This window comes from Delphinus delphis, chromosome 4, assembly GCF_949987515.2.
Source record: "Delphinus delphis chromosome 4, mDelDel1.2, whole genome shotgun sequence".
Classification (NCBI taxonomy): Eukaryota; Metazoa; Chordata; class Mammalia; order Artiodactyla; family Delphinidae; genus Delphinus; species Delphinus delphis.
The window spans coordinates 100,285,030-100,429,208 of record NC_082686.1 but is presented as its reverse complement, the minus strand read 5'-3'; the positions used below and the strand labels follow the sequence as shown (position 1 = coordinate 100,429,208).

At 32.6% G+C, this 144,179-nt stretch overlaps 1 protein-coding gene across 2 annotated transcripts; it reads right to left on the bottom strand.

Annotated features, from left to right (window-relative positions):
• Nucleotides 1–32,839: 32,839 nt before the first annotated feature.
• Nucleotides 32,840–134,992, bottom strand: SI (sucrase-isomaltase). 2 transcript variants are annotated; one of them, XM_060011187.1, is made up of 48 exons: nucleotides 134,851–134,992; nucleotides 131,982–132,099; nucleotides 130,995–131,131; nucleotides 129,247–129,364; nucleotides 128,844–128,953; nucleotides 121,730–121,881; nucleotides 120,366–120,537; nucleotides 118,834–118,933; nucleotides 117,779–117,891; nucleotides 114,651–114,776; nucleotides 113,655–113,786; nucleotides 113,448–113,567; nucleotides 107,197–107,310; nucleotides 102,628–102,712; nucleotides 101,572–101,689; nucleotides 94,060–94,231; nucleotides 90,753–90,869; nucleotides 88,693–88,847; nucleotides 87,754–87,838; nucleotides 86,920–86,976; nucleotides 85,677–85,801; nucleotides 83,735–83,823; nucleotides 81,252–81,301; nucleotides 80,119–80,289; nucleotides 78,226–78,381; nucleotides 73,171–73,377; nucleotides 71,690–71,844; nucleotides 70,134–70,302; nucleotides 68,400–68,496; nucleotides 68,198–68,310; nucleotides 67,986–68,111; nucleotides 66,362–66,490; nucleotides 65,141–65,251; nucleotides 63,399–63,458; nucleotides 59,821–59,937; nucleotides 58,459–58,546; nucleotides 57,411–57,549; nucleotides 50,706–50,839; nucleotides 49,194–49,228; nucleotides 48,990–49,106; nucleotides 46,353–46,501; nucleotides 44,462–44,546; nucleotides 44,322–44,378; nucleotides 43,597–43,721; nucleotides 40,798–40,886; nucleotides 36,900–36,949; nucleotides 36,498–36,662; nucleotides 32,840–33,492 (listed from the first exon to the last, which is right to left on the bottom strand). In XM_060011187.1, the coding sequence occupies exons 2-48, from the start codon at nucleotides 132,097–132,099 to the stop codon at nucleotides 33,424–33,426; spliced, it is 5,478 nt and encodes a 1,825-aa protein (XP_059867170.1). In that variant the 5' UTR covers nucleotides 134,851–134,992; the 3' UTR covers nucleotides 32,840–33,423. The 2 variants fall into 2 exon arrangements, with proteins under 2 accessions (XP_059867170.1, XP_059867171.1); XM_060011188.1 differs by lacking the exons at nucleotides 68,198–68,310; nucleotides 68,400–68,496.
• Nucleotides 134,993–144,179: the final 9,187 nt, after the last annotated feature.

The window sequence follows — 144,179 nt, the reverse complement described above, 5'->3', positions numbered from 1 at the left end:
CTGAAAATGTTGCTTTTTTCTTCCATCTTCAATACTTAAATGGCTACACAAAAATTCACCAATTTTGATGTGTTTTTTTTTTTAATGCATGCTGATATGACAGCTGTCACAACACAATCTAAGAAAATTGTTTCAAATGAAGTTAAAGACAACTAAGCACTATTAGAGCCATCTTATGGGGAAAAAAATGAATGAACTTTTGGCCAACCCAACACGTGGTACGAAAATACATTTGTACTTTAATCGTATTTACACAGCCATGTCACAGGGAAGTTTCTCTGGGAAACTGACTCTGAGATTTCCATACAGTAAGATTATTGGATCAATTGTGAGAGAGAAGAGGAGTAGGGTTGAGCAGGGCAAGAAGGAGAACTGCAAGGCAATTACAATAAAGGCCTTAGCACACCCCTTGGGGAGTTCTCCAGCTGGGATGGTCTTACACAATCATCCTGTCTTAAGACAAGGAAGTTGTCTTTTACGAACCCCTATAAACCAGTCCTCAGATGCAAGCTGCCCTGGAAAGGAGGCGTGCATTTAGGCAAAGTGAATCTTTTGAGCTGAAGACAATTCCTGGAGAGGGATTGAGTTGAGAGCCATCAGCAATCAAACTCCTACAGCTGGAGTAATTGAGCTCTCAGTTCTCATCCAGCCATCTACTAAAACTCACATATTAATAGAGAAAATACTACATACCTACTTCTGTAAATTTGTGGAAGCACTGAGATGCTCTTCCCAATTCTGCCCTCAGCATCTGATCTGGGAGATTTATTGGATTTTGAATTTTTTAGACAAAAGATAGTTTTCAGGACATTTGGAATTATTGTTTCCTTTCCTCTAACACTTTACTGATACCTGGAAATGAATCAAAGGTTTCTGGAGTTTCTGAAATTTAAGAGAAAAAGACAGAACAATCATCAATAGAGGTAAGATCTGTTGTCAAAGGAAATAACAATCTTCTCATTCTAGATTTGTCTCAGAAGTACACAGGAATGACAGAGAATTGGTCATTCACAAAAAATTAAATCAGATTTTTCCAATTGACAAAAATATTAATTATATGAATTGTTTTCTTTACTGCAGTGAAAGTGATGTCACATAAAGAGGAAAATGAAATTTCTTCTGCCTCAGTTATTCTACTATTGATTCTTTCTAGTGTATTTTTCATTCCAGTTATTGTATTGTTCATCTCTGTTTGTTTGTTCTTTAGTTCTTCCAGATCTTTTTTAAACATTTCTTGCATCTTCTCGATCTTTGTCTCCATTCTTTTTCTGAGGTCCTGGATCATCTTCAGTATCATTATTCTGAATTCTTTTTCTGGAAGATTGCCTATCTCCATTTCATTTAGTTATTTTTCTGGGGTTTTAGCTTGTTCCTTCATTTGATACATAGCGCTCTGCCTTTTCATCTTGTCTATCTTTCTGTGAATGTGCTTTTTGTTCCACAGGCTGCAGGATTGTAGTTCTTCTTGCTTCTGCTGTCTGGCCTCTGGTGGATGAGGCTATCTAAGAGGCTTGTGGAAGTTTCCTGATGGGAGGGACTCGTCCTATGGGATTCTGATGTTATAATAAAATAAATTTAAGTATGCAAATGATTAAAACATTTATGGCAACAAGTATTTTTAGAAATAAAATGTTAAATTATCCATATTTGCTTACTTTTTTTGAAGTGGAAGCGTAAGTCATTAAGTGACTGAGATGGTTATGTGGAGGACAGAAATGAGAATTAGGAAACAAGCTACACTTCTCTGAATATACTCTTTTGTATTCTTGGCATTATAGGCATGTAAAAGTTTTGCATAATTATAAAACAAATTTAAATCAAAGGAGGAAAAATAAAGCAATCCCTAAAAACCATGAACAAAATAGAACAATTAAACCTGTGTTGGTAGCTATATCATGCAGAGAGGACATATTTTAAGTGATCTTAAAGGACAATAATTTGATTATGGATAAAAATAACTTGGGGGAAAAATTAAACAGCTTTTAATACTGTTAGAGACAATATTAATATCTTTATTCTGAAATAAGCATAGCAAATAGTTATGTTAATGTTTAGGAACTAATACTTTAAGTGTAAGAAAAAATAGAAGATATATTAAAGAAGATTTTTAAAAAACCACACAATTCTACATTTAAAGTAGAAATATCAATGTAGTTCCCAATATACTTCTGCTTTCAAATTATACATATTTTGTAGCTCTGTTCATTGCAATAGGTGTGGGAACAGTGACCAATTCCATGAAAAACAAGCATCCTAACATTCAGATGGAAGACTCTGAATAACATTTCTCACTAAAGGGAATCAGAACTACTTAAAAAAAATACAGGGCTTCCCTGGTGGCGCAGTAGTTGAGAGTCCGCCTGCCGATGCAGTGGACACGGGTTCTGTGCCCTGGTCCGGGAAGATCCCACATGCCGCGGAGTGGCTAAGCCTGTGAGCCATGGCCGCTGAGCCTGCACATCTGGAGCCTGTGCTCTGCAATGGGAGAGGCCACAACAGTGAGAGGCCGCATACCGCAAAAAAAAAAAAAAAAAAAAAATTCGAGGTCCAGAAGAGGAAATGTAGAATGAGCCATAACTTTTTTTTTTTTTAAATCCCTAAAACCAAAGAATATTATCAAGATTCCTGGGGTCATGCTAAATAAATACATGAACCAAACTGAGGAGGTTGACAGAAGAATTTATGCAAATTGGCAAACATTCATTGTAATATAAGCCTCATAACTACATACCTCAACCACAAACCTCTGTTCCCAAAAGCAACATTGAGAAAACCAAATAATTTACCAGTAGTCTTAATTCCCAAGAACCAAAATGTGAACTCCCCCCCTCCCCACAATTATCTTTAAATAGACAAAGGAACCACCTTTATTCATTTACCTATATCTTTCTCAATATAATTATTTTTACTTTGTGTCAATATAAAAAGGATTTGAAATAGCCCATAAATTATGTACAAGAGGGTAAAAATGTAACTGAGAAAAATCACATGAAGGAAAAAGAATAAGGGCAGGTAGTATTAAGATTCAAATTGCTTGTCATTTATAAGCAAGTTACAAAAGTTGCTAAAGGAAAATAGCAAATCTTTGGGATTTGCAACTAGCCATCACAAAGTAGGACATAGTAACAGGTAAATTGTTTTACCGTCATAAGTTAAAAACAAGCTAGTTAGTCAGCAGAAACACATTTCTCTCCCAAGAAGCTTTATGCTATGCTATAAAGAATGTTTTTTTATGATAGTTCTGTAGAAAATACAAGAGAGAACATGAACAGGTCATTTTTTGTAACTAAGGAAGAGCAGCAAATCTGAGCCATGCATGGCATAAGCAGCACTGTCTAGCACTCTCTGATCATCTGATGGAATCCAAGGGTCATCTTCCACACATCTCAAAAGGGACAGCTGCATTTTCTTCCAGTTGTATTCCCTAAATAGTATTTTTTTTCAGCACAGCTTTTGATTGAGCCATCGTAAATTCAAGGTTATGTCCCCCAAAACAGATTATACTACTCTCTATGAACTTTCAGGCTGGTTATTAAAATATGAATAGCAAATGGGCAATGGAAGGTCTTCTTTAAGTGTACTAGTGTATTATTGACCTGGAAAGATTCCCCAGTATTTTAAGTGAGAAAAAATAAGATAAAATACTGTGTGTAGTACAATTCAATCATTGTAAAAAACAAACAAACAACAATAACAACTAAATGAGTAAGTAATTGCATGTATTTACAATTAAAATGCCCTTCAGGATATCCAGTAATATGTGAAAAGTGAGTATCTCAAGGTATGGAGGTGATAGATGTTCTTTACACTTTATTGCCTGATATTTTACAAATATTTTGATAACATGTATATGTTATTTGAATTAGCTATAAAGTTTAGTTATGATCATAACCATTGGGCTGTAATATTGTGTGATTCACAGTAAGCTGATCCAGATAAAATTAAGATATTTCAGTAATAATTATTATTGAAAATATACCAGCTTTTACATCTGTATTTAAGAAATTTTATATGGAAACATACACTAATATTCCAAAACTCATATAGTTGTGGTAGGGGACTGGTTCCAGGACCCTCCTTCATACCAAAACCCACGGATGCTCAAGTCTCATATAAAATGGTGTAGTATTTGTATATAACCTATGCATATCTTCCCATATACTTTAAATCATCTCTAGATTACTTATACTAACCCAATACAGTGTAATTCTTACATAATAGTTGCTGACAGGAGGCAAATTGAAGTTTTGTTTTTTGGGCATTTCAGGAATTTTTAAAAGGTATGTTTTCAAACTGCTGTTGGTTTAATCTGTGGATGTGGAACCTGCAGATACAATGGGTGGACTGTACTTATTTTTTTCAGGAGAGGAGTGATAAAGAACGCTGAGCCCCATAAGAACTGAGTGTCCTCAGTTCAGGTATTTGTTTCAAAATAAAACTTAACGGGCTTCCCTGGTGGCGCAGTGGTTGAGAGTCCGCCTGCTGATGCAGGGGACGCGGGTTCGTGCCCCGGTCCGGGAAAATCCCACATGCCACGGAACGGCTGGGCCCGTGAGCCATGGCCGCTGAGCCTGCGCGTCCGGAGCCTGTGCTGCGCAACGGGAGAGGTCACAACAGTGAGAGGCCCGCGTACCGCAAAATAACTTAAGAGAAAGCAAAATATGGGTGTGTCATAATTAGTAAAAATTATGGCAATTAAACTTTCCTGTTCTAAGAAAATCTTTCTTCATCTTCTTGGGATTTTAAAATTTCTCTCCATATCTAGTTTTTATTTTTATTCACAGCTCATACTTTTATTATCTTTTTAAAATAATGTACAGCTCATTATTAAAGTAAATGTTCCCTAGGGATGAATAGAAAAAATTATTTCCATAATTTATAATTCTTATCAAAACGGGAAAATATACCAGAGCACTCTAATTCCACCACTGAACTTTTATTACTCTTAAATTTTAGCTGCTAATCTGTTTTTTCAAGTATCTGAACATAAAATACTAAAAAAGATTAACTACAAATTTAGTCTTTTCTCCTCGTATATAACTTCCATATCACAATATGTTCCACCCATCTTTCCATTTGTTGGTAATATTCAGTATTGATTGTCAGTTAGTTACAAATCCTATCCCTTCAATATCAAAGGAGCAGTGCTATACAAAGTACAATGGCCAACATTTCATCATAACTGTATTTATAAATCATAAAAAGTATCTGCAATATTTTTCTGGATAGTTATTTCTAACTACGACAGTCTTTAAATAAACCTCTGCTACTTAACTTAGTTATTTTATTTTAAATTTATACAATACATACCCAGTGATATTTTCAAAGGTAATTGAATATACCTGGAAAATGAAACAAACTTGTGTGTACTTGATTTTCTCATGCAGAAGTGGCCTTGATACTGTGTCTCATTCACATGGGATTTATAAACTCAAGTAAGGAGATAAGACAGCACTGTATATCAAATGTTCAAAAAATGCTTTGACATGGTGATCAAAAGGAAGTTACTTCTAAAATATGCTAGAGATCTTGAGGCTAAAAAAATTAAATTGCATTAGAAAAAATATTAGAATGATACTATGCTCTGTGTCTAATCTAAAATATTTTAAGAATATATTTTACTAACAGATTTAGCATTGATAACTCTATATTATTTTATTTAAAAATATAAAGGAATATAGCTGAATTTTAATTTCACCATTTCCTTTAAAAAAGCAAAGTGGTATGTCATTTTAACCGCAATAAAATTTTCTGTGTTATTTCAGCTATTAAAAATTCAGTTTTAATTTTAAGTATTATGAACCCCATTTTATTACTCACCCTTCTAAATATCCTTCCATCCTCTCCCACCTCTGCAGTGGGAAATACAACATTGAGTTAGGAGACAGGAAAAAAGGGAAAAAATGTCTTCTCCCTTAACTTGCATACTCAGGTTCTGCTCCACAGGTAAGAAACTCTTTCAAGCTTCTTATTGGCTAAAAAACATTGTGAATAATCATCTAGCTGCATTGCCTCAACTTACACTAGCTATTAATAAATTTTGCTTTGAGAATACTTATCCATACATCTTAAATGTACGTTGATTCCCAAAGCCACATATAACTAATGTATTAATGTAAATCAGCAGTCCTGTTTTGAGACATGTTCACAGGAGTGACCTGAAACAGTTTTCCCTGAATATGCATGTTTGTGAAGATACACAGAGTGCCTATTTCTTGGAGATTCTCAGTACATACTGTCATAGTAGCATTTTAAACTAAAGCATCCTCTCCCTCTGTAAAATTATTTCTTCAATTTTTTGTATCAGTGTTTCCTTTATTTGTTGAAATATAGAATTTTTTTATTATAACATATCAGTATATTTGTGTATGTAAGATGTGTTGGTTTGTTTTATTTAGATTTTGTTCTATTATTACCCAACATGCCAGTTTGGGAAACACTGAAATGACATTTAGTTCATTGTTGATATTACAGTAATGCATAACCATAGATAAATACACATGATTAAATAATAACTCACTGACATTTTAAGAGTTTATATTGCTTGGTTTATCATTTATTTATGCAGTTCATTATTATTCTCTCTCTTGATGGTGGCTATAGGGTATCTAATCTCCCCAAAAACACAATCCTCTCTAAGATATCCTTATTTGAATTCAGACATCTTACTTGCTATGAGGAAAGTTGCCTTTCAAAACTAAAATGAATGTTCCATGTTATACTTAGTTACCAAGGGAGACCAAAGAAATGCCTGTTTCCCAATTTCTAGTTACCACCTCTTTCACATCACCCGTAATTAAATAATTCCAGTGGCTCAGGTGGAATTCAAGTGCTCAGTATGAAGATATCAATAGTAGTCCAATAAGCTTGGGCAAAGAAATAAAGACAGATGTAAGAAGTAAGAAATTTATTTAATTATATTTTAATAAGGATCCAAATTTCCCTGCCTTGTGAAAAATAAAGATTCTGTGTTTACTCAGAGCTATAAATGTCTTACCTTGAAATTTTGCAGTTTGAAAAACTTGGCTTGTTATTTAGCTAATCATTATATATATTTACTTGATACACGTGAATCTATAAGAATTCAGTGAAGTGGCAAATAAGAAGTTCTTTGCTGTTCAGTGAATCAGAGTAGGCATTAAGGGAGTGTTTCATAGAAAACAAATTGAAACAATAATAGGTAAAGTCTGCTTTTTAAATTTCTGACTCTGAGTAAAGAGGAAAGTTAGACAATCGCAAAGTCTTGTAAAGAAATCCTGTTTTCTCCTACTTCAGCAGCTATTATTGAGGATTAAATGAAGTAAGCATGTAGTTTAGAATGGTACCTGGTCTAGAAGAGCACCTGGTCTGTAGTTAGCTCTCAAAAAATGTTAACTGCATTTAACAGAGTCTACGTTAAAGTTTTATATTTAAAGGTAAATATCTATATAAATAAATATGTATATTTATGATTTGGGGTAAAAATCTAGGTTCCCCATACTTAATAAGTAAATTATCTTAAGTTCATGAGTAATCAAATTGTTTCTCCCAATAGAAACATATTACTGACTTCTAAAACACAAAAATACTGGGATCAGAAAAAATTTCTTGAGGTTCAGATTGTAAATTAAAAAAAAAAAAACATTGAATTAGTATTTCATTTACTTTTTTTGTATTTATTCACCCAAATTAAATTAAAGTCACATCTTCCCAGAACTTCTTTTCTATTTGTGCTCTGTCTTAAGATGACATTGTGAAAGTCTGTTATTCAAGAAATATACAAATATAATGCTGATATTAATAAGAATATTATAATTATCTATGGCAATTGAATTTAAGTTATTTTTGTATAACCTCACTTGGGACAAAAGCTCTGTCACATAGGATCTCTACCAAGCAACGATGGCTTTGATTAAAAGTTATCATTATCATCAATATCATCATCATTAAATTTCTTATCCCAAACATATACCATTACTTTATATGAGTGCCAGCAAAATCTCACCTTAGAAAGGTTTTATTTTATTTTATTTTATTTAGAATATACAAAAAAGTTTTTGACAATTTGGAGAATTATTATTTCCCATTGAAAATCTTAGAGAGAAGTACTAAATGCATATATTGGTAATTCTATAAAGTAAATTCCCTATTAGAGTAACAAGGTACATTTCTAATTCTGGATTCTAAATAAAAAATATTTTACTAAAGAAAACAATTTTACAATCAAAACGTTAATAAATGTAGAAATTAAAGAAATTTATAATATAATATATTGATATAACATAAAGAATCAAGAATTTATAGCAGAAAAGCAAGCATAATGGTCAGTGAAGAAAGTTACCTATATTACATACATTTTTTCTTAACCTGACATAAGGTTTAAAAGCATGTAGGTGTTGCAAAAGCTAGGATGAACAATAAATGAAATGTCAGTTTCCTTATTACATATTCATTATTTATTACATACAACATGCTGTTGTACTACTTCTTCTGGATTATTTCTCACAAAAATAAAAAAGTATAGAATATCTCCAATAACTCTGTAAGTTATTATTAGAGTAGGCTGAATGAACGTTTCTGTGGAAAAAATGAAACATAAATGTCAAGTATCGTAGAATACATAGACGTAGCATAATTATTATGGCAATTTTTGCTTTCAGTATATTATTTTAGAAAATCATGAATGCAACATCTTGGATACTTTTAAAAATACTTTTACTAATTTTACAAAATATCTATTAGGAAAGATGAAATTTGAACATTATTGCATCATCTCACTTTCCTTTATCTCTCCTCCTGAAACGTTTTTTAAGCTTATGGTTATTCACTATTAGTCCTTCCTGCTCTGTGTCCACAGTATTATTCTTTATCTCCTTACCCTGCTTTAATATTCTTCTAAACACTTATCACTACCTGATATTGCATTTTATATTAATTTTTATATGATTTATTTTCTGCCTTTCCTTTCTAGAATGTAATTTCTATGAGGGCAGGGAGTTTTCTTTTTTCCTGCTCTATCTGTAATACTAAGCAATACCTGGAACATAATATTCCACAGAGTTTTGTTGAAGGAATAAATGCAGCTCACTGCTGAAACTGGATCTTTATACAATTTAAATTTCTCTTTTATTTTAGCATTTTCGTGGAATATAATGTACTCTCATTGTTCTTCTTCTGGAGTAAATAATGCCTTTTGTTTTCTCCCCATTTTCTTAATTTGTAGGTACTTATCATGAATTCTTTGCAAACTCTTCAATAGAATTATAAAAGCTAATCCAGGGATAAAAGCTAATAAAAGCTAATATAAAAGCTAATCCAGGGATAAAAATTAATTTGTTTTGTGCATACGCTTAAGGTGATAGTATCATGGTAAGGAAATAATGTAAAGATATTTATCCTCGGTGCCAGGAAGTTATTGGGGAAGGGTTGGTAGAGGTAGAAGTAAGTTATAAATAACCCACATATAGAAAGTCCAGGGCTACTTATATCTACTTTATAAATATTAATTGATTACAAGCTTCCAAAAATAAGTTAATGTTATCCTAAATAGTTCTAGAAACAGTTACCTTTGAATTTTTTGTATATTTTTCATACATTTTTTTCAATGACTGAATGGAAAATCCCTAATTCTTAATACAGCTGCATTTCTTTTACATAAAATACATTTTAAATGGTCAGCAATCATACTATTTTTATACCTGAATAATGTTAATTAATACATTAAAATTCATGTAACATATTTTGTGATCCGCAGAAATGACTCTTGCTTATTAAATGTTGATATTTAGTATCCCTCTTCCTCCAACGGGTCATGTTTCAGTTCCATTTATGATTATCAGCTTTCCTCATATCAGATTTTTTTTTTTACCATCAGCCTAAATTTCATCACAAAATCATTTGTATTTGTGGGCCTCGAAGTACCCGTATTATTCCATCTTGCCAGCTTATTTTCCCAAAAAGTTAAATCAATCTGTGAAATTGTTTGACTCCAGTCAAGCAGTAAATTGGTGAACCAAGCCTAAATCTGTGGCTCACATTCCTGATCCTTTTTATCTAACCTTTTAAGCAATACTTAAATACTTTAAACTTTCTATTGTGTGTGTGTGTTCCATTTTTTATCAGAGCATTCTACTACTTATCTTTCTTAAACGTTACCTGTTCCCTATCATTAAATGCTGTGGATAATGAATACTATCTGCAAAAGCTATGTTTTACTAAGAGAATTCCATTTGTGGTTTCATTTGATTTTCACTGCTGTAACCTTGTCTTTTTTTATGACAAACATGTATAGATGTCATAGGTCATTCTGTACCCTTTCTTACCAGATGCATTGTTGTCTTTCTAATTCCTCTCTGTTGTCAAGGACATTTCTGCATATCTTCAACAATAACGAGAAGACTATATAAATTACTGAAATAAAAGTGTATATAATACATTCTTGCATTTTCAAAATTTGCAAGTAGTAAGAAGACACAAAAGCTGATGTTAAGCTATGCTGTGTAATAGCTAAGCTACTGCATATCTCAATTTTTTCCACTTTGCATTTGTATTGACTAAAGTATACCACTGCTTCCCTAATTTTCATTGTATGAACTTACTAAATCCTAAAAATACCACAATATATAGACACAAGAAAATATTTCACAATCAATATGAAGGATAGGTTCAAGAAACTTAGAATAAATTGAGTTTATCCTGCAACCCTTTTGCCTTAATTCATAGGCAAACCTAGGGCAACATGAGTCATGCAAAACATAGTTTAACTGTTACTGTTTAAAAATATGGCTAGAGTATAGTGTGCATTTGTGTGTAAAGAAATAACAGGAAGTGAGGATAAAGAAGAGAGAAGTATGGGCCAAACTGAAAAGGGCTTTAGAAGTTCTGTTAAATATTTATAATTTAGAGAGAAGCAATTAATTATCTGTTAAATATTTTTAAGTAACAGATTGCAGTATCAAAATACTGTATTTATGACACATGTAATATAATCATAAGTAACCACCACTATATATTTTCACTAATGCTTTATATGTACACTGGAGTAGAATCATCTTAGTCTTATGAAACAAATATATTTTTAGCTCTTTGAGGATACACAAGAGACTCTTCCCTTTCTTCTTATTCTCTCACCCCTTACTTATTCAAGGAAAAAAAAATCCCAAGGAGTATACTAAAAGAACTTTGGAGGATAAACAGCAAGGTCTTACTGTATAGCACAGGTAACTACATTCAATATCCTGTAATAAACCATAATGGGAAATAATAGGAAAAATAATATATTATTTCTCCTATTCTTTCCCATTATGGTTATACACTGAATCACTGTACTGTACAGCAGAAATTAACACAAATTGTAAATCAATTATACTTTAATAAAATAAATTAAAAAAAAAACTTTGGAAAGAAACAAGTTTTGATAGTTTGACTGCACCAGCAGACCCCAGTTCCCTTCCTTTTATTAGTTAACTCCCAGTTTCTGGTCATCATTGCCCATGAAATTGAGCAGGACCCTGTGGGGTTCCTGGGCACAGAAGTCTTTCTGTCTCCTGTTTCTTGTTTGTAAGGGATAGACTCTAGTCTCCATGACCTTCCCTGAGTCCCAAAGGTCAGATTCAAACATTTGTTAATCAGGGAAGGGAGGGGAGGCAGAGACAAGGGAGGAACAGTCAAGAAACAATAGTGCAGCCTTGAGGCAGGTCCTGGCTCTACCTCAAGGGATACACATAACAATATCTTTAAGTTTTTCTACAGAACTAAAACCCCCACCAAATGGAAGATGTTCAGGAGAGAAGATCACAGCTTGATAAACTCGAAGCTCATCAGGAGATCACCTGAGGCCAGATTAAAGGAGGGCAGGCCCTGCACCTTGTACAACCCTGCCCTTGAACCATTACTATAAAACTCCTCATCAAATCCTTTCCAGGACAGACACACCGTTTTGAAGGCAAGAGCACACTGCATCCCCCTTTGCCTGGCAAAGCAATAAAGCTATTCTTTTCTATTTCACCCAAAACTCTGTCTCTGAGATTCAATTCAGCACCAGTGCACAGAGGCTGAGATTTCGGCATCACCCACTGTCACCCCGATTCCACAGCCAAAGGTGCATGAAACTTTCTTGCTTTGCACTGGCATAATGTATGTTAAACAAAAGAAGTGACGTGCAAAACTATGGGAAACTATCTTATAAATGATAGAAGATATAAATAGGATCCAATTCAGAAAATCTATATTGTTGATATGCTTTCTAGAAAATTAAAATGCATTAATTCTTGCCTACCAGGAATTTTTTTTTTTTAAAGTAGAATGAATGGATGCAAATTACTGCACTAAGATGAAGTTCTGGGACATTGTAAGTAGTTACTGAGGATAACGGGAGATACCTTGGGTGGAAAGTGCAACTCCTTTTTTTTTGGTTTTTTTTTTGCAGTACGCGGGCCTCTCACTGTTGTGGCCTCTCCCGTTGCAGAGCACAGGTCCTGGACACGCAGGCTCAGCGGCCATGGCTCACGGGCCCATGTGGGATCTTCCCGGACCGGGGGACGAACCCGTGTCCCCTGCATCGGCAGGCGGACTCTCAACCACTGCGCCACCAGGGAAGCCCGGAAAGTGCAACTCTTGTCACTGGTACAGCTATGTATTTGCATAGACATGAACAGTTCAGATATTGTGCCCTAACTCATCATTTCTATGAAAGAAAGAAGGAATATTTCACCATGCCAAATTTTAGTACAATGCTGAACATAGTAGGTCCTCAAAATACTTTTTAATAACTGAATAATACCGCAGAAAAAAACATCTAGACAATAATAATCAAGAGACAGATTAGCAATTAACATGTTGCTTACTTATGATAGTATCTTCTATGATTTATGGCAGCTACTCAAAGCCACTAATTCCCAGATCATATCTCTAAAATAATCAAAAATGTAATTAAAAACTGTGATTAGATGGTTAATACAAGCATGGAAAGAGTATTGAGGACACTAAAATAATTCATCAGTGATTAATGTGAAGGTGCCTATCCACTTCCTCTTAAAAACACATCGTATTAGTTTCCTAAGGCTACTGTGACAAAGTACCACAAATTAGGTAGTTTAAAACAACAGAAGTTTATTGTCTCAAAGTTTTAGAGGCTAGCAGTCCAAGATCAAGGTATCAATAGGAGTAGTTCCTTCTGAGGGCTGTGCGGGAAAATCTGTTCCATCCCTCTCTCCTAGCTTCTCATCATTTGCAGGCAATCTTTGTCATTCATTGGCTTGTATAATAGATGCCTCCAATCTCTGCTTTCATCTTCACATAATGTTCTCCCTATGTCTCTCCACATAATCTTCCCTCTGTATGCCTGTCTCTGTGTAAAAATTTCCTCTCTTGATAAGTCTTATTGGATTACTGCCCAACCTAAGGACCTCTTTTTAAATTGATTACCTCTGTAAAGACCATATTTCCAAATAAAATCACATTCTAAGGTACTGGGGATTAGTACTTGAACACATTTTTTGAAAGAACACATTTTCACTCATAGTAATATTTTTTATTGCATCCTTATATTTGAAGAAGCAAGGCTGGAAGAGTCCAAAAGAGTAGAAACGGCACTTAACCTGGAGCCTGTGGAACACATGCTCACTCTGTTCCTGACTAACTAAACCACAGAAAGCACCCAAACCTGCAAAGTGTCCTTAGAAGGTTACTGTAGAATGGATAAGAAGGCTAGTGATGGCAAGGAACATTATGGAGATAAAAGAATTAAGGAATTCAAGCTTTAATTAGGAGGACCCAGGAAGAATGGAATACATATTTCTTCCAGATAATTAGTCCTAGGCTGCCTTTCCCAGCCACATTATGAGAAAGAGCTGTCCCCAGAAGTCACAGAATTAACTTTTCACTGGGAAGAAAACCCCATCCATCCTCTTCTCTGAATTATATATTTAAAGTCTTTGACATAAAATTTCTTTTTTGTGAGTCACAGATCCATTACAAAAGTTATTTAAATATATCAAGATCAATCACCACACTTTCTCCCAAAATTTGACTATTCTTTATAAAGAAATAAGCTCAAATTACCATTATTTATTCAGTATATGCTTTTGTATATGTTCTAACGCTTTAGCCACTTGTATCCACAACCCATGGTAGTATAACTTCTGCTCTGCCAAAAGAATCTGCATTCATGCTCAGGTCTATATCATTTAATTATTTTCTTCAATGTGACTATTCTCCATATTTGTTATAATATTGTTTATTAAATACTTAGATATTTTTGCCAAAAAAAAAAGTAAAAGAATGTATATCACTAGCAGCTTCAAGACTCTATCTACACTTTTCCAGTTATTTTAAGCAGATCATAATCTTATTTATACTCATCTTTGTTCCCTTTATGTTTATTTACACAGGCATTTCTAATTATCATTTTAATTAAAGTAAGAAATTGTATGGACTACTCAGATATTTTCTAATTGCTAGGAGATCTTTTTGGTTTAACTCTAAATTTTTTTTAACAGGTGTGAAAAATAGTTATTTTTTCCATTTGAGCTGCATTTGTGGGTCATATTGATAAGTGAGGAATTATTAGGCAAAAAAACTCACCAATTTTTATTCTCCTTTCACAGGAAACATATATTTTCTTCCTACATCTGCACATGCCTTAAGTTTTTATTCTTTTTGAATAAGTGATTCTCCTTTAATTATCATTTTTAAAGATTTTTAGCACTGTGCAAATTTTTTTAAAATGTCTAAACTATCATCAAATAGAGTCATTATTTTAAATATGAACGAACTTATATCTCTTTTCTGTTTCCCATTATAGCTAGAATGAATATATTCTCATTTCTGCAACCCCAAACACCTTACCTGAAATGGCCTATGCCTACCTTTCCCACATCTTTCTTATTCTCTCCTCCTTACCCCCTCCTCACCAGATACACTGGCCTTTTGGGTCCTCAAACACCATAGGCTGGTTCTTATCTCAAGGCTTCAACACATGCTGTTCCAGGCTCCTCTCAGGTTATTGCATATTGCCTCCTTCCTGCTACTCATTAGCTCAAACGTCATGTTCTTGTGATAGTTCCTCCTATAAGGAACTAGGTTCAGATGTAGGTTCCTGAAGCAAGGATAGGAAATAGTACCATGCCATCTTCATGTTCTCTGTCTCTTCATTGCTCATTAGTTCTTTTTACCCAACGGTTAGAGAACAAAACATATTTGTATCAAGATTCCTGGTACCATCATCTTGCCATTTCAGAGTAAAATAGGGTGTTTTACAACACAAAAAGGAGCAAAACAATGGACACAACTTAAATTTTGATTAAGAGAAAAATGATTAGAAATATTATAGTCACTAAATAGAATTTTAATGACTAAAAATAAACATTATCATATTCCAAATAAAAAGACAGCATAATAGGATGTTTCCAGTGTTGTGTATAAGATGTAAAGAGAAATATCTATCTATTATCTATCTATCCATCTACCTTTCTATCATCTACGTACAATATGATTAAAAGAAAAATACATTAAAAGTTAATTGTGGTTATCTCTCTGGCTAAGAGAATTATAAATTTCTTCATTTTTATTGTCCTTTTGCTCACTTTCTATTATAATAAGCAGGTGATACATTTAATATAAAAATGCTAGGCTCCCAAAGTATATTTCAACTCAAAATAATTTATATATCTCTGTCAATCTATTTAATAAACTTGCCTGTATATGTATACTTACTTAAGTTAACTATTTCATTTTGCATTCCAGAATTTATTCAGACATATGAAGTTTAATTTTTGTATACATAACACTTTGGATTTTTTTCCTACTTAAACTCTAAAGATCTTTAGATATCACTAATCTTTGTCTTTTAATATGGATCACTATTACTCAATATTCATGTTATTTGCTTCATATTCTTATGATAAATTCTCAGGAGGGGTATAACTACATCAAATATAAGTTTAGTGGCTCTTCATAAACAAGTCTCAATTGGACATTTCTCTTTACCACATGGCTTGGTGTCCCCTCCAATTTCAATTTCTACCCAGCTTTGACTTATCATCATGATGATTGACATCTTTGCAATCTCTTCTTTACCACAACATTGTTTTGAGTGAAAACTCTCTCTTGCCTGGAAAATTCTAAAAGTGTCATTTCTTATTTGAGATGTAGTAAATGGTGGCCCCAAATTGTCATAAATGTCCTATTTTATGTAGGCTATAAATTATATTTTATTGACATGCATAGAGTTCCTTTATAAAAATGGTTTCCTAGCTGGTATTTTAATGTTCTTGATTTTATCCTCTATTTTGCCACCATCTTCAATTTATCTTCATTTGTAAATTGACATGGAAATGCATTAATTATTTTTATATTGCTTTCTAATGACTATTCAAAATCTCCTCTTTTTTTTTTTTGCTTTATATTTTTTCTTTCTTTTTATATAACTCAATATTTAAGATAGGAGAGTTCTATACTTGGTTCTTTCTTGTGTGTCTTTTCAAAAAAAATTTTTGCTAAAATTATCAGATTACTGTCACATATTAATTTACTCTCTCACTTGATGTTTATTGAATCTCCATGTGCCATTTGTTGTGTTAGTTCTGACCTCATTTTAGTCTATGTTCACGATTTGTTTCTACTTTACTTTTATACATTTGATCTGAACCTAAAGATTTCCTTGGAATTTTCTCTTCAGTTTCTTCCAGAATTCTCAGTCTTATCTCTCCTCTAGTTAGCAAATAATTATCTAACTCTCTGTTAATCTTCTTTTTTGTTTTCTTCTGTATTTGGTATACATAAACCATAATCAATGTACCTGAGAGTATCATACTCCTTGTTCTTTCACTCTATTTGTAAATATTTATAAATATTAACATTTTAGGACCATGACCAACAAGATGGATTTTTTTCCTGAAAATAACTGTTTCAAATTTATAGAAAGTGAAGAAGAATAGAACTTGTAAATGTTTATTAATGAGTTTATGAATTATCATTTTCAAAATAAATTTAAAGTCCATTTCCTTGGTAAGTGTACTCAATGTTATAGTTCCTTTTTATCATAATTTAGGTTGCACTAGGTCTATTCAACACATTCCTTTCTCAGAAAGTTTGGCTGGTAGCATAGAACTGAAGATTTGGGGAAATAGGGATATAGAGATGAATAAAGCCAAACTCTCTATATTGATGACCAGTTTCTAACCTCCTCAGTAGTCTCCTGCATCTAGTTTCAATGTATACATACAATGGAGAAGTAAAAGTAATCTTGTACACTTGTGCAGACATTCCATATAGAAGTCTGCAAGGTTGAACTTTCTTCATAGTTCATCTGTAAGTGATTTCATTAGCACACATGCTCACGTACAGTACACACACACTAGCTTTCTGAATATAAAACTGTGTACAACTTTACGTGACTACAAAACAGAATAGCTGGAATTGATTGTTCCTGAAAATGCTATTACACTATATAAAATAAAAATAAATTAAAAATCATGTATATTCTGTTCTTAAGAACAAATGGTCATATTTGTCAAAATATTTGGAATATTTTTTATTTCCAAAATTCCAAAGCATGTTTCAGTTTGCTGGAGTACCTAAGCAATGTGATTCAATGATGTTAAGAAATATTTTACTAGGTAACAAAATTAAATTAAAAGCATGATTTTATAAAATGCTGTTAATACTTTTAAAACAAATTATTTATCTTTACACTAATTAATTAATGATTTTGAACTCCTAATTTCAAAAAACTAAGAGTATTATAATGGGAAACTATACTAGTCCTTCCTGATGTGTCTTGGTACTGATGTGGAGATATGCTCCTTAGAAAAAGGAGTGAGGGAGAGGAGAGAGAAAAAAGAAAAAACAAAAATCCATGTTTAAATTATCCTGGAAACAAACACACGTTAGAGGTATAAGATAATGTATTCAAGCCTCTCAGAAATCTTAAATTATAAAAAATGTTTAATCATATAAAATCCATTTTCTTCCTTTGCTGAAAAGAGAAGCAGTATTGAGGAATATACACATCTGACCCATGCATATGACCCTTCATATGTATCATACTGTAACAGATATTCAAAGAATCAGAGTCAAATTATTGTGTACATTTCCCAGAGAATCATTTGAGTAATAGATGGGAGACCTTTTCTAGTGTTGAATGATAATAAAGAAAAGTAGATTTTAATTCAAAATGTTCTAATTGTTTGTCATGTTACTCTCAGATGAGAAGCTTTAGTTTTCTACCCATAAAAAAAGAAAGTAGTAAATGCTTTTACTAAAATATTCTTATGATAATTTGGAACATGATATACTGAATCACAATGTAATTGTAGGTAATTGAGAAATATAATTATAAGGTTATTCAAATTCAACTATGCAAATAATCTGTGTAATCTAGGAAATAAAACTAGGAATTTCAGAAAATGGGTTACCTTGCCTCCCCAAATTGGTACAACCCAAATATAGGGAGAATAAGTAAATTTAAGAAGGAGACTATACCAATACTCTACTAATCATATTCTTTGGGACAATAATTCTACTGTATGTTGAAAAGTGTTATTATGGAAAATAAGTCTGATGGGCATATAAGTTTGAAAATTGGTATGTAAACTCATTTATATAGGTTTCAATATTTTAGCAGTTCACTGGATATTTCATATGATAATGAACAAGATGCTCCTTCCTTGTACATCAAAAAAAAAGTTTTTTACCTTTAGCAAATCCCTGCTAAGTTATCTGTCCATCAACTCCCCCTCTATCCTCTGGAATTTTCTCCCATTTCCCTACTTCATTATCTCAGTATCTCAGTTAATGATACCACCATCTTCCAGTTATCAAGCCACTCAAGAAAATTACATAGGCATCTGCTGAACCAGCTCTTTTCCACTGCTGCTATTCCTTTTGATGCTCTACTCCTGGCAATCAATTGACTTTCTGCTGCAATTCTTTACACTACTGAAATTCTCATTTCTGCAAAGTAAAATGTAGAGCAACTATGTCAAAATGGTTTATAAAATTTCAAAACAGCCATATATTAGTAATCTCAGAGCTAACAGATTCTATTCTCAAGAACAATAATAAATTTATCTGATAGTTTACAGTGCTAAAATTTAAATGCACCTTTTTGAGCTCTCTAGTAAGAAGAAAGTTGGCCACTGTCCCCATGGTGATTCAGATAAATCAGTTTGTGGAGACACAAGTTAGTACTGCCTTACTGAACTAGCCATGCATCAGAACTTGCCCAGCAGTCTTGCAAACTCAGGAGAATGATTTTTTTTTTTTTTTTTTTTTTTGCGGTACGCGGGCCTCTCACTGTCGCGGCCTCTCCCGTTGCAGAGCACAGGTTCCGGACGCGCAGGCTCAGCGGCCATAGCTTATGGGCCCAGCCGCTCCGAGGCATGTGGGATCTTCCCAGACCGGGGCATGAACCCGTGACACCTGCATCGGCACGCGGACTCTCAACCACTGCGTCACCAGGGAAGCCCTGGGAGAATGACTTTTATAAAGTCACCAAGAGTGGATTCATTTTTCTCAAGACTGAAAAGTCAAAGTTATAGCCTTCTTTAAATAATTCAAAAAAACCTCTTGAAATTCAAGCCAGAAATGCAAATATAAATATTTGAAATGGGATGCCAAAAAACCTTTCATTTGCATTCTTGGTTTGGACAATTCATGAATGACTTGGAAAGTCTATGGCATGGTAATTTGCAACTTTGCAAGGAAACAAATTTCAATCATACACCTGCTAGAAGTCTTAAATGTGGAAGGGAGACATTCACCAGGGAAGTGAGCCTAATTTACTACACAGCATCAAAAATTCAATGTAGTTTTCCTCTTTTCCACTTGTGTCTTTTCCCTCTATAAACTTAATTCAGGGCTGAAGGTTGTTACCTAAAGTTTTCATTGTTAATTTGTATTACAAAATTTAGAAATTCGAATCCTGGGAATGGGCTTACAAATGTTTGTTTCCTATTAAAGATTAGAATTAAATAAATCTCCTTTGAAAATAACACACACACACACACACACACACACACACACATACACACACACAAAACATGTGCTAGGAAACCTGTAGCTTTACGTTCAGCAGAGGTCAAAATCAAAGTTATAGGGAAAGTGATTTTGTTTTCTTGTCCTAGAAGTAAGAGAATAAAATCTTATCTTTTCTGACACCTTCCTAATGACAATCTGAGCAGAACATTATAAAATGACAGTTTTGAACAAAACTGTAGTGTAGTAACCCCTATACTTACAAGTCCATATATTTTTCCAAGATAGTACTAGTTATAAAATGCATAAGAACAAAAAGGAGAATACAAAAGCTACTGAAGTTGTTATGCTTTGACACTAACAATGAAAATGAGGTGTTCTATAAGAAACAGTTTTTGGTGTCTCTCTGTACATATAAATATTGAGATCTCTAGAATAGCGGTCATCAAATGTAAATAATGTCATTTCTGGATGGTGTGATTTTGGGTGATTTAAAATGTCTTCTCTTTGTATTTTTCTGCTTTGTTTTATTAAAAAAAATTTCAATACACTATATTTCCTTAAATAATAGACAATTGAAAATAACAAAAATCCTTTCTAATACCTTTAAGTATTATATAAGCATTCTAAATTATTTGCTTTATTGTGTGCTTTTATCATTCACTAAATACAATAGAAAGCCCAGGTTTCAAGTCAATTGAGTTTAATATACAACAGTTTTTGATTGTTGTGGGATTAGCGAGAAAATGCTCTTCATGAATTATCTCTTTTAACATCCCTTTTCGAGATAAAGCTGGACTTACAATGTAATCACAAGTCTTGCTTCACATTTTATATATTTGCATTCAGCTCTCATTTATTGATACACAAAACATATCTAATAAGAAGATACTTATTTAAATTTATTATTTGTGATAGTAATTATTAATAATAACATTGACTTTAATATATCGATCTCAAATTGTGTCTGCCATGTGTTATCTCATAGATGAATGTGTCTACATTTTATAGCTAAAGAAAGAAGAGCTAGAGAATTAAGCAACTTAGCAAATGAATACAACTAGTAAGTGATGCTATAATTAAGAGTTAAATCCATGACCACCTAAGTTTTACATGTATTATTATTTTAATATTTTCTTCTGAAATTAAAATAATTGTTAAACTATATTACAATCTTTCTGTGTATCAGACTTTCCTTAAATTATTTCCAAGGATCATTTTCTTTAATCCATACAAATATACAAGATAGATACTATTATTATCCCTTTTCACAGATGAAAATAATTACATAATGTGCCCAAAGTCATACACTTAATAGTCTCAATAATATTTGTTGATATTCAGAACCATACCTATCTTTCTAAACTCTTACCACAAGGGCATTAGGCCTGTAAACATTTCCCAGACTTTCTTGCCAAAGTGGTTCTGTTATTTATTTCCTGTCTTGTGCCCCCTTTCCATCTTCAAAGCCAAAAATGGCCGCTCACACAACCCTAACACTGATTCTTTTCTGCCTCCCTCCTCCACTTATAAGGATCCTTGTGATTACGTTGGGACTACTCAAATAATCCAGGATAGTTTTCCCATCTCAAGGTTAGTTGATTAGAAAACTTAATTTCTTCTACAACATTAATTTTCCTTTGCTGTGTGGTTTAATATATTCATGGGTTCTGAGTATAAGGACATGAACATCTTTGCATTAGGCATTGTTCTGCTTACCACAATTGGGTATAAAAATAGACCAAAGATAAGATTTCAGCTCACTAAACTTTAAGTGGATGACTATCTGGTTACTGTGATCTTGTTTGAGCAAATATACCGAGTTCCCCAGCCCCCACAAAATATATTTGCTATGATAATTGTCGTGACGATAGCTGTGGCAGTGTTTTGTGGGAATTTCATTATTATAAACATAGAATGTAGGATGCACTTTCTAAAGTTTTCATTTCATAGCATTGTTTCTAGCAAGGAAAAATTTGTTTCTTTTAAGGAAAAGTCTATTTTAAAAGTTAACAGTATCTGAAGAGATAAAACACATTTCTGAATCCTATTTTAAACCAATTTACACCTATTAGAATGTATTGAATTGAAAAAAGAAGCATCCATATTTTCACTGTGTCAAATGCAAATGTTTTCTGTATTTTGATGTTTCAGGGGTGAGAGTGCTCCTTGGGTCAGCTAAATTTTACCACATACGTGTCTAATTAAATGCAGAAACACATCAGTGCCAAGGTAAATAATACTGATTTCTGTTTCCTTATAAAATACATCATTTAAAATAGAAACAGGGGGGCTTCCCTGGTGGTGCAGTGATTGAGAGTCTGCCTGCCGATGCAGGGAACACCGGTTCGTGCCCCGCTCCGGGAGGATCCCACATGCCGCAGAGCGGCTGGGACTGTGAGCCATGACTGCTGAGCCTGTGCGTCCAGAGTCTGTGCTCCGCAACAGGAGAGGCCACAGCAGTGAGAGGCCCACGTACCGCAAAAAAAAAAAAAAAAAAAAAAAAGAAAGAAAGAAACAGGGGATGTCCATGTAAAGTAATAACCATTCTATTGGAGGAAACACTTTCTTTTCTGCTACTCTTTATTCATGCAAGTGCATGTGAGTGTGTCAAACCAGAATACCTTGCAGCCGAATAGCTGAGATTCTAACCCCAGCTCTACCAATTTCATGCTGCCTGACCTTAATAGTCAGCTTCCTCATTTTAAAAATAGAGATAATTATATAAATATTGTGTTGTTAGGATAGTTAAGATCAGTTAATTTCTCCAAAAATATTTATAGAGTGTCTATTCATTGGCAGGTGCTTTTCTAGGAGTTAGGCACGAGGCAATGAGCAAATAAGACAAAGTCATGCTCTCAAAGAACTCACATTCTGGGGACGGGAGACAGGGAATACACCAATAAATATTATAGCATGTTTTATGGTAATAAGTGCTAAAGATGAACCATGGAAGGGGGATAAGGAGTGCAGGGGTGTGGTCAGGGAGACCTCATTGAGCAGACAACGATTGTCAAAGACCTAAAGGAAGTGAAGGAGCCAGATGTGCTATTACCTGGAGAACAAGGAGTGTCCAAAGAGAAGAGTATGTTCAATTTCTCAAGTGGGAAGAAGCATAGTGTTTCTAGGAACACAAAGAAGGTAACTATAATTGAAGCAGGGAGAGTGAAGGATAGTGTGACACAAGGTAAGTATGGAGAACTACACCATTATCAGGAAGGCTCATGTGAAGGCTTTATTTCCACCCCAAGAGTAAAGGGAAGCCATTGGTGGGTAAGCATGAGGATAACGTAATTGTATTCTTGTTTTTATTAAATATGTTGACTTCTGTAAAGGGGATAGATAGGGAGAGGGAAAGAATTGAGGAAATTGAGGAAGATAGAGTAATTAATAGGCTATTATGGTATTCCAGATGAGTCATAACAATGACTTGTACTATGTTGGTAGCTGGAGAGATAAAGAGCAGAAAGAAGAATTTAGGACCTAGAATCGACAGAATTTGGTGACACATTAGTTCTGGGGTGTAAAGGAGAAATCACTGTCAAAAATGATCCCCCCCAAAATTTTGGCATGAACTACTGGGTGAATGGTGGGGTCATATTCTGAGGAGAGAAGGAGTGGATGAAGAGTTAGCTTGGCAATTAAAGTGGAGTTGAGAAGGTGGGCAAGATCATGAGTTCAGTTTTGAAAAGTTCACATTTGAGGTGCTTGTAGATGTCCAAGAAACTACTGAAAAGGAGGGAGTTGAATATGCAGATGTGAAACCCATGGTAGAAACCTGGCCTGGAGTTTAAGATTGCTGAAGCTTGAAGTAATAAATAGCTAGAAAAGCAGTGCTATGGGGGAATCAGACAAATTTCAGCTAAGGACAACAAAATGTGCTGAGGGAATATTTGGAGAAGTTGAAGAACTGGGCATTAACTGACTGTGAAGGCGGAATGGTTCAGAGAATGAGAAAGAGGTAGAGAAGTAAAGACCTGTGAAGGGAAAAGGATGTAGTGAGCCTTTGGGCAATGTGGAATACCTCTAAGGTTAATTTACATATTTCTGCTCTGAACCATTGCATGTTGATTTCAGAGACATCTTACTTCCAAATTCTTAAGATTTACATTACCATAACTTCTGTGTATTGATAATAACTTTCACACTTATACTACCACATCAGATGAAGTTTAAGAGTAAATGTATGATAAATGCTATTTAATCTTATTGTACTTCTAGATAATTATTTTTCCCAAATCATGTATTGTGACTTTTTTGAATATTACATCATATTCATATATTTCAAGTATGGATTTCACCTAAGTGAGCTATAATATTTTCCCAAACTTACTGCTGAGAAATGAAATACTAGTTGATAATAAGTTACAAAGTCCAAAGTGATAAAGGGACTGAAAGTAATATGTGTATTTTGTTACCAGTTAACCTATTTTATTGCAATCTCATTTTAAAGTAAAATGATGTGTGGTCACTACATACAGTTAATATTCATGTAAAAAATGAACCAACATTCATATTCATAGTAAACAGAAAGTTATAGCAAAGAGTTTTAAAATATTTACTAAAATGACGTTAAGAGACATGAATAACATATATCATAGGAGAAAAAGCTTAGTCAGCTATGGCAGTAACACACGTCAGGAACAAAATGTGAAAGACCTGGGTAATTAAGGAAATAATTATTTGATCAAATGGCTGATAATTTCAAGTCCTACATGATATGTCAAATTTAAAAAGGAACAAACTTATATCCAGCTATTCAGAGAATAGCTGAAATACCTAAGAATGTAATAAGGAGCTATAAAAATAGACAAGAAGCAGAAGAAAAAGAATTTTATAAAAGAACACACTTCAAATAATTTCTCCAACTTTAATTGAGCTTGGAATAGAAAATACAACAATTTCATTAAAAGAAAATATAAGGAGAAGAATATTTAAATTTTGAGAAAAGATATGTTTTGGAAGATATAAAAATTAAGAACATATTAACAAACAACTGCAAACTATAGTACTCAGTTTATGTATGTTTGATATTATACATGCTCTCAAGAGAGATTATGAGATGATTTGTTTATTGAGTAGTTTGTCATTATGGTCAAACTCTGGAATCTAAGAGTTGTATCTTGAAAAGTAAAACATATGGGTTAATAAAATAATATTTCATTTCCCCTAATATTATGCAAATTGTATTAATTTTGAAACATGCATTCATAAAAAATTGTAATGACAAAAGATAAAAGCACCACAATCTCCTCTGCAGTCTTTCAACTGCTCAAAAGATGTTTCAACATTTTCCACCTAGTTAAACCAGAAGCTCTCCCAGGGAGAGAGTCCTCTGTGTGCAGTGTGCAGCTGCTCTCACACCTTTGATGTAAGTAAAAATATTAACTTCAGATAGACTAAGTTAAATATATTTTGTTCTTTGCAGAGAGCTTGGTACCAGTTAGTTTGTCCCTCCCTTATTCTTGGATTTCTCCTCACCTAGAATGACTTTCTCAATCCATACAAAAAAAAAAAAAAAGCCATTTTTTTTTAACTTATTAAAAATCCTATGTACTTTTTTCTAATTTATCACCCACCAACCACTATTTCTATTTATGTCAAATACAGACTTGCCATTTGAATGATCTAATATGCACAGGAAACTACATTAGATATGATTTAATTTCATGTTGCATATGGGGAACAAATTTAGAGGAAAACAGAAATGTGCATGATATTTACATAGTTCAGACTTAATTTCCACATCATTATCATTTTCACTTTTATTGTTTTATGTTGTTCTAATCTTTTCAATGTCAAATTATTTAAGGGAATTTTAATATAGAGTACAGATTATTTTTTTAATAATGGAAACTTGTGTAATACATATATAATAAGACAATTTCTTTAAACATAAATCCCAGTGAAATTAACACTGGGAAGTCAATGAAGATTTTCATTACCAGCAATGAGGCAAGCAACTGAAAGGAGAAGCAGGGAGAAAAGAATATAAAACTCACAGATCTTGTAGCTTGTCTAGAAAGATGCTGCCATCAATTTGCCAGGCCACCCTCTCCTCCTCCCCTCCCCCTCCCCCTCCCCCCTCCCTCTCCCTCCTTCTCCTTCTCCTTCTCCTTCTCCTTCTTCTTCTTCCTTATTCAGCACATTTATTAACACCTACTACTGTGTGCAGAGTTAGGTATTGGTCATTGGAAAAAAGCCAGCAATCAATCCCTGTATTTTGTCATCAAAAGGTCATAATCTAGTTGGATGGTATAAATAGCCAATTTCCATTGCAAGGTAATGTAATACAGGAGATACTATGGAAACTTGAAGGAAGAGAGAACTAATTTTGCTTTGAGGAGTTAGAAAATCTGCCCATTAATTTGTCAGTGAAGCATAGCTATAATATGATAACAAGAGTTTGTTGAAAGAATAAGACAGAAAGAAGCAACATTCTAGGTAATGAGGTGGGGAAGAAACAAAATGAGGGTGGGAGATTAGATTAAAATTAAACCTCTTTATCAAAAATAAGGTATATCTGTCTAAAATATTTAGTAGGACTTTACAGTTTTTTTTTTCCCATTCAGTTATAACCTTTTATTTGCTAGTAAGAGTTTGGGATTTTATTTGAGGGGAATCATTAAAGAAAATAAAATGATAAGATTTGTATCTTAGATTTTTTTTGTAGTATGTTATAACTGGGAAAGGTTGGAGGAGATGAGAGTGGAAGCAATAATAAATATTTAAGAGCGTCTAAAAAGTGTTTTCAGGTTAGAAACAATGCTGACCTGAGCAAAAGTAGAGAGGAGATAATAGACTGAAGAGGGGCTTAAAATATAAAATATATGACTTTTAAAGATATGGGCTATTTTATTTTGTATTACTGCAAATTTTCCTTGATGTAATCATCACCGAGTTACTCTTCTTAGCCCTTAAATCAGATTTGTAACATTGATTTTGTGAATCACTAGGGAAGATCGTGAATACCATGTATTTTCTACATCATATATATAACTTTGTGATCTGAAATGTAGCCACTAATCACTATATATGGATAATGAGGATAGCTAAAATTATGCAGCACATTCTACATCACACTATTAAATGTTGGAACTAGAATTCAAACTCAAATCTGTTTGATGCCCGACTTTAGCTTATTGGGTAGCCAAGTGCATAAGTCACATATACCAGAGCTAACATGGGTAATGTGAGAATGGGCTAGGGAACTTGGCCTGCTAAATCTCTCTTTTCGTTTATTTGGAGAAACCTCTACAGAAATGTTAGGGTTCTTTAGGGGACAACACTTCTAAACCTCTAGTCTATACTATTCTCTCTCTCTCTTTTTTTTTTTTTTGCGGTACGCGGGCCTCTCACTGTCGTGGTCTCTCCCGCTGCGGAGCACAGGTTCTGGATGCGCAGGCTCAGTGGCCACGGCTCACGGGCCCAGCCGCTCCGCGGCATGTGGGATCCTCCCGGACCGGGGCACGAACCCGCGTCCCCTGCATCGGCAGGCGGACTCTCAACCACTGCGCCACCAGGTAAGCCCCATATTCTCTCTTTTTTAAAAAAAATATTTATTTATTTATTTTAGAGAAACAGATGTAGAAAACAAATGTATGGACACCAAGGGGGAAAAGTGGCGGGGGTGGTGGTGGTGGTGGGATGAATTGGGAGGTTGGAATTGACATGTATACACTAATATGTATAAAATATAACTCATAAGAGCCTGCTGTCTAAAACGATAAATAAAATAAAATTCAAAAATTAAACAAACAAATAAAATAAAACAGAAAAAAATTTGTTTTTTAATAGATCTTTATTGGAGTATAATTGCTTCACAATACTGTGTTAGTCTCTGTCGTACAACAAAGTGAATCAGCCACATGCACACATACATCTCTACATCCCCTCCCTGCCGTGAAACTCCCTCCCACCCTCCCCATCCCACCTCTCCAGGTCATCACAAAGCACTGAGCTGATCTCCTGTGCTATGCTGCTGCTTCACACTAGCTATTTTACATTTGGTAGTGTACAAATGTTGATGCTGCTCTCACTTCGCCCCAGCTTCCCCCTCCCACCCCGTGTACTCAAGTCTACTCTCTATGTCTATATCTTTATTCCTGCCCTGACACTAGGTTCCTCAGTACAATTTTTTTTTTTTAGATTCCATATATATGTGTTAGCATATGGTATTTGTTTCTCTCTTTCTGACTTACTTCACTCTGCATGACAGACTCTAGGTCTATCCACCTCATTACAAATAGCTCAATTTCGTTTCTTTTTATGGCTGAGTAATATTCCATTGTATATATGTGCCACATCTTCTTTATCCATTCATCCAATGATGGACACTTAGGTTGTTTCCATCTCCTGGCTATTGTAAATAGAGCTGCAATGAACATTGTGGTACATGACTCTTTGAATTATGGTTTTCTCAGAGTATATGCCCAGTAGTGGAATTGCTGGGTCATATGGTAGTTCTATTTTTACTTTTTAAGGAACCTCCATTCTCTAACATACTGTATCACTGGCAAGAACATAAATCTCATAAAGTTATTTTGGGTAGATAAAGAATCATAATTTAAGCATATTACATATTTAGTGTAATAGTTTTTAATTGCAGAATACGTTTTTTTATGAAAGTGTAATTGTTGTGCAAAGTGATATTAGTTTCATTTTTACAACACAGTGATTCAATATTTTTATAGATTGCACTTCTTTTAGAGTTATTTAAATATTGGCTATATTCCCTGTGGTGTACAATATATGTTTGTTATCTTACCTATTTTATACATAGCCGTTTGTACCTCTTAATCCCCTAACCCTATCTTGCCCCTCCCCCCATCCCTACTCCCACTGGTAACCAGTAGTTTGTTCTGTGGTACCTATGAATCTGTTTTGTTATATTTATTTATTTATTTTTATTTTTTAGATTTCACATATAAGTGATAACATCCAGTATTTTTCTTTCTCTGTCTGACTTATTTCACTAAGCATAATACCCTCCAGGTCCATCCCTGTTGTTGCAAATGGCAAAATTTCATTCTTTTTTATGGCTGAGTAATATTTCATTGTAAATATATATACATCTTTTTTATTCAGTCATCTGTTGATAGACATTTGCCTAATACTCATTTTGAACTTTTTTTTTTTTTTAGTATTGCTAATATAGGTTGGCTTTTTATGGAATGAGGGACTGATTGTCAGTTCATGCTAATCTTTTGTCTTCACCTGAAATTTGGTTCCAAATGCCAATATGATGTCTTATACATCTTTGTGTGTAGTTAATACTCAGTAAATATTGTTAATTGATTATTATAGTGCTTGCCATGGTTTGTCAGGTACAGACATAATTGTCTTTGGTCTAGTGTTTTTAGAATCCTTGGTGGAGCCTTATTTCTGATAGTGAGTTATTTTATCTGTCTGATTGTGTTCTGTTTGGCACATGGGTAAGTTTGGGGATAGAACAGACAGAATTTAAGATGGCTTTCATCATCATCACCTCCTGGTGTTCATGCCTTTGTGTAATTTCTTCCCCTTGAGTGTGAATAGAACCTTTCAATTCCTTTAATAAATAGAATATGACAAGTTTGATGAGATATAACTCCCATGATTATGTTATGTTATACAATACTCTATCTTAGCAGTCCCCAAATTTTTGGCACCAGGGACTGGTTTCATGGAAGGCAATTTTTCCATGCACGGGGTGGAGGGGGTGGGGTGGGGATGGTTCAGGTGGTAATGAGAGCAATGGGGAGTGGCAGGGGGGAGCAGCAGATGAAGCTTCACTGGCTCTCCCGCCGCTCACCTCCTGCTGTGCGGCCCAATTCCTACCAATCTGTGGCTTGGGTGTTGGGGACCCTTGCTCTATTTTGTTAGCAGACTCACTCCAGAGATTCTTCTTGCTGCCTTGACTAAGTGCCATGTTAAGGAAACATACATGGCAAGGAACTATGGGTGGCCTCTAGGAGATGAGGGCAATATCTAGAAGTTGAGTGCAACCTGTAGCTGACAACCACCAAGAAGGCAGGTCCTCAGTCCTTCTAATGCAAGGAAATAAAGACTACCAACAATCTAAGAAAGTTTGGAAGTAAATTCTTCCCCAGTGTAGTCTCAAGATGATAACATAACTCAGTCAACTTTTTTTTTTTTTTTTTTTTGTGGTACGCGGGCCTCTCACTGTTGTGGCCTCTCCCGTTGTGGAGCACAGGCTCTGGACGCACAGGCTCAGCAGCCATGGCTCATGGGCACAGCCGCTCCGCGGCATGTGGGATCCTCCCAGACCGGGGCACGAACCCGTGTCCCCTGCATTGGCGGGCGGACTCTCAACCAATGTGCCACCAGGGAAGCCCAACCCAGTCAACTTTTGATTTCAGCCATTGAGACTCTGAGCAGAGCAGCCTGCTAAGCCATGACCCACCTCATAAATCTTGGAAACTGTGAAATAATGAATCTGAGTTGTTTTAAGCTGCTACATTTGTAATAATTTTTTAACACAGCAATAGGATTCTATTATAGGGGAAGTTGTTTTGATACCCTGAAGTTCCCTAAGGTAAGTCAGTTCTTCCTTGCCTGGAAAAGGCAAGGAAAAATTAGTGGGTCTATTAGAGATATTATAAAGAGAAATAGTGGTGGCATAGAACAAAGGCATAGACATCCTCAGGTTGTTTAGGAGACAAAGTATAGAAATGTCATTTTTATATGGATAGCTGCAAGTAACTTATCATTCCCTTTTAAAATGTATACCTAGACGCCTTCACACTCATATATAAAGTATGACATTGAAAACAAAATAACAATTGCTTTAGTAATAATCACATTGAACCAGTTAGGTGTATATTGAAAGCTGATATGTTTTTAACTAATATTTCATTATGAGGACCAAAATTTCTTTTTGCAAAGTGACTTAGGTCTCATATAGGATATTGTCATTAGGAGAACTACCAGGATAGACACTATCTCCACTTCTTTGATACCATAGTCAAAATTGATGCCTTTGTGTTAATTATTTTTTAAATTAATTTATTTTTCTGGAGGTGGAAGGAATGGAGTAGGACTAAAGCTGCAATTGATTAAAAAAAGCAAGTCACTCATATTAACTTAGAGAAGCAGGTGTTTGTTTGGTATTTTGTGGTGGAGAGTCTTTCTATTGTTTTCTGTTCTCCAAATGTTTATGGAGTGGTCTTTTTATTGTCTTGTTCCATTGTGGTTACAGATGAACTTGTCTGATGTAAGTGTTCTGTGAAAAATACTTATTTTCACAGAAAAACACCACAGCATAATCTTTAGGACCAAGCTAACTCTAAACTGACAGCAGTCATTTTTTTTTTCTTTTTCATCAATAAGAGGTGAGTATGCTTGTACATACGTCTTTTTGCACATCTGTGAGAATATCTCAAGGTGGAACCCTGGGTCAAAGGGAAAATACAAACAACTTTACTGAATACAAATGACATTATTGCCCTCCAAAAATGGCTGCACTCATTTATAATCTCATCTGTAATGACTGGATTTCTTCTCAGCATCTGGTTTTTTAATTTATAATTTGCTTGTCAATTCCCCTTAATTGTTATAATACTTCTTGGAAGTAAACTTCATTATTATTACTATTGTCATTATCATTATTGTTTTTCCTGTTCTTTGTATTCTGAGTTACCATAGCGATATTCTAATTTTATTTATTTATTTATTTTTAATCTTTTGACTCTCTTTACCCATTTCTCCCATTCCCCAGCCCTGCTTCTGGCAACTACCAATCTGTTCTCTATATCAATGAGTTTTTTGTTTGCTTGCTTGCTTTTTGTTTGTTTTTGTTTTGGATTCCACATATAAGAGATATCATATGGTATTGTCTTTCTCTTTCTGACTTATTTCCCTTAGCATAATGCTTTCAAACTCCATCCGTGTTGTCAAAAATGGCAACATTTCATTATTTTTTATAGCTGAATAATATCCATTGTATATATGTATCACACCTTCTTTATCCATTCACCCATTGATGAACACTTAGGTTGTTTCCATATCTTGCCTATTGTAAATAGTGCTGCAATAAATATTGGTGACACATATATTTTTCTGAGTTAGTGTTTTCATTTTCTTCAGTCAAATCCCCAGAAATGGAATTGCTGGATCATATGGTAGTTTTATTTTAATTTTTTGAGGAAACTCAAAACCGTTTTCTATAGTGGTGGCATCAATGTACATTGCCACCAACAGTCCTCAAGGGTTCCCTTTTATCCACAACCTCACCAACACTCATTTCTTGTGTTTTTGATTATAGCCATCATTATCATTTTATTTTTCCCTGGTCCTTGTATTCTGAGTTATGAATTGTCTTAAATATTTCATTATAACAATATTCTAATATTCTAATTAGGAAAGAATTATATCAAGTTACAGATATTAGTTGATTAAGTAAATTCAAAGCAACCTAAGTGTTAAAAAAAAATCAACGATTACTATTTTAGGCCATGACTTAGTCCTCCAACCTTAATGAATGAGCTAAGATGATTTATTCAACTAACTAAATAGAATAGATAGTAATATTTTTTCTCCTATCCATAAAGCAAAGTTAGAAGAAGAAATTTGGACTTTGTTATGGACTGAAGTTTGTGTCCCCCTATCCCAAATTCATATGTTGAATATCTAATCACCAGTGTGATGATATTTGGAGATGTGCCTTTGGTACATACACAGTCATGCATGTGGAGCCCTCATTAATGGAATTAGTGTCAGAAGAAGTGACATCAGAGAGCTTGCATCCTTTCTCTTTGTTTTGTGCCATGTGAGGACACAAGGAGAATTTGGCTGTCCGTAAAGCAGAAAGAGGGACCTCACCAGCCACCAAATCTGCAGATACCCTGATCTCAAACTTCCCAGGCTCCACAACTGTGAGAAATATATATTTATTGTTTAAGCCATTCATTCTATGGTAAATTGTTATAGCAACCCAAACCAAGACAATTTTCTTTTGGAAAATTTTTTAAAATGTACACTGTATGTACTTATATATATTTTATTTTCTCTTTTCTAATTAAATGTACACACTAAGAAATAATTAAATCTGATGACAATTATTAGTACATAACTCAAATCTACTAAACACTGAAGAAAATATATAAAATTACATAAAACTTTTGCTTAATTTAAAAATCACCTATTTTAATTATATCTTAATTACACACACATATATATTTAGTAACTAGTATACAGTTTTAGCTGATACTTAGCAAGAGTAACTAGAACAATTAAATTCTTCTAAATAGTTAAAACATTGAATCAAAGCCACATTAATATTATAAAATCAGTATTAATATTGTACACTGTGCAATAACTTTAGATAGATGTTATGAAAATCACATTTTACACAATATAAGAAATAAATGAAGAGGGTAAATAATTAGGGTGAATAAGTAAATAAGTATGGTGAAACTTAAATCCAGATGTTAATTTCTCTTTGACAGCTGGGACTGATGGTGATCTTCATGACCAGTTGATTTCTATTGGCTCATCTAGAGTAACGTTATTCTGTCTTAGATCAATGTTTAATATCTAAAAAAAAATAAAATGGTAATTAATTGCTTAATCAGAACCGTTTTTTAAACAAAAACTAATTCCATAAATAAATGCTCTATTAGTAAACAGGTATAGCTTGTTTTTCTTTTCCATTTTGATTAATTTTTTTTCCAGAGAGTTCACAACCATTTCAGTAATAGTCTCACCCAACCCACCCATTATACAGATAATGAAAATAAGTCTCAGAGGGGGAGAATGGTTGTCAAAATACAACTAAAAACTGAGACTATTAACCAATTATCTTATTTCTACTACTTTACTCTTTCTCCATGACTCCTAAATATGCAGTTATTCATAACTGCACTACATAGATCTCTATGCATTCCGCCCTCAAATATTATCCAGTCATCTAGAGACAAAACTTAGATTTTAGAAATATGTTTTCTTTTACATCAATCTTAAAGGGCTTTAACATGCTGAATTTATTGCCAATGATTTCATTGTGCATGTTACTTTCTTTCACTGGAGAGAATCTCTGTCAGACCATATAGGGACTAAGTATGGAGGTGACCAATTAAGCCACTGTACTCAAACAATCATCTGTAATCTTTTTATAATATGTTGATTTCATTAGATTTTTCCGTTGCTCCAATAGACTCACATGACTCTCAGTGCCTTAGCTCAGAAAGTTGAATTCAGTCATCAAATATGCAAGAGAAGAAGAAAACCAACATTTCTTTACTGCTAAACAAATACCAAACACTCACTGGGGAATTTATAAAATTTATTCTTCACTAAAGCACAGCGTCTTAGGATTTATTTCCCATGCTTCATAATAGAAGAGTTTGAAAGGTAAATAATTTTTTTTAGTATCTATTAGGTTTGAAACTGATCCATCTTACACCAAAACCTAACTTAGTTCCTTTATATCAAAAGTGAAAAACAAGCAGCACCTCACATAGATTTTAATACCTGTACAGATGGCAACTAGGCATAATTGCTGCTAGGAAAGTGTTTTAAAAATTGTATTGATAGAGCAATTAAATGTCCTTTGCATATAATTTCTACACTCATGGAAAGCGCAACCAAAATAGAGAAAGAATTTGACTACTCCCTCCTTTTCCCATATATCTATAAAAACTCAGAAAACAGTAGATGCTCATAAATATTTGTTTTATTTAAATACACTTAGAAGGGACTAGTCCTTTGTTAGTAAAGTTAATATCTTCTTTTGGAATCATTGAGATAATGAACCATGTAAAAATTTATTCTTAATATTTAAAATTCTTTGTGAATGTGTTTGAAAGCAGTGGGATGAACTTTTCTTTATAAGTGGTGTTTTTTATGCCAAGTATTTGGTCAAAATTATCTTGAAATAATACTTGATATGTTAAAATATCTTATTTGACCTTGTTCAGCTGACTGTATTTAGTTTACTTTTATAGTAAAAATTGTGAGCTTTATTTTTCACCATTGTTGTAGTAAATAAGAACAAGAAAAAATGTAAGGAAAACCAGTGTTCTTTAATCTCATTGAACATTGGGCTGTTCAGAAAAACTGATTTCTAATTATGATTGATAATCATTGACTATTCCTGAGGAATTAATTTTCCTTTTTAAAGATTCCTTTTCTTAGTTTGCCATATAAGACCACTGGACTAAATCATTGATTCCCTTACTTTGGAATTTTATAAACAGGTGAAATTTTAAAAGAAGAAAAATGGGGGTGAGGTGGTGGGTTATCAACTTTTATTTTACCATGGAGGATCATTAAATATATAAAACTCTAATTTTCCAACCTTGATAGAATTTAAAGAAATAGAAGTATTTTAATGCCAAAGTAGTAATTAAGAAATAGTTGCATATTAAAGGTGAAATTCTGATTGCCTACAGAACAGCAATAACAATAGGATAGATGCTAAATTTCAACTGGAAGAAACGGCTTCTCAGGTGCTGTTCAACTCTTACATCTTGTACAATTTATGAAAACCTAAAATTATGCCCAAGATACAGTTACTATTTTTTTAAGTTGTAGTCAGACAAACAACTAGCTATTTTGTAAGTTAAATTCATCCAAAGTGTTTAGTTGATAAAAAGCTAATTGTTTTTATTCAACTTTAAACACAAACAGGTATGTGTACACACAGTCAAAGTTTTAGCAGTGCAGATGTAGCCTTAAACTTGGATCAAAGACTTTAAACAGTTAGCTGGCTTCTAGAATATATGTTCTTTGAAATCTACTTTCACAGAATTTAAGACTGGAAGGAGATTAAGAGGTTGTTTACTTGCATATTCTTACTTAACTGTAAGGAAAAAGAAGTCCTGAAATTATTTATTCAACATAAAAAGCTCGTTACTAGCAGCAAAGAGATTTTAACATAAGAATCCTGACTCCTTTGTGTAAATCATATGCTCACGCAGCTCTATGTCAAATTATTCATAGATGCTAATAGTTCTATTAATTTTGCAAGGATTTTCAAGTATATTTTATCTAAGACATATTAAATGTTCAAATGTGAACATTTTGGTTTTGAAAGGTATTAGCTTTTTTTTTTTTTTTTTTTGCAGTACACTGGCCTCTCACTGTTGTGGCCTCTCCCGTTGCGGAGCACAGGCTCCGGACGCGCAGGCTCAGCGGCCATGGCTCACGGGACCGGCCGCCCCGCAGCATGTGGGATCCTCCAGGACCGGGGCACGAACCCGTGTCCCCTGCATCAGCAGGCGGACTCTCAACCACCACGCCACCAGGGAAGCCCCAAGTATTAGGTTTTGAGGGATGAAAATGATTTAAAGATTTAATGCAAATTTAACTTTGCTTTGATTATATCAGAACAATTATAAAATAGATGCCCTTAGGTTGATTTATATGTTACCAAGGATGATAATATGGAAATAGATATGGATGTTTAATGAAAATAAATAAACAAGGAAGCAATAGTTGACCCATAATTATGTTTCTTTAGGGCTAAAAAATACAAGACATTCATGTAGACGTTTTGAATAGCTCCATTTAAAAAAGAAACGTCTTCTTACATCACTTACCTCCAGGTCTGGGTTTTCAAAGTTAACAGACTCTTTATTTCCATTATATATGAGATTAACCTCACTAACAGGAGTCTTTTCTTTCCCCCATATATGGATGTATCCAAGCCGCATTTCATTTTTGCTTATGTAACTATTTTTCAGTATAGTGCTTGTTAAGATGGTCTATAAAGACAAAGAAAAAGAAATTAAACCCTTCATCTAGCAAAAGCAATTAAATCTTTAAAAAGCATATATCTGTTAACCAAAATGTATCTCATAGTATGGCAAATTGTTTATTCATATATTTGAAAAGAGGTATGATATATAATATATAAAAAATATGTAAATATAAAATACAGCATAAAACTTCAAATATTATTTAACACAATTGCAAATAAATGATCTGTAGTGACTACATACCTTGTTTAAATTAAATTGTACAAAGAAATATAGGTCTCTTTCATAGGTGTCTATAGAGAAAAAAAAAAGAGTGATGTATTTATATTTCCAAAGAAGAGCAATAGTAAATACTAGTACTGTATATTTTGCTTTTCTTTCACAGTAAAAGGGTACCAAATACCATCAATGTATATTTAATCTTCTCTAAGTTTATATATCTTATTTGAACACAGTCCAAGGAGCACTGAAATATGAAGGATGAGTCACCAGAGAGGGTACTAGATGGATGGGTAAGTTGGTGTGTGCCTGTTTGTATGTAGGAGAGTAACACTAACGCAGTGGCACATGTAAAATCACCTTCACACAGCTCTGGGAGGGTGGAAGAAGTGTAAGAATAAAGAGAATTGGGTGTGATAGTCATGGACACCTACTGGCCACCTCAGTGACTGACAATAAAATAATATTATAAAGAAAAGAGAACATGATGGTAACTTATCCTAGTGTCATTTGAGAAAAATATTCAATTGTGAGAGATTATTTCAGGTCAGCTGAAATCAAACTGATAAAACACAGGCTTTATACCCAGCTCTTTAAATAAGATGTAATCTTGCCAAATTTAAAATCAGTTTAAAAAATAATCTTAGAACTAAAATTTATTATTTAGTATTTGTTATTCTAAGTACTTTATCACAATGCTGTAAGAGACATGTATTATTATTACTCTCACTGTATAAAAGAGGAAAAGAAAAAAATACATGGCCAAAAGTGAAACAACTAATTATTATCAAGTCTAGACTTATGTCCAGTTTTCTCTGACTTATATGATTGTGTCATATGTAAAACCAAACAAACGTGTAAGACAAAAAGGCAAAGGTAGAGTCAAATGCATGACTAAAACAAGTATTAGGATAACACTGAAAAAGCAACAAATTTTAATTCTCTTTTCCACTTATGCATGCCAGGATTATATTCATTAATTCTCGGGAAAAAATTGCTTAATTTGAGACTAATTGTGCCTATATTAAAATTAAATGATATTCTGCCCCAAACTTTCTCTGTATATATTAATGTATACATCACTTATTTAATATACATTTTGAGGCAAAATTTTTAGTCTTAATTTTAAATATATAATTATAGCTTAAGTTTTTAAGAGCAATTTTAAAAGTACAAATCAATGAGATAAAAGAAAACAAAAGTGAAGCTATTAAGAGGATATGAACGGTTTAGCTGTTTTGCTGTTTTCAATGAATAAGAGAAAGATACCACATATGAACTTAGTCCAGAGTAGACATATGTCTAGTTCACTAAAATGAGTAGGACAAATTAATATTTTACTAAGCTACAATTTCATTAGCTAGAACAGTCAAAATTTACTTAATGTATACACATTTCAAAATAAGTTTATTTTGCTTTATTTTTTTTTTGAGAAAAAATATGTCTACAAATAATAGTGATTGGGACAGAGTAAAGGGAGCAAGTAGGTGATTAAATAGTTAATTCCAGTAGGTGATTGTAAGTAAAGGAAAAAAACCTGTAAGTTAGTGATCACTCAAGAGAGTAGGTTTGCTTAACCACAAAATCAAGCAGGCTTGCTTAGCAACAAAACCATACAGCATAAGCACGAGACATGCCCCAAAACAATAAAACAATGGTGGAATGAGACCCACATCCTGCCCAGTGAGGTCAGTAAGTTAATGATTCCTAGGACATGCTTTTCTGACCACACTAAAACAAAAATATAAGGAAAAGGTGACATTATACTGAAACCTGAGATGATTTACCATATTTTAGTATATGTTACCGCCTTTTTTTCATTTCCATTGTGCCATGACAGTGCCGGTTTGACCATGTAGGGACCAGAAAACTTCCCAGCCCCATGAAGGAAGCTTGACATCTATTCAAGAATGAGGAAGAAGGTGGTCTTCTCCCCCTCCCCATTTTTCCTTTGATTATAAAACTGTAGCCCACTAAGTTCCCCGCGTGGCACCCTCTTGCCTGCCTGCTTGTAAACCTCACAAGCATCCTATTCTAATGAATCATTTCTTATCTATCACTTTGCCTCTCGTTTAATACTTTCTGTGCCGAGACATAAAGAACTGGAGCTCCTTGGAGCCCACCAAGACGCATTTCTAAGATTTCAATAGTATTCCGTAAATTTTAAAAGTACTTAAAAGAGGAAATCATTTAGATATCATCTAGTTTATCGAGTAGATTGGCAAGCTTGCTGTGAGAGAAGACTTCTTTGGAGATTCTGATCTAATAAATCCAGAGACTCCGAGCATTTGTTATGTATTGTTTTTGCTGTTCGCTCAAGGAATTTCAGGGGATTAGTTGAGATCTTTATACTTAATTATAACAAATATACTGAGATTGTGAAATAGAACCAAAAAAGTAAATGTAATGGGCCAGAACAATTTTGTATGCTTTCATGAAGAGAACAGAGAGAAATATATGAATTATGTTCAGTTACTTTCCAGTGATAAAACAAAAAATCTGCCATGAAACTTCCATAGGGTAAAGGTTATACCAAGTTCTTTCATCTGCTATCTTAGTTTGATAGAAAGAGCTGGAAAAAAAAAATTCTAAGAGAAGCTTTGTCCCCATTACTGTTAAAACAAATTAACTTAATTTGTTAGAGAGTAAGATTCAAATATCCCAAGACAAGCATGCAAATTATGTATAACTCAACTTTGCATCCCTGGGAAATTGTAGGCAAATTCAAAGTGCCTCTTGCCGGGCCCAGTGAGGCAGAAAGGTTGCAAACTTTTTAGAACCTCCCTTAATGTATTAATGAAGTTCAGGGCTCTGAAAACATATGATTTTAACTAATAGCAGTTGAGTTCTTCACCTTCTAAATCACAAAATACTAGGAAGAAGTAATTTTGTTTTTGAGTCTTGCTTATTATCATATGATTCTTATATCACTTTCTGATATGCTTTACTCACTAATAAATTCCTATTTATTATGTTTGCAGAATATTAACTATGATTTACCTGAAAAGATGAAAGATGTCTTTGCTATTAATGAAAAATCTCTCATCTATGGATAATTTATTTAAATTGCAGTGAACTGCCCTATAGCTCCACACAGATGTTAGTTTTTAAGACAAAGATTTGTGTCAAGAGAATGCTCAGAAGTCCCATCTAGCAGAGCTGGCACTACTAATGGCAGTCAGTAAACCTAATCCTCTAACAGTGTTTATTTAACAGCATAATAATGACCTGGGGGCATTTTATTCAAAGGCAGATTCCTGGGCCTCTCCCCAGATTAATGGAATTTAGATGGGTCCCAGAATATGCATTCTTTACAAACTATCCCAGGTAGCAGAACACGCACTGCTAAAAGTTTAGTAGTTCAGTCTGATTTTGAGGAGTAGCCATGGAGTAAACAAAGATTTAAGTTTAAATCTTTAAGCTTTTCATGTAAAAAACTGCTGAATATTAAAACAAAAACAAAACAAAAGCTATAGCCATAAAGCACAGAGAACAAGTTTGAGTTTTGTTTCTGAACTCTCATGTTTTAGAGGCATCCTTTGTGCATCAATATGTGCGCACGGGAACATGGATTTTCAGCTCAGTTGACCTCACACATACTGAGTGCCTATTATGTGAACAGCACTGGGCTAACTTCTGGGACTACAAAGATGATCAATATATCAGCCCTGCCCACACAAAACTCTTAGCCATCTAGACACTGATCACAGGGATTAAATATATTTAGGATAAGAAGAAAGTCTTTAAATATGTAGAAGTCTATTTTTTAAGTTGATTCAACTATTTATTAAACTCTTTTAGCTTTGAATAATATTATTGGCTTTTTATTCAGCTTCCAAAGTACAATAATAGGTAACAAAAAAGTAATGTGAGATAATATGTATGTTACCAGTTATATTTATCTCCTAAATGGAATACTTACCTATAGTCTCTCCATCATCCCAAAAGAGAGATCCTTGTGCCATCTGATTATCATCTGCAGCAACAATGAGCTTCATGTAATTTTTTCGACTATAAGAAAGAAATACAATTTTACCAAGGTTTATAGAGTAGCATATTTCTTGTTATGATATGACATCCATGTAAGTGTCCAAAGGAACACAGACTGTTTTAGGCAAAGAAAATAAAAGGATTTTCCTTTTTTAATGAGTTAATGGAAATTATATAAACCATAAAATCCTTCATATTTAATAGAAAATATCATGCATTTCTTTTTTTTTTTTTGCGGTACGTGGGCCTCCCACTGCTGCGGCTTCTCCTGTCGCAGAGCACAGGCTCCGGACGCGCAGGCCCAGCGGCCATGGCTCATGGGCCCAGCCGCTCCGTGGCATGTGGGATCTTCCCAGACCGGGGCACGAACCCGCGTCCCCTGCATCGGCAGGCGGACCCTCAACCACTGCGCCACCAGGGAAGCCCGTATCATGCATTTCTTTGACATCAAGGATTCACCTACTGTAACAAATCAGAAGTGGCCTCATTTATAATTAAAACCATATTAAGTTTATTGATATATTTATTTATTCTTCTCTCTGATAATACTGTCATTGACCATTAAACATAAAGCTGTTTCAATAGCATGTTTTAATCTCATATGACTTATGCTTTCCTCACATTTACATATATAAATCACTTGATTATCATTGGCAATTGTTAATAAGAATGTGAAGAGTAGCCAGAATTGCAAGTCTTTTCCTTGGATTGGACAGTACTTCCGAAGCTTGTGCCTACCATAGGCCTATCTATGAACTAAATATCTGCTTCCATGCTCAGTATGCAAACTTGGTTTGACAGCCTCATATTGCTATGGAAGGATTTCTCAGACAAATTATGCTTAGCTATCTGCCTTTTCCAATCACAAGTGTTGAAGGTTATACTGCTATGGAAGTCTTCTAAAATATCCAGAATATCTAGAGTTCAAATCTCCACAGCAACTTTATATTTTCCATGTACAGATATTGGCATGTCTTAACATGCATGTATATATGCATTTCAATTCATAGTCACTGAGGTAAAAGATAAGTAGATCTTATTAGAAATATTAAAATCTGGTTTAACGCACAATTTCCTAACGTACTTAAAATAAGATTAAAAGAGTTTCACAAATTTCATTCTACCTTGTATATACAGTTGACCAATGAACAATGTGTATCCAAGTATCCACAGTTCCTCTGCATCCACAGATTCGACCGACCAAGGACTGAGTAGTACTGTACTATTTACTATTGAAAAATATCCATGTAAAAGTGGACCCATGTGATTCAAACTCATGCTGTTCAAAGGTCCACGGTATACCTAAACCCAATATCCTATTTACTTTACCCACCTACACACACACACACACACACACACACACACACACACACACACACAGAGAACACCCAGAATGGCCTCTCTACTTGTCTCTCATAACATAAGGATTCCTCAAGGCACAACTTATGAATGGTCTCCTCCATGAAACTCTCATTTCTCAGGTATAATCATTTTTCTCCTCTTCAACTGACATCAGGGTAAAATATTGATAGAAATGGATCTGGGTAGCTCCAGAAGCTAGAAAGAGTCTACTCATGCCAACTGGGGCTGTCAGCATGTAGATCACCACAAGAGTGAGTACAGCCTGAGGTGAGAAGAGGAACAGAACTGAGTCCTCTAGAATCTGAATGTTTAAGCCAGGAATTTAGTCAGGGGAAATAGACTCTATGACTGGTCTCAGAAATTTGCTCTTACATCAGTCACAGGAGACAGAATGGACCCATGATCCATGGAAATAGGACATGTTGTTGACTGTGAAGGAGAGAATATCACATAAGGGGTCTTAGCAGATGATCAGTTATAGATGATAATGGATAGAAAATCTGAGTTACCTTTCATTGTTAAATGGGACAAGGTTGCTACAAATAGGTCTGGTTCTTCTGCAGACAGCAGAGGACTTAAATAGCGTGAAGGAGTAGTGATCTTGTCAATGGATATCTACATTTCATAGACTAAAGTGGGTCTGGGTATGTGTCACAGGACTGATGGAGGTAGAAAAGGGGGAGCGGAAAAGATGGAAGGAAAGAGAAGCCCTCTGAGCCATGTTTGCTTAAAGCTCACAGAAAAGTTCACTTAAAAAACATATTTTCATAAAGTAAATAATATTTCTTTCCAAATAGACTCAGAAAAAATGATGAGGTCTCACGTGAGACTGGCATTTAAAATACAAGACATCCGTTTATCAATACCTTTGCATGTTTACACAGAGGACATTAAGTTTCCACTGGTATTTTGGTTGGGGAAACATTCTATCATGTTGGAGGACAATTTTCCATGAGTTTCTCAAGTTTCTACATATTTTGCATACAGAAGCAATGACAGTTTTTCTGCCTTCAAAGCAAAGAATGGATGCTTTTGCTTACAGCCTATTATAAAAGATTGAGTTTCCAAAGTGTTGCCTTCCTTAGCTGTGACATAAGCCTCCTGGGTGGGCAGTATCCACCTAGGCCACTTGATGTCACCCATATGAGACTTGGGGGACAGGGGCAACTGGAGCAAACATGAAGCTCATATTTCTTGCTATGCCAAGAGTAAGAAAGAACTTTGTCTCAGACCCAGAATCCATGAAACTGTGGCAGGCTAACCTGTAAGCTTGGAAGTAGGATAAAATCTCAGACCTTTCCCGGTTCTTGACAATTCTAGCATGCTGTCTCTCAAAATCTAATCTGAGTTCTGTGAACACTTCACTTACCTGTAAAATGTGTTTTGAGCAGCCTCTTGACAAGGTAGAATATAACCACCACGGACATGTAGATTTATTTCATATAAAGGAGCTGCAAATGTATGAAATTTTTCTCTGACACCAATATCTTTGCCCTGGAAATGACAGCGTTGGACAAAAGAACAAAACAATAAGAAGCAGAATCACCAGCAATATTGGTACTTGAGGGGGCACATTTATAGAATCAAATAATATACTTTTTAATTTAAAAAATAATACAACCACAAACATTTATTCAGGAGCTCATGTTGTTAAAGCATGTACTTATTCCTTAGTTTATTGATAACTTTGAAAGTAATTTACCACCGCTTGTTTTTGTGGTGCTCACATGAAGAAAATATATGGTTCTTGATGGGTCACAAAAGTTATTTTTGATTTGTCATATACATTATTCTTTAAAGGACTGTATTACTTTTAATGATCTTTCTGCATACCTAATAAAGGGCAATGACCTTTTTGTGTATACTGTATAATTTCCACGTTTATTTGGTAAAATAAATCAATGACTACATAAGAAACTATGGCAGAATAAATTAACTCTTTCACTGTTTGTTAATTTGATTCTGATATAATTAGCAAGAAATATCTTGCTCTTTTTAAGTGGAAAGGAAAACAAGTACGTTGTTAATAAAAAGGCTATAACTAAGTTGTTACCCATTTCTTAGTCAATCCCCCAGAATTCCTTAACTACTTACTGTATGGTAATCAAACCACCGAGCATTAGGGACATAGCCTTCTACAGTGTCAGCGTACTAGAATTTAAAGACATAGTCATTAAAAACATATAAACCATGGAAAAATTACTTTGTGAACAAAAATATGTTGTAGGACTTACAGCTTCCAATACAGGGGTAACCATAAATGCTGGACCCCACAGGAACTGTTTGAATATATCCCAGGTTGGCTTTTCATTAAAGAACCTGGACAAAATATTTACAAAATTAAATCAAAGAAATTTATCTCTTCTGAATACCATAAAATAATTATTAAAATCACATTTTGCAGTATGGATTTTTGTGGATTGAAATGAAAATCAAAACATAAAAAATCAAAAACAATTTTATCACTTGGAATTCAGTGTGCAGTGTACAATACTTTATAAGTAAATCTAGACCATGACTAAACCTTCCAACAAAGCACAGAGTTGCCATGGATGTGTAAGACCGAGTGAGAAATCTCCTTTGAAGAGAACTCACATAAATTCAAATATTAACTTTGTCTAGTAGAAGATCAACAAACCAGGAAGCAAGAATTATAAACACTCTGGAAGAAAAGTGTGAGACAAATGTGTTTTAAGAATCTTAATTTGGTAACTTTAAAAAGAGTTTGCACATCCTATGTAAATTAAGCTAACTGAATAGTGAATTTATAAATCCTTAAATGTTCTTCCATTTGTTAATATTTTTCTGAGTTTGAGATATAAATGGCTGAAAAAACAAAATCTGCTTTTTATAGTTTGAGAATTGCAACTATTAAATGTCCACATTTTTTCTTTAATTGAAATGGAAGTATACATTTTTAATTTTTGTTCTTTTGTTTGTGTTTTGTTTTACTCTAAACTGAGATTAATGCTAAATTGGACTGCTGGGTTCTTCCTCTATGTACTTCCTATGGGAACAAAAACCCAGAAGTTCTCAGCAGGACAAGAGTCTGCATAGTTAATAATAATGTTTCTGGCTGGGGACTCAGACCAGTGCTGATACTCCAGCTCTTCTGGAAAGTTAATAGGGAGAAGACAAAGAGGAAAATTCTAGAAATAAAAGAGGAAAGAGTTTAATAAAATGTTACCAGAAATAAAGAAGGGATTACGGTAATAAATTACTAGAGGATAATTTGAACCTAGGAAGTATTTTTTTTCCCTTTTTTTTGGAAAGTTGGATATTTTATTATTAGAACAGAAGGCATATTGATCTACTTATTATTTTGGTAATTTTATCTTGGCTACTACTGTTTAACTTGAGTAAATATTCGCTGTTTATTTTTTACTGATTTATCAATAGTGAAATCTAACAAATCACCCCAATCAATTACTCTGGTAATATAGGGCACACAAGAAGCTAAGTATATCATGATTATTTCAAGGGTTTTTCTGTATTCATGGTTGAATGTGTGGGGGGTTTTTTTTGTAACATCCATAAGAAATTGCTTGTATTTGCCTTAAAAATAGAACAGGCTAAAATTTTTGCAACTATACTCCATAGAATAGAATTTCAATATTTGGTCATATATCAGTTTGAGCTTCAAGGAGTAAATCCAAAACAATTGTCACAGAGAATGGTAGAACTGTTCTAGGGTACCCAATTAGAACACCTCTAGGAGGAGTTGGATGGTCTTCTTAGTCAGGCATTTGTATATGGTGGATTTACTTAACTGCTGTAAACTTCAATTAAGTTAACCATAATTTAGAGATATTACTTATTTCCAAGACCTTTTGTAAACACTCAATGTAATAAGGTATGTAAATTCTCTCAAACAATACCTGGTATACAATAGTTATTCCTAAGAATTATTACTTTTTAAAAACTGATTGTGTTTCATTTGTAATGGCATACATTAGTCTATTAGTAGATTTATTTATGTAAATGCTTATTAACCCAAAATGTACACTTAAATAACAATGAAAAAGTTTTCAATTTATAATGTTTTATATGGCAGTATAACTGATTACTAAGTAAATTAAATGAAAGCTATCTCTCTCTGTGATAGGAAAAGAAAATTATGCTTACTCATGGAAAAGGGGTCTGATAACAGTGCCACCATGAGCATGAATTTCATGCATCTGTGTATAGAAATAGGGCAATAAAGTGTATCTAATATTTAGAATATTCCTTGACATTTCAGAAAAAGTTGCATTCCAGGAAGCAGGATCTTGTCTCTGAAACAAAGCAAAATGAAAGTGTCATAAGGTGTTGTCCTTGTTTAAATCATAATTTTCAAATACATATTTGAAGAATAAAAAATAAGGCATAATTTAATTCACTGTCATGTGCTACATCACAAAAACCTTATGGAATAGTTATTTCTATCTCATACAGTGGAAAGAGAAAGCATAACTAATATTTTAATAAGAAAATGCAAATTAAGTCCATGGCTTGATTTCATTTAGGTGAACATATGTAAAGAGCAGTTCACATTTGAATAGGTGACAAACACATTGTCAACTGTGGTGATGCTCAATGTAGGGTGAAAAGTCTAGGAGAGAAACAGAATGCTATATATAAGTGCATTGAAATAAACAGACATGCAGAGCCCATCATGGTGACCCTGCACATTGTGTGTTCTCATGAGAAATGAATAAGTTATGGTACTAAAGAATTAATAGTATAGGAGGAAGAGGGGATCTAATTAATGTTGGATAAGAAAAAAGAACATGCCCATGTCTGCTCTGGAATATACTCTCCAGGTAAAAAGACTAAAATTGACACTGGAAAGATAAAAGCTTCTAAAAAATGTTATTGCACTTAGTGGCTAAAAAAAATAATAAGGGAAGTGATTAGTATTTTACATTCTAATTTATACCAAGGGAAAAAACAAGGCTGCTACATAACTCCAGAGGGCAACACTTGCAATGTTTTCTTGTTGTTATCAATAGGAGCAGAGCCCTTAAGAGTGGTATCATATCTATGAAGATTCCAACTTTTCTAGATTTCAGTAGTAAGAACGTTTGAATGATGACCCATTGCTATCACTGGTACAAGTAATGTTAGAATAGGCAAAACCTTGAAAGTGCAATGGTCCAAGAAATATTAAGCAATATATCAATATGATCCTACTGTTACTAGATTCAAAGTCAAGTTAGAAAAGGCAAAGATCATATCTGTTGCATACTGACTTTGTTGATGTTATTTCAGTTTTAACATGATAAAACACAAGCATTTAATTCTAAACCATACATTCCTAAATTCAATTATATTACCTCATAATTAAACTTAAGTTGAGTTCTGTAGATTTTTATTCAGAAGTACTTCGTCAGTCTTTCCCTCTCCCATTTCATCTTCTCAAAAGCTCCAGCCACATTCACATCTTGGAGTCTTTCACTTGTTCCCCAGAACTGGAATTCTCCCCCATATATGTAAATTTGTTGCTTTCCTCAACTCAGGTCTCTGCTCTAATGCTAATGTCACTTCATCCAAGAGGACCACCTTGAGAATCCCTTCTAAACCAGAACACCCACAAATCTCTATCATTTTAGCTTACTCTAGTTTTCCCTCATACGATTTATTTGTACCTGCTGTTTTATATATATATATATATATATATATATATATATATATATACATATATATATATATAATTGTCTATTATCTGTTATCTCTATCATTCCTGCATTATATAAAGTATTAGGGCAGGGATTTTGTAAATATTAAATAATAGATTTTCAATGAATTCTTGTTGAATGAATCCCTGTTCAGGATTTTATTGATTCATGCCTTACTCTCCCAACAATACAGCTTTCTGAATTTCATTACTGACATAAAGTTTTCCTGCTAAAATATTCCTATGCCATCAAGTTGTCTCTATTGCCCAACTTTCAAATTTTTCCAAAATGTGGTCCCATACTGCCTTCTAACTTTGTATAGATTTTCATTTTTATTTTTCATTTTCTAATATAAATTCTCCCTTCTATTCTGACAAAAAATTTCTCAGGGTGACATGAAGAATTCAAAACTCATGATGAGCTCTACCATTCGGTTACTATGGCTGGAACCCATCCTTAAAAGACCAGCTCTGTCTACAATTCTTCCATGAGGTGCATTTTGATAATTTATCTTTCTTCTATATGTCTTCACTGAAAGTATAACAAAATTTAGCACTTACTTATATATTGCTTGCAATTGTTTATACTTTTTCATAATTTTTATTATTGTCTCCAAAAGTTCTTCCAGTTTAGTAAAGTATATAGTAAAGTAAACAGTGTCACCACTCAGAAATTAGTTTCCATGATTCCCTTTTCCTTTTATTTTTTTCTGTTTCTCAACTCATTTTTAAAACATTTGCTTTTTAAATCTGCCCATTTCGGGCATTGATTTTAAATGGCTTTTCTAATTATTTAATTTGAAACTGATTTTTTTTTTTATCGTTCTGTCCAGGTTTGGAATAATTTCCAGAAGGAATTTTTTTTCTGGCTAATTCAAAATTATATAGAACAGCAGTAAGTATGCCAGCTAACCAAGTCTTGAACCCCAAAGTATAAAGAAAACCCAAGTCAGAAACTTCTCAGAGTGATGGGCTCAGATGCTGTCAGTAAATGTAAAGAGATTCAAAACATTCATCTGGAAATCAGCCAGGAAGGGTGAATTCTATTCAAAAACGTTTAAGGTTAGTGGGGCAAAGGAATGAGAGTAAATGCAGTGATTACATACTCTAGTAAATGCAGTGTTGTGATTTCTTGCATTTGGATAAAATGCTCCAAGTTGCATCCAGCGGGCACAGAGCTGATATTCCGAATTGTTGAAGAAACCACAGATATCTGCTCCAGTCTAAAATACAGTTATATTTAATTAATTTTAATAGTTTGTTTCTTAATATTAACAAGTGATGAAGATAAAAGGAATAGAGCTACTTACATATGACATTCCAAACAAACTAAATTCCATCATACCTAAAAAAATTAGGAAAAAAATTATAGAAGGCCACTATTTCATATATTTTGACATTTGTTTTTTTTCTATTTATGAAGATGTTCTATTTCTAATACTGACCTCTAATTCAATGAAACATTTTTCAGGTTATTGATATACTTTTCTATCATTTCTTCCCATGAAATTTATGTATTTTGTACTTTATAATGTTAATGACATTTATAAAAATAAGACACTCTAATAATGCCTCCTTGACACTTTCAAGATGACACATTTAGATCACAAAACTGTTACGAACACATTATAGTATGAGAAGAAAGCGTTAGTGATTCCTTTTTTAAAAAAATAAATTTATTTATTTTTTATTTATGGCTGCATTGGGTCTTTGTTGCTGCGTGCAGGCTTTCTCTAGCTGCGGCGAGCAGGGGCTACTGTTCCTTGTGGTGCGTGGGCTTCTCATTGCAGTGGCTTCTCTTGTTGCGGAGCACGGGTTCTAGGCACTCGAGCTTCAGTAGTTGAGGCTCGTGGGCTCTAGAGTGCAGGCTCAGTAGTTATGGAGCACAGGCTTAGTTGCTCCGTGTCATCTGGGATCTTCCCGGGCCAGGGCTCAAACCCGTGTCCCCTGCATTGGCAGACGGATTCTTAACCACTGCACCACCAGGGAAGTCTTCCTTGGTTTTATTTTTAAAATAAAATGCTGTAATTATTTAACCATAGGTCTCATTATATGAACCAAATTGAATTATCCTTATTAGCTAAAAATCTCCTGAGGTATGATCATTTTAATAAAATAGAAAGCATGTGAATTCCCAGCTCTTTTTTTTTTTTTTTTTTTTTTGTGGAGCACAGGCTCTGGACGCGCAGGCTCGGCGGCCATGGCTCACGGGCCCAGCTGCTCCGTGGCATGTGGGATCTTCCTGTACCGGGGCACGAACCCGTGCCCCCTGCATCGGCAGGCAGACTCTCAACCACTGTGCCACCAGGGAAGCCCCCTGCCAGCTCTTCTTTTAAAGGAATATTTCTAAACATTGATTGTTTTCCTTGAATCCTAATATAAATAGTAAAGAATTTTTATGTTTAGATATGAAACAGAAAAATATTCTCTTTAAAATAATATTTCATTTACTCTTTATCCAACTATTGTCAGAAAACTTTCAAAATTTGGTTTGAGATGTTTCATACTTTAGCATCTATGAGTGATTCTTATTCCCTAGAACCTAGAATTTCTAAGCATTTCTATTCTTAGCTCTATATGTTATCCTTCCCATATCTTGCCCTTTCATAAAAGGAAACTGAGACCAAAAGGGATGAAATTATTTTCTCAAAATAAACTAGATCCTGCTTTCTGGCCCATTGCCTTTTCATTATGCTGTTTGTCATAAAATATGATGCCAAAAGCACATTTCAGAAAAGGACTTACAAAGTATATGAACTAGCAAAAGTGACTACCTAATAGAAGATTTAAAAGAATAATGATAAAGATGGTGACTCACATACCAATGATAGATTTGTCCAAATTGTCCCATTTTGCATAGCTGTCTCCAAGCCAGTGTCCTACCCATCTTCCAGCCGTAGGATATGTGGAACGAGAAATAACAATTCCTCTTTTGCCAGTTGCCTTCTGCAATGCACTAATATAGATGGAGAGGATCTATGAGTTTTTATATGAGGTATTTTCTTTGGATATTTCTACTTAGGACCACTTCATTAAAGAAAAAACTATCCGATTTATGGTGTCTATGCTGTCTCTTATTATGACTAGCTCTTTATAAGTGAATCTTTGCTCATTATACTATAAAATCCTTACAAGCATGAAGGACATCTTTTTTCCTTCCAACATTTTCCAGAGTGACATGTCTAAGTGGCCCTTTATTTATTGGTTCAGTGAATACAAGTCGACTATTGATATTATCAAATCAACTAATTATATTGAAAGTTTTTGAATGAACACATTTTATTCTACTTAAATGTGTTCTCTTATAAAGATTTAGGCTCCATTAATTGCTCCAACCCTTCTTATTTATAATTTGTCAACATTTAATCTTCATATTACTCTGCAGAGAATATTTGCTATAATACTCCCTGTTTTAGGGAGTATTCATATATATATATATTAATTGGAAAGAAAATGTTTATTTTTATATTACTTAAAATAATTTGTATATGAACAAGGACTAGAGAACTATATCAGGAGGAAATATTTCAAATACTTAATTAGGCAGATTTGTAAACCATTACCATGTTATAAACTGTATCTAATTATTTCCTTGTTAAAGATGGACCACAGTAATTGTACTGATTTGTTTATACATAAAGCTTCTTAAATGACACCTTGAGATTCTTAAGGTTAAGGACTGACTTAATCTTCTTTATATTCCTTACACCTAATACATATAATAGTAGCTTAAGAAACTTTTGAATTCATGAATATCTCAAAATACAGGAAACTGAAAATATGTTAAACAGATATATGATATATTGAACCATCTGTTGATAATAGAAACAATATTGTATTTGCTAACTTAAAATTTCCTACTTGTATGTCTCTCTTTAAAAAAATCATATAAGAAAACGATCTTCACTGCTTCATTTTTTATAACAAATATAAAGGATCTAGTCAATTGAGAATCAGTAATATATTTAACATATGTCACACGTATTTGCAGACATTTAACAAGAAATGAATGTATATTTATATAGGGAATGGAAGAACTGATGATCAATTTAGAAATCTTCATGGAAACTTGTATCTTAAGTTTAGTTAATTGGTAAAGAAAATTCATTTTAGTTAATTGATATAAAAATTATTTACAAGGATAGAGTTGTCCCAAATCTTTAATGTTTCTACATAGAAGAAATACATATTCTTGAAGGTTCTTTTCTTCTGCCTTATGTCTTACTTTTGCAAAAAGTCTTTACTGAGGCTTTAAGTTAATAACCAAATATATGCCTTTTTAGATTTCTGATTGAGAAGAATTCTGCATAAAATATTTTCATAACAATTTTCTCTTAAGGGAAATCTAATCTCTTGCATTAGAAAAATCTCCTTTGTAACCCTTCACAGAATATTTCTTATTTGGTAAATCAATTGCCACCACTAATACTATAATTAAAATTACATAGCTATAAATATTTTGTAGACATTTCCATCATGCTCCAACTTTACAGATGGTTAATCACAATGAACTTAATTTAATTTTAAGAAACACTTTTCAACCATAATACAGTTTGTTCTCTGTTACAAGTTGATTTGGAAAATTTAGCTTATAAAAAGAATTTCAATATTGTGTTACAGAAACATTTTTATTACATGTTTATAATTGTCTACATGAGCAGTTTTTGAAAAGTATTAGAAAAGTTATAAAAATATCTTATGTTATTGGGAAAAAAAGTCCTTCTAAAGGAAAACAATGATTTTTAGAAAACTGTACATGTAGATTACAAATGTGGGTTATGTGAAAGGAGAATATTGAACTGAAAAAAAAATTAGTTTAAAGCCCTAACAATAAATAAATATCTTTATTTTTGTCATGGTTTCTAAAGATAATAATTTCAAAATGATTAAGTTGACTACTGTTTTTAATTACTGATGAAATCAATTGGTAAATATACCCCCAATACTGCTGTCTCTGACTGGGTGATATTAAATTATTTTAGAATACTGACCGTAATCCTCAGAAAAGAGAAAGTTATACAGGATTGTTTCTCTCAATGTTTATTTAAAAAATCTCTTTGAAAACTAAAGACTTTTTTTGAATTATATTTTTAGAAAGCAAAAAATTTAGTATTATATATTTACTATCCATTAGAAATAGTAACTTGCCAGTTTCACAACTCAAAGAGACTCACCATTAGATCAGAAAACATAATTTCAGTTTTAGAGTTGGATAACAAGTTTTTGTAAGCTGAAATATTTCCATTGTTTCTGAGTGTATAAGTAAAACTTAAATTTGAGATTTCTTTAGTGAGAAGAATGTGAAAGTCTAAACCATGGAAATGGTTTTATGGATTCAGATCTCAATCTTTTTTAAACATTGATACCAGCTATATCAATGTTCAACTCAGCCATATTAATCAGAAAGTAATATCTAAGAGACACATATTCCATATTTTTTCAAGTTACTAACAGTTAATTAAGAGAAAGTTACAGCTATAACCAAGAAAACTTCCAAATTATATATGACCTGTATAGTGTTTTTCTTTTTTTAATCTATACCGGTCTTATTTTTTGTTAAAAAAATTGCAAGAAGAGGTCACTTCCTATAGTACACAATTCTCCCCCAAAAAAAAGCCCCTCTTATTTTTCAGGTTAGATTCACTAAACATCGAAAAGCAACATAATTTTCCAAGTTGCTAAATAACCCAGTCTCTAGGAATATCTGAGAAAAGAACTTATATTTATTAACATTTTTATTTCGTTCTAAATTAAGATTACAAAAATCTTGGGCATTTACTTAAAAATTGTATACTTAACACAACCTGAACTTCCAAAGGGAGTCAAAGATTTTGATTTTTCTATGTTCTCTCTAATGAAAAATATGTAGTACTCTCAAAAGTCATTCAAGGTATTGTTGAAGATGAAAGTACGGAATATATAGCTGTATAATCCTTGGATAATTATCTGAGATTTAAACACACAATTTGAAATTTTAAAAATATATTTCTCCCTATATCTGAAGCATAGGCTTTATTTCAGTACAATATTGAATTTTAAATAAGACAAAGATCAATTGAAGACTGAAAACTTTTTGTATGGGATTTATACATGAAACTTCTTCATTTGCCACTGATCTCCAAGGTTTTTTCTATGAAACTGTTTGCAGACTTTCAAGCTGATTATTTACCTCCTATTTCTGCATCCACTCATTCTGTTCTTTCCTTGTTTCAGTTGTTTGTTTCATGTTAAGTGAAGAGCACAATAACAAGAACTAGGTGAATGTCAAATGTGTGCCAATTTTGAAAACAGAAAATGAGTCACAGAAAGGAACAATAAAATGGTACAGTCTGAGTAACTTAAGAAATAAATTACACTCTTAATCCTTTCAGTTTTCTCAAATGATAAAAAGTCTTTACTCTCCATTATTTGCTTAAACATAATTTATTTATAGCATCCTTTTACATTTGTCAAGGTCTTAAACGTATAATGACTATATTTAATCTCTAAAATATCTGAAGGAGAGTTCAACAATTTTTTTTCTCATATAACTGAAAAAAATAAATAGTAAGAAAGTATTTAAAAGATATAAAAAGTCTATAGCTATGCATAAATTGGGCTTTTTAACTCAACATTTAAAATTTATTAATCTGTTTAACTTAAACAACAAATGTGGTTAAATTTTACTGAAAAATTTTATGGACAGGAGCAAAATTAACATTATTAAAGGGATGTTCTTTGGAAGATTGTACTGATATCTTCTTCATAATGTTATTTAAGAGTTAAAAATGGGTCTTAAACATCTCTAAACACCTTTGTATATCAACTATTTAGAAATTTACCTACTTTTGCCTTGAATTTATTTATATAATTTTGATAGTTGTGGTGATATAAAAATTGATTCACTTACATTTACTAAACATCCTACAGTGTGTCAGGAACCATGCTAGATTCTGTAATGTGCTCCAGAAGTTCAATTTACTGCCCTCTATGAAAAAAATATTTTCTTCCAATTTTCCTTAAAGTACATACTTTCATCTCAAGATGCATAAGTTTTGCCAAAGAGTTCATCACTCACTTCTCAATATTTTTGTTACGTTTAATATCTATAGCTTTATGGTAAAGTGAGGTTAGCTGAGGATAATTGTGCTCCAATATTATGCTCCAGTAGGGTTAACTAAAGAAGAATTTGTCCCAATAAAAAGGCATTATTGAAGATCAGTTTGTTTACTCTTTTTTTTATATTACAAAATATTTATTACGAATTTTTTCAAGTTGATATTGTCACTGTTTCTCCAAAGTAGTTTCTCTTTATACACAACTTTGAATTACTGCATAATAGAATTTATAATCTTGAAGAGCCTCTATTTTGATGTTATTGTCAAACAACACAAAATTCTAGCACAAGACAAGGAAATTCATCCTCACCTCAGATCCTTATTTCCCACGAACCAGCATTGTTTTATTTCCACTTAGCCAAATATATTTTAATTGATTATTATTCTTCTCTCCATGGAGATTTTAAATTCATTGGCATTGTCTAGTAACATACTGACACATTCATTAAATCCTAGAAGTGTGCCAACCATATCCTTGTCACAGATCAACAAAGAGCAAATCCATGATTCTTATCCAGAGATCCCAATTGTAGAAGCTATAATGCACTTATTATGATTTAGGTGGCCATAGATATCCTAGAAATAGCTTATGACAAATTTTATTTACTTTCTTTGCCTTGGTGAAATGTAGTTTCCTTCCTTTACTCCCTAGCATATTTCTTTTTTTTCTTCAAGATCAGTTCAAATGATAACTTTTCTTTTGATGTCACTTCTATTTTCCTGATAGAGTTAGCTGAGCACTCTCCTTGTTTCTCATAACACTATTGTAGTATCTATCACATTACACAGATTTTTTTTTTTGTCAGTTTGTTTACTCTTTTTTTTTTTAACATCTTTTTTGGAGTAAAATTGCTTTACAATGTTGTATTAGTTTCTGCTGTATAACAAAGAGAATCAGCTATATGCATACATATATCCCCATATCCCCTCCCTCTTGTGTCTCCTTCCCACCCTCTGTATCCCATCCCTTTAGGTGGTCACAAAGAACCAAGCTGATCTCCCTATGCTATGCAGTTGCTTCCAACTAGCTATCTATTGTACATTTGCTGGTGCATATATGTCAATGCTACTCTCTCATTTTGTTCCAGCTTGCCCTTCCCTTTCCCTGTGTCCTCTAGTCCATTCTCTGCATCTTTATTCCTGTCCTGCTGACATTCCTTAGTCTTTCTGTATGTTCTTAGTGCCCTTACATTGGGATTTGGTCAACAATTCTGTAGTCATTCATTCACATAATAATATCTTAAATAATTCACATATTCTAGGTTGAAAAAGAATTTGGTGCTAGAAATAAGATAAGCATGTTTCACTAAGTGAGGAAATATTACCCATACCCTTTACTCCAAAATGCTTTTCATTCTTTTTCCAACTTCCGTCATATATTAGAACCATGGTTTTCAACCCTGGATATTCATTAGAACCACCTGGGGGATTTTTTTAAATTCAGATGCTTATGCTATAGTTCATATTAATTAAATCATCATTTATTTAAAAATCTTCAGTTTGAACTATATTTAAAATAGATAACCAACAAGGACCTGCTGTATAGCACAGGTAACTCTACTCAATATTCTGTAACAAGCTAAATGGAAAAAGAATATATATATGTATACATATAACTGAATCACTTTGCTCTACACCTGAAACTAACACAACATTGTAAATTAAATATACTCCAATATAAAATAAAAATTAAAAAAAATAATCTCCAGTTGATTACAGTGTGTAGTTAAGAACCAGTGATCTAGAGCTGCACTGTGTAATATAGTGACCACTAGCCATGTGGGGCTATTTAATTTACATTTATGAAAATTAAATAAAATTTTAAATTCTATTCCTGAGTCACACTAGCCACATTGCTCAACAACCATATATGGCTAGTGGCTACCATATTGGACAATAGAGAATTATAGAACATTTCTATCATTGCAGAACATTTTATTGCACAGTGTTAATAAAGACTTGATACTCAAAGAATGGCCTGTATTCCATCATCATTAGCCTCATATAAGATTTTGTTTAATATGAATATTAACGTTTAAGAAGCTTAAGGTCATTGACATTTATTCTTATTTGCTAATAATGGATTTAAATAGCAGATTTAGTCAGATTTCATGTTTTAATTAGTGACATCAAACTATATATTATTTACTCAATTATTCATTAAAAATTATTCTTTGAACACCGACTATTTGTTAGGCATTTTTCTACTATAAGCTGGGTGCATACTGGGGAACAAAATAAAATGGTTCAGGGTTCTTTTGGGAATTGGATAAAAATTTAAAACAAAGATACAGAGAGAGAGAGAATTATTCTAAGTGCCATGAAGGACCAAGTAAGGTAAGGTCAGCAGGGAAGGACTCAAAAGAGGTAACATTAAATTTAATATCTAAAAAATAAGAGTCAGAAACGATGATTATGAAGATTGCTTACTCATAAGTAAGTTTCGCTTGTGACCATCCATATAGATTATGAACATCGTAATGCAAAACGGATGATCCATCACTAAGAATCTGCTCAGTTTCCATACACATGGTTCTGAAATGTAATCCATCAGTTCTTTTTGTGAGTTCTGGGGAGAATTAATAAAAAAAAATTAATATGTTATAAAGTAACTTATATTGAAATATGTAAATTGTAACTATAAATTATTTTGGCAAAACATTAATCATTGTTTGAAAATATTACTGATTTTTTCAACCATTTGTGCACTTTGTTTATGCTAATTAAAAATGAAAAAATGATCTGCAATGTGATTGCAATTACAGTTGTGACTGGAAAATATGTGCACAATTTTACTATATTCAATAATAACAATGTTACTAATTAACACGTACTCATAAAAACCTGAAAAGTAAGTGTACTCCGAAAAGTCTACTATATTTTATGCATTTAGATGAGAAATACTGATTAAATAGATTTTTTTAAAAAAAATCCATTTGCTAACATAAAGCCCTGGCATATTTTCTCAGTTTCAGATGCAAATTTTCAGAGCTTTGCCATCACTTTAGATGTAACTGTTTATGCAGTTTACTGCCTACATAAGAGCATGAGGATGAATGTTGAAAGACTGTACTTTTCCCTCCTAGGTCAGGGACAACCAAAGAAGTGTTGTTAGCATTGTTTCACTTTTTTCCTAATAAAGAAAAACTTTAAAAAATCTTTATAAAAGATTTTAATTTTTTATCTTAAAGAATATTTAGAATTCTCACATCTGGGAAGATTCTTAAGAAAATCAAAGTAACAACTTCAAATTTAGAAATCTATTCATATAGATAAAACATGTTTCTTGAGTTTTCTTCTCAAAGTAATGTTAGATGATTTAGATGATATTGGTAATGGGTTGAGATGTGGTCCAGTGTGTAGATGGGTAGTGAGTATTGGAAATGTGAATCCTGTTCTCTATGTCATAAGGTATATAAACCTGATTAATAAATAATAATAGCATGATAACAGCCAAGGCACAGCAGCAATATTGTACCTGGGAAATAAGGTGGATAATTTAGCTCTGTATTTCTGCATTGATTAGTAGTTGTTCCATTTACAAAGCTTGATGGTTCATTCATATCCTTAAAAAGAGAACAAAAAGTAAACAAAAAACAAATTTAGGGCATATCTTCTTAAAAGAACTAATTCAGAGACCCAGTAAATTAAAGTAGGATATTTGAATAATAGTACTTTACTATTCTAAAAAGCAAAAGTATAAGGCATCTCAACAATACTAAAGCATTTAGTTTAGCTCAGTCTTTCTTAACATTTTACAATTCACATCTCCTTTTGAAAACCATAAAATGTCCTATTTTTCTCTGTAGATAAAATCTATATAAAAGTGAATTGTTTTCTATGTTTCTAGACATTAAATTATAATAGTGTATATTCCCCCATGTCTTTCCCTCCATTTCTGCCCTGGAGCCTTGTATCAATTTTTTTAAAACAATGGTTTGTGGTTTTTAAAACCACAAGATAATAGTTTACAAATACAGAAAATTTCAAAGAGTATCTCTATTGAGTACACATTTCAGAATTTTAGTAACCATATATAAACGGACCATCATATAAATATATAAATTAGTTGCCATTTAAAGGTGATTCCTCCATCATAAAAAGGTTATCTTTTCTGGATCAAGATATAATTATTGGGGATATATTTAATGGAATCCCTTATAGTACATAACTTTATATAATTAAAAAAAACTATCTTTATACAACTTTACATCCTCAAGGCTTGTACATAACAGCACCCCTATAAGTTTCTTTAATTAAAAAAGTAAGTAAATTAATGCATACGTATTGAAAAATCAGCAGAGTAGAAATGTCACCTCCAAAAATCTAGATAAGTATTATGTAAATAACTCCTGTATTAAATATTTACTTGTGATAAATTCTTTTTATGCTATCTCAAAATTATATTAAAAATCTTATTGCCAGCATTTTAAAGTTAAAATTAGGATATTATTTAGAAGATGATTTTGCTACATCTGTAAGAGTTTATGACTTCTTATACCAAAGACTGACAGTCGAGTGTGAGACATATCTATATTGAATGAAAATAAAATAAATATTTATAAGCATTTATATATCATTATATAAAGAGACTATTTTGGTCTCTTGGTCAAGTTGAAAATATTCAACTTTAATATTCAGGAAAAAGCAACTAAATACTTAAACTGAATTGTTAAAACCGCATTTTAACAGTCTTTTGCATAAGAAAGTTCTATGGAAAAAATGAGTGAGCTAATTTCATAAAGAATACTTTGTTAACATTATTAAAATCTAGTAAGAATTTTGCATAATCAATACACAATAAATAACTTAAAATATAAATTTCTTGAAGTTTACTTACAATCCACAAGCCATCAAACTTCATCTTGTTATTGTAGAAATCTATAATTTCCCTTGTCCACCACTCTGCCGTGGAGTTCCTGAAGAAATCTGGAAAAGCTACATGAGCTCTGGAACCCTGTAAAAACAAAATTTAGACCCACATATAGAAAGTCATAAGAGAGACCAGTCAGTCACACATTTATCTGTCAGATTCACAAGTGATAGTGAAGGCAGCTTGATCTCAACTTTAATGAATGTGTATGATTTTCCTCCAGCCACTCAAGCCTATGTGTGTCCTTAAATCTAAACTGAGTTTCTTATAGACAGCATATACAAAATTTACAAACTGTTAGCTAGACTAAGAAAAAAAGAGAAGATGAGAATTACAGCTGATGTCACAGAAATAGAAAGGATCATAAGAGGCCATGATAAATAATTATACAACAGACTGGATAACCTAGAAGAAATGGACGCATTTCTAGTTTCAGACAACCTAACAATATCTGATGAGTAGAAATGCAAACATCCTCAACCAAAATATTAGCAATCACATTCAACAGCACATTAAAAGGCTCATACACCATGAATAAGTGGGATTTTTCACTGTGAGGCAAGGATTATTTAACATACAAAAATCAATCATTGTGATTCAGCACATCAACAGAATGAATGATAAAAATCACATGGTCAGGGCTTCCCTGGTGGCGCAGTGGTTGAGAGTCCGCCCGCCGATGCAGGGGACACGGGTTCGTGCCCCGGTCTGGGAAGATCCCACATGGCGCAGAGCGGCTAGGCCCGTCAGCCATGGCCGCTGAGCCTGAGCGTCCGGAGCCTGTGCTCTGCAACGGGAGAGGCCACAACAGTGAGAGGCCCGTGTACCGCAAAAAAAAAAAAAAAAAAAAAAAAAAAAAAAAAAAAAAAAAATCACACGGTCATACCAATAAGCAATGCAGAAACTCTATTTGATAAAATTCAACACTCTTTCATGATAAAAACTCTCAACAAACTAGGAATAGAAAGAAATTACCTCAACATGATAAAGGCTCTATAATAAATGCCCACAGCTAATATACTCATTTAGAAAAAAACTTTCAGAGTTTTAGTTCATATCAGAAACAAGGCAAGGATGCTCACTCTTACCACTTCTATTTAACATAGTCCTGGCAATCCTAGCCCAAATAACTAGATATGAATAAGGGGGGGAAAAAAGCATCCTAATCAGAAAGGAAGAAGTGAAAGTGTCCCTGTTTATAGATGATGTAATCTTATATGTAGAAATCTCTAAAGAATACACACACACACACACACACACACACACACACACACAAATATTAGAACTAACAAATACATTTAGGAAAGTTGCAGGATACAAAATCAACATGCAAAAATCAGTTACATCTCTATAGACTAAAATAAACTATTTGAAAGGAAAATAATCTCATTTACAGTAGCAACAAACAACGATAAAATACTTAGGAATAAACTTGACTAAGGAGATGAAATATTTGTACACTGAAAACTACAAAACATTACTGAAAGATATTGAAGAAGAAACAGAAAAATAGATAATCCATGCTCATGAACTGAAATAATTAATATTGTTAAAATGTCCATAGTATTGAAAGCAAACTGTAGATTCAATGCGACCCCTGTCAAAATCCCAATGGCATCTTTTACAGATATATAAAAAACAATCCTACAATGTATTTGGAACCATAAGGTCCTGGAATAGGCAAAATAATCTTGAGTAAGTAGAACAAAGCTGAAGGCATCACATTTCCTGATTTCAAAATATATTCCAAAGCTACAGTAATTAAAAGTATGGTCTTGGCATAAAAATAAACACATAGGCCAATGGCACAGAATAAAGAGACCAGAAATCAATCCACACATGTATAGTCAACTGACCTTTGACAAGGGTGCCAAGAATATACAATGAGGAAAGTATAGTCTATTTAACGAATGGTGCTGGGAAAACTGGATATTCACATGTGGAAGAATGAAATCAGATCCTTATCTTATACCGTAGACAAAAATCAAACCACAATGGACTAAAGACCTAAACGTAACACCCGAAACTGCGAAACTTCTAGGAAAAAACATAAGGGAAGAGCTTCATGACAATGGTCTTGGCAAAGATTTTATGGATATGACACCAAAAGCACAGGCAAAAAAACAAAAATAGACCAGTGAGACTACATCAAACTAAAAAGTTTTTGCACAGAATAAGAAACAATCAACAAAGTGAAAAGGTAACCTACAACCCAATAGAGCAAACACTATAACCCACTTAGAAAATGGGCAAAGATTTGAATAGACTTTTCTCTAAAGTACACGTACAAATGGCCAACAGATAGATGAAAAGATGTTCAACATCACTAGTCATCAAGGAAATGCAAATGAAAACCACAGTGAGATGTCACATCACACCTGTTGGGATGTCTATTATCCAAAAAACAGGGAAAACAAGTGTTGGTGAAGATGTGGAGAAACTGGATGCCTGTACACTGTTTGTGGGAATGAAAAATGGTGCAGCCACTGAGAAAAACAGTATTAAATTCTTCCAAAAATTAAAAATAGAACTACCATATGATCCAGCACTCCCATTTGGGGACATTTATCCAAAAAGACCTAAAATCAGGATCTCGAAGAGGTATCTGAACTCCTATGTTTATTGCTGCATTATTTAGAAGAGTGAAGGTATTGAAATAAATTAAATGCCCGTTGATGGATGAATTGATAAAGAAAATGTGGTATATACAATGGAATTCTATTCAGTCTTCAAAAAGAAAGAGATTCTCCAATACAGGGCAACATGAATAAACCTTAAGGACACTATGCTGAGTAAAATCATCCATTTATAGAAAGACAAATACTGCACAATTCCACTTATATGAGGTATCTAAAATAGTCAAACTCATAGAATCTGAGAGTTGAATGGTAGTTGCCAGGGTCTGGGGTTCCAGGGGTAATTGGGAGTTGCTATTTAATAGTCATAAAGTGTCAATTACACGAGATGAATAAGTTCTAGTGATCTGCTGTACAACACTGTCCTTAGGGTGAAGGATGCTATACCTTAAACTTAAAATTTTAAGAGTAAGTATCATGTTAAGCATTCTTACTACAAAAAAAAAATTAAATAAAAAAAAGAATTGTTCCTTGGATTAAATACAATAAAATTGCTTCATAGAGTGACTGAAACATGTTGGTATTTAAAAAAATAAATAAATCTGATTTAATATGGTCTGATATAGAGAATTAGAAAATAAGCCATCACATTTTTTTTTTTTTTTCCAGTACGTGGGCCTCTCACTGTTGTGGCCTCTCCCGCTGCGGAGCACAGGCTCCAGACGCGCATGCTCAGCGGCCATGGCTCACGGGCCCAGCTGCTCTGTGGCATGTGGGATCCTCCCGGACCGGGGCACGAACCCGTGTCCCCTGCATTGGCAGGCAGACTCTCAACCACTGCACCACCAGGGAAGCCCCAGCCATCACTTTTTTAAGGAAAGTATTAAAATTGAATTATTGGTCAAAGTCATCATTAAATCCCAGTGCTGAATTTCTTTCAGTTAAATAGTTAATCAATATGAAACTTACATTAACAGCTTCATCTATTAGACTTTCATCTTTTGTTACATTTGGCAAATCTGGCCAAACCTACAAAGAGAGAAGAAATGGGAAACCAGTTCAAAATAAATTCAGTGTGGTATGACTGTTGTAAACAAAGTGTAATAGAGTTTTAGAAGCATATTACAGACTCAAGATCCCCAGATCAGTAATTCCTTCAATTATTTTTTTCAGTTTGTGTTCTGGTATATGTATCATTTGCAAACTATTCCCATTTTCCATATTAATCTCCTCTTTAGTAGGGCAAATAAGGAAAAGAATACCATCCTTTGTGGTCAGTAGCAATTTTGCAAGCGATGCATGTAACCAAAAGGTCTGGTCAAGAATTAATATGAAAAGCATATTCTAAATTTAATTTAATGTGGTATATTAAAACTCTTTGTATAATTACTCCAGGATTAAAGTCTAAAAACAAAAAGTATATTTTTATATGAAAGGAATTGAAGATCTGAGTTGGATGATGCCATGCTGAGGCAAATATCTTCTTGGGTTTTGCAGTTAGTACTAAATCCTCCTCTTTCCCACACACCTACTCCAGCCCCTGCCCCCTGCCTACCAATGTTTTCTTCTACCGCAACCACAAACACAGAACAGAGCCCAAATTCAATCAGGCCAAAAGCTCTGGGATTTAAATCTATGTTGTAGAAATTAGAAAGTCCCATATAAAAATGTAAATAATCCACAGAGTTGTAATTACATACAAGGAATTAGTTGCTGATAGAGAATAGTGCTTGAAAGGTAGAAATCTGAGAAAATATATAGAATGAGAAAATATAAAATGAGGAGAAAGTAAGAAGAAAAAAAATCCCTTTCTGTAGTCAGTACTGTATACGTGTAATGTTTCTTAAAACATGATTTTTCACTGTTTATCACATAAGTTTTTCTATTTTACTTTTACCTTTTTATTCTGAAATATTTTCAGACTTACATAAACATCACAAACATTATACCTAGTGTTTTTCTATACACTTCACTGTTCTTCCCCTAATATTAACATATTTATAACCACTGTACAATTATCAAAACCAAGAAATTAACATTAGTAGAATATTATTAACTAATCTACAGTCCATGTTCGAATTTCACCACTTTTATCACTAACATTCTATTTTTGGTCCAAGATCCAAAAAGGCTCCCATATTTCATTTAGTTACATCTCCCATTATGGGATTTTTTTCATTCTAGTTATGACTAGTAGATTTTTTCTTTACTCTTTATATATAAGCCAAATCAGGATGCTTTCTATAATGTGCTAATATACACAGGTTGGGATATTATTGCTTAAATGAAATACAATGAATTATATTCCCTGTTCAAGTCAGGAATACTATAAGTATAGCTTTTACAAACATTGTTTCTTTTATCAATGAGATGTTTTTAAGAGAAGTACAAACATTTAAATGACCCATGTAGTATAGAATAGTGAATAACCATATTATTAATGTCAGTTTTATAATAAAACACAAGAGGTACCAAGAAATACAATAAAAGACAATTTAAAGATGAAACAAATAGTATTTGGACATAGGACATATAAACTATTTCTTTGTTTCTAATAATTTGGATTGAACTCAAAGAGTATTATTTTATTTATTACCTATTAAGTCATTACATCTCTCCCTCTGAATATGTTTTTAACTGTGGCTTAATTAAATAGACACTTTCAAATAGTATTTTTATACTTATTTTCTTTCAAGATATCAATTCAGTACCTTTGCCCAACAAATATCATTGGTGTTAGGCCATTTGACAAAGACATCTTTCTCTTGTCCTCTTTCAAAGGCAGGGTAAGGCTTCGTTTCATTTCCTGAAATTGCTGGATCCTAAAATTAAAATGAAATACAATCCAGGTAACTATGGTATAAAAGTATAGCCACTTGAGTAGCTGTAATAAAATGTTACAATTTTCCATTATTAGATTATCATTATATTGTATTCTTACATGGACTGACAAAGGGACTGATGGCATAAACTTTTTTGTTCTAGTTAGATTGTCTTCTAAATTCCCTAGAAGGAAAATTTAAGAACTTTTGAAAATGTATTAGCTATGATTTCAAGCAAGATTACAGGTGTTTTTTGCTTTGGTTTTATATATCCATGGGATTTCTGGCTACCTACCTTGCTTTCTGTAACATATTGATGAAATATTCTTCCCACTGAATCACTAACTTTTAAAAATAAATTTATTTATTTATTTATTTATGGCTGTGTTGGGTCTTCGTTGCTGCACACAGGCTTTCCCTACTTGTGGCAAGCAGGGGCTACTCTTTGTTGCGGTACATGGGCTTCTCAGTGTGATGGCTTCTATTGTTGCGGAGCACAGGCTCTAGGCACGCGGGCTTCAGTAGTTGTGGCACATACGCTCAGTGTAGTTGTGGCACGGGCTCTAGAGCACAGGCTCAGTAGTTGTGGCGCACAGGCTTAGTTGCTCCGTGGCATGCGGGGTCTTCCCGGACCAGGGCTCAAATCCGTGTCCCCTGCATTAGCAGGAGGATTCTTAACCACTGTGCCACCAGGGAAGCTGCTGAATTACTAATTTGAAGGAAAACTTTTAAACATGACAAGCATAAGAAGCAGTCCCAGAGAATAAGTTAAGAATTGTATAGGAATAAAAAATCCATCATCACTTTGTGATAGTGTCTGTAAATTGAGACCAGTCTGTAGCTTGGGTGATTACTAGAAAACAAACTGCCTTTGATTCCCAGCTTTATTTAGTCTTAAATCTCTAAGGATACACCTAAGAATGAAGGTAGCCTGCGGCAGCCATGTAAATGAAATGAAGTGTTAAAGGAAGAAAGATTTAGATTTGGGAGTACAATCCAAAATTATATACTTCATATTTTGAAACACGTTTTCCTTCCTTGTTCAGGAGAGAAATCTTAACAAAACTAAGATAATAAGGCTCAGATAGAATATAAAGTATAAACACTGACCAGGACAATAATGTATCTCATCCCCTCACTTCTTATTTTGTCAACAAACTGAGGAAGGTCACGGAATTCTTCATCAATCGTAAAGTCTAGTTGCCTTTCCATGTAATCAATGTCTGTGTATTGAACATCCTGAAAGGTATAAGAATTTTAGTGGTGTAAGATTCAATAGAGGGAGTTTGTCACATTCTGTTGTACTTATGAAAATAATAGCAATATGAAAGTTTCAATTCCTAAGAGAATTAATCAAGTAATGTAATGTTCAAGAAATAAAAGTAGCATGTATAGATGCAAAATATTCTAAGAGCAAGTTCGTGTTAGTGCTCTGTTTTGTTAGCAGTTCATTAAATAGTAATTTTGATTTAGAAGTACAAATTCTTTCAAATCAGTATCTTTTGTTATATAATTTCCAAAGGAAATAGGAAGACACAGGAGTAAAGGACTTATGAGGTTATGAAATTATATTAAATGGCAATTTGGAATTTTGTACAATATATAGAAATATGTATTGCTCTATTTCTGGAAACACAAAGCAAATATGGGATAATTTCAAATAATTCTAATATTGCCAAAGGGGAAGAAAGAATTATTAGTAAATCCATCAATAATTATAAAATTATTCTTTTATTATCCACCAAAGTCACTTTTGAAATAACAGCCCAAGCTTAAATAAGCAAAATATTGTTTACAAGTAGGTATTTACAAATATATTTAAAGTAATAAATGCTTTATGAAATCTTTAATTTAGGCCTAAATAACATTTTAAAACATTATTTTCTGTTAATAGACAATTTCTTCTTCTAGGTGTTATAAAAATATGGCTAGCATAGTAGACCTAATAATGAAAAAATCTCCTTTTTTAAAAGATTATTTTCACTTGCGTATTGCTACATAATCAACCTAAACAATTAGTTTCCCTATAATAATGTATTCAGGAACCATATATTGGATTCTACTATAGGTACTGATGTCATATAAATAAGGTCCTTCTTACTCTTCTTAGAATGAGTTCTTATATACAAAGCATTCTAGATTTCAATGTTTAGATGTTACCAGGAGGATCCCTGAGATTCCTTACTCTTCCTAAAAAGTAAAAATCACAGGAAGTGATTATTTCTGGATACTTAAGAATATTTAGTTTCCCAAACACTGAGGGAAGAAGATATTCTGCAAGCCCACTAATTCTGTATTCTAATATGACAACTATTGTCTATTCCATGGCAAAAATAATTGTTTCACCTCGAATTCTTTTTCTGTAATTTGTCACATTAGTTGATGAAATAGGTTCCTATGGACTCTTACTCTCATTTAATGAGAAGAGAAGAAATGTGTTTGACTACGTACGAGACCCAAAGCTTCTGAGAGAAAAGCAAGTGCACAGTGACTTGTTTAGTACAACACACAGTCATGGAACGGGTGAGAAAGAAGGAAAAGGAATGGTATTATCCCTTTATGTTATCCATCTGATAAAGACTACTAATAAAATCTCATATCCAATTCATTTGGTGCTACTAACAAGCACTGATTTTTGCCAAATGCTTAAAATAATTTTAAAGTATATGTGCTTATTTCATTCTGATTTTATAGATGACATATTTAACACCGTTTTAAAAATTGATATACATACATAGGGGATCTGAGCAGCCACCATGTCATTATATACTTCTTCAACTTGTGAAGTATTTCTGTACCCAGAAAGACATAACTGGAATCCCAAAGCCCAATAAGGTGGCATGACTGGTTGGCCGATTACCTTTGAAAAAAAAAATATTTGTGAACAAAGAGAATGACTTTATATTATTAAAAAACTTTATATTTTTTTAAAATGTGCAATCATACTCTATGGTATTGCTTTGTTGCGACTTCTGGAGATGGGCCCAAAAACATATAAAAGTCCAAGATTCCTCCAGTTATGCGATATGTTAGAGCAGGAGTTGGTTGAAATGTAACATCTGGAAGTCCAAAATATGATTACATTTTAATCTGTTATTATTTTATTAAAGTCACATAAAATATGTTAAACTAAAAAAAATTGTTTTACCCATTGCATTGCTGTTAAGTAAGAGAACTCCATGAGCATGGCTCTCATCTTCCAGAGCCATGTAATAGGGATGAAATCCATAGGAATTAAGTTTATACTAAAATTTAAAAAAAACATAATATATATTTAAATAATAATAGAATGTGAATTTTGTAAATGTAATATTTAAATTCACTCTACGATTGAACCTAGGAATTTAAATGTTCCTTCATTGCACACACAAACTATGATTGAATTAAACACATTTTTTTAGAAAATAATTTATTATTTGAAGCATTACTGCATTAGAGAATGTGAATGAATATACAAATGTGTAACACTTACAAATACTGCCACATTAACTTATGTAAAAAACCATTGGTTTTAGAATAGTTGGGTTTCTTTTCACAGGTTATGTGTCTTAATTCATTTATAAATTTGTACTTCTTTTTTAATAATAGAATGTTCTATAAATGATTAAACTGATCAAAGTACTCAAACTCCATAAGTACTTAATGTGATAATATTTAAGTTTATATAATATTTTGATAACATTTTAAACAATAATATGTTGTTTATATACAAAGCATTTAATTTCATTTTCAGCTAGATCTTTTCATTTTTCAGAATAGAAAATCTATACTCAGGGTCATGAAATACCTTGTCAAGGTTACAAAGCTTACAAGTTGATGATCCCTAATCAAATTGATATCATTGACACACACTGAATCTCAGTAACTGATTAGTATGTGAAAGAAAATTTGTATATTGAGAATCAAGGTTATATTAAACTAATAATGCCAATACTAATGTTGAAGGGTTTTTTTTTGGTTTTTTTTTTTTTTGGCCCCACCACAGGGCATGTGGGATCTTACTTCCCAGACCAGGGATTGAACCCATGTCCTGCAGTAGGAGCGTGGAGTCTTAACCACTGGGCTGCCAGGGAAGTCCCTGAAGGATTTTAAAGAGGTAAATTTTGGAAGAACATATTCTTTCAAGTGGAATAAATGAAAAACAGCCTTTATAAGTCTGAACTATTGTGATACAAATAAAAGTTGTATGAGCACCTAACAATAAAAAGCAGTTATGACATTATACACATTTATAATCTCATACTGAATATATCCTTTAAGTTCACATCACATGTGAAAATGGAAATGAGCTAGTGTTTTTATTAAAATGTATTTTCCATTATATGTTTAGAATAATTATAGTTTATATCAATTGTGCAATGTATTAAATAGTCATGAAATGTACACCATTAATAAGACAAAACATTGGAAAAGTGATATGAACATATAAAAACATTTTCTAAAACTGTAACTTGCAATAGAACCTCATAAAAATGCACAACTGCAGCTTAGGGTAACAAAGGAAAAAGCATCAAATCTTTATCTAAGGAGTAGAAAAAAATTTCAAGGAGAAGCCAGTTATTTTCTAAAAGCTGAAAGTAAACATGTATTTGACAGGGAATTCTGAATCTGAATGTTCTTTCTATGCAGTTGAGAGGGTAAGGAATTGGGTCACAACCTCACTTCTCACTGTAGTCAATGATGTTATCCATTCGATCCTCTACTTTCACCTGTAATTTATGGTGACTTTTCATTTGTTTTTCAGAAAATCACTCTAGCAGCCCTTGGGATCTCTAGCCCCCTTTCATTGCTTCAATATTTAAGTACAGGCCTACAAAGAAGTGGCTGGGATCTGAATCATGGTCTTAGTTGCCACTTGGGGTGGTCAAATATTGGTACCTACACCAGGTGGTTGGTCTCTTGTGAACATTCCCCAAGTATGCCAGTTCAGATCTCGCTTAAATGCTGTGTGCTCCGTTTCCCCAAAACCATATATATATTCTGATGGTAGGCGTGTAGATATTTGAATGAACTGGTTGTTAAAAGCAAATCCAGGAAGGCGAGAATCCCAACTGAAAACAAAAGAAAACAATTTTATTCCTGTATACACATACAAATAGTATCACAAATAATAATGGTAATTCTTTCTTAGGTGTTATAAAAATCAATTGTATTTTTCTCTATAGGCCTATCATACCCAGATACAAATGGAAATAGATAATTTTTCCAATACATTTTTTTGGCTAAGTTAAGGAATATCTAAAATATGTTTCATATATTCATAATCATATTATGGCTACATGTTTGTCTTTAGACATATATTGCTTTTTAAAATAAAATTAATATAAAGTTATCAGTAATATATGACCTAGAAATAATATATGTCCTAGGAATTGAGAGTCCTTTATTGTCCCGTTCCCTTGAGATAATCAGTAAATTTTTACTACGTATAGAATAAAAAGAAATCAATATCAAAATAAACTATAAGGTATAATGGATATTTTAATTCTAAACTCTATTATTATTTCCAATCATTTTCTTCTTCTTTTGTTTTGTATTTATAAAACCATGTGTTTATGAAGAAATCCAGAAGAAATGTGTTACAGAGAATGTCATTTGCAAGAAGAAGATAAAAGAAGAAGAAGAGAAAGTTGGCAGAGAAAGGAAACATAAGTATTAAAAAGAATTTGAGACATATTCAAATTTTTATATTAATGATTTTGGAAAAGTATTTACTAAAGAATAATGCTTCCTGAAAAACAATAAATAATGCCTCTGCATCAGGAATTTTCTACAAAATCATTTTGCTTCTTATCCTTTGGAACAAAACTATTATCATAACAACAAAATTTTAAAACAATATAAACATAATTTTCTTCATTATTTGTATCCATACTGACAATACCTGAACACATTGTGACAGTATCTTGTAAAGGATAGCAGGGCAAGCTTAAATTACATAGAAGTATCTTTTTAATACACTGTAGTTTGTAGAGCTTTTTACCAAAAAAAGGTAATATTTTAAAATTTATATTTATTCATTAGACATAAAAACATATCTATATGTGTATATCTTAATTTCCTTTCATCAATTCCTGACAAACATAGTATTAACTTTATCAGATTCCAGGACCAAAAAACTCCAATTTCAATAGTTCTAATAAAATATTTACATAACACATTTCCAACTACTAATTTTGACAACACTCATCGTGCTTTTCAATAGGAGTCTTGGTTCTCAACTTGATTAGAAGAGTGGGTCTCATATTTAATAATGAAATTCATCACATCCAAAGTGTAAATAAAATTTTACACCAACTGTTAATGATTTGCTGACTTTAGTTTTTAAATGTTAATATAAGCCAAATTATTTAATACATACACCTAAAACCACTTTTGGTGTGATGACATGCTAGCACAGTGAAAATACCCTTCATATCAAATAATTGAATCACTTACATAATTCTTCCTGTGCTTCTCCTTCGAATCTGGATGCCAAAAGGATTTTCCTTGATTTCAACATCATAAAGTCTATTTTCATAAGTACTTGTCGGTGTAGCTGGAATGTTTAATGGTACTGGAACTTCATATCTCTTATTTTGGGGGTCATAAATCTATTACAGAGAGATAATGAAAACATATGTTTAGTTCTTATTGCCAACATATTAGGTACATATAATTAACTAATTTAAATAATGGTTCAAACAAGAATATTTAGAATTCTTATCATAATTCCTAATTTTGTATCCATGGCCCATATATCTATATAGAATTCCATACACATATATAGATATGTAATGGACTCAAATTATGTACTGTATTTTACCTGTTTTAATGTTTTATAATTCATTTTTCCATACAATGAGAAATCTTCAGAAAGAGAACTTTAAAGCTAAATATTCATTTATATGCATACACAAAATTATTTATCACTTCATGGTTAGACAAAGTTGTTTCAATATTTTTGCCTTATATATGATCTTACAATGAATATTAATGCTAATTTATCTTCATTCATGTCTTTATTTCCTCAGTACATTACTTATAAGTGATAATATTAGGTCAGAGTATTCTAACATTTGTAGGATCCTTGATAAACTATTGGTAAACTGTTTTCCAGAATTAGTGTACTAATTAATATTCTCACTAAGAGGTGTACTCTAATACTGTTATATGTTAAACTAAAAAGCATTTATTTCTCAAACAGTCATTTATTTCCTTGCTGATGAGGATAAACCATTTTCTACACAATTATTCAAATTTAGCTTTCCGATTCTTTGTATTTGTCTTTAGTTCCTTTTATTTTTAATGAGTATAATTACTTTAATATTTTAGTCCAAATTTTATTTCTTCTTCTGTTAAATGTCTGCTTGTGAGGTCTTAATATTTTTCTTGATTGTATGAGTTGAAATTGCTTTCCATTTGTCATATATGAGTCCGTACTATTTCTCATAGTTTTCTTAATGGATTCCCTTGGAGCTCTTAGTAAAAAATAATTGCTAAGTGTAACTATTGAAAGAAATTATCTCTTTTGTATTCCTTATTGCATTGGCCAGAAAATTCAGATCACTGTTTAAAAAGAAATAATGGAAACAGTAAGCATCTTATTGTGTTTATTTTTTTCTGTTTTGTTTATTTTAATGGGACAACCAACATAGTCCAATTCTAAGTGATTTATCAATTTATCAAGAATTTAAATAACTAAAAAATCACGACCATATGTTTAATTATTCACAAAGCTAGCAAAAACAAAAAATTTTATTTACTGTTCATCTAGCTATGAGCTTTGTAGGAAAAAAAAAGTTTTACTTTATAGAATTAAAATGTCATCAACCCAGTTAATAATCCTTAGTATTACATGAAAAATCCAAGCACCAAATCTATTTAAAATCTGTCTTGAGAGATGAATCATGCATTGAGATAGTTTATATTAAACATACCTTAAACTGCAGCATATCATCTTTATGATATTTCACCTCCACATGAAGAGTTGGGATGGGATCAGAAGGTAGCTTTATTCGAGCTTTTACAGTATTCAGCTGGAGGTCAGCTGTTATACCCACTGATGAGTAATGAGTTGACTGGACTAAGTAAGAGTTGTCTTCTTTAGGAAAGTAACACTCAGGTGCTTTGGATCCTAAAGGAGCCTAAAAACAAGACAAGTTCATTGTCAGAAATTGTAAGCATTGTAATATTAAAAAAAATAATAAGGTAGACATGTTAATCACATGTTGTATGATTTACAAATGTTATTGTTTAATACTAGAATGAAATTTCAGTCATAGCACAAAATATCTATTAGGCAACATGACACACCATGTACTAAAATGTTTAGAATATTTATATTTTGACTCTAAAGATAGACAGGTAGAGCAGAACAATCAAATGTCATAGTTTTTCAATTCAGAATATAGATGATTGTATTGTCTCTGAACATAATTAAGTATATTACTCATAACTTTTGATCCCAAGCTTGTTTTTACACTTCTTATTGATTACTGCCTTTTTTTGTGTGTAAAATGACTCTACAATAATCCTCAGAGTGGCATGAATATAAAGTTCTTTTCTTTTACTTATAAGCAAAGTATATTATTCTTTATTTCATGACTGGTCTTTCTATTGGTTAATTACATCCTTACCAGTATTATAATAGGAACTGCAGCCAAAGATCAGGGCTAATTGGTCTTTCTTATTAAATTAATATATTGTTGGAAGAAGCAATGTGCCCATCTATATTTCCCAGTCTCTTTTGAGGAAGTTGTATGTGACACCCCCCTGCCAAATCTCCTTAAAAGAAAAGGATATAAGCTGATTAAATTAGGATAGCCTTTGCTCTTCCACCTTCCAGGCCTGGAATGCTGCATATGTAATTGTATAATAAAATTTTGTGGATGAAAGACAAATGATAAATAGGGAACATTGACAACATTTAGATACCAGAATATTAGGCCTGGGATTTTTTCTGTAATAGAAAAATAAATCCTGTCTTGTTTAACCAAATCAGATTTTAGGTCTCTGATACTTTCAGCTTCAGGCAATCCTTAACTGATAGGAATACTTCAGTATTCATTCCAAAGGCATGGAATCGAGTGCCAATGGAACCAGGAAAATGATCAACTTTAGAAAGTCTGTATATGTCTGCTTCATAGCTATCTTTCTGCCCAGTATCACTTTCCCTTTATCATTTTATGCTTTCTCATTTATCTTTCTTGGTAGTTTATCAGCATTGTTATTTTTTGTAGTTAGGTTGAAAATAATCTTGTGATTTAATTTATGGAAACTGTATAAATCCCATCTAAACCACCCCTTTTCATATAATCTCAATCCCTATGTCCCTCACTTGCTTTCTTACACTCAGTTGCAAAACAACAATGCTGGGAAAAAAACCTATCCTCTACATTCTCAGTGTCTACAACTGTGTGGCTGAATGGCTTGAAAAATGCACACAATCATGTAGACTGCTCTCCCTTTATATAATCATAAAAGTTAGAGTGGGTCCAAAAGATCAATCATACTATATTTGCCTAGTTCACTATCACACTGCCCTGAAAAACATTTTCCTTTTTTCTCCCATCACAAAAACCCTCCCTATTCTCATCATCTCCTAATGATTTTCGTTAGTATTTTAGTATGGAAAGGAAAGCAATTGGGAGAAAAATCAGAACAAAACACCACAACTACCCACCCACCTCTTTACCTCCTGTTACAAAATATGTATGGTCTACACCTCTATCTAAGGTGAACCATTTCATTCGTGCACCCAATCCCACGCCTCCTTGCCAATGAAGACATTTCTCCTGCAATTCTCAATTCTCTGTCCTGCATCACTAATATTCTACTTATTATTGGTTATTCTCAATGGCATAAACCAATTTGATTTCTCCCATCTTAAAAGAAACTGTCACCTCACTCATTTCTCTAATTACCGCTCTATTTTTTTATGCTTTCCTTAGAGCAAAATATAAAAGGTTCGCCATATTCACTATCTCTAATTTGTCTCTTCATTCTTACTGGAATCTCATTCTCACTCTGACCAGGCTTTAACTCCCAGCACTCCATCAGTATTTCTCTTGTAATAGTTACCAAGGACTTCCATGCTGCCAAATCCATACTTCAGTTTCTAGTTCTTATTTTACTGATTTATAAGTATAATTTGCACAGTTGATAATTTTCTCTGTCTTGAAATGCCTTGTTCACTTGGCTGACAGGAAGCAACATTTTCTTTGTTTTCAACCTACTTCTTTTACAATTTGTTCTCAGTCTCTTTTCTGGTTCCTTATCACTTCCCTGAGTCTAAATGTTGGATGATTCAGGGTTTAGTTTTTGACCTTTTCCCTTTTCTATTCAAGCTCATTCCTTTGATGATGTCCTCTCATCACATGATTTTAAACACTGTATATATGCTGACTCTAAATTTTAGATCTTACCAATGATATAAAATTTTCAGTTTCATTAGTTTACATCTCACAGTTGGAAAACTGCACTTGGATTTGTACTGAGTACCTCAACCTTAATTTGTCTAAATCTTAACTCTTTCCCTCCATGTTCGTTTCCGCACAGTTTTGTCAATCTTTGTTACTATCAACTTTCTTTTTTCCAGCTGTTTAAACCAAAAACTTGAAGTCATTTTTACTCTTCTCTCATATTCTATATCCAATCAAGGAACAACACATTTTGGCTTTATCTTAAAAATATGCAGAAAAGTCAAACACTTATTACTAATTCTACCATTACCACTGTGGCTCAATCTACCAATATTTTATTTTGATTACTGTAACAGCCTCTTTCCTGGTCTCCCTGCCTTATTCTTCTAACAGTCTGTTCTCAACACAGAAGCCATTATGGTCCTATTAAGATGGAAATTTAATTTTCTCATTCATCTTTCAAAACTCTCCAGAAGTATTCTATCTCGGAGTAAAAATCTTAATCCTAAAAATGGTCTAAGTAATTGATCTACATTATTTGTTCCCATATGTCTATAATTTCATCTTCTGCTGTTCTTCCATTCACTCATTCTGTTTCAGACACGATGGCCTCCTTGCTGTTTGTGGACTATACCAGGTACATTCTTACTTCAGATGTACTTCAGGTTGATGTATTTTCTTTATGGAATATTATTCCTTCCTTTCTTTCTTTCAACTCTTTTAACAAATGCCACCTTCTCAAAGAAACCTTCTGTGTACAATCATTAAAGTAACACCACTGTCATTCTCCGCCCCCCCTTCTTCTTTTCTGCTTTATTGTTCTCCATAATACTTATCTAACATAAAACATAATTTTTTAAGTTATCTATTTGTTTTCCCACACTAGAATATAAACTCTATCAGGGAAGAGGGTTTTGTTTATTTTCTTCATCTAGAACAGTGCCTAGAACATAGTAGTTCTCAAGAATTTGTTAAATGGATCAATGAATAAACAGGATGGTCTAAAGAAACATAAATTTTCTAAATCATCATATTTAATGGACTTCTAATGTTAAAGCTTCACTTGTTTGACTTAAAAATCTATAAGATGTTGAATAGTAATAGTAATGGGAAAAATAAAGTTTTCACATTTTCTTATTAGAAGTTATTGGAGCTTTAGTACCCATCATTTATATTCATTTTTTTAACTTTTATATTGGAGTATAGTTGATTAACAAGGTTGTGTTAGTTTCAGTTGATAATGAGAGTAAGTGACCATGCACTGAATGCAATGGAGAATGGGTATGGATTTGAATGAAGAGTTGGAATTTAAAAAGAAGATTTTGGAGGCATATTGGAAAGATACTTCACTATTTGGCTTTTATTGATTTCATTATCATTTCTCCTCCTCACTTCTTTTCTTCAATTCTTCCATAAACTTTCCTAATGGTAAAGATTATGCTACTTCATCAAGCAATGGAGAGGAATGAGGGCCATTTCTCTGGTGGCAGAGATTCTATATATTCCCTCATATAAGTGCAGACATTTCTGGGAAGTTGCTGGCAGATGTGTCTAGAATCTTCTCAGTGTTATAACACATGCATTTAATTTATTGATTATATGAAATAATTTCTTTTTTTGCTGACAAAACCCAATGATGTAACCAAAAGTTCAGAATTTAAAAAATAAAATGAGTGTAGCAAGAGGGGACTTTTCCCATATCCCTTTCTGTAAAAACGTCTACTATCAATGACCATCATTGTTGTTGAAAATGTTTTTCTTTTAATTAATTTATTTTATTTATTTATTTTTGGCTGCATTGGATCTTTGTTGCTGTGTGTGGGCTTTCTCTAGTTGCGGTGAGCGGGGGCTACTCTTCCTTGTGGTGCACAGGCTTCTAATTGTGGTGGCCTCTCTTGTTGAGAGCACAGGATCTAGGTGTGCAGGCCCCAGTGGTTGTGGCATGCAGGCTCAGTAGTTGTGGCTCACAGACTCTAGAGCGCAGGATCAGCAGTTGTGGCACACGGGCCTAGCTACTCCACGGCACGTGGGATCTTCCCGGGCCAGAGCTTGAACCCGTGTGCCCTGCATTGGCAGGCGGATTCCTAACCACTGCACCACCAGGGAAGCCCTGTTCTTGAAAGTTTGACCAAAATTACTGGCAGAAATTGTCACCTCTTAGTGGAACAGATACAGCCCATCAATCAATTTCAGAAATTTTAATAACTTGAGACAATGCTTTTGAAACACTACTCCCTACTGGCATAATACCTTGCCCAATTAAGCTAGTCAGCCACAACTAACAGCTAACAAAGTGCAACAAATAGAGTTCTAGTTTATTAAATAAAGTAATACTATCCAAAATGCCTGGAAAGCAACTTACACATCCATTTAGTCTGGCTTTTACTAAATTATGTCTTTGGAGAATTAAGATAAAGATAAATTATCTATTAGAAGTCCTAATTTCAAATTCCAAATGCTTCTCTAGCTGAATTTAGTTTATATGCTGTAGAATTAAAATTATAATATATACGGTTTACTTTGAAACATTTATGTGAAAGCCTTATCTTGAATAATTAAAATTCTTATTACCGTTTCCCATAAGCAGCCACGTTCTTCACAGCGTTGTTTAGTTGCAATGTCTGCATCTGGATAACAAGTAAACTTTTCAGCTTCCAAGAAAGTTTGATCCCATTGAACAGTAAAGTTTCTTCCAAGGTTAAACATGAGATTGTAAATTAGTAGATTCTTTGAAGAGAAAGAAAACATTAAAATATTTCTGACCACTGGACAATTTAAAAATACTTAACATTTTTAAAATGCAGCAACCCCACAGCAATTCTTCAAATCAAATCATTAATAATTTTAATATAATACTAAAAGAAAGAATAGAAAAGAAAAAACATGGCATGCCACTGAAATAGCTAGAATCTCAAGACAGTTCTCAAAACTATGAGAAATTATAGAATACTGATAAAAAACATTATCTTTAAATCCAGATGTGTTCAATTCTCAGTTCTGATACTTAATGCTCATGAATCTGGGGAAATTATCTACTCTGTTTTATCTTCAATTTCCTCCTCCTGTAAAATGGGGATAATGAATAAATGATCTGTGAAATTTAAAACACCTGGCATTATGCTTGGGGCATACCAGGTATGAAATAAATAGTAGTCCCCTCAATGAAGAAAAAGGGAAGAAAATGTTGACCACTTTGATTGATTTGGAGGCTCCCAGAGTCAGAGGAGGGGAATATTATTTATTTATTTTCCTAATTTTATCCACTGCTTATAATATTTGAGGGACAAGTTAGAGAGGAGATAACATGGTATTATGCAAAAAGAAAAAAAAGTGAAAGGATAGTGTCCAAGAACAGGAGAATTAGAAAGATGTATCTATAAGTGTCTTTGTAAATCTTTACATTAGCATAAAAATAGAAACAGATATAAACTGGGATTGTAAAAACATATAATAAAACAATTTTGTATTATGCCCACTTGATAATCTTTGTTAGAGTCATAAAGTTCTCAATAAGTCTGTATTATTTATTGATTAGTTCTTATAGTCCTAGGAATATATACATTATAGTATACTTACTAATAAAAATAATTAACCAATACATATTTTTATGGAAATTCCTAAGTGAAAAACTGGGCCAGAGGATTTAGAAGCTAGACAAAAATACTCTAAGAAAATGTCCTACATCTCAATTTAGAATTTATGCTAACATTACTAATATTTAGGAATATAGGAATGGTAGAAAAGTAAATGCCAATAAATATCACTTCCATGTTTTAAATTATTTTTGTCTAACATTTTAAATAATTAATTTTTTACCTGAAGCAACATTATGATTAAATATGACATTTTACATATGAGGAAGCTGAGATAATGAGAGATTAATTTATTGTGTTTAAATGCACAGACGGCAGGGCTGCAATTTGAGCCCAATTCTATTACTCCTTTTCCCTCTCTAGTACACTTGTTAAACAAGGCAAGAACGAGGATAAGAAAGGGACTACTTGAAGGGGAGACTGTAAACAAAAATTTGAAAGAGAAGTACAAGATATATTGAGGACAAAGGGAGTTCATGAAAGGAGAAGTAGAGAGAATTGAAGAAATGGATTCAATCATTACCTTAAGAAGTCTTAAATGAGAAGGTAAAAACTTTTAGATTCTTTATCGTATGCAGTAGGTAAGAGTTCAGGGTAGGAGAATGGTATCAAAAAAAATATTAGAAAGGCATACATAAGTGATACACAAGATAAAATTAAATAGAGAGGGAGAAGTAGTATCAGTTCACCTTAAGGTTGATATCTCAACATAAATTGAGATAACCTAAAATGGAATATTGCCAGCAAAAGGAAAAGAAAAGAAAGATATGTAACGAAGAAAAAAAAAATCACAAAACCAAGAGCCTGAATGGTTATATAATGTTAAATATGAGAGTGTGTGATAACTAAAATATTTTAAGATTGTATTTACCTGGTTGGAAGTATCATAAGTGAAATTGTAGTGAGCTCTCATTGGTTGATTATCTTCCATCACTGAAACTTCTGTAACAGTGTCTATCAACCCAAGGATTTTTATAGTCTCAAATGCTAAAGTGGTTCCTTCCTGGTATGACGAATGTGTGCATATAACATCTAATTTGTTCTGAAAAATGTATATAATATTATATATCAAGTAGAAGGTCATTGGATACAAATTAGAAATAACAAGTGTATTTATACTGATTAAATCTTACAGTTCTAAAAATGTATAAACTATAGTTTTTACTAAATAAAAATAATTAACCAATACATACTTTAATGAAAATTGCTAAGTGAAAAACTCTAGACAAGAAAGCTTAGGAATTAGCCAAAATTCTAAGAAAATGTTCTACATCTCACATAATTTAGAATTTATTTATGCTGATAATACTAATAAATTAGTATTATTTAGTATTAAATTATAGCATTATTTGGTATTTAATAATATAGTATAATAAGAAAAGAACCAATCATCTATCCCTCCATTCCCAACAGCTCTTCACATCAAAGTACCCTATATAAATACACTTATTAGTAACTCTTTAAAATTGTCTTTTATACATGCTCTAAAATTATTTTCACATATAAATTATGCATGATGCAAATCATGTATATTCCTTCTCATTCTCTTCATTGGTGAAGAATAAATTATCTTTGGCAAAAAAGAATATATGAAGAAATCTAACTTCTACAAAAAGCATTGCTACTAATTATTCAAAATTTAATCTTGTGCATAGCTTTTTCATTTTCACCCCAAATCCATGACAGTCACTGCTGTGATTGGTATATTAAAAAATTTTCAAATATGTTGAGATTATTTTCCCAGGACGTATTGCTTAAACCAGACATAGTGCTACAAGAAGTCTGAAGATTTCTGTGCATCAATTTCATCAACAGAAACTCATCTATTACATTGAAATATAAAAATTTAAGGTAATTCATACATAATTTAATAATTTAAATTGAACAATTTATTTTTTTTCTTTCCACTGATTTCTGGAGAGAAATGTAACATCATTCCAAAAGGCACAATCTAGACATTAACAAGGTATTATATTTAGCTATGTGTTCAAGGAGAATGCTTACATTAGAAACTGAAAATGTATATAAAATGTAGTTGCCATTTTGGATGGTATCTGAAATGGTGAAAAAAAAAAGTTATCAGATCAAAGTGTAATGTTAAATTCTGTTTTATTTTTACAGTTAGACAACACAGGGGATTTTTTAAAATAGATATTATTTATTAATGAAGCAAATTAAACAGATTATTCTTTTAAATTAAGGTTCTTAATTATCTTTAAATGAAACTATTTTGGTAGTTTATTTTCCCAGGAAGTAAAGGTAGTGAATGCATCTTTGCCCAGTTTGATTTTTCAAGGACTGCTAAAATAGTTCTGGAAATTCAGAGAGCACAAAACTTGTAGTAAAATATATATAATTATAACTATTTTTGAATGATATTTTATCTCTTTTTAGTAAACTATGGAACATTCAGTTTATTTTGGGAAGCCATGGCACACCACAATTTTGGTTCACATCTTTCAGTGTGTTTTTTCATTATTTGAAGAATGAGTGAATGTGGAGACATTAAAGTTTCAAATAAACTTTAATGAGAAAAATTGAAGAAAGCAATTATTTTCTGCATGATATATGTAACAATGTAACATAACTTTTTATCAACATGTTTCTTTAACAGGGAACTAAAGATTATAACTAAAATAATTAGGAAGAAAGAGTGGAAAATATAAAGGGAATACTAGGATTTATATACAATACTTTGAATAACATTAATTTACTTAAAATTTTAATCCTAGGAAATAAAAATAGAGTCAGAACCCAAACTGAAGGTCATTTTATTGTCTTGTGTTTGATTGATTATTCAGAAAATTTTGATTTTAACTTTTTAACACACTTCAGTATATAGATATCATATTAAATGTCTGATTAAATCATAACTCCATATTTTTAACCATTTTATATGAAGTAAATTATCAATATAATTTTTTGCAAGTAGAAAAAAGGAATGAATTTGGAAATATTTATATAATCTGAGAAATGAGAATAACCTTAAAATCAGGTTCCACATGCTACCAATAGAGGTATTATCTCAACAACATTCTTTACCTGATGATTACGAAACAATTTACTTCTGCTGCAATCCTCTCCTACAGAATTTCTATGTAGTAAATGCTTTGAATCTATTCTCAGGGCAGAGCTCACCCTAGTGTGTTTGACTCTAAGGTATTTGAGAAAGAGGGAGAAGGCTGGTGTGCTGGCGTAGAATGAGAAATGGAGAATGGTAGGGCACAGTGTGTGTGCATGCGTGTGTGTGCGTGTGTGTGTAAAATGTGAAGGACATAGTGAATGCTCTAGGTCTTGGTAAAGACTGTGGCTCTTAATTGAGTAAAATGGAGAATTGATAGAGGGTTTTGAGCAGAAGTGTAATGATTTGAATCATCTTTTAAAGGGATCACTCTACGTGCTGGTTGGTAAATAGAATGTAAAAAAGGGGGGATTGACAAGAGCTATTGACCTAGAGACCAGTTAGGGAGCTATTGCAGTAATTAAAATGAAAAGTAGTGATGATAATGGTGGAGTTTATGAGAGAACCAAGATCAAGGTGGAACCAAGAGAAATTCCTAGGTTGTGACAGATAAGAGTGAACTCTAAAGTTTTTGGCATCTTGCAGAGATGAAATTACCATCAACTGACAAGGGGAAGACAATATATCTGGTGGAGCAGATATATTGTGGTAATCTACATATTCATAGGAAATAAGACTTAAAAAAGAACAGAATTTTTTTCATAGATTCCATATTTTCAAAATTGTAAGAGAGCACACCAATACATAGGCTATTTCTTGGAGTTAATTTAGAGATATTTGGATGTTTCATATACTATAGACAAAGGCATATAGGGCATTCTTTACTATATCTGAAAAGTAGTGAGCTATAATAGAAGGTAAGCTATAATTTTTTATACGTACATATATAAAACACATACCTAAAAAAAATACATATATACTTTTTCAGATTCTTGTCCATTATAGTTCATTAAAAGATATTGAATATAGTTCCCTGTGCTATATATTAGGTCCTTGTTGTTTATTTATTTATATATACAGTATTGTGTATTTGTTAACCCCAAACTCCCAATTTATCCCTCCCCAGCTACATTAATTAACTAAAACCTTAATATTGTTTTTCTTTTACAGTAATAAAACTTTAGTTTTAACCACTATAATCATATAAGATAGTTGAAAATAGGATGCAAGTTATACATCTGTGAATTTATTAACTATTTTAATTTTTATACAGTAATCTAATAAGATATTTATATTTGTCAAAGACTTTTTATGATAAACCAAAAGATAAAAACAAATATTGTAATTAAATATATATAATTTAAATACCAATGTTAAATTTCATAAAGTAACCTAAAATCTTAAGATAGATATAAAACAGCAATTAAAAATTAAAACTTGTGATATTTTTGTTTAATTTTATAATAAAGGCAAAACTTCCCATCATTAAAATGAACATTTAAAAGCATATCACTTTGAAACTTACCTTTAGTTTCTCCATCATCCCAGAAAAAGTCTCCTTTTGCTTTGTTATCTTCATCTAAAGCAACTATAAGTCCTAGAGGGTTATTTCGGCTGTTAAGTAAGTTTGGGTGCATATATGATTAAAAATAAATGTATAGTGAAATATCTTATAAATAAATCCATTTCAACATAAGGGACTTGTAGGAGTTCTGCATTCACATGAGAACACTGATATTAATAAAATTCATGTCTATACTTATTAGTAATTTATCAATGAGAAAAATAATTCATATGCTTAGAAAATAAATGAAAGGAATAAATACAATACGAAGAGCTTCCCTGGTGGCACAGTGGTTAAGAATCTGCTTGCCAATGCAGAGGACACAGTTTCGAGCCCTGGTCTGGGAAGATCCCACATTCCGGGAGAAAACAAAGCCCGTGCACCACAAATACTGAGTCTGCTCTCTAGAGCCTGTGAGCCACAACTACTGAGCCCACATGCCACAACTACTGAAGCATGTGTGCATAGAGCCTGTGCTCCAAAACAAGAGAAGCCACTGCAATGAGAAGCCCATGCACCACAATGAAGAGTAGCCCCCACCCACGCTCGCTGCAGCTAGAGAAAGCCCACGCACAGCAACTGAAGACCAAATGCAGCCAAAAGTAAATTACTTAATTAAATTAATTAAAAAATATACAATATGGAATTTCTTGGGGGCCAAGACACCATCAAAATTGAAACGGTATAAAAATATTTCAATTCAAACAACAAAATTAAATATATCTTATAATTGCTCAATTCAACATGTATTTGCCACATACACATTAACCCTAAATTGCAGTGTACCAAGGTTACAAAACAATGAAAAGCACTATAAAATAAAATTTTAAATGCTAAGTGGAATCTCTAATAGTCTTACAAATGAAGCTAATTCTATCATGTGAAATGAAACATGATGAATATTTTTTAGTTATATATTGCTATAGGCTTTTAAAATGAGGCTATACAGCTCTAGAGTATAACCAATTATTTTGAGAACATCGTCATGAAACAGTTACAATATGAAAGTGATCAATTCTAGAAAACAAAAATAATTAAGTTACTAACACACATCCATTCACTTATTAATTTGTTCCTTCAACAAATATTTAGAGAAAATCAGGAGCCTATTCCATAATAGGCTGACACTATTATTGGTTTGGGGACTAAAGCAGTGAAAAGTCAAGTCTCTGCCTTCATGGAGTTTATAGTCTGGGGGAGTAGACACACTACATACAAGAAAAAGTAAAAATATAATTCCAGATATTCTTAATGTTATGAAGAAAATACAGCAGAGTAAGGAATAGATATCTATTGGGGTGTTGTAGAATACAGGGAAATGCATAGATTCAATATGACACATTCTGTCCATGTACCCAGAATGAATGTTGCAAGATAAAGCACTAGAATTTTCAAGTTTCTGCTTTTTTTCTAAATAGTTCTCAAATTTATTCTTACTGAACAACTTAGTTTCTATCTTGTTCTTTACTTAACAAAAATATCTACCTCATTTATTAACTTAAAACGTTTTAGCTGAAAGAAAAACATTGTGACATTTATGTATTGAAAATATAAATATGTAACAACTGACACTTTAATCAATTATATAACTTACTTAATACTTCATTTTTTATTAAGAATCAGCAATTAACTTTATACATATTCTTTAGAGAATGTCAGTACATTTTGGCATAGGAAATAAATTTCTAATCTATGCTTATTTTTTAAATCAAGAAGTTTGTAGTAATATACATAATTTGATTCTTCTTTTTATAACCATGATGGTTATATGTAAGAAGTCCTTACGTATATCAAATATCTTCTGGTGAAAAAGCTAAATATCAATATTTGACTCTTAGTAAAAATGTGAAACATTAAAACTTGAATTATATTTCAGATTTCAGTTAATGCCTTTTCATTTTACCTTGCTGTTGTAGTTACAGCTGGTTGTTGAATGGGGATAATGTAACCTCCTCTAAGATGTAATCCTATTTTGTCTGCTGGAAGATACATATCAACACGTTGTCCTTTCCATGGTCTTTTTGCACCCTAATATTTGGAAGATAAAAATATTTTTTTCATTATTGTAAAGAATTTAAACCCCATTTTACAAGAATTACACATAGAAATAATTCTTACTATGAGAAATTCATGTCATCTTAGTGAATATTAACATGTCATTTTCTAACTTTTAAAGAAAACTCTTTTTCAGTTTACTGATGAAAGCTGGGTAAAAAGTTTGGTTTCACAAAAAAAATCAACATAGAGAAATCCATTTCTCTTCTACAATAATTAACAATATTCTTAATTAGCACTATTTTTTATTCTTTGTTTTGGTTTAAAGTTAACCATGCCTCTAGAAAGAATTTTTTAAAAATCATTTCTTATAAAAATAAAGGGTTTGGGCTTCCCTGGTGGTGCAGTGGTTGAGAGTCCGCCTGCCGATGCGGGGGACACAGGTTAGTGCCCTGGTCCGGGAAGATCCCACATGCCGCGGAGCGGCTGGGCCCGTGAGCCATGGCCGCTGAGCCTGCGCATCCGGAGCCTGTGCTCCGCAACGGGAGAGTCCACAACGGTGAGAGGCCCGCGTACCACAAAAAAATAAAAAAATAAAAATAAAGGGTCTGCTTAGCAAATATAAGTGCATTACAAAATACTTTCCTTTAAAATAAATATTCTCAGAAGGTCCTGGTCAATTAAAAAAAATAGGTCGTGTGTATGAATCCTGCTACGCTGCCTATTCAAGATTGAGATGAAAATCTTTCCCAAACATTACAATATACATTATAAAAACAAATGTTTAAGATTAGCTTAATACACAGTTCTTCTGGCCATAAGATGAATATGTAAAATAGGGAAATTATTAAAATAAGTTACTACTCCTTAAAATTACTCTTGACCTTTTATTTCCACAATTTAAAATGGATAACTCTACACTAAAGAATATAACTTCGTATTAATCACGTGCAACAAAACATATACTTTCTCACATGCAACAAAATGTACACCCGCACAGACTTCCACATTATTAAAATTTGGAATTATTATTTTTTGTAATAATAACAGAACTACTGAAGAAAAGATATGCTGTGTGTTTGGAGTTGTTTCCATGTACAGATGTTGAACAATATGTACTTGTGATCTATTATTATATTAAGGTTACTTACAGTTTCAAAATCATACCAAGTAGCATTAGGGATGTATGCACTCACTGTATCTGCTCCCTAAAATAAATAAGATAATTTATATATAGATATATATATATTACTTCAATATGTAATGGAAGAGAATCACATCAAATGTTAAGTTGGATTTTCATAGTGAAGAGAAAAGAAACTTCCTTTGTATTGTTATACTCCAATATTTTCTATATATAGTAATCAAAAGGCTATTTTACTAGCTTTAGATATTATAATGTAAAATATTCCTAAAGCAAAGATGAAATGAATTTAAGTGGCAACTAAAATAATGGATACATGCATTTGTATTTGTATTGCTGTAATCTACATGGCAATTGTGAGTATGAACACATTCATTTCCGTATATTTCCACTTTTAAATAACAGATAAAAAACATATAACTCATTCAACTATTTTTCAGCATTTTCATATGATCCACTGGTTTTCAAGTTCACCTTTATTTACAATATAGCAAAATTTCAATGTCTATGTCTACTTGAATGAGAATTCCTTGTTATTACTATAAGATTTGATTTGATGTCATAAATAAAGCTTTCCTTTTCAGAAGAATACTAATTTTATACAACATTTTTCTCCCCAGTACATATTATATATTTGAACAGCATAAGGGAAAAAAAAAATCTACTTAATATATTTATAATTTGTCACAATTTCTTCTGCATTTTAGAATTCAATTTAACACTTATCAGGTTGAAGCAGTCTATTGAGTAACATTTATTACCCAGATGTTTTGTAATTTAGTGTGGATTTGATTACACAAAGTTTCCATTAAAATATAAATTTATTAAAATTGTATCCTACCTGTTTCAAGACAGGGGTAATAAGTAATGAGGGGCCCCATAAGAATTGAGTGTCCTCAATCCAGCTATTAGTATCCTCATAAAACCTAAGAACAATGACAATATTTACAATACAAAGATAAAAAATAAGTTTATCCAAATTCTTTATTTGGTTTATGTTTTAAGTTTCTCCCTGGGAATAATTATTGTCTTTAATTTTACTTATTTGATATGTCATTTTGAATCTATAGTTATTACATCCTTATGGTTCATCTGATACTCAAAAAAAGAAGGTAGAAAGGAAGGGAGAGAGGGGAGAAAAGAGGGAGAGAGGGAGAGAGGAAATTCATTCATTTGGGACTCAAAAAAATCCATCACATATGATAAGGCTCCTTTTTATCTGTAATAAACAACTATTCTGTTTAATTCATTTTTCTCCTGTAAGATAGGTCCATAAAGTACCAGAAATATTTCATATTCTACTTTCCTCCTTTTACACTTTTTTCTTTATAAACTCCCATTTTGACTTGGATTTGAAAGGATCTTTAGTCATTTCTTGAGGAAAGTCCCTGCCTTGATCAAGAAGTACAAAGACAAGCACAATTCATTGTTTTGTAACTATACTATACACTTTCTATAATTAGTTGATTTTTCACAATATATACATGATTATGTTTTCAGTATTCTATATTTAATATTGCTTATTGATATAATTTCTCAAATTATTCCACATATCTTTTTCCTTTTAAGTTCTATGCAGTTCTCACATTTCTAGATTAATCTTGTCCAATTCACCAAATTAATTATATTTACTACTATCATTCCACAGTTAATCAACTTATTTACATAAGTGTAAGAAAAAGCAGTAGAATTTACTTGACATCTTGATTTACCCCTATTAATTTTTCATATGTCTGAATATAATTTGAAAGACACTGAAATTCTTGAACACAGTACTCACTCATGAAGAAATGGCCTTGCTACTGTTTCTCCAAACATATGGGCTTTATAAAATAGAGTATAGAGGAAAGGTAACAAGGTATAGCGAATATTCAAATAGTGTCTTGATGAATTAACCAAAAGAGAATTCGGTCCAAAAAATGCTGGATCCTGATGCTGTGGCATAAATAGAGGAATTGAAATAAGAAAGTTAAAACATGAATGAAAATTAAAATAGAAGCATTAAATGTATTTTTGAAAACCAAAATGTATACATTTTACCTTGTTTGTAAAAAGTTGAGATTACTCCTATTTCATTATCAAAGGATATGAATTTCTAACTTTTATGTTTTCATTTGGATATATATATATATTAATTAAACTTTATTTTAAAGTGGACATTTCCCTTTTAAATATACATACTTAGAGAAGATGGAAACTATTTTAACAAAGCATTCTTCTCTTCTATTATTTGTGGTAGATTGAATTATTGGTCCCAATTTTCATGCCTCCTTGTACCCTCAACTTTTGCTATGTGACTTTGCACCTACCTCTAGCAGTGGATTGTACTTCCCCACCACTTGGCTTTGTGCTCAGCTATATGACATACTCTGGCCAATGGAGTCTTACTACATGTGACACCTTCAAGTAAGGGCTGGAAATGTGCTTGCCTGAGGACTTGCTGCCTTGTGCCTTGCCATTGCTATTAGAACAATAAGCCCAAATGGTCTGCTAGCCAAGGGATACAGGGAACAGAGCTGCCTGGCCAGCCTATAGGCTTGCAACTTGAAGGACAGCCTCCTTGCTGAGCTCAAGCTAGATTAGCTGACTCTCTCAGCCAAGGTTTAATGATGTGAGCAAACCTGCTTAGATTTCCTGCTATGGGTAACAAAATTAACTGAGCGAACCAGCTACTGCTTCCCTAGATTCATCATCATATTTACCACAAAGTCACATTTCCCTTTGGCTGCTCCCAGGAAATCAATGAGCAAGGTGGGACTACTATTCAGGCCCATTCCAGGGAGATACAGGGGTCTCCCAGTGGTCAACTTTACCTTGAGGACTCCCTACTGGACTGTAATTTCCTTAGAACTGGGCTGAAGTATATAACTCTCCCTATCAAACCTTCTTTGCCTTCATCTTCACCTGGTTCACACCTGAATTGTGATCTGAAGTCTCTCTCCACTTTCTCCTGCTTCCTCTCCTTTATCTACCACAAGTGCTTCACCAATAAATCTCTAACATGTCTAATTGTCTCTTGGCATCTGCTTTTTGGAGGACAGAGATAAACACAAATTATAATGTAATTCATATCAGGATCTCCCATGAACGCAAATTTCTTGAAGCATCACTTAGGCAGATTAGGAAGTGACAAATACCCAATTTATATCTTTTACTTCTGTACTATCACACTTCCTTCCAGGCTGAGCTCTGAGTAGTTGTCCCTCTTCTCAAAGAGAATTAAGCCCCAGTGTGCGCACAGTGAATAATTTTTAACCAACATGTACTTAATTGACTTAATGCTTTCACCTAATTTCCTCATTCCCTTTGAGAAATATACCTATGAGAGCTCACTGCATACTGAATGCTCAGTTCAGATGCATGTTTTAAAAGCATTAGTTCTATTTTTTCCCCACCTGTCATTACAGTTTTACCTATTACAGAAAGACTATGGCCTCAAACTGCTTTGCAAGTATCTTTAATTTCTTGTGTATCTTTAATGAAAGAAAAACTGGAAATCCTTAATAGTATATTATATTTTTATGAAAGTTACCTGAACTTATATTGTTAGAATGTAAGAATCCAGACTCAAAAAGCTTTGTCCTTAACTTAAAATATTGTGATTTAACACATGTGTATATGCTTTAGGCTTAAATAAAATATTTATGCTATGACTATGTCTCATGATTTCCTTATTTGATCATATTTATATATACAAAATATTTATAGACCTTGAGAAGAGGACTTCCAACTCTTCTTTATGAATTATACTACAAACTTTCAGACCAGATCTTCTATAGATATAAATTTAAGTTTAAAATTATGTTTTATTTTGAAACATGGAGAACAAGAGGCATTTACCTCATATCCATCAGCATTATGGTTTCTGGAAAATGGATAAAAAGCCCCAAGTTGCATCCACCTTCTGCAAAGCTCTTCTGTGGTCTCAGCCACAAATCCACAGATATCTGCTCCAACCTAAATAACATATATATCTATTATTTACAGTGTAAGGATTCTCAGATTTGCCCAGAGCATCACATTTTATGCCTCAGCTGATTAATTTGCACTAACAACCTTTTTGTTTTACTGTCTTCATATACTCTTCCTTGGCCAAGTTTATTTTCCATTTTTGCCACATTACTTGCCACTAATTGAATGTATAAAGCTAAAATTGTATTATTAAAATGTGTTGCTTCTATTTTTTTTTTTTTTTTTTTTGTGGTACGTGGGCCTCTCACTGTTGCGGCCTCTCCCGTTGCAGAGCACAGGCTCCGAACGCGCAGGCTCAGCGGCCATGGCTCACGGACCCAGCTGCTCCACGGCATGGGGGATCTTCCCGGACAAGGGCATGAACCTGTGTCCCCTGCATTGGCAGGCGGACTGTCAACCACTGCGCCACCAGGGAAGCCCAATGTGTTGCTTCTTAATCGAAAACTCATCACCTATGATTTGACTTTTCCTATTTATAATATATTACTGTAGGAGTAAAATAGTATAAAAAAAATTGCCAGATGTATGCTCATATATAATTGCATTCCTCATCATTCAAGGACCCTCCAGAGGGGGTAAAAAAAACAAAACAAAACAAAAAAAACCCTATTATCCTTAACTTACTATCAATATTTACTGTTTACAAGCATTTTTTTATTTTTCTAAATAGTATATATGTATCTATAAACAATATATAACATTGTTTTGCATTGCTTATTAACTTTGTATAGATGGCATGTTGTATGCATTACACTGTATTTCACTTTTTTCTCAGTGTTACTTTTGTGAGATTCAATTATGTTAATATGGCTGTAGTTCTCTATTGTATGAGATCCCATCACTATAAAACATGCTTCTATGAAGTGTCTATATAGATTTCTTTGTGAATATGTAAAATGTAGTCTTATTCTGTAATATATATATGTATATATATATATATATAGGATTATTTTCCTGATTTATTGGAAGTGTACATTGTTTAATCAAAACTGGTTGTTACCATTTATAAGCACACAGTACATAAAAGCTGCCATTGCTCCATTTTCTTGCCAATTTCTGATATTTTCAGACTTTTAATTTTTATCACCTATATATATTAAATGTACCTTACCAAAGTTTTTACTTGCATTTCTCTGATTACTAGGAAAGTTGAGAATTTTTTCATATTTTTATTGAATCCATATGGATTTCTCGCTCTATAGAATTGCTTGTATATATCCTTTGCTAATTTTTCTACTGTTTTTACCTTCTACAGATTTATAGTAGGTTCTTCAAATTAAATACTAATCATTTGTTGGTTATACGAATTGAAAATATAATTTTCCAGTAGTAGAAATGCTTTATTTCTAACTTTTTAAAACAGACTTTTGATGAACAGAAGTTTTCATTTTGTTGTAACCAAATTAATGTATCTTTATTATTTGTGCCTTCTGTGTTCTGTTTATGACATTCTTCTCTTAACCTAATGTCATAAAGTTACCCACTTATATTTTCTTCTAAGATGTTTAAAGTTTAATTTTCACACATCGATTGGGTATGAGGTGAGACAGAAAGCCATTTTACTTTGTTTTTTAAGTGGATAATCAATTGTCCATATGAATGGTTGATACTTTCCTCACTGACCTACAGTGATAGTGCTACCATTAAACAAATTTCCATTAATGTATGGGCCCATGTCCTATTTTGCAATATTAATCTATTTGAATATTCACAGTTAAGTATCATTGTGTTATTATTTTATCTGGTAAGGCAAATACTTGTGCTCTTTTCTACTTCTTTAAATTGTATTGTCTTCCATATGAAGTTTAGAATAATCTTTTATATTCTTCAAATTCCCTGTATAGTTTAAATTGGAATATCACTGAATTTGGATAATAGTTTGGGGAGAATGCATATTTCTAGTATACTGAGACTTCTTTTCCATGAAAACGGTATATGTTTAATTTACTAAGTTATTAAAATTTCTCTTAAAAAGTCCTACACTTAGTTTGAATATTTACTCCTGGTTATTGTGTATTAATTAGTTGCTATACTGTATAGTATAAAATGAAATACATCTTAACATTGCTTTTTTTTTTCTTCTTTTTTTGCACAAAACTTGCCATGTATTGGTCTATTTTATTCAAACTTTCAGAGCCACCTTTGTACTTTGCTAACTTTTCTCTAGAGACATTGCTTTCATTGCATCCATTTCTTCTCTTATTTTCATTACCTACATCTTTAGGTTTATTCTGCTTTTCTTTTTCCATTTTCTTAATTCATGCCCTTCATTAATTAATATTCAACTCTTTGTTTATAATCTAAACATTTAAGGTCAAAATTTTTCTTCTAAATACCAATTTAGCTGGTATCCCACAGTTCTGATATGAAGTACAATTGTTAGCTTTCAGTTTTAAGGTTTTCCTCTCATTTCCATTCAGTTTATTTTGGTGAATCATTTGGTAATGTGTTTTTTTACTTTCCAAATTCAAGATGCTATGTGTGTGTGTGTGTGTGTGTTAGCTTTTTTTTGTTGGTTTGCTTTTGGTTTTCATTTGGTTCAATGAATATGAAAGAATAAATGAACAACTATAATTTTCTAAATGTTTTACATTTATTTTGTTATGTAATGACACTCTTTAGTGTTGAATATGAACATTACATAGTTCTTGTTTTTGCTTGATATAGAGACTTACCAAATTTCTTATGTTTAGAATTGCATATATAAGTTTTCTCTGCTTTAAAAATTTGAAAATTTTCTGTCATTATTTTTTATCTTTTAAATAGAGGAAAGAGCTTTATTTTTTTAACCTAAACTGAAAGTCTAGTATTTTAAATATATCTAGACTTTCGATATTTACTTTTATTACAATCCCAAATTTGGATTTTTCTCTACCATTTTCTCTGGTGCTTTATATTTATTATATAAGCTTTTCTATACTTTGTTTATACTGACATTTGTTTCATGAATTAGTTTGATTTGATTGAATTTTCTTCATTCTGTTTTTCTATTCTAATGGCTTGAGTGTTATAGACATCATCCACAATCTTATTTTCCTCATAAATTCCCTAGGAATAAAGACTTAAATTTTCTGTCACATACCTTTAATCATTTTACTGAAAATCATTGATGATAATACTACAAAATTAATTGTAATTACAGTGTTTATAAATAACATGGTATAACACCACTTACCAAAGGTATTCCAAACAAACCAAACTCCAGCATTCCTGTAATAGACCATTCCATTTGTTCCCAAGAAGCAGTATTGTCTCCTAACCAATGAGCAGCATAGCTTCCAGATCCAGCAAAAGTTGACCGGGAGAGAATAAAGCTTCTTTTATTAGGAAAAACTTTTTGTAGAGCTCTAAAACAAAATCAAATTAATAAATAACATTTACTTTAAAATAATATTGATTTTATAAATTCTAAAATCTTAATTTCAATGCATGTATTACAGCTCCTAGAGCCAAGCCATAATATTTGCAACTATTTTATCAATATTTTATATTAATTTTGTATTTAGTTATAAATATTTACTTAGTTAAATGCATTCTGATCAAACACAGAGAAAACAAATCTTCTAGAAAAGACTTAAACTTTGAATAATATTCTTTACCAAATTAAACATGTGCTTTTTTGTATCCACTCAATATTTGTTTTTGAAATGTATGATTTAAACCCATTGAAATCTCTTTACACTACAAAATATTTTTACAATACAACATATAGTAATCTGAACTTGAACACAATACACATTTTTGTGGTTCAATGATGTTAATTATACCTTAATATCTGCATTTTCAAATATTATCAAGCAATGTTGAAATAGAACTAATATATTTGACAGGCATTTTATTTTGTTCTTAGAAGTTCCTCATCCACCAATATTGGCATTATTCATCTCACCACTATTGGTACCTCGATGTTGTTGACAAATTTTTTCCATAATTGGAAAATAATCAGAAAAAAGATACAAAAGTTTAATTCAGTATCTAAAGTTATCGACTACCATAGTAAAAGTATAATAGTATTCTCATGTGCTTTTTCTATAATATTACCTATATATGAACTATAGTGCTCTTTTTTCTTTCTAGAATTTATTTACTTATACTCCATGACATATAATGCTCTGTTAAGTAAACAAACACTATGAAGATACTGTATAAAATTCTGATATCATGGTATGATCTGGGACCAAATATGGTTTTGAATTAAAATTTGAATACAGTTAATTATGAGAAAATTTTAAATTTATAGACACAGAATCTGGTTTTTATTAACTATAGCATTATAGATCCTTATACTATGCTTGGAAAAGAATAGGCAATCAATATATGATTGTCCCCTTCCTTTGTTTTGTATCATGCTCCTTTTTTATATACAAGCAACACATTCCATTAGAGAATTAATTTGTGAGATAATACATAGAAACCTATATATTAATCGAAACTCTTGTCATTTTTGTGTTATTTATTTATTTTTAACATTTTTATTGGAGTATAATTGCTTTACAATGGTTAGTTTCTGCTGTATAACAAAGTGAATCAACTATACGTATACATATATCACCATATCACCTCCCTCTTGACTCTCACTCATACCCTCTCTATCCCACACCTCCAGTTGGTCACAAAGCACCAAGCTGATCTGCCTGTGCTGTGCATTTGCTTCCCACTAGCTATCTATTTTACATTTCATAATGTATATATGTCAATGCCACTCTCTCACTTCGTCCCAGCTTACACTTCCCCCTCCCTGTGTCCTCGAGTCCATTCTCTACATCTGTGTCTTTATTCCTGTCCTGCCCTTAGGTTCTTTAGAACGATTTTTTTCTTCTTAGATTCCATATATATGTGTTAGAATATGGTATTTGTTATTCTCTTTCTGACTTACTTCACTCTGTATGACAGACTCTAGGTCTACCTACCTCACTACAAATAACTCAAGTTCATTTCTTTTTATGGCTGAGTAATATTCCATTGTATATATGTGCCACATCTTATTTATCCATTCATCTGTCGATGGACACTCAGGTTGCTTCCATGTCCTGGCTATTGTACATAGAGCTGCAATGAACATTATGGTACATGACTCTTTTTGAATTCTCATTTTCTCAGGATATATGCAGAGTAGAGGGATTGCTGGGTCGTATGGTAGTTCTATTTCTAGTTTTTTAAGGAACCTCCATGCTGTTCTCCATAGTGACTGTATAAATTTACATTCCACCAACAGTGTGAGAGGGTTCCCTTTTCTCCACACGCTTTCCAGCATTTATTGTTTGTAGATTTTTTGATGATGGACATTCTGACTGGTGTAAGGTGATACCTCATTGTAGTTTTGATTTGCATTTCTCTAATGATTAGTGATGTTGAGCATCCTTTATGTGTTTGTTGGCAATCTGTGTATCTTTTTCGGGAGAAATGTCTATTTAGGTCTTCTGCCCATTTTTGGATTGGGTGGTTTGTTTTCTTAATATTGAGTTGCATGAGCTGCTTGTATATTTTGGAGATTAATCCTTTGTCAGTTGCTTCATTTGCAAATATTTTCTCCCATTCTGAGTGTTGTCTTTTGGTCTTGTTTATGGTTTCCTTTGCTGTGCAAAAGTTTTAAGTTTCATTAGGTCCCACTTGTTTATATTTCCATTTCTCCAGGTGGGTCAAAAAGGATCTCGCTATGATTTACGTCACAGAGTCTTCTGCCTATGTTTTCCTCTAAGAGTTTTATAGTGTCTGACCTTACATTTAGATCTTTAATCTATTTTGAGTTTACTTTTGTATATGGTGTTAGGGAGTGTTCTAATTTCATTCTTTTACCTGTAGGTCTCCAGTTTTCCCAGCACCACTTATTGAAGAGGCTGTCTTTTCTCCAACATATATTCTTGTCTCCTTTATCAAAAATAAGGTAACCAAATGTGCGTGGGTTTATCTCTGGGCTTTCCATCCTGTTCCATTGACCTATATTTCTGTTTTCATGCCAGTACCATACTCTCTTGATTACTGTACCTTTGTAATATAGTCTGAAGTCCGGGAGCCTAATTCCTCCAGCTTCCTTTTTCTTTCTCAAGATTTCTTTGGCTCTTCAGGGTCTTTTGTTTTTCCATACAAATTGTGAAATTTTTTGTTGTAGTTCTGTGAAAAATGCCATTGGTAGTTTGATAAGAATTGTAGTGAATCCATAGATTGCCTTGGGTAGTATAGTCAGTTTCACAATGTTGATTCTTCCAACCCAAGAACATGGTATATCTCTCCATCTGTTTGTATCATCTTTAGTATCTTTCATCAGTGTCCTATAGTTTTCTGCATACAGGTCTTTTGTCTCCCTAGGTAGGTTTATTCCTAGATATTTTATTCTTTTTTTTGCAATGGTAAATGGGAGTGTTTTCTTAATTTCTCTTTAAGATTTTTCATCATTAATGTATAGAAATGCAAGAGATTTTTGTGCATTAATTTTGTATCCTGCTACTTTACTGAATTCATTGATTAGCTGTATTAGTTTTCTGGCAGCATCCTTAGCATTCTCTATGTATAATATCATGTCTTCTGCAAACAGTGACAGCTGTACTTCTTCTTTTCCGATTTGGATTCCTTTTATTTCTTTTTCTTCTCTGTTTGCTGTAGGTAAAACTTCCAAAACTGTGTTGAATAATAGTGGTGAGAGTGGAAAACCTTGCCTTGTTCCTGATCTTAGAGGCAATGGTTTCAATTTTTCACCACTGAGAACGATGTTGGCTGTGGGTTTGTCATATATGGCCTTTATTATGTTGAGGTAAGTTCCCTCTATGCCTACTTTCTGGAGGGTTTTTATCATAAGTGGGTTTTGAATTTTGTCAAAAGTTTTTCTGCATCTATTGAGATGATCATATGGTTTTTCTCTTTCAATTTATCACATTGATTAATTTGCGTATATTGAAGAATCCTTGCTTTCCTGGGATAATCCCCACTTGTTCATGGTGTATGATCCTTTTAATGTGTTCTTGGATTCTGTTTGCCAGTATTTTTTGAGAATTTTTGCATCTATGTTCATCAGTGATGTTGGTCTGTAGTTTTCTTTCTCCGTGACATCTTTGTCTACTTTTGGTTTCAGGGTGATGGTGGCCTAATAGAATGAGTTTGGGAGTGTTCCTCCCTCTGCTATATTTTGGAAGAGTTTGTGAAGGATAGGTGTTAGCTCTTCTCTATAGTTTTTATGGAATTCGCCTGTGAAGCCATCTTCTTCTGGGCTTTTGTTTGTTGGAAGATTTTTAATCACAGTCTCAATTTCAGTGCTTGTGATCCGTCTCTTTATATTTTTTATTTCTTCCTGGTTCAATCTTTGAAGGTTGTGCTTTTCTAAGAATTTGTCCATTTCTTCCAGGTTGTCCAGTTTATTGGCATATAGTTTCTTGTAGTAATCTCTCATGATCCTTCATATTTCTGCTGTGTCAGTGTTACTTCTCCTTTTTCATTTCTAATTCTATTGATTTGAGTTTTTTCCTTTTCTTGATGACTCTGGCTAATGGTTTATCAATTTTGTTTATCTTCTCAAAGAACCACCTTTTAGTTCTATTGATCTTTGCTATCTTTCCTTATTTCTTTTTCATTTATTTCTGATCTAATCTTTATGATTTCTTTCCTTCTTCCAACTTTGTAGGTTTTTTTTGTTGTTGTTCTTCTTTCCCTAATTGCTTTAGGTGTAAGGTTAGATTGTTTATTTGAGATATTTCTTCTTTTTTGAGGTAGATTTCTCTTGCTATAAATTTCCCTGTTAGAACTGCTTTTGCTACATCCCATAGGTTTTGGATCATCGTGTTTTCATTGTCATGTGTTTCTCGGTATTTTTTGATTTCGTCTTTGATTTCTTCAGTGATCTTTTGGATATTTAGTAGCGTATTGTTTCACTTCCATGTGGTTTTTTGTTTTGTTTTGTTTTTTTGTTTTCATAGTTTTTGTTGTCTAACTGATATCTAATCTTGTAGCACTGTGGTCGGAAAAGATACTTAATATGATTTCAATTTTCTTAAATTGACCAAGGCTTGATCTGTGATCCAGGATATGATCTATCCTGGAGAATGTTCCATGAGTACTTGAGAAGAAAGTGTATTCTGTTGTTTTTTGGATGGAATGTCCTATAAATATCAATTAAGTCCATGTTGTTTAATGTATCATTTAAAGCTTGTGTTTCCTTATTTATTTTCATTTTGGATGATCTGTCCATTGATGAAAACGGAGCTTTAAAGTCCCCAATTATGATTGTGTTACTGTCGATTTCCCTTTTCATGGCTGTTAGTATATGCCTTATGTATAAAGGTGCTCCTATGTTGGGGGCATAAATATTTACAATTGTTATATCTTCTACTTGGATAGATCCCTTGACTATTATGTTGTGACCTTCTCTGCCCCTTGTAATAGTCTTTATTTTTATATCTATTTTGTCTGATATGAGAATTGCTACTCCAGATTTCTTTTGCTTTCCTTTTGCATGGTATATCTTTTTCCATCCCCTCACTTTCAGTCTTTATGTGTCTGAACAGTGTCCTTGTAGAAAGCATATATACAGGTCTTGTTTTTTGTATCCATTCAGCTGGTCTATATCTTTTGGGTGGAACATTTAATCCATTTACTTTTATGGTAGTTATTTATACATATGTTGCTATTACCATTTTCTCAATTGTTTTGGTTTTGTTATTGTAAGTATTTTCCTTCTCTGTGTTTCCTGTCTAGAGAAGTGCCTTTAGCATTTTTTGTAAAGCTGGTTTAGTGGTACTGAATTCTCTTAAGTTTTGCTTCCCTGTAAAGGTTTTAATTTCTGTCGAATCTGAATGCGATCCTTGCTGGGTAGAGTAACCTTGGTTGTAGGTTTTTCCTTTTCATCACTTTAAATATGTCCTGCCACTCCCTTCTGGCTTTCATAGTTTCTGCTGAAAGATCAGCTGTTAACCTTATGGGGATTCCTTTGTATGTTATTTGTTGTTTTTCCCTTGCTGCTTTTAGCATTTTTTCTTTTCTATTTAATTTTTGATAGTTTGATTATTATGTGTCTTGATGTATTTCTCCTTGGATATATACTGTATGCGACTCTTTGTGCTTCCTGCACTTGATTGACTATTTCCTTTCCCATATTAGGGAAGTTTTCAACTATAATCTCTTCATATATTTTCTCAGTCCCTTTTGCTCTTCTTCTTCTGGGACCCCTATAATTCGAATGTTGGTGTGTTTAATGTTGTCCCAGAGGTCTCTGAGACTGTCTTCAATTATTTTCATTCTTTTTTCTTTATACTTTTCTGAGGTAGTTATTTCTACTATTTTATCTTCCAGGTCACTTATCCGTTCTTCTTCCTCAGTTATTCTGCTCTTCATTCCTTCCAGAGAATTTTTAATTTCATTTATTGTGTTGTTCATCATTGTTTGTTTGCTCTTCTGTTCTTCTAGGTCCTTGTTAAACTTTTTTTCTTCTTTCTCCATTCTATTTCCAGGATTTTGGATCATCTTTACTGTGATTACTCTTAATTCTTTTTCAGGTAGACTGCCTATTTCCTCTTCATTTGTTTGGTCTGGTGGGTTTTTGCCTTGCTCCTTCATCTGCTGTGTGTTTCTCTGTCTTCTCAATTTGCTTAACTTAATATGCTTGCAGTCTCCTTTTCGTAGGCTGCATGTCCATAGTTCCCTTTTTTTTTGGTGTCTGCTTCCAGTGGCTAAGGTTGGTTCAGTGGGTTGTGTATGCTTCCTGCTGGAGGGCACTAGTGCCTGTGTTCTGCTGGGTTAGGCTGGTACTTGTCTTTCTGGTGGGCAGTACCACGTCCAGTTGTGTGTTTTGGGGTGTCTGTGACCTTATTATGATTTTAGGCAGCCTCTCTGCTAATGGCTGGGGTTGTGTTCCTGTCTTGCTAGTTGTTTGGCATGGGTTGTCTAGCACTGAAACTTGCTGGCCATTGGGTGGAGCTTGGTCTTCGTTTTGAGATGGAGATCTCTGGGAGAGCTCTCACCATTTGATATTATGTGGGGCTGGGAGGTCTCTGGTGGTCCTGTGTCCTGAGCTCAGCTCTCTCACCTCAGAGGCTCAAGCCTGACACCAGGCTGGAGCACCAAGACCCTGGTCTTCAACTTGCTGAGCCATCCTAGAGATTTTGGACTTGCCAGCCTCCATAACTGTGTGAACCATGTTCAGACACTGGATCAGCAGGCACCTTGATCTTGGATTTCCTGGTCTCAAGAACTTTTTCTTTTCCTTTGTGCTTAAGCCTAGTTTCACTTGTTCACAGGGGGCTCAATGCTGAGGCCTCACACCTGGCCCTTCAGACCAGAGTTCCTCCTATGAAACAACTGTGTTGACACCTCAGCTTAGGGTCCCATGTGCAGAAGCCTGAAACTCTTGTTTTTTAAAAATAAAGACTTGTTTTAGAAGCATCATTCTCTCAGGCCAATTGTGGATTTCATGCTTAGAGCACATATTCAGAGATACCAAACTGAATCAAAATTTCGAAGGAAAATTTCAATTTATGAATTAAAAAAGAATCAGATTTATTCATATATCATGTAGCTCTTGATAACTAAGTTTCAAATTTATGAAGATTAGTAAAAGAGGCGATGCTTTTAATGCCCTAATTTTTCACCATGAAAATATATTTTGTTGCTTTCCTACTCTTGTTATTTTCCACTATATGTATATTACCAAATATGTTTCTAGACAATAAATATTAAAGGGCTTTCTGAGTGAAATTGCACTTACTTCTCTGTGGCTATAGCCATACTGTATCCATAGAGGCTGTGAACATCATACTGTTTCCCCCAGTGTTGCACAGCATCCATGCAAATTGTTTTGGAATACAGGATTTTGTCAAGAATATCTTAGAAAAAAATATAAGAAATAATTTCTTAAGGAATATTTTGCCATTTTAAACTTTATAATCCTTATGTGATGTGCTATGTAATACCATATTTAGTTAAAAAGTAATGAAAGACACAACTTATGCTAAGTTCCAGTTGGGTCTTCACCCTTTACTCTTACTGATTAACAATTACATTTGCACTTACAATTATGAATACCCTGTTTCCTAACTTCAGTAATAAATAAATCCATGGAGAAAATAGACTTTAATATGCATATATAAATATATATATATTTATTATAAATCATATAACTATAGACCCATTTGAAAGCTTTATAATTTATTTAAATATAACGTAATTCCACACATGTAGACCTGTTACACAATAACAAATCATTTAAATCTCTGTTTTTCAGTTTTTATTGTGCTTTAATTTGCAGGCTTATATTGTACTGTGATAATTATTGTTATCTTTATTCAGGTCCTTATAATAATCTACTCCCCTCAGAGCACTTCTTTTTCTTTGGTGAAATTTTTTTTACCGATTTTAATGATGAAAACATGCTTTTTGGAATAAGTGAGATGTAACTATTCACATCAGGTACATCTAATAACTGCAGAGACTTAAAGCAAAGTGCTCAAGGAAAAATTTTGATCACTTAAATTATGATTTCAAACAAATTTTGTTTCTTTTCATTAATCATTTAATCATGGGCAGTTCATCAGAGGTAAAGACAAATCAATAATCTACACCAAAATTTAAAAACATGCTCCTTCTCTTAGACATAAATATTTTGGCCAGAAATAAAACAAAAAAGTAAACAAAATACCACAGTTATTTCAGGGTCTCAAAATTATATCAAAGTTTGTGATTTAAAAATATATGCTACAATTTAGCAGTAAATAAAGATAATTGTTCTCAATTAATGTTAAGGAGATAGTTAAATGAAATTTACCAGGAGTAAAAGCTGGGTAATTCAGTTTGTTGTCACTGCATCCTTTCTTTGAACCATGAATAAAGCTGGAAACTTCATTCATGTCCTGAATGGATATAAGATAAAGAACAGAAGATTTTAAGTAATTCTAAATCATATAAGCAGAAACTCTCTACTTGTTTGTAAATATTTTATCTTAGAAGACATATATAAGCTACCAACCTACAAACAAACTTGCTTAACTGTTCTCACTACTTGATTCCAAAATACTTCCAGCATGAACAAGTCATTATAGCGAGAAAAGTAATATTATTTGTTTTTTCATAAATGTATATACCAGATAAGAGGGTATCTTAGGTGGGATTAAAGGATTTTTACAACCAAAATGTATGTGATTTACCTAGTTTTAATTATACATATAAAGCATTAATTATATTACATTACATTAAAAGTATTAAGCAACTGTCTTTTCTAAATAGTTGTATCAGTCTTCTCACTGTGAGCCTATCATTGTACATATTTCCAGCACATTCATTTATTCAACATAGTTTATTAATTTCAGCTGGCATTTATCTATTTTCTATGATGTGCCTTGCTAGCAGCTAGGCACAACACTTTTTGCCTAGCACACAGCTCCTACACTTTCATGAGAGAATGAAAGTGAAAAAAGTCAAAGAGCATTTTAGTATTCTAATGAAAATGGTTATGAGCTTATTGAATCCTTGGAAGACTCTCAGGGAATCCTAGCACTCCTGGGCCACATTATGAGAACCAGTGACCTAAACATCTCTTGGAGTCAGAGTTGTGGGGTATTGTGTTTATGGATTTTCTTGCCTTGTAAACTGAGGCCCCCGTATTGTCTTGCTGTTTACTAGTTCTAGTCCATAACCAGTTAAGTAAAATCTTTGGACTAAAAAAGATTATTCATATAAAATCATATATTATACTACACATGCTCAAGAAATGTGTATGTCTTTCTCCAACTCTGTTAATGGCACCAAAGAATTTTTGAGCCTTATTTCCCACATCTCTATAATACGTTCTCTCTGCTCGCACAAAGGCATCACACTCATTCAAGTCCCTTGTTAATTTTGTTTTCCTCAGAAGTATATTCTCTTTATCACTCTTCCCTTCTCCCATCAAAATTATGCCCAGATGGAATTAATGTGAGAAATGAAGGCTGCTCAAGGGAGAAAAGAATAAATTTCTCATTGTGAAACAGATTTTTGTTTTCTTAATAGCCACAAAGGACAATTATGTAGTTATTCTAAAGTACATATTGGGGTTATTTTACTAAAATGACCTGATATATTCAATTTTGTTGTCCTATGTTCAGTAAAATTAATACAAAGAGATACTACAGTTGTACAGCCAATAATTTTAGATGAACCTAAGTATTTTTTCTTCATGAATGTACCAACTGAATTAAATTCAAAAACAGCTTCAACTACTGAAACTCATAAATGGAACTGAGTTGCATTATCTTAAGTTTTAAGAGTCTTTTTCTAAACCATTTTATTACCTCTTGTATATAATATTCACCAAGGAAGTGCAAGGGCAAAACATTTAACTCTAAAATTAATGTTATTTTATTTGAACTAAGTATTTGCAAACTTGAAATAAAATTCACAAGCTCTTATAGCACTCACTCAAAATAGGCTTTATTTTATGTAATTTAAGAATAAATAAAAGAATTTAATAAATGTAATATAATAATAAAATAACTTAAAATTTAATCACTTTTACATGATTTTAACCATATTTAAAACAAATAAAGCATTTAATATTTGATTATTTTTTATTAAAATGTCTATTTGACAAGATTATATTATTAATGGGTTAAACTTACTACTCATAATTTAATAGAATTTATTTGTATCTCTTTTAATGTATTTTGTATTTTTGCTTCTTTCAAAATTCTGAAAATATTTTTCTCTAACCTATTCAAGGATTTAAGTGATGTTATGTTTATTTAATGTCATGTGAAAGTGAATTTGATTAGTATTGTCAATATTACAGCCAGTAGATTCAAGCATTGTAAGTCATGAGACAAAGGACTCAGTGGATTGATAGTAATAAGTACTCGTACAGTATCATTAAAATCATCTCAAGTCTAGTAATGACCATTTCTAGGAATTGTCAATACCATTTTTAGGAATATTTCTTTAAAATCTATTGAAAACTGTATAAAAATCTGGTGGCATTTCATGACTTCCCTTTTAAACTAAATCTAAATAAAAATAACCCTATTTTCAAAGAAATTTTTAAATAACTGATTTTTTTCCTAAGAATCCTTTAAAATGTACAGATAATATATCCAATTAAGCCCCCAGTTATTTGGATATATGAATGTGTTTGGATATATCATCTCAATGAATTTTAAGTTTCCCAAAACTATATGTTAAATTATTCGACTTCTTTATGGAAGAATTCTGCTTGTTAGATTTTAAAGAATAAAATCATAGTAACAACATGATCACAAAAATATGCTTACTTTTTCAGAAAAATGAAAATATTCTTTGAATTTTAAAAATACTAGTGTTCTTATTTTGAAATCACAGCATTAGTCTTAATTATACCAAATAAAGTAGGCTCTTATTTTTCAAATATTAGGAGATTATCTTAAGAATGATACAAAAAAAGAGAATTCAACCATAATGTGTGTTTATAAGCAAAAATCTATTTTTTCAATTACAATTAAGCTCATATCATTTCCCAAAATTATTGTAATATTTAAACTTAAAATTAAAAGCATTAGCATTGAATCTAAATTAAAAATCTAGAAAATTATAAAACTAAAAATTTGACATGAAAATAAAATTTCATCAGTTAAATAACGCTGCTTTACTATATATTCATTCTGTCAGAAAAAATAATCTGAAGAAAGAAAAAGAATTTGAGAAACAACCTAGCAGTAGGGTTTGGCAATTATTCAGGTAAGAGCTAGAAGCAGAATATTCACTGCTTATACATAGCATATATTAATTCAGTGATATTTAGTGAGCTTTGAGATCATACTGGTTATCATAAGCATTAGTCAAAATGCTTCTGTATTAGTATCATAACTACTCTGTTTTTCTCAGATGCTCCTCTTCTTCCCATCCCTCCCTCTCTTTGGAGATGAATCGTGTATTTCAGTCTTCAATGGATGTAGGAAATGAAGTATATTCTCTATATGTAGCACAATCAGATTCTTTTTCACTATCCCTAAATGTAATTTATACTTGTAACTCTGCTCTAATGGATTCAAATTTTTCCTATACAAGAAAAAGAAAGAAAGAAATGAAAGAAAAATAAAGGAAAGAATGTACTTTTAATTTAAATTAAATAATATAATTGAAATTGGAGCTAGAATTAAAAACAAAACGCAAGAGCAGATTGCAATTTTTTTTGTTATTTCTACCAGCAGCTAGGTATCATCACTGTAATCTCACTGATTTTGTGTCAAATAACAAAGCCTCTCCATCTTCATTCTATTACCTTCATAGGAATTCTGACGGCTATGCTAACCTTCTACTCAACTCCACGTTTTCATGATGATGCAAAATAAACACTTGTAATTGATTGAATAAATAAATAATTTAAATAATGACTGAATTAATAATGAGAACTTTAGGAAAGTAGAGATACTGTGATCTAAACCATCAAAAAATTTAACTATTCCCAGATATCCATTATCTCTCCTTCCAAAATTCCGTACAGTTGTAATACCTTTGAAAAAAATCCCTCACGTTCTCTCTGTGCTCAAGATTATTACATATTTTTTTCTGAAATATAGAATTCTGGGATCACCAAGTAGTTTCATTCCCCAAATATTGTTACAGTTTCCTTAACTGTAAGGAAGCCCTAAATTATAAACCTATCAGCAGGCATCAATAGCTACAGACATAAAACTTCATCCAAAGAAACTTTTAACAATTAGTGTGTTGGGCTTCCCTGGTGGTGCAGTGGTTGAGAGTCCGCCTGACGATGCAAGGGACACGGGAGAGGCCACAACAGTGAGAAGCCCGCGTACCGCAAAAAAAAAAAAAAAAAAAAAAAAGTGTTTTCCTTTAATAACTTTACCAGTAATCTAGGATATTATTTGTTTCTTATTGTTGTTTACCTTGAGATAAAACACTTAACCTATTGCCAATTTTGATTTGTTCCACTTAATAACTTACTAAAAAGAAAGTTTCTAAAGGCTGAGAGCTTATTTAAGTTCATGTTGCTGCAATTGCTTGACTACTGCAGACTTTAGTAAAAGTTTTTGAAGTTGCACTACTATAGGCTAATCTCCAAATTTTGTTAACTCTTTTCAACATAAATTATTAGTCATAAAGGTACAACACCTTAGTGACAGAAATGAACTTTATCCTATAAAGTATATTACTGGATAAGAAAAATCTCAATTTACAGTTTTAGGTTTGTATTCTTTTTCTGACCCATGAACATGACAGGTATGATATTTGTACATTCTAGAAAAATATAAGAACATTATTTTTATGTTCAATATGTTATAAAATATTTTTGTCAACTTAATAATCATTTTTATGGAAAAATAATTCTATGCTCATTGTCCAAAATCACAAGTCTAAAGTAACCACTTACAATCCAAAGTCCATCATAATTCACTTGTTGATGGAAAATACTGCATTCATTTGCCCACCATTCTATGCAGTTTGGATTAGTGAAATCAGGGTATACTGTTAATCCTGGCCATACCTGGAAGAATAGATCATTCACATATATACATAAATAAAAGGAAACATAAATAAATGAAAATTCAAAAATTAATGAAAAATCAAATTGAGTGAAGAAGAGTAAAAAATTATTGAAGTTATGACATTGTACTTCTTTATGTATATGTGATCCATGCACCATCTATATTTACAATAATCTCAGGTCTACTTTAAAGTTCATTTAAGGGAAAGTATTGATAGTTAAAATAAAGAGAGAGCGAGAACATGAAGCATTTAAGTTGGGAAAAATATAAGAATATGGGATGCAGCTGCTATTTTGACTTCACTAATTTAGTTTTTAGCATCTAGTGGGTTAAGTTAAAAAACAAATAAACAAAAACTGTATAATATATTCATTGTCTGATAAAAGAAATTACATTAGTTAATTTCCAAAGACATTTGTTTCCAAGAAATTCAAGCAAAAGTATTCCTTGTGTATTTATTTTTATTTAACAAGTGTGAATATAACTTTTATTGTGTGCTGGGGACTGTTTCAAGTGCTTTTAGTTATTAATTCATTAAATCTTCATTAGAACTTTAGGAGATAGGTACTAATTTTATCATCACTTTACAGCTGAGGTAAGTAGTATAATTAAACCCATTTTACAGATGGGGGAAGTGATGAACAGAGATGTTTTTCAAGGTCACACCGCTACTAAGTGGTACAGAAGGAATTCAAATCTAGGCAATCTCATATCTGATTCCACGCTATTAAACACTACATGTACTATGTTACCTCTTTATGATTTATGCTTCTTCAAATTATTTTACTTACTATTTAAAATAATGACATTCAACAAGAGGAATTCAATTTCAGATATATTGGGATAAATAATATTGTTTTATATCCAAATTATGCATATTGGCTATCTGATCTGTCCATATTCAATAGAACAGGTCATAACAAAATGTATTCTGTGAGATATTAATGGGCATTATGGGGAGGAATATTGTGTTTTGTTTCCTGATGGAGCTCATAATTATTTGAAGAAAACTTTCAGTAGTAATTTTAACTTTGATGAATGTGATGGTCAGGATATTCTTTATTATTGTAAATAATTATTGTAAATAATATAATAATAATATTATTATTATTGTAAATAATAAAATGTTTTTATAAATTGATATTTTTCTCCTGTTTTATTTCCTTTGATTAAATAACAGAAGTGGAATTATCAAGTCAATGTATCCAGAATCACGTTTTTTTTTGTTCCTTTGTTTTATTATTCAAGCAGAAAGTCACAAAAATTATAATCATCCTCATCAGTTCACTCAGTCCCATGTAATTAATTTTTTTTTATCTTGATCTTTTGTTCGCACTTTTATGAATTCATCAGTTTTCCATTAGAGTTCTGAAAATGCTTATTCATTCAGTTCAGCAGTATAGTCAGTTACCAGAAACCTGTACTTGTCAGAGTCTTATCCATGAATTCCTTGAAGATGAAACCCTTTCATAGGAACAGTTTTGCAAAAGCAACAGAGTACACCCAGAACTATCTCTAAATGACAAAAGACTTAAAAATGACCACAGTTAAAAATTTGAAGACAGTTCATAACAATGCAATTGACAAGGAAATTTAGTTATTTCTGAGATATACATTTTAAGGTAATAACTAGAATTATGACTTATAACATTTTACCAGAACATATAAGATTTTTAGGAATTTCATGTAATATCTGAAACATTTATATAAACATATTTCCATACAAATAAACCAAAGAAAGTTTAGTTCTTTTTTTAATTTTATTTTATTTATTTTTTTATACAGCAGGTTCTTATTAGTCGTCAATTTTATACACATCAGTGTATACATGTCAATCCCAAGCGCCCAATTCAGCACACCATCATCCCCACACTCCTGTGGCTTTCCCCCCTTGGCATCCATACGTTTGTTCTCTACATCTGTGTCTCAACTTCTGCCCTGCAAACCAGTTCATCTGCACCATTTTTCTAGGTTCCACATACATGCATTAATATACAATATTTGTTTTTCTCTTTCTGACTTACTTCACTCTGTCTGACAGTCTGTAGATCCAACCACATCTCAACAAATGACTCAATTTTGTTCCTTTTTATGGCTGAGTAATATTCCATTGTATATAGGTACCACATCTTCTTTATCCATTCATCTGTTGATGAGCATTTAGGTTGCTTCCATGACCTGGCTATTGTAAATAGTGCTGCAATGAACATTGGGGTGCATGTGTCTTTTTGAATTATGGTTTTCTCTGGGTATATGCCCAGTAGTGGGATTGCTGAGTCATATGGTAATTCTATTTTTAGTTTTTTAAGGAACCTCCATACTGTTCTCCATAGTGGCTGTATCAATTTACATTCCCACCAAGAGTGCAAGAGGGTTCCATTTTCTCCACATCCTCTCCAGCATTTGTTGTTTGTGGATTTTCTGATGATGCCCATTCTAACTGGTGTGAGGTGATACCTCATTGTAGTTTTGATTTGCATTTCTCTAATAATTAGTGATGTTGAGCAGGTTTTCATGTGCTTCTTGGCCATCTGTATGTCTTCTTTGGAAAAAAGTCCATTTAGGTCTTCTGCCCATTTTTGGATTGGGTTGTTTGTTTTTTTAATATTGAGCTGCATGAGCTGTTTATATATTTTGGAGATTAATCCTCTGTCTGTTGATTCATTTGCAAATATTTTCTCCCATTCTGAGGGTTGTCTTTTCATTTTGTTTATGGTTTCCTTTGCTGTGCAAAACTTTTAAGTTTAGTTTCCTTAGGTCCAATTTGTATATTTTTGTTTTTATTTCCATTACTCTAGGAGGTGGGTCAAAAAAGATCTTGCTGTGATTTATGTCAAAGAGTGTTCTTCCTACGTTTTCCTCTAAGAGTTTTATAGTGTCTGGTCTTACATTTAGGTCTCAAATCCATTTTGAGTTTATTTTTGTGTATGGTGTCAGGGACTGTTCTAATTTCATTATTTTACTGTAGCTGTCTTTTATGTAGCTGTCCAGTTTTCCCAGCACCACTTATTGATATTGAAGAGACTGTCTTTTCTCCATTGTATATCCTTGCCTTCTTGTCATAGATTAGTTGACCATAGGTGTGTGGGTTTATCTCTGGGCTTCCTATCTTGTTCCATTGATCTATGTTTCTGTTTTTGTGCCAGTACCATATTGTCTTGATTACTGTAGTTTTGCAGTGTAGTCTGAATTCACGGAGTCTGATTCCTCCAGCTTCATTTTTTTCCCTCAAGACCGCTCTGGCTATTCGGGGTCTTTGGTGTCTCCATACATATTTTAAGATTTTTTGTTCTAGTTCTGTAAAACATGTCATTGGTAATTTGATAGGGATTGCATTGAATCTGTAGATTGTTTTGGGTAGTATAGTTATTTTCAAAATATTGATTCTTCCAATCCAAGAACATGGTATATCTCTCCATCTGTTTGTATCATCTTTAATTTCTTTCATCAGTGTCTTATAGTTTTCTGCATACAGGTCTTTTGTCTCCCTAGGTAGCTTTATTCCTAATATTATTTTCCTTTTGTTGCAATGGTAAATGGGAGTGTTTCCTTAATTTCTCTTTCAGATTTTGCATGAATAGTGTAGAGGAATGCAAGAAATTTCTGTGCAATAATTTTGTATCCTGCAACTTTACCAAATTCATTGATCAGCTCTAGTAGTTTTCTGGTGGCAATTTTAGGATTCTTTATGTATAATATCATGTTATCTGCAAACAGTGACAGTTTTACTTCTTTTCCAATTTTTATTCCTTTTATTTCTTTTTCTTCTCTGTTGCCGTGGTAGGACTTCCAAAACCATGTTGAATAATAGTGGTGAGAGTGGGCAACCTTGTCTTGTTCCTGATCTTAGAGGAAATGCTTTCAGTTTTTCACCATTGAGAATAATATTTGCTGTGGGTTTGTCATATATTGCCTTTATTATGTTGCGGTAGGTTCCCTCTATGACCACTTTCTGGAGAGTTTTTATCATAAATTGGTGTTGAGTTCTGTCAAAAGCTTCTTCTGCATTTATTGAGATGATCATATGGTTTTTATTCTTCAATTTGTTAATGTGGTGTATCACATTGATTGATTTGAATATATTGAAGAATCCTTGCATCCCTAGGATAAATCCCACTTGATCATGGTGTATGATCCTTTTAATGTGTTGTTGGATTCAGTTTGCTAGTATTCTGTTGAGGATTTTTGTATCTATATTCATCAGTGATATTGGTCTGTAATTTTCTCTTTTTCTAGTATCTTTGTCTGGTTTTGGTATCAGGGTGATGGTAACCTCATAGAATGAGTTTGGAAGAGTTCCTTCCTCCATAATTTTTTGGAAGAGTTTGAGAAAGATGGGTGTTAGCTCTTCTCTAAATGTTTGATAGAATTCACCTGTGAAGCCATCTAGTCCTGGACTTTTGTTTGTTGGAAGATTTTAATCACAGTTTCAATTTCATTACTTGTGATTGGTCTGTTCACATTTTTTATTTCTTCCTGGTTCAGTCTTAGAAGGTTATACCTTTCTAAGAACTTGTCCATTTCTTCCTGGTTGTCCATTTTGTTGGCATAGAGTTGCTTGTAGTGTTCTCTTAGGATGCTTTGTATTTCTGTGGTGTCTGTTGTTACTTCGCCTTTTTCATTTTTAATTTTATTGATTTGAGTCCCCTCCCTCTTTTTCTTGATGATTCTGGCTAATGGTTTATCAATTTTGTTTTTCTTCTCAAAGAACCAGCTTTTCGTTTTATTCATCTTTGCTATTGTTTTCTTAGTTTCTCTTTCATTTATTTTTGTTCTGATCTTTATGATTTCTTTCCTTCTGCTAACTTTGGGTTTTGTTCGTTCTTTTTTCTCTAGTTCCTTTTGTGTAAGCTTAGATTGTTTATTTGAGATTTTTCTTGTTTCTTGAGGTAGGCTTGTATAGCTATAAACTTCCCTCTTAGAACTGCTTTTGCTGCATCTCATGGGTTTTGGATCATCGTGTTTTCATTGTCATTTGTCTCTAGGTATTTTTTTATTTCCTCTTTGATTTCTCCAGTAATCTCTTGCTTATTTAGTAACGTATTGTTTAGCCTCCATGTGTTTGTGTTTTTTACGTTTTTTTCCCTGTAATTGATTTCAGGGAAATCAGCGTTGTGGTCAGAAAAGATCCTTGGTTTGATTTCAATTTTCTTAAATTTACTTAGGCTTAATTTGTGACCCAAGATGTGATCTATCCTGGAGAATGTTCCATTTGCCCTTGAGAAGAAAGTGTAATCTGCTGCTTTGTGATGGAATGTCCTATAAATATCAATTAAATCTATCTGGTCTATTGTGTCATTTAAAGCTTCTGTTTCCTTGTTTATTTTCATTTTGGATGATCTGTCCATTCGTGTAAGTGAGGTGTTAAAGTCCCCCACTATTATTGTGTTACTGTCGATTTCCTGTTTTATAGCTGTTAGCAGTTGCCTTATGTATTGAGGTGCTCCTATGTTGGGTGCATATATATTTATAATTGTTGTATCTTCTTCTTGGATTGATCCCTTGATCATTATGTAGTGTCCTTCCTTGTCTCTTGTAACATTCTTTATTTTAAAGTCTATTTTATCTGATATGAGTTTTTGATATTCTTATAAAGTTGTCTCCAAAAGAATATTTGTCCTGGTTAAAAATTATGCCTTTTGGAGCTAGGCTGTTTCCTGACACTGCTCCTTATTAATTCTCTGACATGAGGAAAGTTACCTTACCTCTCTCAAATTCACTTTTTTCCACATGTAAAGTAATAATTTTAATCATAGCTATCTTATGATTTCATTGTGAAGATGTACACTATAAATCTTATTACCCAGCATTTAAGTACTCAGTTTATACATACAACTATTTTACATCAAATGATCAGAATTTTACAATAATCCAAATAATTTATCATATTTTTTACCATTAGTTTTGTTTATGTCACTGAAAATTATCTTTCTAAAAAAACTCTTTTAGAGATAATTGAAATATTTCCTCTAAAATTTCTCTATGCAGTTAAATATCAAATCCAGATTTGAAAGGAAATAAAACCACACACACACACATACAAACTCACACACACACACACACACACTCAGAAACACTTTGATGTTGCACAACAGAAAATCTGAGCAACACAAACTTAATGAATATCATGCTTTACCTCTCCAATAATTGCTGTAGTCCCATCTGACTCATTTACCCACACATTTTGTGCAGTTCCCCTTTCATAGGTTTCATATGCTGCTCCATTGGCACGCTTCTCTATGGAAATTGCAGGGTCCTAATAATTGAGAAAAGAAACTATAGAAAATCAATTAATTTACAAAGGTGTAAATAGTAAAAATTAATATATATAATCAGTTATTACCAAGATGATGACATATTTCTGCCCATGGTCATGCAAATCTTGAACAAATTCAGGGAGGCCATTAAATGCAACTTGATCATAAGTAAAGTCTTTCTTGTCTTCCATATAGTCAATATCAGTGACCTGTGTATCCTGAAAATTAGCAGAGTATATTTCAATAAACAGTACTGAAAGAAGCCTCTAATCACCTCGACCTTTAAGTCCAAAGAATTTATATTATAAATATAATGATTAAAAAGTAAATGAACTTAGGGCTTCCCTGGTGGAGCAGTGGTTGAGAGTCCGCCTGCCGATGCAGGGGACACGGGTTCATGCCCCGGTCTGGGAAGACCCCACATGCCATGAGGCAGCTAGGCCCGTGAGCCATGGCCACTGAGCCTGCATGTCCGGAGCCTGTGCTCCACAACGGGAGAGGCCACAACAGTGAGAGGCCCGCATACCGCAAAAAAAAAAAAAAAAAAGTAAATGAACTTAGATATCTTTTATTTCACTAAAGACACAATGATATTGCTTATAAAACTAGTTTTTCTAATTCTAAAGTACAAAAGCATTAAATGATTATTCACATTTGTTTCAGTTATGATCACTGGGTATGTATTAGGTCAATATATATACATATATATATGTATATGTACATATATGGGTTCTTTGTATAAAAAACAAAACTGCACATTACATAAAATACATTAAAATTTTATTACATTAAAAAGTATATAAGCTCTAAAAATAAAGTATATTTAAAAAACTGACTATAATTTTGTTCACACTTCAACATGTGTTCTAGTGTATTATAACTCATAATCAGTTCTCAAAATTCAGGTAGGCCTATACATTGCATATGGACATAATGTGTACTTTATCATTAAAAAAGCAGCTTAATAATTTATATTTATATCTATATGGTATATATGATAATCCTGACAATTTCCTACACTTATTATTATATGACAACATTTAACTTGAAATATATTCCCACAAACCCTTCATTCTACTTACAAATGGTATGCCAGCTTCCCGATTTCTTCGTACCACTTCTTTCACTACATCAAGTGACTTATAATTCCAGCGACTAAGTTGGAATCCAAGACTCCAATATGCTGGCATTGTTGGTCGTCCAATGAGCTTGAAGTAAATGGATATTTAATTAGTCTCAATAACGAATATTAGAAACAAATATTAATATGCTTCTTATTGTTACATTTCTAATATTGATTTGAGTTTAACTATATATTTTAAACAAAGATTTTGTGTCTGCATTCTAAATGTGTCCTGGATATTCTCTTAGAATTTTGTTATGAAACACTTAGCAAGTTTATGTTCTGTCACTCATCTTTTGTTAATTTTGTGTTAAAAAATCAGAAAGGTAGCACTTAAAAAAGTAGCATCTACAAAAGTATATTTTGCCCTGCGTGGAAAGTTAAAAAAGAGAATAAAATAATAGCATTAAAGAGATTTGAGAAAAAGAAAATTGTCCCACCATACTCCCACTTCTTGTAGCAACAAAATGAATGAATGAATGAATGATCATCACATAAGAAAAAAATGACATTTAAAAGTATACAATTTCTATTCCCTTGCATTTTGGCACTTATTTCTCTCTGAGTTTGCAAAAATATTAATAAAATATATTTCTACAAGGATGCCAGGCAGTTATTTCATAAGGTACTTATATTCCCATGTAGGACATTGGTTTCTTCCCTCCACCAAGGACCAAATGGGCCCTTCTCCTCCCGCTCTCTGGTGGCCCAAGCAGGCTCACTGCAAACTCACAACAGAGCACCAGTGCCTCATCACAACAGAGCACAGGATTTTGCACATGGAAAGATGAGTGCAATTGATATTAAGTTTTTTCACCAAAAACTAAGTATTAGGTTACATTAAGACAAATATCTTATTTGGCATGATGGGTTTTCTTTGGTTTAGGTATTTATATATATATGTTTATATATATGTATCTTTATGTAATATACATTTTTTTTGGATCCATGATTTCTTCATCATATATGTCTAAAAAGTGCTATGGGCAAGATGGGAGTAAAGACGCAGACCTACTAGGGAATGAACTTGAGGATATGGGGAGGGGGAAGGGTAAGCTAGGACAAAGTGAGAGAGTGGCATGGACATATATACACTACCAAATATAAAATAGATAGCTAGGGGGAAGCAATCGCATAGCACAGGGAGATCAGCTTGGTGCTTTGTGACCACCTAGAGAGGTGGGAAAGTGAGGGTGGGAGGGAGGGAGACGCAAGAGGGAAGAGATATGGGGATATATGTGTATGTATAACTGATTCACTTTGTTATAAAGCAGAAACTAACACACTATTGTAAAGCAATTATACTCCAATAAAGATGTTAAAAAAAAGTGCTATGTAAAAATAAAAAAATATACTCAGGTTATTGTATTCTATTCAATTTAAGCATTAAATTAATTTTTAAAAACTTGGTATCAAATAAAAATCCCCCCAAACTCAGTATGTTTAAACTCTATTCATAAACACCTTATGTTCCATTGAACTTCTTTAAAGATTTGGACATGTGATTAAAATTTCTGTGTGTGTGTATGTATTATATGTATCACATAATTTATTTTCATAGAAGTATATAAAACATATTTTATTATATATTATATTAATTTATGTACTATTCATCTTATACCTCATATGTATATATTATCTTTTAACCTTATGAAACGATCTAGTCATTCAAATGCATTATGTTTTAAATGTTGACATACTGGGACCACTAATGTATTAATTTATACAGAGAGGATAATTTGTTTTTCTTCAAACAAGAAGTAGTTTCTTTTGCTTCTCTCTACATAATTTGAGCCCCATTGAAATGCAGCAGTGATTAATAGTGCTATATTCTATACAAGTCATTTATCTTATTCTTTAAATTCAAGCTTCTACAAGTCTGCCCATAAAATGATGTATGCAAGTGGACTGCTATATCACATGAATGCTGCATTCTCATGTCAAACATGACTCAAACTCAACTACTGCTGACCACAGACTTTACCCAGTATGTAATAGACAACTATCCCAACTAATACTTCACAAATAAAATATCAAATTCTTACAAAAATGTGCTGTCCCCTCTTTTGATGGTGTGATAACTGTATATAATAACCATGATTTCATATTATAGAGACTGTAAATCTTGTTGCCTTTCTGAAATTCACATTTATGAACAGCAATTTGGGAATTGCTAGACATTGTAAATTACTCAATTGTGTAAAACTCTACCTACACTTATTTCAGGTTTTTAAATTCTAACTAAAGTTTTTGATAGTAATTGCTTCTCTTTTGAGATCATTTTGAAAATGGGACTTATATATCAAGAGATTTATCAATAAAACAAGATGTTATAAATAGGCACTATTCTTAAATCTTGTATCTATAAAAATGATTTTTCATAACACCAGAAATTATATACACTAACAGTCACAGGAGAACAATTTACATGGGAGAAACGTCTAGAATTAGGCTTAAAATAAGCCTTGGATTCCTCAACTTTCTAAGGTCCATCTTGGGCTCAGGTACACTAAGATGCTATTTAACAGGTAAATGAGAGTTGTTTAGACATAACCTCAAGAAGTTAAGACTTCAGACTATGTTTCAATATCTGTCCTTCTAAGCCTGAGTGTCAGAGCCAATTTTCCTGGAATTTACCTATGGTACATTAACAGCAAGTTTCACTAGGCTTCCTCATAACTCACTTGCCTCTAAGATTCTTATCAAAGGGATGTATGACCTATATGTCCATTATGTATCCTCAGACTTGAAAATAAGATACTTCCTTTTGTTTTATCCCACCAAAGAAGGTCATGAATAAGTAAAGATTTAATATGCAACATCTCAAAGGAATCCAACTACTGAACTCACCTACCTAGAAGCAAGAAAAAACTTGATATCTGAAATGTAGACATCTAAATATACCTAGGTGTCTCACTGTATAACAAAAACAAAAATAAAAACCACTTTCTCATATCTGAAAAATGGTACGGTTTAAAAATATATTTAGCTAAGAGGCCTCAAATATCTTAGCTAAAATCATTTTAATATGTAGACATGTTTGAAAGTATGGTAGAAAAAAATTTATAAAATAAACCTGAAACACACCTCTTGATACTGTTGAACTACTTGTTCTGGAGTATCTCCTAGAAAAATGTAAAAGTCCAGAATGCCACCTGTAACTCTGTAAGTTACTATTGGAGTAGGCTGGATGAAAATCTCTACAAAACAAAAATTGGAGAAGCATATGTAAATAGTAAACATGTACATATGATAAAATAATTGCAATGTCTATTTAAAGTACTTTGTATTAATCACATAGTTTTACAGTTTTTTTAAATGATTAAGATAAGGTATTGAAGATAAGAATATAGGAGAAAAGTGGAATGCCACCATACATGAGGTTTAAGATAGGATAATCCAGAGCTGCCTTTTACAGATGTTGGCAAAAGCTCCTCTAGAAACTGCTTAGCAGGGGATAGAGGATCCATCTTTTTACAACAAAAAGATTTCTTTTCAAAATTGCATTTCAATTAGTTATTTTAATTGAAGATTCTGTGAAAGATCATATTATCACATGTTGATTTCTAAGAAAAAAACTACATAGGTTTTTAATTTGTCTATATGCAAGACATAGTAATTGTCTGTATAACCATATGGTATACAGCTCTTGCTTGAATTTTTGTAGTTTTTACTATCACTGATTCACCTATCCAATTGAGGTATTGCATTATTCACAACATTAAAAAACAAAAGGTTCTACACTACTTGAATTATGATAAACTTAAAAAAAAATCATTCTTCCTTCTTTTTATACCCATATAGACCTTTCTCTTTTTTATCTGGAGTGACATATTAACTTATCTTAACAAATGAGGCTATGTGAATGGGAATATTCATTTGTATGGATGTGTTCAGTGTTCCTCTGCAGGGAAAATGAAGTGCCTGAATATCACAATACAGCATACTTTCCCCCAGACAGAAGCACAGATATGCAAAAATCCATGTCTCACTAACTACAAAACATGCTTATAATAATTTCACCTTCTAAATCAGTAACAACAAAGTTTACTCTGGTATACAATACCTATGATTGGAATAAAGAAAGCAATTAAAACATTTCAAGTCTCATTTAAATATATTATCAGATAAATTACTCTTACCCATTGCATTGCTGTTCATTAAGAAAACACCAAATGACTTTCCAGAAGTATCTTCAATGCACATGAAGAATGTTTGATGGCCATATAAATTATTATTATTCTATAAGGCATAAATTTATTTAAAATAAAAAGATTATACACTGAAAATGGACTTTATGGATTCCAATTTATTCTTATAATTTACTCTTCATATTTAACTTACTCCCATACTCCTATAACAATTTTCTCTATATAAGTGCCATATGAAATATTGTAGCACAAAAAACATTGAACATATTTTAATTATTAATACATTAAGATATAAATATATAACTATATATTATACTATTAATAGTTTACTTTCCTTTATGTTTTATTATGATTAAATGAGTTTTAATAAGATATTAATCAACTATACTTCAATTTAAAAATAAAGCTGTCTGTGATAGGGTAATAGCATGCTTATCCATTATGTCTCATGTATGCCCAAGGTATTGCAGGGAATTCCAAAATGATGTCCACCCTCATAGAACTTTTGCAGTACAGTGGTTGAGAGCTGATGAGTAGATGAAGTGGTGGAGGAAAATTGGAAATGAACTTAAAAAGTGAAAGAAGAAAGGCTTCTTGACTGATTGGGTATGGAAGTTCAAAGGAAAGATGTATGAAAATAGCTATGAGGTATTTATTAGCCTGGTGTTTATTATAGACAGTGATGCTGTAAACAAAGATTGGCAAAATTTATTAATATTTTTGTACGAAATGAGGGTCTTTAAAACAATAACTCACACTCATTTTGAGGAATGAAAGAGCATCAGCATTTTAAAAATCATTAACATTTGACTCAAAGCAATCATGAATGAATAAAAAAAGAGTTTTTTTTAATGGTATGGTCTTTGTCCCGAAGAGTCACATATTCTAGAAGTACAGACAAATGTATATACAAATAATACACTGTGATGGTTATCATATTAAAATATGAATAAAGGGTTAGAAAGTAAAGATTAATTCTGCATGGAGGAGTTTGGGAAAAGTTATTATGAGGTGAAACCAACCGAACTATCAATGAATTGTATAAATGATAAAGAACTTCAAGGTTTAGCACGTACAAAGAGAACCAACCTCTTGTGAAAATATGTGAACTTAAGAAAGATGATCATATGTTATGGTAAAGGAAAAAGTGGGTATAGATGCAGGACATGATGTTCAATAGACAGGCAGACACTATATCATACGAAGCCATGTAGAACAAGGTGTTTGGAATTATTCTTGTGCAATAACTAACCCTGGATAGGTTTAAGTACAAGAGTGGAATGATAAAGTATAAAAGTGAAAATCAAAAGAAAACATTCATAAATTGGAAATATCTTTTTAAATATTCATAAAATCAGTTGGTCACTTATTTATTTTAGGACTTTGATATCAATCCTCACCCCTAAAGTAAACAAGCTTCTGGAATGTGTATCACTGACATCAAATAAATGATGGTTTCAAATAGGCTAAAATTATCCTCAAATATACCTATTTTATCTATAACAAGAAAGAGAGTAGCTTACATCACCAGGAAGTTGATCCCGAGTAAAAATTGGCCATGTTTTCCAATATAAATCATGACGAAATCTCTTATGAATATGTTCCCCAATACCATAAATATATTCACTGGAAAGTCTGGCTGAGATCTGTAAATACTGGTCAGAGTATACCAGTGGACCAATGCTGGTGTCAAACCTGTAGTATGAAATAAATAAATAAATGAGCTAGAAACATATAAAATGTTCTACTAAATACAGGTCTATATTACCATCCAGAATATTTCATTTTAAATATGTCAGTCTTTAGCTGTGATCAATTCTTAGTAACACATGAATTTTATACCATAACCAGAACTTGTTAATTCCATCAACACAATTTGTTTCATCATCATCAATATGATTCTTCACATGCATTCTCTCCTTTTATCTTCACCAAAATCCTAAAGCATAACTACCATTATAAATTTCATTTCACAAACGACACAAATTGGACAAATTTATTCATGTTTTCAAGGTTAGGCAGCAGAGCCAAATTTCAGACATAGTTCTGCTTTGCTATAGAGACAGAGTTTTAAAGTACAGTACTATACTGGTTTCTGCACCTCTAATATATATATTAAAATTAAGTTCAAAATTATTTTTCCAAAAACAGAAAGGTTATATGTTTTATGCATATCAAATATATACTATGAGAAATGTTAAACAGCATTTCTTTTGTGATTTAACATAAACTCAATCACAAGTTATTAAAATATATTTACAGAAAATAATTGCTGAGATTCAGTCTTGACAATTGTTTAATTAACCTTTCTTGGAGATTCAAGAGCTATAATCTTGAAAGTTATTAAATTCTTTGCAACAAGTATCCCTCAAAATACATTTATAATGAAGGCATTCAGGTAATATTTAAATTAATATATGTATAGTAATTTAAATTTACTGTATGTTAATATATACTCAATTTAATTTCATACATATATATGAAAAATCCTCTAATTGTACTATGGAAATTCATCACTCTCTGCTTAGTAACTATTTGACACTACAAATTGACAACAGAATATGATAAATACTGGGGAAAAGACACAACAGGAGTTTTAAGTATGCAAAAATATAAACAAGGCTTAGATTGTATCAGTGATGCTCTTCACCTTCAACTTTGGTTGGCCCTATTTCTATACTTTCATTCATGTTCTTGTTCCTTTCTTCCATGAGAAATTAAAATCCCTTTAACATTATAATCTTTAAAACATGTACACCCACCCTCTTTTGGAAGGAAATTTAATCTTTCTGGAAATGTCCTAAAATTAAGACTTTCATAATTCTATGATAATATAATAAAAGTGATCAATTATTTAATCTTTTATTAATATAAAATAATTACTTACAAAAGTCTATCATTGCTTTTTCTATAAACTTTAATGCTAAATGGATTGTCTATAACCTTCACATCATACAATGTATCAGAAGCTGCAGTTCCACTAAATTCTTTTACAAACTGATGAGGAACTTCATATCTTCTATTATTTGGATCAGTAATCTGCAAAGATTTTGAAAAATTAGCATTATTTGATTCAAAACTGTTACTTAATTTTTCAATTCTGAACTAAGTATTAAATGCGAGTTCTAAACACGAAATAATAAATTTAATAATTTTATAGATGAGCTATTAATCTAGTCATAAACTTAACTTTAATATTGCTGAATGGATATGTACAGAATAAATTGTAAAAGAATTAATAGAAGTAGTTGGTCATAATGGTACTAAATCAAATAAAAATTTTTATTGACCAATATAAAAAAATGATAGTATTACTACATATTGATTCTTGAATACTGGGATTTTGTAATTTAGTTATCCTTGTTACATTTCAGTGATCACCTGCTTAAAACTCCTGCAAGAATTTTGAATTTTGTTTAAAATAAAATCTTAATTTTTGTGAAATTGTGGCTAAAAGGTAATGTACAAAGGATATAGTGTTTTCACTGCCAAATCCAAAAGACGATACTAATAAGCTACTTGGTAAAATAATAGCAGAAATTAATTTCTTTACAATCATGACTACAGCACTCCCTCTTGTGAGAACACTGGAATCACAACTAATTAATGAACAGTCATCAGCAGGAAGACATTGGAACTCACCAAAAAAATACCTGACATCCAAAGACAAAGGAGAAGCCTCAGTGAGACGGAAGGAGGGGTACAATTACAATAAAAATCATATCCCATAAGCACTGGGTGGGTGACTCACAAACTGGAGAACAATTATACCACAGAAGTCTACCCACTAGAGTGAAGGTTCTGAGCCCCACATCAGGCTCCTGAGCCTAGGGGTCTGGCAATGTGATGAGGAATTCCCAGAGAATCAGACTTTGAAGGCTAGTGGGATTTGATTGCAGAACTTCAATAGGACTGAGGGAAACAGAAACTCTACTCTTGGAGGGCACAAACAAAGTAGTGTGCATATAAGGACCCAGGAGAAAGGAGCAGTGACCCCATAGGAGACTGAACCAGACCTACCTGCTGGTTTGGAGGGTCTCCTGCAGAGGCGGGGGGTGGCTGTAGCTCACCATGGGGACAAGGACACTGGCAGCAGAAGTTCTGGGAAGTACTCCTTGGCATGAGCCCTCCCAGAGTCTGCCATTAGCCCCACCAAAGAGCCTGTAGCCTCCAGTGCTCAGTCACCTCAGGCCAAACAACCAACAGGGAGGTAACTCAGCCCCACCTACCAGCAGACAAGTGGATTAAAGTTTTACTGAACTCTGCTGACCAGAGTAAAACCTAGCTCTACCCACCACCAGTCCCTCCCATCAGGAAGCTTGCACAAGCCTCTTAGATGACCTCATCCGCCAGAAGGCAGACAGAAGAAACAAAAAGAACTACAATCCTGCCACCTGTGGAAGGAAAACCACATTCACAGAAAGAGAAACAAAATGAAAAGGCAGAGGACTATGCACCAGATGAAGGAACAAGATAAAAACCAGAAAAATGCTAAATAAAGTGGAGATAAGCAACCTTCCAGAAAAAGAATTCAGAATAGTGATAGGGAAGATGATCCAGGACCTTGGAAAAAGAATGGAGGCAAAGATTGAGAAGGTGCAAGAAATGTTTAACAAAGACCTAGAGGAATTAAAGAACAAACAGACATAGATGATCAATACAATAACTGAAATGAAAAATACACTAGAAGGAATCAATAGCAGAATAACTGAGGCAGAAGAATGGATAAGTTACCTGGAAGGCAGAATGGTAGGCTTCACTGCCATGGAACAGAATAGAGATAAAAGAATGAAAAGAAATGAAGAGAGCCTAAGAGACATCTGGGACAATATAAAATGCACCAACACTTGCAATATAGGGGTCCCAGAAGGAGAAGAGAGAAAGGACCCGAGAAAATATTTGAAGAGATTATTGTCAAAAACTTCCCTAACGTGGGAAAAGAAATGGCCACCCAAGTCCAGGAAGTGCAGAGTGTCCCAGGCAGGATAAACCCAAGGAGAAACGAGCCGAGACACATGGTAATGAAATTGACAAAAATTAAAGGAAAAGAAAAACTATTAAAAGCAACAAGGGAAAAATGACAAGATACAAGGGAAATCCCATAAGGTTAACAGCTAATTTCTTAGCAGAAACTCTACAAGCCAGAACGGAGTGGCATGATATATTTTAATGATGAAAGGAAAGAAAAACTATTTTCTTTCTAAAGGAAAGAAACTGCAACCAAGATTACTCTACCCGGCAAGGATCTCATTCAGATTCGATGGAGATATCAAAGCTTTACAGACAAGCAAAAGCTAAGAGAATTCAGCACCACCAAACCAGCTCTACAACAAATGTTAAAGGAACTTTTCTAACTGGGAAACACAAGAGAAGAAAAAGACCTACAAAACAAACCCAAAACAATTAAGAAAATGGTAACAGGAACATACATATTGATAATTACCTTAAAATATATGGATTAAATGCTCTAACCAAAAGACACAGATTCACTGAAAGGATACAAAAAGAAGACAAATATATATGCTGTCTACAAGAGACCCACTTCAGACCTAGAGACACATACAGAATGAAAGTGAGGGGTTGGAAAAATATTCCATGCAAACGGAAATCAAAAGGAGTAGAAATACTTATATCAGATAAAATAGACTTTAAAATAGAGAATGTTAGAAGAGAAAAGGAAGGACACTACATAATGATCAAGGGTTCAATCCAAGAAGAAGACGTAACAATTATAAATACATATGCACCCAACATAGCAGCACCTCAATAAATAACAGCTATAAAAGAGGGAATTGGCAATAACACAAAAATAGTGGGGGACTTTAACACCTCACTTACACCAATGGACAGATCATCCAGACAGAAAATTAATAAGGAAACACAAGCTTTAAATGACACAATAGACCAGATAGATTTAATTGATATTTATAGGACATTCCATCCAAAATCAGAAGATTGCACTTTCTTCTCAAGTGCACATGGAACATTCTCCAGGATAGATCACATCTTGGGTCACAAATCAAGCCTCAGTAAATTTAAGAAAATTGAAATTATATCAAACATGTTTTCTGACAACAATGCTATGGGATTAGAAATCAATTACAGGGACTAAAACATAAAAAACAAAGACACATGGAGGCTAAACAATATGTGGCTAAATAACCAAGAGATCACTGGAGAAACCAAAGAGGAAATCAAAATATATCTAGAGACAAATGACAATGAAAAAACGATGATCCAAAACCCATGGGATGCAGCAAAAGCAGTTCTAAGAGGGAAGTATATAGCAATACAATCCTACCTCAAAAAACAAGAAAAATCTCAGTCTAACCTAAACCTAAAGGGACTAGAGAAGGAAGACCAAACAATACCCAAAGTTAGTAGAAGGAAAGAAATCACAAATATCAGAGCAGAAATAAATGAAATAGAAACAAAGAAAACAATAGCAAAAATCAATACAACTAAAAGCTGGTTCTTTGAGATGATAAACAAAATTGATAAACCTTTAGCCAGACTCATCAAGAAAAAGAGGGAGAGGACCCAAATCAATAAAATTAGAAATGAAAAGGAAAAGTTACAATGGACACCGCAGAAATACAAACATCATAAGAGACGACCACAAGCAAATTTATGCCAATAAAATGGACAACCTGGAAGAAAAGGACAAATTCTTAGACAGCTATAAGCTTCCAAGACTGAACCAGGAAGAAATAGAAAATACGAGCAGACCAATCACAAGCACTGAAATTTGAACTGTGATTAAAATCTTCCAACAAACAAAAGTCCAGGACCAGATGGTTAAAGTGAAATCTATCAAACATTTAGAGAAGAGCTAACACCCATCTTTCTCAAGCTCTTCCAAAAAATTGCAGAGGAAGGAACACTCCCAAACTCATTCTACAAGGCCACCATCACCCTGATACCAAAACCAGACAAAGATACTACACAGAAAGAAAATGACACGCCAATATCACTGATGAATATAAATGCAAAAATACTCAGCAAAATACTAGCAAACAGAATACAACTCCTTAAAAGTGTCATACACCACATCAAGTGGGATTTTTCCCAAGGATGAAAGGATTCTTCAATATACACAAATCAATCAATGTGATACACCATATTAACAAACTGAAGAATAAAAAACATATGATCATCTCAGTAGATGCAGAGAAAGCTTTCGACAAAATTCAACACCCATTTATGATAAAAACCCTCCAGAAAGTGGGCATAGAGGGAATCTAACTCAACATAATAAAAGCCATATACGACAAATCCACAGCAAACATCATTCTCAATGGTGAAAAACTGAAAGCATTTCCCCTAAGATCAGGAACCAGACAAGGATGTCCATTTTCACCACTATTATTCAACATAGTTTTGGAAGTCCTAGCCACGGCATTCAGAGAAGAAAAAGAAACAAAAGGAATAAAAATTGGAAAAGAAGTAAAACTGTCACTGTTTGCAGATGACATGATACTATACATAGATAATCCTAAAGATGCCACCAGAAAACTGCTAGAGCTAATCAATGAATTTTATAAAGTTGCAAGATACAAAATTAATTCACAGAAATCTCTTGCATTCCTCTACACTAATGATGCAAAATCTGAAAGAGAAATTAAGGAAACACTTCCATTTATCATTGCAACAAAATGAGTAAAATACCTAGGAATAAACCTACCTAAGGAAGTAAGAGACCTGAACTCAGAAAACTACTAGACACTGATGAAAGAAATCAAAGATGACACAAACAGATGGAGAGATATACCATGTTCTTGGATAGGAAGCATCAATATTGTGAAAATGACTATTCTACCTAAAGCAATCTACAGATTCAGTGCAATCCCTATCAAATTACCAAAAGCATTTTTTACAGATCTAGAAAATGAAAATTTTAAAATTTGTATGGACACAAAAGATCCTGGATAGCCAAAGGAATCTTGAGGGGAAAAACAGACCTAGAGGAGTCAGATTCGCTGACTTCAGACTATACCACAAATCTATGGTAATCAAGACAATATGGTACTGGCACAAAAACAGATCAATGGAAAAGGATAGAAAGCCCAGAGATAAACCCACGCACCTATTGTCAACTAATCTATGACAATGGAGGCAAGGATATACAATGGCAAAAAGACAGTCTCTTCAATAAGTGGTGCTGAGAAGACTGGACAGCTACATGTAAAATAATGAAATTAGAACACTCCCTAACACCATATACAAAAGTAAACTCAAAATAGATTAAAGATCTAAATGTAAGGTCAGACACTATAAAACTCTTAGAGGAAAACATAGGAAGAACACTCTTTGACATAAATCACAGCAAGATCCTTTTCGATCCAACTCCTAGAGTAGTGGAAATAAAAACAAAAATAAACAAATGGGACGTCATGAAACTTAAAAGCTTTTGCACAGCAAAGGAAACTATAAACAAAATATAATGACAACCCTCAGAATGGGAGATAACTTTTGCAAACGAATCAACAAAAAAAGGATTAATCTCCAAAATACATAGACAGCTCATTCAGCTCAATAAAAATAAAAAACAATCTAATCAAAAAATGGGCAGGGCTTCCCTGGTGGCGCAGTGGTTGAGAGTCCGCCTGCCGATGCAGGGGACACGGGTTCGTGCCCCGGTCTGGGAAGATCCCACATGCCGCGGAGCGGCTGGGCCTGTGAGCCATGGCCGCTGAGTCTGCGCATCCGGAGCCTGTGCTCCGCAACGGGAGAGGCCACAACAGTGAGAGGCCCGCGTACTGCCAAAAAAAAATAAAATAAAAAAAAAAAAAAAAAAAAAAAAGGGCAGAATATCTAAACAGACATTTCTCCAAAGAAGACATACAGACGGCCAAGAGGCACATGAAAAGCTGCTCAACATCACCAATTATTAGAGAAATGCAAATCAAAACTACTATGAGGTATCACCTCACACCGCTTAGAATGGGCATCATCAGAAAATCTATAAACAACAAATGCTGGAGAGGGTGTGGAGAAAAGGGAACCCTCTTGCACTCTTGGTGGGAATGTAAATTGATACAGCCACTATGGAGAACAGTATGGAGGTTCCTTAAAAAACTAAAAATAGAACTACCATATGACCCAGCAATCCCACTACTGGGCATATACCCAGAGAAAACCATAATTCAAAAAGACACATGCACCCCAATATTCATTGCAGCACTATTTACAACAGCCAGGTCATGGAAGTAACCTAAATGCCCATCGACAGACAAATGGATAAAGAAGATGTGGTACATATATACAATGGAATATTACTCTCATAAAAAGAAATGAAATTGGGTCATTTGTAGAGATGTGGATGGACCTAGAGACTGTCATACAGAGTAAAATAAGTCAGAAAGAGAAAAAGAAATACTGTATATGAATGCATATATGTGTAATCTAGCAAAACGGTACAGAGGAACCGGTGTGCAAGTCAGAAATAGAGATACAGATGTAGAGAACAAATGTATGGACACCAAGGGGGGAAAGTGGGAGTGGAGGGTTGTTGTGGTGGGATGAATTGGGAGATTTGGATTGACATATATGCCCTAATATGTATAAAATAGATAACTAATAAGAACCTGATGTATAAAAAAAAATAAAATTCAAAAAGAAATCATGACTAGAAGTGATATCAGTAAAAAGAACTAGAGAGTGTGTCACATTGATATAGAACAATTAACATCTTTCTCAAATTAAATTTTAAACTAATGTTTTATCACAGTCTTTAGTTGAATAACAAAAATTACTAAAGTTTTTTGTACCAAATATTTTACATTGACTATATTATTAAATTCTCCAAAAACTACTGCCAGAGAAAAATTTCTTATGTTATATTTGACTAGACTGTCTCATAGAAGTAGAGTAAAGAGTCTAAACTAGTTCTTTGCTTTGGAATAAATATTTACTAAGAGGGAAATGTCTTGTTGGGGTGAAAAGTCTATTCATAATGTGTTTTATTAATAACTTTTCTTTAGAAATCTCAAAGACCAAACCTTGAACCGGAAACGCTTGGGTGTCTGACTTTGAGTTGTGAGGAGAACAGTGTTAATGTCATTTCCAAATAGTGTTGGTGAAGGTATCCTGTTTAATTTGGCTTCAAGTCCTTAAAGAAAGAAAAAATGTTTGCATGAATTATGACTTCATTTACAAAGATTAATAAGTATTAAATGTTTTCACATTTTCTAATTTTCTTTCCTGTCACATATAATGACTTTGTTTTTTCATTTGGAAGATACAATCATGCAAAAAATGTCCTTAATAAACCAAATTGAACATTTTTGTGTACATATTTCCCATTTGATTTTATTTAAGATATCTTTCCAAAGAAAATTTTTAAATGTACTTTTTTCATTCAACTTAAAATATGTTGGATCATCATGATAGAATACTTCTCACCAGTATTTGTTGATGTTGTTCCCTCAGCATTATAGCCATGGTTATCTACGAAGAAGCACCAAGGAATAACAGAATTATTCCATGGCCTCCAGCAGCAACCTCGAGCTGCACAAAGTGTCTGATAAAACATTTATTAAAGGAATCATGGGGTTAGTATTGATATCATATGGGTCAATCTCTACTTTTTAAACATACACTCATTCCAATAAATGTCTGAGTGAATGTTTAAAAAAAATCTTATTTCTTCAAATATATAATGTGCTAAAATATCATTTATCCTTTTGTTCCTTTCACTTGGAAGAAATATAAATATTTGATGAATTGAATTGATTACACCCTATCAGAGACTGATGTTCTGAGTTGTGATTTATCAAATTTACATAGCAATACACATTATTGTAAGCTCATGTTATTTTAAAGGTTCCTGCCCTCTGGATAATTACAGTCTATTCTGTTGTCATGTAGTCAATGCAGAAGAACTAAAATATTTATTGTGTACCAATTATGTATCAAGTTGCAAGTGAGGCTATAAAGATGAAGATATGGCCCTAAACTTAAGTCTACATAAAATGTTTAAGGTAGTTATTTCCAGAAAATTAGTAGTTCAATATGATTTAAACTAGTTTGTGCCAGTTGTTGCAAAATCCAATGAATAAAGTAAAATACTAAATTCTCAGTAATTTTATGATCTATATGGAAAGTTTATATGAAGTGGAAGAAAAATTATATATGTTTATAGTAAAAGTTGAGTCACATGGTGCTGCTGTGTGTTAACAATGGTATAATCAAAAATCTATTTAATATTTAAATTTATTAGTGTGACATGTTTTCATAATTTGAATGCTTGTGAGCTTTTTCTTCTTGGCTATTTGTCTTGAAAAAAATGTTAAAAGCCTCCACTTTCACCAGCTGACGGTATACATGTTAACTTCTCTCCTATTTTTAACATCAAATTAAAATGGCATCAGGTACACATACACACACGCGTTCACCCATACACATGCAAATATGTATATTGCAAATGAGAGCAAATAGGAGCTGAGCATTTTGGAGGGTCATTACCTAACAGAATCTAAAGTATGTGTGACTTTTGATATAGACATTGCAAAATGGGAATACATACACACACACACACACACACACACACACACACACACACACAAATTCACTCATTGACATTTTAATCCCATGCAAGTCATGAAGACCAAGGGAGAGTCAAGGTTATGTGAATCCATTCAGTTACACTTAATTTTCTCCATTTGAGCCCCTTCTGCCCAATTACCAAATAATAAAAATAAATAATTTTTAAAAATTAGAAGAATCAACGTTACTTAGTTTTCCACAGACTATTCTTAATGTTATCATCACAAATACTTTAATAGAATGTAGATATCTTTCTCAAATGTTCTATATTGTCAAAGGTTATACATTTTTTTTAAGAAGTAGATTGGAGAGGATAGAATTTCATGAAGATTTATATTTTAACAATAGTTTGTTAAGCATGGGAAAATATTAACTTGTTAATTTGAATTGAAAGGAAGTACAGAAAAGCAAGCTCAGTAATTTCCATTATCTCTCATCTGTTCATACATAAATACAATAAAAAGAAATGCAGCCTAATTAATGGCTAGAGTTTTAAAAATATGGAATTGATCCAATATTAAATAATTATCTTAATATAATTATCTTAATATAATTATCATACTATATATCTATTCATAAAAATATTAAAGACTTTTGTTGCAGACCTGTGTTGGAAATTGTTCTGGAATGCAGTTTATTCTCTCATTGATGAGATCATTTAGCACACTTGGACATTTTCCTGAACCAGGATACACAGTGGTTGTGTGAATGGTAGCAGGGGTTGAAGTAGAACCACTGACTTCTGGGAAAGAAAAAGGTCAATAAAAGAAAACATCATTTTAAATTAATTTTTCAAGTAACAAATACATTGAAAGTATTCAAAAATGTATATATAATGAAAATTAACATAAACTTTGCATTTAAATAAACCCCACAAATTCAAGTCCTAGTCACCAAAAGGGAAAGATCCAAATGATATTTAAAACTGTCAAAGCCCTGTTGACTGTTCCTTCAGAGAATCAAAATACATTCACAGGAGGTCCTGAGGTAGATTTAAAAGGAAACAAAATGTATATTCCCACTGTGCTTAAAAATTGTGTTTTAGAGATGAAGAAAGAAGGTGGAGAAACATGGATAGAAATATTCAGAAAAAAAAGATAAACGTTTCAAGCCTGTTTCATTCCTGCTACCTGTTTTCTCATACAACGTCTCTCTTCTTAATAAAAAATTAAGCCTATGACAAAGAGATTATCCCCCTAAATTTCCCCCCCGCCTCCCTGCAGGTATCTGAAACCCAGAGCAAAACCCCACTAATGAGATTTCCTACTAGTTAGAAGAACCTCACTGGTAACTATAGATGATTATTCCACTGTTCATTAACATCCTGATCCTTTTGCCTCTTTGCTATTTCTTAAGGAACACAATATGGGGAAGGCCATTAATATCAAAGGACATAGATTCCTTAATTAAATGATGCTTCATTGAAAAACCTGCAATATAATGGATAGAAAAAATTGGAGTAATTGTGTAACGTACCTGAGACCTTTCTTCATGCATTTCATCTCATATAGATTACTTTTCAAAATCCATAATTATTATGTAGTAAACTTTATCTCAACCTCACTATAATAAGTATTTTCAACATTATTTACCTTCAACAGCAGGTGTCTTAGTTGCTAAAACAGCAATTAGGGCAATAGCTATTATTGTAACTATAGCAAAGAGGACAATCAGAGAGATTTCTAATCCAGTAAATTTCTTCCTTGCCATCTAAAGAAAGAAAAGGAATATATGTTTGAAATGTAGAATATACAACTACAATAAGTGACCATTATTAATATAAAATTATACATATTTGGGTTTTTTTGTCTACTAAGCATAACACAAGCAGAGCCACAGACAGCTCTATCAGTTTATAATCTAAAATAATACACATTGGCAAAAGTGTAAACAAAACATGCAGTTTTAAGTAAAAAGAATGAATTAGTGATGCACATTATAGTAGTACACTAAAATGAAAATACAAAAGGAAAAAGGTCTCCAAGTAGGTGCATCTTGCTCTCTCATTTTAGAACATTTTTTCAAGTCAAAGAAAGCTTATGCTTGCATTATGTTCCTTAATTCCACAACAATTGTATGAAGGAGATGCTGTTATTCATATTTTACTCATTAGGAACTTCAGGCTTAGAGAAAATATTATATTTTTCAAAGTCAAGAAATCCAGTTCTTCATACTATAACTATTGCGCTCCAATTCCAACAGTGCTTTCTTATAAGGATATTGTGGAAAAGAATATAAATATAAATATGTGGTAAAGAAAATAAATATAATTATATAAAAGAATACAATACAAAATGTAAAATATATATACACCACACACACACACAGATATATATATACACACATACATATGGTATACATTTAGAAGTTGTTTCTTAAAAAAATAAAAAAAATAAACTACATGCTCTCCAAGTTCCACCCTTAAATAGCAAATAAGATATACCAAACTCTCATATCAAAAATATATATTCATTTCAGATAACATTATGCATCTGAGTTAGCATCCAGAGATGCCTAAATGTAGGTAGGGAAGAGCTATTCTCTAGTAATTATCTTAAAACTTATTTGTTTAACTTAGTTTTGACCATACATCTCTTATCTCTCCTAGTCTTTAAGTTTCCATGGCTTTTCTGTATTTTATGTTTTTATATGTTTTAATTCAATGGCATATACCTAGATAGAAATTCAGAATTTTCACAGTAATTGCTCTTATAGATTGGATTGCTGGTTTTAAAATAAAATTTTTTGCCCTCTCATACCAGTCCCTCCTCCTGTAGCTATCTATGTCAGCTCACATACTCAGTTGTTCCAACCTAAAAACTTCTTTTCCCTCTTTCATATCTTTCTACCACATTAACTTATTCAACAAGTCCTGTTGATTCTACCTCCAGAATATTTTCAGAATTATACCCTTATCTTATCCCCACCAATGAAATATCTTTTTTTTTTGAATAACATGTCTTCTTAGTAAACACTGTTTAATCTTTCTTCAATTCTTCCACATTTGCTCTTCTGGGTTAGTTCCAATTTATGCCCAGTTCAAGTGCCATGTCATCTGTGAATGTTTTCCTACTTTCAGAAGCAGAGTTTATCTATCCTCTTCCCATTTTACAATAGCACATAGTATATCTATTGCAATTATTTAAACATGTGTTAATTTCCTCCACTGGATTGTTATATTCCTAATAGCAAGAATCATGAAAGTAGTTCAGAGTCTGACATCGAATAAGTACAAGCTCAATTTTTAAAATATACCTTATGATTGAATGTTTAAAGATTAGCATTCAATTTTAGCATATGATTTCCTGTTATAGATATGTAAACTGTTTATTACATCAGGAATCTTCAGAGAACCTGAATGAATGTAAGCTAAATTTAAATAAAGCTACATGATCTAAGCAGTTGTTTAGAAAATGAAACCCAGTTGCTCAATGTTATGTGAGAAACAACACAGTTGCATTTAATGTTTCACTTTAAATAAGTTTAACTATCACTCAAAGTAATTTCACTTTGAGATCAAAAAGCCAATAAAAAGGATTATGCATTTCTTTTAAGGGAAATCTAAGAAAAAGTGCACATTGTCCTGAAGCTAACCCTCTTTAAGCTAAAATAATCAGAATAAAATTAATGTACCAAAATTAAATTATTCATATGAGTACTTATAAATGATCAGTACTAAAGCTGTTCATATGCTGTAGGTGGTAATTACAGTGATCGTATTTTGGATCACAGTAATTTTAAGCAAAATATTTTTGGGGAAATTATATACTGATGTCCTTTCTCTGTATATTTATTTTCAAAATGAGTAATACTTTATAAGATGCTAACTTGACTGATCTTTAAAAGATCAGATACAGGGCTTCCCTGGTGGCGCAGGGGACATGGGTTCGTGCCCCAGTCTGGGAGGATCCCACATGCCGCGGAGTGGCTGGGCCCGTGGGCCATGGCCCCTGGGCCTGCGCATCCGGAGCCTGTGCTCCGCAATGGGAGAGGCCACAACAGTGAGAGGCCCGCGTACCGCAAAAAAAAAAAAAAAAAAAAAGATCAGATACAAAAGATTAAATGCTTTATAAATGTAGCATTCTATTCTGCATATATATATTTTTTAAATAAAATATATTTAATCATACATAGAGTATTTCTTTACATTTCAAAATATTTTTGATCTTTATTTTCATCTATATAGAGCAATTCAACTAAACTTGCTATGATTCTACTTGAGTCTGACAAAAATTTTAATGAAGAGCTGGGCAAAGAAAATATTCTCTTTAAAGAAATTTAGAAATGTTTTTTCCTGTTTTAGTACAAGGGGCTATATATTTAAAATGGCAAATGAAAATATGTTATAGTTGCTATTTTAAACAAGTGCAGATAGACAGGAATATTGCTAACATGAATTAAAGGAACACGCAATTACTTGGAAACACGAAAGTAACGAAGACATATGATTGGTAAACTTACCTTATTTCCTAGTCTGGTCTTTTTGCTCTGCTGTACCAGAGTTGGGCAAGGCTGCCAAAGTAATGATCAGGGAAAACTGCTCAGCTATAAATTGAGCTACTCATAATGTTTTATTGCACTCTCACTAGCCTATCAGTATTTAATAAACTTCTGCTAACGTGCAATCTAAAAAAACCTTAATCCTGAAAACAGCTTGTGTAAATATCTCTCTCTGGGAATCTAGTTAATTAATAATTGTGCTCTCAGATGCTCTTTGATTTCTGGAAGCTATGAGCTAGCTTAAGAACATAAAAGTACTTATTTATATTGTTTTTTTCTCTTTTCAAAATTGTATTTCTTCTACTATTTGGATGTTGCTTTAATTACTATTTTATCTCATTGTGTAAAATTTAAACTCTCATTCAAAGTGGAAACATATTTGTAAGCTAGGGTTTGAAAAACATTTGCAGAAACTAACAATTAGCAGATAATATTTCATAAAAGGCAATTATTAAATAAGTTATCTCCTGTGTCTTATTATTAATCTTAAGGCTGAAGAACTGACAAAATCCATAAGAATGAAAGGTAAAAGTAGAGCTATATAAATAAGTAATACAGAAATAAAATCAACATTTTATTTATCTATTAGTTATAGCACTAATTTTATTATCAAAAATTATAGTGTAAATACAATTTCATACACAAAAAAAAATATGCTATCAATTATACTGCTGGTTTAAGCTAGAATAATGTTTAAGAGCAAAGGGTTTGATATAAGAGACTTGGGTACAAATACCAGCTGTACCACATATACCTGAGAAACTCTGGGCACATTTGCTAATTTTTTCAAGCCTCAGTCTCTTTATCTACAAATTAGAAATAAAAATACTTATTCATAGGTTCACTGTGAGAATTATATGTGCTTACATAGTCTATTACCATTATTACAGCTCTGCTACCACAAAGAGTACAATTTGACTCTGAAACAGTTAGTACTTGAATGCTGCATATAATCTGGGCACTACCTTTTCAAAGGAATATATATTAAAATAATGTGGTCACATAGAGTAGATTGACTCGTTTTTTGAGGTATCCTGAATATGAGTTTAAAGAGAAACAGTAAAAGAAGCAGATGTATGGAGTACTGTTAAGTGCTGGGGAGATATAAAGGAGAACTTCCAGTATAGAAAGAGCAGTGATATGGAAATAAGATAAGAATCATTCTAGAATAGTCTCAACAGGCAGAACTAAATCCAATGTAATAGAAATTTTAAGTGATTTCCTCTCTATTCACAAAGCACATAATTATACAAGTGGAAAATCTCATTAAATCTATCCAAATCTTCTAGAACAAAGGTGTGAATGTAGCCAAGTCACAGCATATAAAGTCAATGTACAAGAGTCAATCATCTTCCTACATAAAAGCAAAGAATGACTGGAAACTGAAACTAAAATATAGATAGACAGATAGGTAGATAGAAAGAATAGATATAGCTATAAATATTGGTTGGCCAACAAGTGCGTTCGGGTTTTTCATGTTATGGAAAAACCAGAGCAAACTTTTTGGCCAGCCCAATATTTAGAGAGATATAAGTAAATAGATAATTTATGATAGTATGAAAAATAAGTACTTGGGTATAAATCTAACAAAATATATGTAGAATCTCTATTCTGAAAACAGCAAAATGTTGATGAAAGAAGTCGAAGATCTAAATAAATGGAGAGATTAACCATATTTATGGATTAGAAAACTCAATATTGTTAAGTTCTTATTCTTAACAATTAGATCTATATATTCAATATAATTTCAGTAAAAATCCCAGCAAATAGATATAAACAAGTTGACTGTAAATTTTTGGCATCTGTGTTTATAGCAACTTTATAATTTCCCCAAACTGGAAATACCTCAGGTATCTGTCAACACCTGGCATATGTATACAATGACATACTAATCAGCAGTAAAGAGTTATGAATATTGAGTCATGCATCAACATGGATCAACCTTAAAATTCAAGTTAGTTGTTTTCCCTGCAATTTCAGTTTTCTGACTGTTTCAAAACAAAGTAATTAATTAGCAGTTTGTCCACCTTTTTTCCCCTTTCTTAGGAGTAAGAGCAAACACTCTTTCCAGTTTCCGACATCTCTGAATTGAAACTAAATCTGTGTCAAGTTTTAATTAGTCATCTTTTAGATTTTCTTTTATGTGTAGACATATTTTAAGTAACAGTTTTTGTGCTATTTAAAAAGCTTCATGTGATTTAAAATTTTTATATCTTCAATTTTGTGTCCAGATTTCCCTCTCTGGTGCTATGAGCTGGGCTTTGCTTTGATTAGTTCCTTTTGCTCCCTCTGTTCCATACATCCCCCCACCCTAGATCTGGTTCTATTCATTAACCTCACCAATAGGGAAGCAATGTGTTCATGAATTGCTTAGAAGGAAAATTTAGACAAAACCCCAGTATAAGGGTACTCAATTATAGATATAGGGAAATTATATACAGCAATGAAAGAAGGCATTTTAACTTAAAATATATTGTTTTTCTTTAAAAGCAATTATAAGTTTAAAAATTTTACTTTTTAATATACAAATTGTACAAACAGTTAAAACTTAATGAAGTAAAATAACAGAAAAATTGAGTTGGGTAGGCAATAGGCAAAAAAAGTTGTAAAAACCAAGAGTGAAATTAAACCATACCTGGTGATTGACACTTTTAGTAATCAGAACATTTAAGTACTCTCTTCATGGACTTTGCTGTATGTATTTCAGTATAACTTATGTATATCAAACATACACTTTAGGTTAAAAGTTATATGATTTAATATGCTAGTTTCATGTATTGCTGGCCAGCAGAATGCAACAGAAGAGAAAAATCTGATTTTCACAGTGATGATGCAGAGGTACTAAAAAAACCTGAATTACCAAAAATGTCCTATTTCTTTCAGAGGCCTATGAAAACTCTAGAAGGAAAATGGCCACATGGGGAGAGGAGAAGGAATGTAAGCAGGTTCTAGGAATTGTTAAATTTGTTTGAGTTGTTACCTCTAGAAGCCGGAAGTAGGTAGAGTAGATACAAATACAAAGAGAGAAGCCAAGGTTCCTGCTTTAAGACACATATGAAACATTTAATGCAAAGGAATTTAGAGGACAATGTAAGGAGCTAGAGGCCAGCAACATTAGAGAGACCATGATCAGTGCTGGTATCCCAGTCTAATCACTCACTGATAAATTGCACAGCTGACTCTCCAGTTTTTTTAGCTCTAGATATGGCTATTCCTCTCATTTTTAGACCCAAGTTTCCAGATAACTCATCTTCAGCAGATCTAAATCAGAACTCATTACTGTTTCCATCAAGAGCATTGTTTATCTCTCTGTCTTAATATCTCCACTTTTCTCCAAGTCATGAAAGCTCAAAATTTCAGCTCCTTTTTGTTTGGCATCATATGTAGACATTTAATTCTGTAAGTGCTTCTCTCTCAACCTTATATGCAATCCTTTCTTTACTGCTGCTGCTGTAATTTATAACTTCAAACCTACATTACTATAATTCTTTCTTAACTTGTCTTCCAGACTCCAGATATTCTAATTCTCTCTCTTTTCCCTAAAGTATCCACCTACCTCTTCCCAATAAAATAATGCAACTTGTTTTAATCTCAAGGCAGTATTCCAGTATCACATATTGCCTGGAGATAAGGATCTAAACTTCTTAATCTTATATTTAAAACTCTAAATTTGGTGTCTACCATTTCATCTTACATCCTCAATCAACCCACACTCCTGCCATATCCATCTACTACGCTCTTCTATTTTCTTACTCACATCTGTGCTTATTTGGTCCAGAAGCTAGATTGCCCTTCTTCAATATAAATTTAACGTATCTTTCTAGTGTCAGTTGACATCACTCTTCTTCCAAAGGGACTATTCAAATTTTTCTACTTGGCCTTAAGAGCATTAATTAATATCTCCCCATTCCCCTCCATAACAGTGCATTTTATACTTGTGTTACAGTACTGTCTTAGTTTATCTCATATTACATGTATCCATGCTTGCTTATATTGCCCACATGAGACTGAGAACATTTAGAGAGCAAGGACAATGTCTTCCTCCCCTTTACTTAATTCACAATAGTACACACAACATTTTATGAAGCAAGATATAGCAGTGACTACAAATTGTATACCTATATCGATTCTCCCTTGTCAAAGCCAACCAGCCAAAGACCACCAGGAACATGACTGAATTCAAACAAGGAAGGGAAAGGTGTCTCAAAGTTGGGAGGGGTTTATTATAGGATTTGGACTTATGCTAAGTGACTACAAAGAGAAATTAGAGAAGGGGGAGGGACTAGGTCTGGATTGGATAATGTCCAGAAGTGAGGGCAATTCAACAATTAAATATCCTAATCCTTGTTCAGGAGGTGGGAAGAACAAAATGGAGCTGGGGAACATCACTGGTAATACACTCAAAAGTCAGTTTTTGCAACAACAATATGGTTTACTTAAAAACATTGTTTATCAGTATCACCAGCAACAGAGCCAATTTTTCATTTTCTCTGTGTTCTCTTTTCTTCTTTTAGTGGCAGAGAATCCCCTAAATTTATTAAGGTACATGCATATCTACAGACTACATTTTCCAATCTCTCAGATGTTGATTTTGATGATGTAAGTAAATTCTAGTCAGTGAGATGAAACCAGAATTCATGCATGCAACTTCCACCTTACATTTTCAAGAAGAAACTGCTTGCCCTCCACATCCTCTATTTAATTCTTTCTATGAGCATGTGGTTCTGTAAGCCAGCTTTGACCATCTATCCCTAGTGGAGTACAAAGTTAGAAGAGATTTAAATTCCTGGATCATCTTGTGAACCAGAGGAACCTATCCACCCTATCATTAACTTTCCTCTGAAATGTTAAATGAGAGAGAAGTAATCTATCTGCTTTGAACCAGTGAAGGTTTGACCGTCTTTATTAGAGCACTTAATACACATCCAATACAGATGGTAAGAATAGAAATTGGCTATTGAATTATGAATTCTAATGATAAAATGTTAGGAGTGTCCACTATAAATCAACAGGTTGCTAGTTGGACTATATGTATTACCTATTACCTCCTCTGGCTTTCAGTTGTGTAGATTGCCAAGTATTTTTACAAATCAGGAAACGATATGCATACATACCCTGCATAAACATCTAGGACTAATAAAAAATAATAAAATCTTAAAAGGACTAATAGAATCACTATAAATTGACTGCCAAAGGAAATAAAATTCATTGTTACTTTATTATTCATGCTTTGCTATTTTGGGGGGAAAGGTTTTGTTTTTGTCAAATTTGCATTCTTGAAATGTGAACAGTGACTTGGATGGGAAGGGCTGGTTCATTTCAAATATAAGTTCGCAAAGAACTCCTAGTAAGTTAATTTTCAAAATCTGTCATTTAATCATCACTGGAAAAAGTCGACAAGATAGACTGCTATTATTAAATTTCAATCATATGATAGTAAAAAAATATTGTCTGTGTAATATCAGTCTATGCAGTTCACATAAAATGGAACAATAAAAATGAATGCCTGAAAATAATCTTTCTGATTATTATTGTTTGTATTGCAAATATCATTGAAATGATATAAATATCAAAATGATATTTAGTTTATGAAAACAGTCCTAAAATTTCCAACTTATTAACAATTTTCTTGACCCTATTTCCATATTTTGATTCTAGGGAATTTATTGTAGGAAAAACCACTTTCTGATGATGGAATATTCATTCACATATTGGAAATAGCTAATAATAAAAAAGACTAAGTAATGAATTCAAAGTAAACAGACCATGATTTCTTTTGAATGGCTACTTAATGTATATATTCCTTCAATAGTAGTTCCATGAATAACAATAAAGAAAAATAGAATTAAAGTGACTAGAGGATGCTTTAAAATTAATCTGATTCCCTTAGCACTGTGAGATTTACCTACTTTAAATAAATATTTACTAGAGAATTAAAGCCATTTTTCTTTGGCAAATAAAATAAGAACACTGAAGCCAGATTAGAAACTTAACTTTCTAAATCCTTCTGAGGTAATTACTATACTGTTAAGAATAATTAGTAAAAATTGCATAGAACTCTGTGTTCAACAAATTTCCAATTCTAATTCTATAAAGGCTTCAACAATGACAGTAGTTTCTCAGTGAAACATGGACTAAACATTTCAGTTTCTCATTTCTTCACTCATAATGTAATTCACAAAATATTTATTAGTTGGCAATTACTAAAAATGAATTTTAAATCAATTTAAATACAAATTATTTGAAGGTAATGAAGTACCCCAATGAGTGAGCATCTCCAAGATATAATCTTTCTAAATTTTCAATTAAAATTATATCAGGTATTTTCCAATATTCATTTTATTATTCACCTCTATCAGAAATAGTTTCATGAAATATAAGTTTTTAGGAGGAAAATATAGACTCAAAGCTCATTTAACTCATAAGTTTTCCAAGCTAATGAGCAACCATTAAACTAAGAAATTCTGCCCAACTCTAATATTCATATTCACTACATTTTGAGAATTTTATGACGTTCTTTTTTTTTTAACATCTTTATTGGAGTATAATTGCTTTACAATGGTGTGTTAGTTTCTGCTTTATAACAAAGTGAATCAGCTATACATATACATATATCCCCATATCTCTTTCCTCTTGTGTCTCCCTCCCTCTCACCCTCCCTATGACCATTCTAACCAATTGATATGTTATTAAATGCCAACTTTGCATTAAGGAGGATAAAGTGATGAATGGTACTCCCATTTCTACAATCACTGCCTCATAAAGTATGTGAGACTTTGCACTGGGTACAAAAGGCTTAAGTTATGAAACTCTTTATGACACAATAGGAAAATTGTCAAATTAAAATGAGAAAACAGACCAAAGAGATAACATTTTATATTATTAGCAAACTTCTCTGATGTTTTCAGAATATACAAAACAAAGTTTACAATACTAATATTGTAATTATTTCTTCCAGAATGTCTAAGACTCTATACCTACAATATAAAGTAAAACTAATAGTTGGGGTTAATTTTAGGTTTGGACTACATTATTTGAATTACATTAAAAGAAATTCTAATCCAGGAAAAGTCCATGTGTTGCATGTCACCTATAATACACATATCCAATTAACTGCTCTGCTCTTTCCCAAGTAACAGAGGAAAACAACTCAGAAAACATGTAATGCTTTTGATAGCCACAAGGTTGCTAGCATGAAACTGAAAACTCCTTGCACCAAGACATATTTCATCAGCTTCGTCCATTAACACCGAGTTGCTAAGAATTTCTACTTTATGATAGGTCAATTTTAGCAACACAATTTCTTAAAAAGAAGTTTGTTTTGCTTACACTTCAAAATGTGGAGATTCTTACTTCTGCCTGGAATAAGGAAATCTGGAAAGATCATAATGCTACCACTTTTTAAACAACAAAAAAGTTGACTACTCTGAAAAACCACAACTTTTCTTGAATTCGCTGGACAGTTGTTGGTTACAGGTAAGTTTAGTAACTTGAATCTAAGTTAGAGGAATGCAAGGAGACACAGGACCCAACTTTTGCTTACCTAGATTACATGGACACCAATGCCATACAAACCAGTAAGGAGAATTCAGCTAAAATTTGTAATGAATTGCTAGATGCTGCATGTGGCTATCATGAGAATAACCCTGGGAGCCAAAGACACAAGGGAAATTTGTACCTATTCACAGGCTCTTTTTGAACATAGGACTGGGGACTAGATGGAGAGTCTTGGGAAATCCTCCCTGGTGAGGCAGGCATAGTGGAAGGGGATGGCTGCCACAGCAAGGAAGGCATAATATTCCACCTTCTTCCATAACTCCCCTATAGAGCAAAGGCCTTAAGACCCTAGAAAAAGGCAATAAACCCTGACATTTTTGGAGCACAGGTAAAGAAGACCTGTTGAATCTGGGGAAAGGGGCAAGAATATGTCTTGGACCCAGACCATTAGAAATGTCTTCCTAAATCTGAGAATGGGGCAGAATCACTGAGAAAGCCAGGCCTGAGACTCAGGGACACAGTAACTGCCCAAAATAGAGGGTGAACAAGAACAACAGAGAATATTCCCTGCCACCAACCTAGCTAAAGGCCACTGAGATACAGGAAACAGAATTCTGCAGTTAGTTGAAGATATCAAGAGCATGGAGCAGCTTACCTTCTCTCAGGCACAGAGGAAAAGGCAAGACCTAAAGCTGAGGGTGGAGCAAGCACTGAGAACATACACTGTAATCCAATACTTCCCCTCCCTTCTTTTGAAGTAAGGACAATTCAAAAGTAAGGTGACTCTAAAGAAATGTGAAGCTTGTGATACAATTAAGGTGCCCTTAGAACAACAAAATCCAAACTCACTTTAGCTCCTGACTTGATTGACACAACATTCCACAATAAAAGCCAAGCAAGGGACAAGATGTACCCATTTTCAGGCTGAAATATTGTTTACCTTGGTCTCTACTATACAACAACTATCCCAGTTTACCTTAGTATTAGATTTACATTTAATTGTCCAAATAATGCTTAATAATATACTTCTGTTAGATCATGTATAGTGTATTATCTCTTTTAATTACCTTATTTAATAAATTTATTGTTAATAAAATATTTACTAATTAAAATTTTATAGTGAAGAAAAAATTTTAGTGATGCAATTAGAGATATGTACATTCTACTAAGTTTGAATTCCAAGATGTATTTTACAGGAAAAATGTTAACTCATGCCTATATGTATTGAAGGAATTAAAATTTTGCATAAATTATTTTTAATCAAGATAATGAGGAAAAAGTGAACGTTTATCTAAAAGAAAAATTAAAACTGAAGCAATATGATTCATAAGAAGCCTGTTGGAAAAATAAAACCTTTATATAACATGAGCCAATCATAAAGATTGCCTTCAGTGGAGACCTAATATTTGTCTTGACTAATTTCTGACTAAAACAGTTTTTAAAACATTAAGAAAAAGGATAAGTATTCCCACCCAACGATATTAAGAACGTAACCTAAATTATTATCAGGATTCAGGTTATATAAGGCCAAATTGTCTTGAGAAACAACTTTCTTCATTTGATATAATAGTCTCTAGGTCCACCCATGTTGCAGCAAATGGCATTATTTCATTCTTTTTTTTAATGGCTGAGTATTATTCCATTGTGCTTGTGCATTATTCCATTGTGTTTGTGTATATACATTATTCCATTGTGCTTGTGTATATTCCATTATGTTTGTTTATATACACACATATATATATATATATATATATATATATATATATATATATTCCACATGTTTTTTATCCATT

Bases quoted from the DNA above. Each gene is read 5' to 3' on its own strand.
- SI (XM_060011187.1), bottom strand. From the start codon at position 132,099: ATGGCAAGGAAGAAATTTACTGGATTAGAAATCTCTCTGATTGTCCTC. The intron at 50,840-57,410 runs GTAAGCAATCTT...CATCTATATTAG, and splicing joins CAAGCGAAACTTACTTATGA to TGCATTGCAGAAGGCAACTG. The intron at 44,547-46,352 runs GTAAGCATAATT...TATTTTGTCCAG, and splicing joins ATCAGACCCCTTTTCCATGA to GTTCTTTAATGAAAAGCCAA.